The following is a 137,796-nucleotide window of genomic DNA, read 5'->3' as shown; positions in this document are numbered from 1 at the left end:
GCACTTGCGTGGCGCTTACTCAGTGCCCGGCGTGGTGCCAGGTCCACACAGCTATTCGGTTAATCCCGTTCCGAGGCTGGCGCTGTGATTATCCCCACTTTACGGAGGAGGACGCGGGGGCACAGAGGGCTCGCATCGCTCACCCACGCTGCCGGCATCAGCGCGGCCTGAGACAAAACGCTGTGAACATCTCCTGGCCCACAGGACACGCGTCCTCCTCGGTGGCCGGGTGGCCGGTCCTCGTCCACCACAACCCTTGGACCCCTTTCCAAAGCCAGACCCCAGGCCGGGGCCGTCGGAAGCCCGGGGTGTCCCAGTGTAAGTGTCCGTGTCCCCTGTGGGTTGGCCCTCCCCCCTCACCACAGGGGACCGACTGCTCTCGGAACAAGCCAGGAAGACTTCACACCACAAACGCTGACCCAGCGGTACTCAACTGGGGGCGATGCTGTCCACCGAGGGGACGTTGGGTCATGTTGGAGGCACTTTTGGTTGTCACAGGCGGGGTAATGGGTCGAGGCCAGGGGTGCTGCTCAGCATCCCACAGGGCTCGGGACGGCCCCTCAATGCCCTGGTGTCCAGACGAAAATCCCTGCTCTAGACGCACATGGGCGAGAAGGGGGCAAACTACAGGAATCTAAAAGGGAGAGACGAACCCTAACCGGTTTTGCTCAGTGGATAGAGCGTCGGCCCGTGGACTCCAGGGTTCCAGGTTCGATTCCAGTCAAGGGCATGTACCTTGGTTGCGGGCACATCTCCAGTAGGGGGTGTGCAGGAGGCAGCTGATTGATGTTTCTCTCTCATTGGTGTTTCTAACTCTCTCTTCCTCTCTGTAAAAAATCAATAAAATATATTTTAAAAAAATAAATAAAAGGGAGAGATGAACCAGAAGGTGGGACTTTTTTTTTTTTTTTTAAATTGATTTCAGAGAGGAAGTGAGGAGAGAGAGAAACATCCATGATGAGAGAGAATTGTGGATCGGCTGCCTCCTGCATGCCCCACACTGGGGATCGAGCCTGCAACCTGGGCGTGTGCCCTGATTGGGAATCAAACCTGTGACCTCCTGGTTCATAGGTCGATGCTCAACCCCTGAGCCACGCCGGCCGGGCGAGGTGGGACATTTTATACGGGGCACTATGCCGGGCTCTTCAACCCTCAGGTGGGGGCCAGCAGCAGGGAGGGCCACACGCGTCCGGTCTCTCTCAGAACGCCTGCATTCAGATTTGTGCATGTAACGGTTTGTACGTCACCCCATCAAAAACACACAACTGGGAACAAACACAGCTCTCATGAATGATCTGCGCGTGGAGGGCTTAGGGGTGAGGTGGACTGGTTTCTGCAACTCACTTTGAAATGCATCAGAAAGTTCTATGCGCCCGGCCATCCTGGCTCAGTGGTTGAGATCGACCCATGAACCAGGAGATCAGGGTTCAATTCCCGGTCAGGGCACATGCCCAGGTTTCGGGCTTGATCCCCAGTGTGAGGTGTGCAGGAAGCAGCTGATCAATGATTCTCATCATTGATGTTTCTATCTCTCTATCTCTCTCCCTTCATCTCTCTGAAATCAATAAAAAAACATTTTTTTAAAAAGCTCTATGCATGTTCTGATATTGTGATTTATAATAACAATAGAGGCCCAGTGCACGAAATTTGTGCACTGGTGTGTGTGTGGAGGGGAGGGGAAGGGGGTCCCTCAGCCCAGCCTGCACCCTCTCACAGTTCAGGACCCTTGGGGGATGTTCAGGATCCCTCGTTCCTTACCGTCCACCTGCTCCTTGCCACTCAGCTCGCTGCTCCTTAGCGCTGCCTCAGAGGCAAGAGAGGCTCCCGCCACTGCTGCTGTGCTTGCCAGCTGTGAGCCCGGCTTCTGGCTGCTCGGCACTCTCCCTGTGGGAGCGCACTGACCACCAGGAGGCAGCTCCTGCATTGAGTGTCTGCCTCCTGGTGGTCAGTGCGCATCATAGCGACTGGTCGTTCTGGTCATTCCACCAGAACGGTAGCTTAGACTTTTATTATAGAGATGCATTTGGCCTTTATCCTCATTTCTGGCACAAAATCCTAAAACCCTTGGAATTTCCCAAGTGATAAGAGTGATAAAGGTGCCTTTTATTCACAGCAAACCCTTTTCAATCACATTTGCGTTACGTGAATGAGGTGACTTAGGGGAAGCACCTAAGGGTGGGGGCTGGTTGCCAAGAAAACCAACCACGTGGTTAGAGGGTTGGAATTTTCAGTCCCACCCCCGACCTCCGACCTCCGACCTCCGACCTCCGGGCAGGGGAGAGGGTCTGGAGGTGGAGCTCAATCACCAATGACGTCATCAATCACGCCTGGTACTAAAGCGCCATTCACACACACAAGGCAGGGCCCCCTGCACCTGATCTAACTTGGAAGCTCCCGCCCAGCACCACACTATTTCTGTCCGGAAGCACAAATAAAAGGGGCAGCTTTCCAAAGCCAGCTGGCTGTTCCCGCGTCAGACCCGCTTACAATAAACCCGGGCCCAGGAAGCGGTGTCTCTCTGAGTTCTGGGAGCCGCGCTCCCAAACTAATCAGACCAGAGGAGGGGCCTTAGGAGCTCCCATTGGCCCGCCCGTCAGAAGCGCAGGGGGCGGCCTGGAGGCCCAGCCCTCAGCCCGCGGCTCTGACGCTGTCAACAGGGGAGGGTCAGAACCGAGCTGAATTGCAGGACTCCGGCCACTGGGGGGGGGGGGGGGGGGCGGTGTGTGTGGCTGGGTGTGGGGGAGACCCCACACAGCGGAACTGGAATTGGTGTCTGACTATCACACGCCCACGAGAGTGGCTGAAACTTGAAAGGCCTAGCCTGGCCGGATAGCTCAGTGGGTTAGAACGTCATCCCCATACAGCAAGGTTGCGGGTTCGATCCCCGGTCAGGGCACATGCAAGAATCAAGCAATGAATGAGTGCCGTGGTCGGCAAACTGCGGCTCGCGAGCCACATGCGGCTCTTTGGCCCCTTGAGTGTGGCTCTTCCACAAAATACCACGGCCTGGGCGAGTCTATTTTGAAGAAGTGGCGCTAGAAGAAGTTTAAGTTTAAAAAATGTGGCTCTCAAGAGAAATTTCAATCGTTGTCCTGTTGATATTTGGCTCTGTTGACTAATGAGTTTGCCGACCACTGAATGAGTGGAATGAACACCAAATCTCTCTCTCTCTCTCTCTCTCTCTCTCTCTCTCTCTCTCTCTCCCTCTCCCCCCCCCTCTCTCTCTCTCTCCCTCTCCCTCTCAAACAATAAATAGAATTTGAAAGACCGAGGAGAGAGAGCAATGGAATGGAGCGCCCCTGTTGCTGGAAGGGGGACACGTGGCTCAGCCGCTTTGGGAAACAGCTTGCCTTCCCCAAGGTAAACACCACTCCCGCGGCCCAGCGATCACACGCCTGCTGTTTACCCAGGAAAGTGAAAGCCGGCCCGTCATGTTCAGACCAAGGCTGTGCGCGTGCTCTCAGCTGCTTTATAGGCTAGAACCACACGCTGGACACGACCCAAACGTCCGTCTGCGGGCAGAGCAGCGACTGGCACGCTCGGCCGGGGAATGCCGCTCCACACCCAAGGGGATGAACGGAGGAAGCACGCGGCACCGCGCTTAGCAAAAGAAGCCAGACCAACATAGGACCCTCCATTGGACTCCACTTACAGAAAAGTCTAGAAAATGTGAGCTAATCTACGCTGGCAGAAAGCAGGTGGTGGGTGCATCTCAAGAGAGAGGAAGAGAGAGGGATAGAAACATCAATGAGGGCCCTGACCGGTTTGGCTCAGTGGATAGAGTGTCGGCCTGCGAACTCAAGGGTCCCGGGTTCAATTCTGGTCAAGGGCATGTACCTTGGTTGTGGGCACATTCCCAGTGCGGGGCGTGCAGGAGGCAGCTGATCAGTGTTTCTCTCTCATCAATGTTTCTTACTATTCCTCTCCCTTCCTCTCTGTAATCAATAAAATCAATAAAATATATTTAAGAAAAAAGATCTATAAAATAAATAGATAAATAAAAAGAAATATCAATGATGAGAGAGAATCATTGATTGGCTACCTTCTGCACGCCCCCTACTGGGAACCAAGCCCACAACCTGGGCATGTGCCCTTGACTGGAATCGAACCCCGGACCCTTCAGTCCACAGGCCAACGCTCTATCCACTGAGCCAAACCGGCTAAGGCCCTAGGCACCTCTTCGTCCGGCTCTTCATCTGTATCCTTCATCACATCCTTTGTAATAAACGGATAAACTCTAAGTAAAGGGTTTCCCTGAGCTCTGTGAGTTGCCATAGCAAATGACTGAACCTGAGGAGCGGTCATGGGGATTCCCGATTTATAGCCAGTTGGTCAGAAGTACCTGCAACTTAGGGGGTTGGTGTCTGGAGTGGGGGCTGCCTTGAGGACGGAGCCCATAACCTGGGGGACCCATGCTCCCTCCGATAGCTCTGGGGAGCATCAGAATTGAATTGGTTGTTGGACACCAGCTGGTATCTGGAGGCTTGGAGAATTGGTTGGGGGACTGGGGGGCCCGGGGGGGCCCGGGGGGCCACAACCTTTGGTGAGAGAAGGGTTGTGAGTGGAGCCCGAGGATTGGGCCAATCAGCTGCCGGGTGGTCTGGACATGTGGGGTTACCCTCTTCAGGGGGTAACCAGGGTAACCCGATATCTCTCTCCAGGCACTGACACGGGGCTGGAAAACGCAAACATTTAAGTTCCCAGGCTAGTTAAAACCAGAATAGAAGCATTTCCTCATACCTCGACCTACTTGGATTTAGTAATTTAGCAACCTGACCACAGTGACTTCATTTTATTTCTTCACTCTGTTCCGCACCTCATTCCCACATTCCCCTGCCCTCGTCCTGTCCCTCCCATGCCCTGCCCCAGCCCCCAGGCCCTCCCAGGACCCAGTCTCCTGGGAGCATCCCTGTCTCCCTGTCTCCCTGTCTCCTGGCCCCCTTCTGGCCTCGCCACCCTCGTTGGCTTAACAACGGCCCCCAACAGAATTTGGGTCCTAATCCCCAGAACCTGTGGTTCTAAGATTTGGATGTTATTGTGTGCAAGTGATTGAGTGATGACACGGAGTGTCAATCTTCTTGAAAGATTTTTATTATTTACGCTAGTGGCCCGGTGCACAAAATTCGTGCCACGGGACCCAGAGTCAAGTCCCCGCTCACCCGTGTGCACCTCAAAATCACAAGAGACCCAGACCTGGCTGGCCCCACCCCCGTCAAGCCCCACTGGGTAGGGGGGGTGCAGCCTGAGGTCCCCTGTCAAGCCCCACTGGGCGAGGGGCGCAGCCTCAGGTCCCTGCTGATCACTCATTACGGGAACCCCGCCTCTGCTGTGGGTTGTGAAGGCATGATGGTGTGAGGGTCAATTTGCATATTACCTCTTTATTATGTAGGGTTTCCCAGGCAGGGCCACAGGGGGAAGCACCAGGTTTGGTCCGGAGAGAAATGCAGGGGTGGGATAGGGATGGGGTGAGGTTTTGGGGGAGGCCTAGTTGGAGCCTTTATTGGGGTTCCTTTGGGAAAGGCAAGTCAGGGCAGGGTAGTCAGTTTAGAATTAGCTACTTATATAAATTCGGCGGGGGGCGGGGGGAGGGTTTGGGCCATAGGGGTGGCCTCTGGCACCTGACACCTGGCCCTGGGATGACTTAGGGCAGGAGAAATATTGGCTGGTGCATGAGATTGATTTTATTTTATTTTTTAAATATATTTTTATTGATTTCACAGAGGAAAGGAGAAGGAGAGAGAGATAGAAACATCAATGATGAGAGAGTCATTGATTGGCTGCCTCCTGCACACCCCACACTGGGGATCAAGCCCGCAACCCGGGCATGTGTCCTGACTTGGAATTGAACCTGGCCTGGTTCATAGGTTCACGCTTAACCACTGAGACATGCCAGCTGGACTGGTGTGTGAGATTTAGATAAAGGGGGTGATTGGGGAATTTGGGCTCAGGATGGTTTGGTTTGCATCTGAAAAGCATTCTAGCAGTAAGTATTCATTTAATTATTTTTAAAAATATGTTTTTATTGATATTTTTAGAGGGAGAAGAAGGGAGAGAGAGAGAAACATTGATGAGAGACAGAAACATGGACAGATCCGCTGTCCCCTGCACCCCTCGCCACCAGGAATTGAGCCCAAAACCCGGGCATGTGCCCTGACCGGGAATGGAACTGACACCGGCCAGGCTGCGTATATTTTTTTAGGTATAGCTCTATTTTACCTTTAAAAGTCAGATTTATACTATTTTGCTTTCATAATTTTTTCTATGCCTCTTGGCTTAAAGTGGAGGAATTTTTTAACTTATCATTTTAGTTGTTTTTTAATTTATTGACTTGAGAGAGAGAGGGAAACATCAATGTGTTGTTCCACTTGTTGATGCATTCATTGGTTGATTCTTGTCTGTGTCCTGACTGGGGATTGAACCGGCAACCTTGGTGTATCGGGACGATGCTCTAACCAGCTGAGCTACCTGGCCGGGGCTCATGGTGGAGTCTTTAACTCAAGTTTTTATGGATTGTCTCCACGGAAGTCTGTGAACTTCCTAAATTCATATGGACAAATCCTGTCATTATTATTGTTATTATTATGATGGTAGTAGCATTCTGACACATCCATTCCCAGATTTTATCTTTGTGAAATTGTGTTGTTAGTCCCTGGATTTCGCCGCCGCCCCCCCCCCCAATTCTTCTTTTTTTTTTTTTTAATATATTTTATTGACTTTTTACAGAGAGAAAGGGATAGGGATAGAGAGATAGAAACATCGATGAGAGAGAGAAGCATCGACCAGCTGCCTCCTGCACACCCCCTACTGGGGATGTGCCCGCAACCAAGGTACATGCCCTTGACCGGAATCGAACCTGGGACCTTCCAGTCCGCAGGCCGATGCTCTATCCACTGAGCCAAACCGGGCAGGGACCCCGCCCCAATTTCACATGCATATTTCACATTGACATACAGTATGTATATAAGTATATATGCATCTATTTATTCCCCTGTGTGTATAAAACCCCCTCTGTGTTATGTATGTGTATTCTCCTCTCTCTGGGGGTACATGTATAACAGGAGATTATGTACATCTACACGCTATATGTAGTATTCACACATAGACACACTCAAACATGCACGGAGGAGGTGGCAGCGCGTGCCATTTGATACCCTGTGGTTTTACACATGATTTGAAGCACAAATAAGCACTCGCCAAGGTGCCTCACGCTCTTCATAACCCTCCACGCCCGCCCGCCCGCCCGCCTGGGAGTCTCGGGGCCTGCGATTTCCGTCCCCAGGCCCCGCTGTGGGGCGTTCGCGCCGGTCCCACTGGGGTTCCCACTGGGGTTCCCACTGGGGTTCCCACTGGGATAACCGTGTGTGCGTCTTGGCTCCATTCCCCGCCTCCAGAGCGGAGTCCCCGCCCGGTGAGAGGACGTGCGCTCTTCAGCCTGCAGGTGATTTCCCTTCGCCGTGCTCCCCCCAGTCCCACCGGTGCTGGTGGAGAGCTTGGCAGCTCTGATAAGCCAAAGACAGCCCCAGCCGGTGTGGCGCAGTGGATAGAGCGTTGGCCTGCGGACTGAAGGGTCCCAGGTCCGATTCTGGCCAAGGGTACCTACCTGGGTTGTGGGCTCCAGTGGGGAGCGTGCAGCCAATCACCATTATTTGCTATGGGTCCTAATAATTTAAAAATTATAGTTTTCCATTTCTTGTTGACAGTAGTACATTGCACAGCACTTCTAGGTCCTGCTTGTCATTATTTTCTTAATCCTCTCCTGAGGACAAGTTTTTATTGATTTTAGAGAGAGCAGAAGAGAGAGAGAGAGAGAGAGAGAGGGAAACATTGACCAGCTGCTTCCTGTACACGCCCCAAGTGAGGATCACACTGGAAAGCTAGGTGTGTGCCCTGATGGGGAATCAAACCTGAAACCTTCTTTTATTTTTATTTTTAAAATATATTTTATTAATTTTCTACAGAGAGGAAGAGAGAGGGATAGAGAGCTAGAAACATCGATGAGAGAGAAACATCGACCAGCTGTCTTCTGCACGCCCCCTACTGGGGATGTGCCCGCAACCAAGGTACATGCCCTTGACCGGAATCGAACCTGGGACCTTTCAGTCCGCAGACCGATGCTCTATCCACTGAGCCAAACCGGTTTCGGCTTGAAAACCTTTTTCTAATTTGTATACGGGAGGACACTCCACCCGACTGAGCCACCTGGCCGGGGCCCTGCTTATTTTTACTTCCTATGTCATAAACATGTTTCCCCGTTACTTTTTTTTTTGGACTTAACAATTATGAGACCGGTTTGGCTCAGTGGATAGAGCATCGGTCTGCGGACTGAAGGGTCCCAGGTTCGATTCCGGTCAAGGGCATGTACCTTGGTTGCGGGCACATCCCCAGTGGGGGGTGTGCAGGAGGCAGCTGGTGGATGTTTCTCTCTCATTGGTGTTTCTAGCTCTCTATCCCTCTCCCTTCCTCTCTGTAAAAAATAAATAAAAAATATTTAAAAAATATTTTTTAATTGAGTTCAGAGAGGAAGAAAGATAGAAACATCAATGATGAGAATCATTGATCAGCTGCCTCCTGCACGCCCCACACTGGGGATGGAGCCCACAACCTGGGCATGCGCCCTTGCAGGACTAGAACCTGGGATCCTTCCATCCGCAAGGCCAATGCTCTATCCATTTCCGCGTGCAGGAGGCAGCCGATCAATGATTCTCTCTCATCATTGATGTTTTTGTCTCTCTCTCTCCCTCTCCCTTCCTCTCTGAAATCAATAAAAATATATATATTAAAAAAGAAATCCTTAAAATAAAGAGAGAGTTAGTAATGAGAACAAATGCGTTTCCACACGTCTGTAATCCACTGTAGTTCCGTCTTGTGACTTATGTGTTCATAATCTTTGTCTATTTTTTAATGTATCGTATTGATGGTAAAAATGATACGCCCTGGCTGATGTGGTTCAGTTGGTTGAGCATCACCCCATGGACCGAGAGGTCCCTGGTTCTATTCCCAGTCAGGGCCCCTGCCCCGGGTTTCGGGCTTAAGCCCCAGTAGGGGGCCTGCAGGAGTCAGTTGATATCAATAGAAACATATTTTAAAAAATGACAGTCATATTATGTATTGAACACCTGTTCTGTGACAAATATTCTGCTAAATGCTTTACTCTCTTTAATCTTAGGCAGTTTTGCCCGGTAGCTGGCATCTTCATTTCATAGATGTACAAATTGAGGGTCAGAGAGGTTAAGTTACTTGCCCCAAATCACACAGCCTTGGTTGCCCAACAGGGATTCAAATACCCAGGTTCATAAGCACCATGCAATTTAATTCTGTTTCTAAAAAGTCGGAGACACTAATTAGTTACCTTATTTGATAATTTGCTTCCCTGGCAATAACATTTTTTAAAGTTTTTATTGGACTCCAATGTGTGTGTCTGTGTATATATGAGAACACATTTCAGAAGCAGACAGCTTGATGAGTTCATTTCAAATGGACACACCAATTATCCAGCACCCAGACTAAAAAAAAAAAAAAAAAGGCAGCCCTGGTCAGGTAGTTCAGTGGTTAGAGCATGGTCCCAATACGCCAAGGTTTCGGTTCGACCCCCTGGTATGGACACACACAAGAATCAACCAATGGCTCCTGGGAGCACACCCAAGCTTTCCCCTCCGCCTCCCCCCCTTCTCTCCCCAGAGGCCTGCATCTTTTAAACTCAAAGGGACCCAGCAGGCTTGCAACCAGGGCAGCAATGAGCACCAGCAGCTCGTCCCGGGCAAACCCCCTGAACTTGTCCCCAACGTCCCCTTTTTCCGACTTGTTAGCGAACCAAAGCAGCCCAGCCCGGCTCACTTCCCCACCTAGTCCCTCTCCTGTTATCCGAGCCCCTTCCTTCTCTCACTGTCCCCAGCAAAAAAAAAAAAAAAAAAAAAAAAAGAGTCAACCCACGAATGCCTAAGTGAGTGGCACAACAAATCCTTCTCTCCTTTCCTGTCTCTCTACAAGAAGGAAATCAATAACTTAAATGGATAGGCCAGGCCCTGTGTTCTGCACGCGCCTCTGTCAGGTCATGGCCAGATCTTGCAGCTGAGAACCCGTTAAACCCACGGAGGCTCGTAAACAGGCCGGCTCCTCGTCTCCCTGGGCGCTGACGGCCAATAAACCCACGCGTCTGCGTTCAGAGAGGGAAGACTCCTTGTCTCGCTTAAACCATTAGCAGGTGTGCACACAGGCGGGCACCGGGCGGAAGGTGACGTGGGGACCACGGGGGCGGCCAGGTCACAGGGAGCAGAGGAGCGCGGTCCCCGAGGTCCCCGAGGTCCCCCAGGGCTGTGAGGAAGGGCGCCGGCCCGCGGGGAGCATCGCGGCCACCGCGTTGAAAGCTGAGTTGAGGGTCACCAACGGGCTGGATGATATGAGGGTCATGGGGTGTTGGTCCCATCTTGCCGCAGGCACCCCCAAAACAACCTTTGCCAGTCCCTGCCTGGTGTTTCGCGGCTTGGTGCGTCTTGGTGTAGTCTCTTACGCAATTACATTTACTTATAACTAGTGGCCCAGTGCACGGATTCGTGCACATTGAAAGGAAGTTAATTAGAAGAAATGTTTTAATATCACTATTCACCCTTTCTCTATAGTAGAAGTGTCAGAGATGAAAAAAAAATAGTAAAATGTATACGAAAATAATATATAAGTTGATTAATAAATAAATAATAACAACATGATATAACATAAAAACAACAAAAACATGATATAAAAACAACAAAAAATGATATAAAAACAACACTGATAAAAACAATGACTGATAAATTTATTAAACTTATTCTAATATCTCCCTGTACGCCACATTAAGAGTGAAAATAGCCCTAACCGGTTTGGCTCAGTGGATAGAGCGTCAGCCTGCGGACTCAAGGGTCCCAGGTTCGATTCCGGTCAAGGGCATGTACCTTGGTTGCGGGCACATCCCCAGTGGGGAGTGTGCAGGAGGCAGCTGATCAATGTTTCTCTCTCATCGATGTTTTTAACTCTCTATCCCTCTCCCTTCTTCTCTGTAAAAAAATCAATAAAATATATTTAAAAAATAAATTAAGTAAGTAAGTAAAGGGGGGAGGATACGATATTGAGATTTGTTGTTCCACTTATTTATGCATTCATTGGTTGTTTCTGCTGTGTGCCCTGACTGGGGATCGAACTCACAAACTTGGTGTATCAGGACCATGCTCTAACCAGCTGAGCTACCTGGCCAGGGTGAACACTTCCTTCTTTAAAAAGCTCCGGGGAGCCCTAGCTGGTTTGGCTCAGTGGATAGAGCATTGGACTGGGGACTGAAGGGTCCCACGTGCGATTCCAATCAAGGGCACATGCCCGGGTTGCAGGCTCGATCCCCAAATCCCCATTAGGGGGCGAGCAGGAGGCAGCCGATCAATGATTCTCATCATTGATGTTTCTATCGCTCTCTCTCTCTCCCTTCCTCTCTGAAATCAATAACAATATATTAAAAGAACTTTCAGAACATGCACTGTCTGACTCCTCAGTCAGGGACACTGACCTCTTTCATGGAGATTGTCAAATAAAAAAATGACCACAGCCAACACAACAATAGCTGTCCGGTGGGAATTAACCCTTTCTTGTTTGTTTGTTCTGAAAGTTCTTGCAGCACACATCTGGAAAATTGCTGCAATGCCAGACTTCACTAAAGCCACTCTGGTGTACAGTAGGTCCCCGGAGCTTTTTTTATTTTAATATATTTTTATTGATTTCAGAGAGGGATTTTTTTTTTTTTTTTTTTTTGGATTGGCAAAAATATAATGAATTTTTTGGTGTAGTAAAACGCGGCGGCTAAGGGCCTGGAGAAGCCAGGACGCGGGGCTGCAGCTTGGTCGGCGGCCGGGGAGGCTGCAGAAGGTCACCCCTGGCAGAGGCCTGCGTGCAGCCCGAGGTCAGCCCGGTGGGGGGGGGGTGGGGGGGACGGGACAGGGAGGGGCATTCCCTAGGGCAGGCTCCGGCTCACACAGCGTGTTCAAGGAACAGGAAGGAAGCCTGCGGGGGGGGGGGGGGGGGGGGAGGGGGGAGAGGGCCGGAGAGGAGGCGGAGAAGTAGTGAGCAGCAAGCACTGAGGGCCTCTGGGCCACAGAAGGGCAGGGAGCGGGAGCCGTGATGCTGGGGCAGGGGAGGGTGTGCCTGACAGAGCTGCTGAAAGGCTTTCCTGGTTGCTTTGGCAACAAGAGGCAGAGACCAGAGGGGGTGTTTTCCGTTGTTTTGTTTTTATTGACTGATTTTAGAGGAAGAGGAATGAAGAGGGAAACATCGATTTGCTGTTGCACTCATGGATGCATTCATCGGTGGATTCCTGGGTGTGCCCTGAGCGGGGGATTGAACCTGCAACCTGGGTGTATGGGGACGGCGCTCTAACCACTGAGCACCAGCCAGGGCGAGAGGGGTGTGTGAGTGTGACCCGCAGGGAGGCCCTAGAGGAGGCGGCCGCCCCAGTCCCAGCAGCGAGGGGGGCAGAGGTGGTGAGAAGCAGCTGACAGCGGGATGTGGGGGTGTGGGAACAGAACAGGAGCCGGCGATGACTGTAAGGTTTGGGCCCAAGCCACTGGGCTGGAGAGGCAGGGGGTGGGGCAGGGGGAGTTGCCTGGATACCCCACGCTGTCTCTCACCTCCAGGCCTTTGTGCTCCATCCCCGGGGCCTGGAATGCCTCCCTTCTCCCTTCTCCACTCCCCACCCCCGGACTCAGCCTCCCCTGGTCCCTCACAGCCGAGCCCCAGTGGCCCCAGCTCCTCCGGAAGCCTGGGGTGTGCCCCCGGCATGCCCACGACACCCCGCTCTGTCCTGTCCTTCTCCCAAACACCAGCAGCTCCTGCCAAGTGGGCGGCCCTGAGTGCCTGGGGCGGGGCCCTGGCTGCCATCCAGCAGCAAATGCACCCACAGGCCGTGGCCTCGGATCCCTTCCTTCGTTCAGCAAATACTTCTCGTGCCCGGAACTCTAGAAGGCGCTGGGAAGAGGGCAGGGGACGGAGAAGCAGGACTGGGTCCTTAGGGGGCTCTACTGGGAGGGATGGCAACAGCCACAGCGGAGGGGCGGAAGCTCTAACGTGTCCCGTGGCGATGGAGAGGAAAGAGGGGTCCCGAAGGGGAGAGGGCGGTGGGGATGCGGTTGTTAACAAGGTAATCAGGAGGGCTTCATGGAGGAGGTGACATTTGCGCTTCAACATAAAGGAGGCGAGGGCCTGCCTGGTGTGGTTCAGCGGTTTAGTGTTGACCTATGAACCAAGAGGTTGTCGGTTCAATTCCCGGTCAGGGCACATGCCCAGGTTGTGGGCTTGATCCTCAGTAGGGGATGTGCAGAAGGCAGGCAACTGATGTTTCTCTCTCATCGATGTTTCTATCTCTCTATCCCGCTCCCTTCCTCTCTCTCTCTCTAAAACAAACACACAAAAATCAATAAAAACGTATTTTAAGAAATAAAGGAGCCCTGGCCAGCTTGGTTCAGTGGATAGATCATCAGCCTGCAGACTGAAGGGTCCCAGGTTCGGTTCCAGTCAAGGGCATGTACCTTGGTTGCGGGCACATCCCCAGTAGGGGGTGTGCAGGAGGCAGCTGATTGATGTTCCTCTCTCATCAATGTTTCTAACTCTCTAAGCCTCTCCCTTCCTCTCTGTAAAAAATCAATAAAATATATTTTAAAAAATAAAAATAAGTAAACCGATGAACAAAATAGATCCAGAGACATAGAAGCACAGAACAGACTGCGGAATCTCAGAGGGAAGGCCTCTGAGAGGGAGGGTGGGTGGGTGGAAGTGACCACCAAAGAACTGTATGCATATATGCATAACCCATGGACACAGACAATAGGGTCTTGAAAGCCTGGGGCGGGGTGGGGGGCGGGGTGAAGGCCTGGTGGGGGGGGGGATGGGGCAGGCTAGAAGGGGTTAATGGGGGGGAAAGGGGACATGTAATACTTTCAACAATAAAGACTTCATTAAAATTTATAAAATAACAATAACAAGCTCATTGCAGTTAACATTTAAAACAATCTTAATCAAAATAATCTTTCCAGACCAAAAATGTAGTGATCAGAGTGGCATTTTTAAAAACCATTTTGCAAATCTCTTTCCTGTCTGGCTCAATAGAAGACAGCTGGATCCCTTGTAGCTGCTTCTGTGTTAGTCACCATGCTGCACGCTGTGTAGCTTCTGGAAAATTCCAGTGCGCACTCATGACAGAATGAGAATGAAAAAGACAGGTAACGTCTCAGTGTTAGTATGAAAATAATTCTGCCCGGCTGGCGTGGCTCAGTGGTTGAGCATCGACCTGTGAACCAGGAGGTCACAGTTCGATTGCCAGTCAGGGCACATGCCTGGGTTGTGGGCTCCATCCCCAGTGGGGGGCGTGCAGGAGGCAGCCAATCCATGATTCGCTCTCATCATTGATGTTTCTATCTTTCTCTCCCTCTCCCTTCCTCTCTGAAATCAATAAAAAAATATATTAAAAAAAAAAGAAGAAGAAAATAATTCTGACCCCTCAAATAATATGACAGGGTCTAGAGTCCCCTAGGGGACCCTGAACCATACTTTGAAAACCCACTGACAGGCAGTTCCACTGTTTTTAAATCAATAAAGCTCCAAAAACAAAAAGGTTATTTTTTATTTTTTTCAATTACAGTTTTTACTCAATATTAATTTTTACTAGTTTCAGGTATACAGCATATGGTTAGACTAAGGTGACCAGATTTTAACATTGGTAAAGCGGGACACCATTGACCTGGGGGCGGGGGGCGGGGGGCTCTTTTTTTTTTTTTAATATATTTTATTGATTTTTTAAATCAGAGAGGAAGAGAGGGATAGAGAGTTAGAAACATAAATGAGAGAGAAACATCGATCAGCTGCCTCTTGCACACCCCCTACTGGGGATGTGCCCGCAACCAAGGTACATGCCCTTGACCGGAATCAAACCTGGGACCCTTGAGTCCACAGGCCTAAGCTCTATCCACTGAGCCAAACCGGTTTCGGCCTGGGGCGGGAGTGGGGGGTTCTTGATTAAAAATTTGGTCTATATTGTAATCGCTTTTGTTTTTTTTAATAAAAGGAAATTCACTTCTTAGATCATTGTTGAATTTGCATCCTCTTTTCTTACTCATTAGTTAAAAATCTAAAAAAAATAATTTAAAATTATATTATAAATTATTATATACATATTGCTTAAAAACACAGAAAGTAAGTACATAATTACATGAACATATTTTATTGTTAGTTTATAAATTAAATTAATTTGATTGTTATAAAGTAACTATATTTTAAAAATTATTTTAATCCTATATTTCTTTCTAAATAATAACAATACTAACTTGTATTATTTTTCCTCTGAATTTGCCGTAACGTAAGTCGTAAGTGTCACTTTCAAGGCCGGCGCTAGACTTTTTGCCGCCACTATAAAATATAAATAATACGAGTACTGTTTGCTAAATTCAAGAAAATTTATGTATTTATGAAATAAATAAATATGTATTTATGAAATAAATAAATAAATTACTTACCTAAATTATCTGAATAGCTGATTTGTAATGACATCACTTGTTTAACTAGCTTACTAGCATGCAATACAATGTGTATCGTCTGAGAGACAGTTACAAAATGTTTTCATCATTGCCAATCCCAAAAAATGCCATTGTTCATTAAGTCCAAACAATGGTGGTCGAATTGTAACAACTGATCAACAATGCGAACTTTGATAAGCAGTTCTCGATAATCAGTTCTCCACAATTATTTGTTATTATTAAAGTTTAACATTATAAAATTAACAAAAATAATATAAAACTCATATCCTGGCTAAACAGCCACATGGCCGCCAAAAACCGTATATTCCCTTCCTGTTCTCCTGCCGTTCCCTAGCTTGTCGTGCGTTCTTTCCAAAAATCAGGACTTTTTTAAAACGCCGCGGGACGCGGGACAAATTGTTAAAAATCGGGACTGTCCCACCAAAAGCGGGACATCTGGTCATCGTAGGTTAGACACTCATATATTTTACAAAGTGCACCCCCCCCCCAACATTTCCAGTACCCACCTGCTGCCATACATAATTATCACAACATGATTGACTATATTCCCTGTTTTTACATCCCTGTGACTATTTTGTGACTAATGTGGACCCTGAGAAAGAAGATACCTACTAAGAAGGGCTCCTGGTGGCTAACTGGGCTCAAATTTAAAAAACAGAGCCGAGCCCTAACCGGTTTGGCTCAGTGGATAGAGCGTCGGCCTGCGCAGTGAAAGGTCCCAGGTTCGATTCCGGTCAAGGGCATGTGCCTTGGTTGCGGGCACATCCCCAGTAGGAGGTGTGCAGGAGGCAGCTGATGGTTGTTTCTCTCTCATCGATGTTTCTAACTCTCTCCCTTCCTCTCTGTAAAAAATCAGTAAGATATATATTATTTAAAAAAAAAGAAAAAAGAAAGAGCCGAGCAGCCATTTCTGCACCAGGGCCTCTCGGGCAAACTGTGCTTCAGGGAGAGGCTAGCCCTGAACTGCCTGCAGCCTGCACTGTGTTCTGCCTTGTGGGCCAGCCAGTTCCTGGAATGCTATTTCAACCAATAGGCTTTTCCCACTCAGTGTGGACTGAGCCGCTATATCCCCGTCAACATCTTCACTGACCAATCAGAGCAGCTCCATTGTGACCTTTTGGGCCAATCAAACCGTGATAATTTGTAGTCCTCATTTGCATGCAGACAGACCAATCAGGACCAGGAGCAGGGACTTCTTCCCTTATAAGCCAGCTCCCCTGCGGCTCTCAGAGAGCCTTTCCCCCTTCCACGGGAGACCGTGTCTCCCTGCCTGAGCTGAAACACCGAAGTGGGGCAGAGAGGGGCATGTCTAGCTGGAGAGGGACCCAGGGCTGCCTCCCAGCCCTGCTGTGTCACCAGCGGGCGCTGTCCTCACCTCTGTGCTGGATCACAGTTGAGCTGTTTTGCACAGAATGAAGTTTCTTCCTTCACTGTTCCCCCAACTGGGGATTCCTGTTGGTGTTGAATTGGTGCCAATGGTTGACGCTACCAATTTGTGCTTCTTAATCTCTTCTGAAAGGTCAAAGTCGGTGGTGCGCCTAAATAGCCATCTCAGATGGTGATTTAAAAAAATTTGCATTTGTTTTAGGAAAAGGGGATGGGAGATGGGGATGTCCCAAGGGAAGGACTACATGGAGAAAAGGGGGCCTTGGAGACAGGTTCCGCGGGTTAGCCCAGGGTGAGCCGCCAATGCCGGTTGCTCCCCTGGTTGCAAGTCTTATGGGGTCCCTTAGAGCCGTGGTCGGCAAACTGCGGCTCTCCAGCCACATGTGGCTCTTTGGCCCCTTGAGTTTTTAGCAAAGGCCAGCTTAGGAGTACCCTAATTAAGTTAATAACAATGTACCGCCCTAACTGGTTTGGCTCAGTGGATAGAGCATCAGCCTGCGGACTGAAGGGTCCCGGGTTCGATTCCGGTCAAGGGCATGGACCTTGGTTGCGGGCACATCCCCAGTGGGGGGTGTGCAGGAGGCGGCTGATCGATGTTTCTCTCTCATCGATGTTTCTTTTTTTTTTTAAATATATTTTATTGATTTTTTACAGAGAGGGAGGGAGAGGGATAGAGAGTCAGAAACATCGATGAGAGAGAAACATCCATCAGCTGCCTCCTGCACGCCCCCTACTGGGGATGTGCCCGCAACCAAGGTCCATGCCCTTGACCGGAATTGAACCCGGGACCCTTCAGTCCGCAGGCCGAAGCTCTATCCACTGAGCCAAACCGGTCAGGGCCATCGATGTTTCTAACTCTCTATTCCTCTCCCTTCCTCTCTGTAAAAAGTCAATAAAATATATTAAACAAACAAACAGACAAAAAACAATGTACCTACCTATATAGTTTAAGTTTTTAAAAAAATTTGGCTCTCAAAAGAAATTTCAATGGTTGTACTGTTGATATTTGGCTCTATTGACTAATGAGTTTGCCAACTGCTGCCTTAGAGGTTGGGGGATGCGTGCCAGTTGGGGAGCGGCATGGGCGTGCTCCTTGGAGGGAGAGCGGACACTGGGTCCTGGGTCCTGAGCCGAGTTATCTTTCTCTTGTGGGTGGAAATCTGAGGGGAGGTCTAAGAGAGCATCATCCGCTTTCCAGGTGTGTGCTCTCCGGGGCAAGGGGGCATTCGTTAATGCAGCCGGTCCTGAGGCAGCCAAGGCCTCCCCTGCCTGGTTTTGCTGCTTTTCTGGGCCTGGAGCTGAAATACAGCTGAGGCCTAGATGTGATCTTTAGGGAGGAAAGGTCAGGGGTCCGATCCACATGACCAGCGATGTGCTAGGGGGGGACAGGTTACCCTGGGGGTGAGGTTCTTGTTTTCCCAGTTTTGCCCCTTGCTAGGCAACCAGGGCTTTCTGCCCTGGGGAGTCTCTGTACCTGGTCCATCTCCTTGCTCTGGGGGGGTCTAACACCTCCACCCAGTCCCCCAACCCCCGCCCCTCTGGCAACCATCTATCTGTTCTCTAAATCTATGAGTCTGTGGGAACAGAGAGTTTAATCATAAGTCCGGAGGTGGAACTTGACCTAAACAGGCACACAGTCTTACATTTTGTGGTTGTTTTTTTTTTTTAGTCTTAAATGTTTTATCCCCCTGCCCATAGATTGCACCACAGGAATATTAAAGTGTTGGATGCCATGCAGGCTGTCCCAGGCCACACTCGGGCTCCTCAGAATATACAATATATGTTCCTATGGCCTTATTGAAAGTCTAAAAAGCCCCCAGAACACAGAAGGGACCCGTCAGGAATAAAAGTCCCGTGCTTGCTTCGGCAGCACACATACTAAAACTGGAAAGATACAGAGAAGATTGGCCCCTGCGCAAGGATGACACGCAAATTCGTGAACCGTTCCATACTGGAAAAAAAAAAAAAAGTTCCCGTACGTGGACATTTCCCCTACAGCGAATTTGCTTAGTTTGTTCTAGTTTATTATTCCAAAAATATGGTCGCAGCCCACAAGCTTGAAGTCACACCTCAGCCATGCTCACTGCTCATAGTTTGAAAAACTCTAGCGGGCATTCCCGGAGCCCCTGTGACACCCCGACCCCAGGGAGGGCAGGGAACTGGTTTGACTGTTCCCTGCTGCACCCCAGCTTCTGGCATAGGGCCTGGCTGAGCACATAGTAGGCGTTTAATAAATGTTTGCTGAGTGAATAATGAACACATAGCGAGCCAGGGACAGAGTTAGGACTGCAACCCCGCCTGTGCCGCTCCCTGGGACTCAGGAATCCTGCCCACACCATTTCACAGGCCTCAGCGGCGGGCTCCGGCTCCTCTTACCCTCCTCCAGCCGCTTCGGCCTCCCTGGGAAGTGCTTAACCCGAGTCTCCCTTTTGGATGAACCAAAACTACATTTCCCTACCCCGTTTGGCTCAGTGGATAGAGCGTGGACCGGCGGACTAAAGGGTCTCAAGTTCAATTCCGGTCAAGGGCACAGGCCCGGGTTGTAGGCTTGATCCCCAGTGGGGGGCATGCAGGAGGCAGCCAGTCAATGATTCTCTCTCATCATTGATGTTTCTATCTCTCTCTCTCCCTCTTCCTTCCTCTCTGAAATTAATATATATATAATTGGGCAGAAGTCTGACTATCATTTTATTTATTAAATTAAATTTTTAAAAATAAATATTTTATTGATTTTTTACAGCGAGGAAGGGAGAGGGATAGTTAGAAACATCGATCTGCTGCCTCCTGCACACCCACCACTGGGAATGTGCCCGCAACCAAGTTACCTGCCCTTGACCTGAATCGAACCTGGGACCCTTCAGTCCGCAGGCTGAGTCTCTATCCACTGAGCCAAACCAGCTGGGGCAAAAATGTATTTTTTAAAAAAACTACATTTCCCACAAGAGCCAGGGCTGGGACTACACTTCCCATAAGCCCCTGCTTCCTCCAGGTTCTTTGCCCTTCAGCCAAGGGGTCAGATCATTGCACATTTGCTACCCCAGCCCCCTAATTCCGTTCTCTCTGCGTGCGTAATGGTCAATCCCCCCCTCTCCCCGCCCTCCTCGAGCACTGAACCTGCTTCAGTTTCTCTAATGAGACCCCCGCAGCTCCCGCCCCTCCCATGGGGTCCCTAATGCGGAGGGCTGCGCACTGCGGGGTTTGTGAGCCGCCAGCCCTGAGTGCGTGGAGAGGCCTGGGCTGCGCGTCCCGCACGCGAGCGGGGAGGCAGCGGGCCGCGCTGGGGGCTGGTGTGTGAGTCGCCTCCGCGGGGTGCAGTGAGGCTGCGTCTGGGAAGCGCGGCGCCGGGCCGGAGGGACGCTTCGCAGGTGCCCACCGGCCACGGAGACGTCCGCGCGCAGCGGGGGAGTCCGTGCTTGCGGTGTGTCTGCGGCTCGGGGTGCTGTGGGGCGCGGTGTGGCCCCGAGACGGCGGCGGCCTGGCACGTGATGTGTGCGTCCTTGTCTGTGTTGTGTGTGTCCCTCACGCACCGAGTTCCAGTCCCCATTCTGCCACTTCCTGACTGTGTGCCTCGCCGTGCCTCAGTTTCCTCATCTGTGCGATGGGGGCGATAATGGGGGCGATTAAAGTACCTGCCTCAGCGGGCTGCTGTGAGGAATAAAAGGTAACACGTGTACGGCGCAGAGAACAATGCCCGGCGCAGAGGAAATGCTCAAAAGAATAAATATATGAAATAAACTGTGATTATGTATCTTTTGTGTGAGGGAAGCGTCTGTGGCTGTGTAATCTCCTCTGTGTGTGTCTTCGTATGTGTTTTGCACCGTGGTATGTGTTATACGTGCCCATGTGTGATGTGTGACTGTGGCGGGGTAATGTGGCTTTTGTAACCTTGTATGAAATGTGTGTGTGTTTGTGAAGTGTCTACCTACATGCGTCTCTGTATTCGATGTCTGTGCCTCTGCTGTGTTTCTGTATGTATCTGTGTTGTGTTGTGTGTGTGTTTTTAACCGTGTATGAGTTGTGCCTCTCCTCATGTGTGTGTGTCTGTGATGTTTGTGTATTTGGGTGAGTGAAATGTAGGTCTTATGTGAGAGATGTGTATCTTTTATATACTTGTGTCTCTATGTGTACATGTGTTGTGTGTGTATTCGTGAATGTGATTTGCTTATCTCTCCATGTATCTGCTGTGTATCCGTGTATATTTGGGCATGTGGTGTGTGTCTGTGTTAGTGCATGTCATGTGTTTACATGTCTCTGAAAGTGATGCTTGTGTGTCTCTGTGTGTGTGACGCTGTGTCTGTGGGTGTTCTTTGTTGCCCATTTGCCTGTGGGATGCGTGTCTGTGAACGTGTGCCTCGGTATGTCCCCGTGGTGTCCGCGTGGATCTTTGTCTGTGGCATACGCATCTGTGTATTCTGAGCTCTACTTCGTCTGTGGCATGCGTGGGTCTTTGTGGTGCTTTGCCATTCCTGCGTGGCTGGGTGCATCCGTGCTGAGGGCCAGCCTGCTGTGTCCCCAACGCAGCCCCTTATCCCTGCGTCTTTGTGTGTGACGTGTTCGTGTCCCCGTCTGCCGACGGCTGTCCACCTTTGTATGTGATGTGCTTGTCTATGAGGGTCTCTGCAACGTGTGTCAGCCATGTGTGGGCTGCGTATGCCTGCCTGACATCTGCATCTTGGCGTGGGGCACACGTGTCCATGCTGGTGACATGTCACAGTGCTGTCCAGGACAGGCACAGCGGGCCCTGCAACCCCCACCCCAAGGGTCTGCTGGTCCCTGTCCGTCCCTCTCCCTCCCCTCCCTCCTGGCAGCCAATGCTACTGGGGAGCCAGTTGCCATGACGACGCTCCATCCTCCCTCCATCCTCCCTCCTCCCACCCTTCCTCTGACAGGCTCTCCGCTCCCCCAATCCTGGCTGCCCTCGGGGGCGGGGCCCTTATTCTCCCCCCTCCCATCCTACCCTCTCCCCCCCACCCCAGCAACCCCGGCTCCCCAGCTCCTCTCCTCTGTCCTCCTCTCCATCCCTTCATCTGTCTGTCCCTTCACAGAGGGGGAGGGGGGTACCTGAGCCAGAAAGCAGCCCCTCCCTCCCCCTGTCCTGCGTCTCTTGCCCCTCTCCTAGGCGGGGGGAGGCCAGGGTCGCGCGGGTCCCCATGGCTGGGGGCTGAGGGCCCGCCCCCCCTCCTCCCCAGCCGCCACCACCTCCACTTCCCTTCCATCACCGACAAGATGCCTGCCCCTGGAGCCTTCATCTTCCTCGCGGCCGTCTCCGCCTCCGGCTGCCTGGCGTCCCCGGCCCACCCCGGTGAGTCTGTCGGGCCATCCGGCGGCCCCCACCCCCACCCCGGCTGCCCAAGGGTCTGTCCGTGGGGCTCTGGCCCCATCACCTGTGTGCATGTCTTCCGGCAGCCGAGCCGGGGCCTGGGGAGCAGGAGACGGAGCCTCTGTCCGCAGGGCCTGTGGGAGGAAGGCTGGGGGCTGGGTGGGAGGGGGTCCGTTTGGGCAACATGTGTTTGTACACGCATGTGTGCGTGCAGGTGTGTGCAGTGAGCCAGGGAAGGGCAGGGCCTCTGGGAGAGCGGGGGCCGAGGGGGGGAAGACTATTTCTGAGGCAGACCCAGCACAGGAAGCTGTCTCTAGCTTTGGGGAGACCCAGGGCTTGCCGGGTTCCCTTCTCCGGGGCTTGGGCTGGGGACAGAGGACATGTGTGCGCCCCAAGTGTCCCTAAAGGAGACATGCCTCACCCCTACTAACTAGGGGGACCGGCATGGGGCAAGCATCTTCTCCCAGACTGCAGTTGGGGGCTCATCCTCTCCCCCAAACAGGGGGTAATGAGGCTGTCCGTGGGAGCAGATTGTAAATTCTGGGAGCTCCAGGCTCCATTATTCTTTCTCCTTTCCTCAGTCCTCACTGGAATTCTTCCAAGTCTGGGGTGATGTGATGGAGGGGGGGTGCTGGTGTCCCAGCTTGGAGGGAGAGGAGGGACCCCACCCCCAATCACCTGAGAAGTCTCCAAACTACAATTCCCACAATGCTCTGCACCATCCGGCTCCTTTGCCAAGAGGCCGCTGGTTGCAGTGCGTCATGGGAGTTGTAGTAAGACTGGCCCGGATGGGGGGGCATGGAGTCGGGGAACCACGGGCTTGAAGTGGGGACGCCAACCCAGCCCTGTGCCCTCAGATGGATTCGCCCTGGGCCGGGCCCCTCTGGCTCCTCCCTACGCCGTGGTCCTCATTTCCTGCTCCGGTCTACTGGCCTTCATCTTCCTCCTCCTCACCTGTCTGTGCTGCAAACGGGGCGATGTGGGCTTTAAGGTGAGGTGCATGAGAGGGTTCAAGGTGGGGAGGAAGCCTCCAGCAAGGCCTTTCCCCCCAACCCAGGTGGTGGGTGCGGGAGAGTAGCAGTCAGTCCGGGAGCACCTTTGGTCCTGAAGTTATGGCCAGATCCTGAGGCTTGGGGTGGACATTGGACTGGGACTGAAGACAGTTATGAGAAAGGTGGGGAGACAGGCCTGTCTCAGCCCTGTATTCTCCCCTCCTCCCCCCTCCGGGCTCCAGGAGTTTGAGAACCCCGAAGGGGAGGATTGCTCCGGGGAGTACACTCCCCCAGCAGAGGAGACCTCCTCCTCACAGTCGCTGCCTGATGTCTACATTCTCCCGCTGGCCGAGGTCTCCCTGCCGATGCCCGCGCCGCAGCCTTCACATTCAGGTACTGCCCCTGCCCCGTCCAGGATCCCATGGTCTTGAGAATCTTCTCTTGGAGGCGCCAGGTGGCCAAGGGGAAAGGTGGAGGTGGGGGCCCCAGGATCTTGACCCTGGATAGGGTCAGAGATCATCGGGTGGAAGCAATTGCTTAATCCAAAACCAGACTTGGCAAAACCAGATTTGGGTTTTGGATTAAGCAATCAATGGTGGGGCAATCCACGGCGAGGGCAGCCCAGATCTCAATCTCGGAGGCCGCCGATGGCAGGCTGAAGTCACGGCATAGGCTCTTGGGGTGCCAGAGGGAAGGACGGGTGGATGCTGGAACCTGTGGGCAGCCAGTGAGGAGGCTGAGGTCCCATCTTTGTTGTTTTTTTAAAAAAATATTTTTATTGATTTCAGAGAGGAAGGGAGAGGGAAAGAGAGAGATAGAAACATCCATGATGAGAGAGAATCATTGATCGGCTGCTTCCTGCACACCCCCTACTGGGGATCGGGCCTGCAACCCAGGCATTTGCCCTTGGCCAGAATCGAACTCGGGATCCTTCAGTCCGCAGGCCGACGCTCTATCCACTGAGCCAAACCAGCCAGGGCTGAGGTCCCATCATTGGAATGTTGGGGGCAGCCGATGAAGAGAGGGATTGGTGCCTGCTTTGACCCCCAGTCTCCACGGAGCTGGGAGGTGTCATGGGCACTTGGGAGGGGAGAGAGTCTCAGGGGCCTCCCCCTTCTGCCCCCCTAGACATGACCACTCCCCTGGGCCTTAGCCGCCAGCACCTCAGCTACCTACAAGAGATTGGGAGTGGCTGGTTTGGGAAGGTGAGTGGGCTGGGGGTGGGCGGCAGGGGGTCCATACAGTCCAGGGTTGCACTCCTGTTTTGTGTCCATCCCCCCTGCTCCTACCACTTCCCATCTGCTCCCCGCCTCCTCCCCCTGCCCGCTCCGTCCACCCATCACCCTCACCTCTGTCCATCTCTCACCCACTCCCACCCACCCCATCCCCCCACATCTGTCCGTCAGCGCCTCCCTCCTCACTCCATTGATCACTCCGCCTCGCCACCTGGCTCTCCACGCGTCCGTCTGTCCATCCTTCCATCCGTCCGTCCCTGCATCCACCGGACTCGGGGCCTGTGAGTCTCTCACCCCGCGCCTGGTGGGGGCCAAGGGTGGCGGGATATGAGGGGAGGGCCTGGAAGGAAGGGGACGTTGGGAGCCTGTGGTGGGTGGAGGGGGCGGGGCGGGGGGAACCACACACCCTGACCCCCGGGTCCCCTGGGCCAGGTGATCCTGGGGGAGATTTTCTCAGACTACACCCCAGCCCAGGTGGTGGTGAAGGAGCTCCGGGCCAGCGCCGGGCCGCTGGAGCAGCGCAAGTTCATCTCGGAAGCTCAGCCCTACAGGTACGCTGGGCGTGGGCCCTGGAGCCCGGGTGTCCGGGCGGGCGCCCCCTGGAGGTAACCTTAGGGAGTGGGAGGAGTACAGTGTGGGGTCAAACCGGGGTTCGAGTCCTGGATCTACCTCTTCCATGCTGTGCCGCGCAGTCAAGAGAGCTTCCCCCTCTGAGCCCCGGGCTCTTTCTCGGGACAGAGCCGGGGGTGGGAGAGGCAGGGTGAAGAGGGCAAAGGGAGGGCTCAGGAGCAGAGCCAGAGGCCCGCCCTCTCCACTCTGCACCTCAGCATCTTCATCTGGAAGTGAGTCCAGGAAGCCCGAGGGGTCTCATGTAGAGGGCAGGGCGGGGGGAGAGGTTACCCCGCGGTGAGCACTGGGTACATCTCAGGCCCCTGCTTTGTGGGTGAGGAAGCGTGGAGTCAGAGTCACAGCCCAGCGCCCTGAGCAGGCATCCGAAGTGGCCACTGAGCAGCTCCGGCCCCCCTCCCCGCCCCCATGGACGAGGAGGTCTGAGAAGGCGGGATCCTGTCCCCTCCCTGCCGGTCTCCCCGCCTCGCTAAGGGCTTCTAGATAAAAGCTCACTGGAAAGTGCCTTGTGCCGTAATAAGTGCCCTGTCATGAAAGGGCTGTGTATAGAGAGACCCTGTGTCAGACAGTTCAAACGTGGGGTTTACCCCGAAAGGCCCGGACGTTGGACTTTGTCACTCCCTTGCTCTAAAGCCTCCATGGCTCCCTATTGCCCACAGGACCAAGTCCCTCCCCTGCACAGCCTGACCCGGTGCCCTTCCTGCCACGGGACCCCTCGCCCCAACCACCCTCCTCACTGACCCTCCCACCTGTCGCCTGTTCCTGCCTCAGGACCCTTGCCATTCCCGCTGGGATATCACTCCTGGCTCACACCCCCAGCTCGGACCCGCCCTCCTAGGTCTCAACTCAGAGAGGCCTGTGTGCACACGTGCGCGCGCATACACACACACACACACACACACACACACACACACCCAAGGCAGGCCCTGGGACCCCCCACACATCAGCTCACGTGTTTTCTTCATAACACATATCCAGTTTGTCAATTTTCATCGGCTTCGTGGCTTATTTGCCTGTTTCTGCTGGCAACCGCTAGACCTAGGGCGACTCTCATTTACGTTCAATCAGATCAAGTTAAAAATCCCCTTCCTCAGCGACGCTCGCCACGTGCAAGCGCTCAGTGGCCAGGCAGGGCAGTGGCTGCCGCGGGAGACAGCCCGGACCTAGAGCGTTTTCACCTTCACAGAACGCTGTGCTGGAGCGGGCAGGGTGAGGCTACACCGGCGGCTCGGGGTCCTTATTGTCACCTGAGCACAAGTGCCATCGGCCCTCGGGAGACTGAGCGGGCCAGACCTGAGGGCCAATCCCAGCTCGGCCACCGCTCCCCGCTGTGTGGCCCTGGGCCAGTCGCTTTGCCTCTCTGAGCCTCCATTTCCTCTGGCCCACGTGGGGAACAGTGTCCTGCCCCGCAGGGGTGTCGGGAGGATCTGTAGCAGAAGCGGCCGCCTGGGCTCACATTAGTAGGTGTGCAGCGAGCCCAGCTTCTTTTTCATCTGCCATCCAATCGCCGGCACGGGCGCTGGGCCGCTTTTCAAGCCCCAGCACATACCGGGGCCGAGGTAGAAGCAGGAACGGGAGGGCTATTGTCCCAAGCAGAGCAGGTTGGAACACGGGCCGCCGTGGATGGCCGGGCCCTGGATGGCCGGGCCCTGGGCACTGGGCCCCGCAGTGCATGAGCGGCCCCTGCCTCCCGCCCCGGGCGCCAGAGGGAAAACAGCTCACCGAGCACCTGCCTGGCGCCAGGCTCTGGGCTCCAAGCCTGGGACGTTTCGTCTCCCCCAGGCCCCAGGCCACGTGGCGAGGTAAACCTTTCGTACACACATTGTTATGGAACACCTGCCTACTGGTCTGAACAAACAGCCCCAAATCCTCGTCTCCGTGGAACTGGCTGCCGAGAGAAAAAAGGGGCACCCCCAGTGTTGGGGGTCAGTGCCGTTTCTTGGGCAAATGGTGCTGCAGCTGCGGCCTGAGGGATGAGGACTCCGATAGGGAGGGTGTGGAACCGTCCGTGCAAAGGCCCGGGCCTAAGCAGGCCCCTGTGTTTGTGGAGAGGAGCCCGGGGTGAGAGTGAAGCTGGGGAAGGCGGGGCGGCCAGCCGGGAAGGGCTGAGGAACAGCCAGGTGGGATGCCAGGGAGCACGGAGAGCTGTGGGGTCAGGGACACAGGGACAGGGAGAGAGGGGAGGCCGGGAGGAGGCTGAGCAGAGAGGCCCGGGTGTGAGGAGGAGGCTTGAGCTGGGGCTGTGGGGAGAGGAGGGGATGGAGACGCGTCAGGGGGCAGGAGGCCGGGGTGAGGAGGAAGGTGGGAGCAGGGGACCCTGGGGGTCTGGCCCAGGAGCCGGGGGACAGTGGGCGGTCCTGACAGGGAATGGGGAGGGTGTGTGTGTGAGTGTGGGGGGGAGACCTGAGGTGAGGAAACTGAGGTGGAAAAGGCTGAAACAACAGTTTGGTTTTGTTGGGGGGCTGGGCTGGGGCTGGGCTGGAGCTGGGCTGGAGGGAAGGGCTGCTTCCTGACCCAGCCCCCCCCCTCCCCCACCCCCCCCCCCCCCCCCCCCGCCCCAGGAGCCTGCAACACCCCAACGTCCTGCAGTGCCTGGGCGTCTGCGTGGAGACCTTGCCTTTCCTGCTGATCATGGAGTTCTGTCAGCTGGTGAGGCTCTGCAGGGGGGCCGGGGGGGGGGGGGAGCTGGAGGGGAGGGTGAGGGGGCTGGGGGCGCCTAGGGTCCCAGGACTCCGGCCATAACAACATCACCATCACAGGGACACCGTGTGACGAGCGCTCACAGGGGTCCGGTGGGCACCCCGCCTGCAGGTGGAGCCCCAGCGGCAGTGAGGCCTGTTCTGTGACCCCCCTGCCGCTCCGAGGGGCTGCGCCCCCCCCCCCCCCGCGCGCCGGGATCGGCTGGATGTGTGGCTGCTGGGGGGGGCGGTGCTGAGCCTCCCTGCCCTTCCTCCCAGGGGGACCTGAAGCGCTACCTCCGCGCCCAGCGGCCCCCAGAGGGCATGTCCCCGGAGCTGCCCCCGCGCGACCTGCGGACGCTGCAGCGGATGGGCCTGGAGATCGCCCGGGGGCTGGCGCACCTCCACTCCCACAACTACGTGCACAGGTGCCGGCGGGGCCTCGGGAGCGGGGGGATGGGGGGTGGGTGGGGTCTCCTTCGGGGAAGGCGGTGAGGCCCCGGGAGGGGAGGAGAGGAGGAGTTAGGCGGGGAGCTGGGGTCACCGGAGGGGAGGGGCGGGGCCTGGAGAGGGGCGGAGTCCAGGGGAGGGGCGGGGTCAGAGGAGATGTATGGGCGGGGCCAGGGGCGGGGCGGGGCCAGAGGAGATGGAGGGGCTTGGGGCCCAGGAGGAACCAGGGCTGGAGGCAGCGGGGACCGAGGGAGGGGCGGAGCCGGGAAGCGGGCAGAATCTGGGCTGGGGGCGAGCTGCCCAGGCTGCCCCTTCCTCACCCGGCCCCCTCCTCGGGCACCCAGCGACCTGGCCCTGCGCAACTGCCTGCTGACCTCTGACCTCACCGTGCGCATCGGCGATTACGGGCTGGCCCACAGCAACTACAAGGTGGGGCTGCCTGCCTTCGTGGGGGCGGGGAGCGGGAGGTGGGGTTGCCCCGACCCGCCTGACCCTGCCGGCCCCCCCAGGAGGACTACTACCTGACCCCCGAGCGCCTGTGGATCCCCCTGCGCTGGGCGGCGCCCGAGCTGCTGGGCGAGCTGCACGGCACCTTCATGGTGGTGGACCAGAGCCGGGAGAGCAACATCTGGTAGGCCCGGGCGCAGCCGTCACCCCGGTGCCCGGATGGGGAAACCGAGGCCCAGGGGGGCAGGCCCCAGGCCGGTCAGGGGTGGGGCTCTGACCTCCCGCTGCCCTCTGCTCCCTGCAGGTCCCTGGGGGGTGACGCTGTGGGAGCTGTTTGAGTTTGGGGCGCAACCCTACCGCCACCTGTCCGACGAGGAGGTCCTTGCCTTCGTGGTCCGCCAGCAGCATGTCAAGCTGGCCCGGCCCAGGCTCAAGCTGCCCTACGGGGACTACTGGTGAGGGCCCCCGCCCCGGACGGTCCCAGGACCCCCCGCTCCTCACCCACCACCCACAGTCTCAGCGCTGGCCGCGCCCCAGAGCGGCGCAGGGACGCCCCACCCCTCTGCCAGCACCTGCTGCAGGAGCGTCAGCGCCGGAGCTGGTGTCTGAGCCCCGGCTCCTCACCCCTAGAAGCCCCGGTGGCTGGCCTTTCTCTGACCCCGGAGCGCACAGCCAGACCCGAAGGCCGCTTTAAACCCTGTGTCCTCACAGGGCCTCGCTGTCCCCTCCCCCTGGGTCCCTCCTGTCCTCTCCCCCTGGGTCCCTGTCCTCTCCCCCTGGGTCCCTGTCCTCTCCCCCCTGGGTGTCTGTCCTCTCCCCCTGGGTGTCTGTCCTCTCCCCCTGGGTCCCTGTCCTCTCCCCCTGGGCGTCTGTCCTCTCCCCCTGGGTCCCTGTCCTCTCCCCCTGGGTGTCTGTCCTCTCCCCCTGGGTGTCTGTCCTCTCCCCCTGGGTGTCTGTCCTCTCCCCCTGGGTGTCTGTCCTCTTCCCCTGGGTGTCTGTCTCCTCTCCCCCTGGGTGTCTGTCCTCTCCCCCTGGGTGTCTGTCCTCTCCCCCTGGGTGTCTGTCCTCTCCCCCTGGGTGTCTGTCCTCTCCCCCTGGGTGTCTGTCCTCTCCCCCTGGGTGTCTGTCCTCTCCCCCTGGGTGTCTGTCCTCTCCCCCTGGGTGTCTGTCCTCTCCCCCTGGGTGTCTGTCCTCTCCCCCTGGGTGTCTGTCCTCTCCCCCTGGGTCCCTGTCCTCTCCCCCTGGGTGTCTGTCCTCTCCCCCTGGGTGTCTGTCCTCTCCCCCTGGGTCCCTGTCCTCTCCCCCTGGGTGTCTGTCCTCTCCCCCTGGGTGTCTGTCCTCTCCCCCTGGGTGTCTGTCCTCTCCCCCTGGGTGTCTGTTCTCTCCCCCTGGGTGTCTGTCCTCTCCCCCTGGGTGTCTGTCCTCTCCCCCTGGGTCCCTGTCCTCTCCCCCTGGGTGTCTGTCCTCTCCCCCTGGGTGTCTGTCCTTCTACCTTTTAATCTTCCCCCTGGGTGTCTGTCCTCTCCCCCTGGGTGTCTGTCCTCTCCCCCTGGGTGTCTGTCCTCTCCCCCTGGGTGTCTGTCCTCTCCCCTGGGTGTCTGTCCTCTCCCCCTGGGTGTCTGTCCTCTCCCCCTGGGTGTCTGTCCTCTCCCCCTGGGTCCCTGTCCTCTCCCCCTGGGTGTCTGTCCTCTCCCCTGGGTGTCTGTCCTCTCCCCCTGGGTCCCTGTCCTCTCCCCCTGGGTGTCTGTCCTCTCCCCCTGGGTGTCTGTCCTCTCCCCCTGGGTGTCTGTCCTCTCCCCCTGGGTCCCTGTCCTCTCCCCCTGGGTGTCTGTCCTCTCCCCCTGGGTGTCTGTCCTCTCCCCCTGGGTGTCTGTCCTCTCCCCCTGGGTGTCTGTCCTCTCCCCCTGGGTGTCTGTCCTCTCCCCCTGGGTGTCTGTCCTCTCCCCCTGGGTCCCTGTCCTCTCCCCCTGGGTGTCTGTCCTCTCCCCCTGGGTGTCTGTCCTCTCCCCCTGGGTGTCTGTCCTCTCCCCCTGGGTGTCTGTCCTCTCCCCCTGGGTGTCTGTCCTCTCCCCCTGGGTCCCTGTCCTCTCCCCCTGGGTGTCTGTCCTCTCCCCCTGGGTGTCTGTCCTCTCCCCCTGGGTGTCTGTCCTCTCCCCCTGGGTCCCTGTCCTCTCCCCCTGGGTGTCTGTCCTCTCCCCCTGGGTGTCTGTCCTCTCCCCCTGGGTGTCTGTCCTCTCCCCCTGGGTGTCTGTCCTCTCCCCCTGGGTGTCTGTCCTCTCCCCCTGGGTGTCTGTCCTCTCCCCCTGGGTCCCTGTCCTCTCCCCCTGGGTGTCTGTCCTCTCCCCCTGGGTGTCTGTCCTCTCCCCCTGGGTGTCTGTCCTCTCCCCCTGGGTGTCTGTCCTCTCCCCCTGGGTGTCTGTCCTCTCCCCCTGGGTGTCTGTCCTCTCCCCCTGGGTGTCTGTCCTCTCCCCCTGGGTGTCTGTCCTCTCCCCCTGGGTGTCTGTCCTCTCCCCCTGGGTGTCTGTCCTCTCCCCCTGGGTGTCTGTCCTCTCCCCCTGGGTCCCTGTCCTCTCCCCCTGGGTCCCTGTCCTCTCCCCCTGGGTGTCTGTCCTCTCCCCCTGGGTGTCTGTCCTCTCCCCCTGGGTGTCTGTCCTCTCCCCCTGGGTGTCTGTCCTCTCCCCCTGGGTGTCTGTCCTCTCCCCCTGGGTCCCTGTCCTCTCCCCCTGGGTGTCTGTCCTCTCCCCCTGGGTGTCTGTCCTCTCCCCCTGGGTGTCTGTCCTCTCCCCCTGGGTGTCTGTCCTCTCCCCCTGGGTGTCTGTCCTCTCCCCCTGGGTGTCTGTCCTCTCCCCCTGGGTGTCTGTCCTCTCCCCCTGGGTCCCTGTCCTCTCCCCCTGGGTCCCTGTCCTCTCCCCCTGGGTGTCTGTCCTCTCCCCCTGGGTGTCTGTCCTCTCCCCCTGGGTGTCTGTCCTCTCCCCCTGGGTGTCTGTCCTCTCCCCCTGGGTGTCTGTCCTCTCCCCCTGGGTGTCTGTCCTCTCCCCCTGGGTGTCTGTCCTCTCCCCCTGGGTCCCTGTCCTCTCCCCCTGGGTGTCTGTCCTCTCCCCCTGGGTGTCTGTCCTCTCCCCCTGGGTGTCTGTCCTCTCCCCCTGGGTGTCTGTCCTCTCCCCCTGGGTGTCTGTCCTCTCCCCCTGGGTGTCTGTCCTCTCCCCCTGGGTGTCTGTCCTCTCCCCCTGGGTGTCTGTCCTCTCCCCCTGGGTCCCTGTCCTCTCCCCCTGGGTGTCTGTCCTCTCCCCCTGGGTGTCTGTCCTCTCCCCCTGGGTGTCTGTCCTCTCCCCCTGGGTGTCTGTCCTCTCCCCCTGGGTGTCTGTCCTCTCCCCCTGGGTGTCTGTCCTCTCCCCCTGGGTGTCTGTCCTCTCCCCCTGGGTCCCTGTCCTCTCCCCCTGGGTGTCTGTCCTCTCCCCCTGGGTGTCTGTCCTCTCCCCCTGGGTGTCTGTCCTCTCCCCCTGGGTGTCTGTCCTCTCCCCCTGGGTCCCTGTCCTCTCCCCCTGGGTGTCTGTCCTCTCCCCCTGGGTGTCTGTCCTCTCCCCCTGGGTGTCTGTCCTCTCCCCCTGGGTCCCTGTCCTCTCCCCCTGGGTGTCTGTCCTCTCCCCCTGGGTGTCTGTCCTCTCCCCCTGGGTGTCTGTCCTCTCCCCCTGGGTGTCTGTCCTCTCCCCCTGGGTGTCTGTCCTCTCCCCCTGGGTGTCTGTCCTCTCCCCCTGGGTGTCTGTCCTCTCCCCCTGGGTGTCTGTCCTCTCCCCCTGGGTCCCTGTCCTCTCCCCCTGGGTGTCTGTCCTCTCCCCCTGGGTCCCTGTCCTCTCCCCCTGGGTGTCTGTCCTCTCCCCCTGGGTGTCTGTCCTCTCCCCCTGGGTGTCTGTCCTCTCCCCCTGGGTGTCTGTCCTCTCCCCCTGGGTGTCTGTCCTCTCCCCCTGGGTGTCTGTCCTCTCCCCCTGGGTGTCTGTCCTCTCCCCCTGGGTCCCTGTCCTCTCCCCCTGGGTGTCTGTCCTCTCCCCCTGGGTGTCTGTCCTCTCCCCCTGGGTGTCTGTCCTCTCCCCCTGGGTGTCTGTCCTCTCCCCCTGGGTGTCTGTCCTCTCCCCCTGGGTGTCTGTCCTCTCCCCCTGGGTCCCTGTCCTCTCCCCCTGGGTGTCTGTCCTCTCCCCCTGGGTGTCTGTCCTCTCCCCCTGGGTGTCTGTCCTCTCCCCCTGGGTGTCTGTCCTCTCCCCCTGGGTGTCTGTCCTCTCCCCCTGGGTGTCTGTCCTCTCCCCCTGGGTGTCTGTCCTCTCCCCCTGGGTGTCTGTCCTCTCCCCCTGGGTATCTGTCTCTCCCCCTGGGTCCCTGTCCTCTCCCCCTGGGTCCCTGTCCTCTCCCCCTGGGTGTCTGTCCTCTCCCCCTGGGTGTCTGTCCTCTCCCCCTGGGGTCCCTGTCCTCTCCCCCTGGGTGTCTGTCTCTCTCCCCCTGGGTGTCTGTCCTCTCCCCCTGGGTGTCTGTCCTCTCCCCCTGGGTCCCTGTCCTCTCCCCCTGGGTCCCTGTCCTCTCCCCCTGGGTGTCTGTCCTCTCCCCCTGGGTGTCTGTCCTCTCCCCCTGGGTGTCTGTCCTCTCCCCCTGGGTCCCTGTCCTCTCCCCCTGGGTCCCTGTCCTCTCCCCCTGGGTGTCTGTCCTCTCCCCCTGGGTGTCTGTCCTCTCCCCCTGGGTCCCTGTCCTCTCCCCCTGGGTGTCTGTCCTCTCCCCCTGGGTGTCTGTCCTCTCCCCCTGGGTGTCTGTCCTCTTCCCCTGGGTGTCTGTCCTCTCCCCCTGGGTGTCTGTCCTCTCCCCCTGGGTGTCTGTCCTCTCCCCCTGGGTGTCTGTCCTCTCCCCCTGGGTATCTGTCTCTCCCCCTGGGTCCCTGTCCTCTCCCCCTGGGTCCCTGTCCTCTCCCCCTGGGTCCCTGTCCTCTCCCCCTGGGTGTCTGTCCTCTCCCCCTGGGTGTCTGTCCTCTCCCCCTGGGTCCCTGTCCTCTCCCCCTGGGTGTCTGTCTCTCTCCCCCTGGGTCCCTGTCCTCTCCCCCTGGGTCCCTGTCCTCTCCCCCTGGGTGTCTGTCCTCTCCCCCTGGGTGTCTGTCCTCTCCCCCTGGGTGTCTGTCCTCTCCCCCTGGGTGTCTGTCCTCTCCCCCTGGGTCCCTGTCCTCTCCCCCTGGGTGTCTGTCCTCTCCCCCTGGGTCCCTGTCCCCTCCCCCTGGGTCCCTGTCCCCTCCCCCTGGGTCCCTGTCCTCTCCCCCTGGGTGTCTGTCCTCTCCCCCTGGGTGTCTGTCCTCTCCCCCTGGGTGTCTGTCCTCTCCCCCTGGGTCCCTGTCCTCTCCCCCTGGGTGTCTGTCTCTCTCCCCCTGGGTGTCTGTCCTCTCCCCCTGGGTCCCTGTCCTCTCCCCCTGGGTCCCTGTCCTCTCCCCCTGGGTGTCTGTCCTCTCCCCCTGGGTGTCTGTCCTCTCCCCCTGGGTCCCTGTCCTCTCCCCCTGGGTGTCTGTCTCTCTCCCCCTGGGTGTCTGTCCTCTCCCCCTGGGTCCCTGTCCTCTCCCCCTGGGTGTCTGTCCTCTCCCCCTGGGTCCCTGTCCTCTCCCCCTGGGTGTCTGTCCTCTCCCCCTGGGTGTCTGTCCTCTCCCCCTGGGTCCCTGTCCTCTCCCCCTGGGTCCCTGTCCTCTCCCCCTGGGTGTCTGTCCTCTCCCCCTGGGTGTCTGTCCTCTCCCCCTGGGTCCCTGTCCTCTCCCCCTGGGTGTCTGTCCTCTCCCCCTGGGTGTCTGTCCTCTCCCCCTGGGTCCCTGTCCTCTCCCCCTGGGTGTCTGTCCTCTCCCCCTGGGTGTCTGTCCTCTCCCCCTGGGTGTCTGTCCTCTCCCCCTGGGTGTCTGTCCTCTCCCCCTGGGTATCTGTCTCTCCCCCTGGGTCCCTGTCCTCTCCCCCTGGGTCCCTGTCCTCTCCCCCTGGGTCCCTGTCCTCTCCCCCTGGGTGTCTGTCCTCTCCCCCTGGGTCCCTGTCCTCTCCCCCTGGGTGTCTGTCTCTCTCCCCCTGGGTGTCTGTCCTCTCCCCCTGGGTGTCTGTCCTCTCCCCCTGGGTCCCTGTCCTCTCCCCCTGGGTGTCTGTCCTCTCCCCCTGGGTGTCTGTCCTCTCCCCCTGGGTCCCTGTCCTCTCCCCCTGGGTCCCTGTCCTCTCCCCCTGGGTGTCTGTCCTCTCCCCCTGGGTGTCTGTCCTCTCCCCCTGGGTCCCTGTCCTCTCCCCCTGGGTGTCTGTCCTCTCCCCCTGGGTCCCTGTCCTCTCCCCCTGGGTCCCTGTCCTCTCCCCCTGGGTCCCTGTCCTCTCCCCCTGGGTGTCTGTCCTCTTCCCCTGGGTGTCTGTCCTCTCCCCCTGGGTGTCTGTCCTCTTCCCCTGGGTCCCTGTCCTCTCCCCCTGGGTGTCTGTCCTCTTCCCCTGGGTGTCTGTCCTCTCCCCCTGGGTCCCTGTCCTCTCCCCCTGGGTGTCTGTCCTCTCCCCCTGGGTGTCTGTCCTCTTCCCCTGGGTCCCTGTCCTCTCCCCCTGGGTGTCTGTCCTCTTCCCCTGGGTGTCTGTCCTCTCCCCCTGGGTGTCTGTCCTCTCCCCCTGGGTGTCTGTCCTCTCCCCCTGGGTGTCTGTCCTCTTCCCCTGGGTGTCTGTCCTCTCCCCCTGGGTGTCTGTCCTCTCCCCCTGGGTGTCTGTCCTCTCCCCCTGGGTGTCTGTCCTCTTCCCCTGGGTGTCTGTCCTCTCCCCCTGGGTGTCTGTCCTCTTCCCCTGGGTGTCTGTCCTCTCCCCCTGGGTGTCTGTCCTCTCCCCCTGGGTATCTGTCTCTCCCCCTGGGTCCCTGTCCTCTCCCCCTGGGTCCCTGTCCTCTCCCCCTGGGTCCCTGTCCTCTCCCCCTGGGTGTCTGTCCTCTCCCCCTGGGTGTCTGTCCTCTCCCCCTGGGTCCCTGTCCTCTCCCCCTGGGTGTCTGTCTCTCTCCCCCTGGGTGTCTGTCCTCTCCCCCTGGGTCCCTGTCCTCTCCCCCTGGGTGTCTGTCCTCTCCCCCTGGGTGTCTGTCCTCTCCCCCTGGGTGTCTGTCCTCTCCCCCTGGGTCCCTGTCCTCTCCCCCTGGGTGTCTGTCTCTCTCCCCCTGGGTGTCTGTCCTCTCCCCCTGGGTCCCTGTCCTCTCCCCCTGGGTGTCTGTCCTCTCCCCCTGGGTCCCTGTCCTCTCCCCCTGGGTGTCTGTCCTCTCCCCCTGGGTGTCTGTCCTCTCCCCCTGGGTGTCTGTCCTCTCCCCCTGGGTCCCTGTCCTCTCCCCCTGGGTCCCTGTCCTCTCCCCCTGGGTGTCTGTCCTCTCCCCCTGGGTCCCTGTCCTCTCCCCCTGGGTCCCTGTCCTCTCCCCCTGGGTGTCTGTCCTCTCCCCCTGGGTCCCTGTCCTCTCCCCCTGGGTGTCTGTCCTCTCCCCCTGGGTCCCTGTCCTCTCCCCCTGGGCGTCTGTCCTCTCCCCCTGGGTCCCTGTCCTCTCCCCCTGGGTGTCTGTCCTCTCCCCCTGGGAGTCTGTCCTCTCCCCCTGGGAGTCTGTCCTCTCCCCCTGGGTCCCTGTCCTCTCCCCCTGGGCGTCTGTCCTCTCCCCCTGGGTCCCTGTCCTCTCCCCCTGGGTGTCTGTCCTCTCCCCCTGGGTGTCTGTCCTCTCCCCCTGGGCGTCTGTCCTCTCCCCCTGGGCGTCTGTCCTCTCCCCCTGGGTGTCTGTCCTCTCCCCCTGGGCGTCTGTCCTCTCCCCCTGGGTGTCTGTCCTCTCCCCCTGGGTCCCTGTCCTCTCCCCCTGGGTGTCTGTCCTCTCCCCCTGGGCGTCTGTCCTCTCCCCCTGGGCGTCTGTCCTCTCCCCCTGGGCGTCTGTCCTCTCCCCCTGGGCGTCTGTCCTCTCCCCCTGGGTGTCTGTCTATCTCCCCCTGGGTGTCTGTCTATCTCCCCCTGGGTGTCTGTCCTCTCCCCCTGGGCGTCTGTCCTCTCCCCCTGGGCGTCTGTCCTCTCCCCCTGGGCGTCTGTCCTCTCCCCCTGGGTGTCTGTCTATCTCCCCCTGGGAGTCTGTCTCTCTCCCCCTGGGTGTCTGTCCTCTCCCCCTGGGAGTCTGTCCTCCCCCCCTGGGTGTCTGTCCTCTCCCCCTGGGAGTCTGTCCTCTCCCCCTGGGTGTCTGTCTATCTCCCCCTGGGTGTCTGTCTCTCCCCCCCTGGGTGTCTGTCCTCTCCCCCTGGGAGTCTGTCCTCTCCCCCTGGGAGTCTGTCCTCCCCCCCTGGGTGTCTGTCCTCTCCCCCTGGGAGTCTGTCTCTCTCCCCCTGGGAGTCTGTCCTCTCCCCCTGGGTCCCTGTCCTCTCCCCCTGGGCGTCTGTCCTCTCCCCCTGGGTGTCTGTCCTCTCCCCCTGGGTGTCTGTCCTCTCCCCCTGGGCGTCTGTCCTCTCCCCCTGGGTGTCTGTCCTCTCCCCCTGGGTGTCTGTCCTCTCCCCCTGGGTCCCTGTCCTCTCCCCCTGGGCGTCTGTCCTCTCCCCCTGGGTCCCTGTCCTCTCCCCCTGGGTGTCTGTCCTCTCCCCCTGGGAGTCTGTCCTCTCCCCCTGGGCGTCTGTCCTCTCCCCCTGGGCGTCTGTCCTCTCCCCCTGGGCGTCTGTCCTCTCCCCCTGGGTGTGTGTCCTCTCCCCCTGGGAGTCTGTCCTCTCCCCCTGGGCGTCTGTCCTCTCCCCCTGGGTGTCTGTCTATCTCCCCCTGGGTGTCTGTCTCTCCCCCCCTGGGTGTCTGTCCTCTCCCCCTGGGAGTCTGTCCTCTCCCCCTGGGTGTCTGTCCTCTCCCCCTGGGTGTCTGTCCTCTCCCCCTGGGTGTCTGTCCTCTCCCCCTGGGTCCCTGTCCTCTCCCCCTGGGCGTCTGTCCTCTCCCCCTGGGTCCCTGTCCTCTCCCCCTGGGTGTCTGTCCTCTCCCCCTGGGTCCCTGTCCTCTCCCCCTGGGCGTCTGTCCTCTCCCCCTGGGCGTCTGTCCTCTCCCCCTGGGTGTCTGTCCTCTCCCCCTGGGCGTCTGTCCTCTCCCCCTGGGTGTGTGTCCTCTCCCCCTGGGAGTCTGTCCTCTCCCCCTGGGCGTCTGTCCTCTCCCCCTGGGTGTCTGTCCTCTCCCCCTGGGCGTCTGTCCTCTCCCCCTGGGTCCCTGTCCTCTCCCCCTGGGTGTCTGTCCTCTCCCCCTGGGTGTCTGTCCTCTCCCCCTGGGCGTCTGTCCTCTCCCCCTGGGTCCCTGTCCTCTCCCCCTGGGCGTCTGTCCTCTCCCCCTGGGAGTCTGTCCTCTCCCCCTGGGCGTCTGTCCTCTCCCCCTGGGCGTCTGTCCTCTCCCCCTGGGTCCCTGTCCTCTCCCCCTGGGCGTCTGTCCTCTCCCCCTGGGTCCCTGTCCTCTCCCCCTGGGTGTCTGTCCTCTCCCCCTGGGCGTCTGTCCTCTCCCCCTGGGTGTCTGTCCTCTCCCCCTGGGCGTCTGTCCTCTCCCCCTGGGTCTCTGTCCTCTCCCCCTGGGCGTCTGTCCTCTCCCCCTGGGAGTCTGTCCTCTCCCCCTGGGCGTCTGTCCTCTCCCCCTGGGTCCCTGTCCTCTCCCCCTGGGTCCCTGTCCTCTCCCCCTGGGTGTCTGTCCTCTCCCCCTGGGTGTCTGTCCTCTCCCCCTGGGTCCCTGTCCTCTCCCCCTGGGTCCCTGTCCTCTCCCCCTGGGAGTCTGTCCTCTCCCCCTGGGTGTCTGTCCTCTCCCCCTGGGCGTCTGTCCTCTCCCCCTGGGTCTCTGTCCTCTCCCCCTGGGTGTCTGTCCTCTCCCCCTGGGCGTCTGTCCTCTCCCCCTGGGTCTCTGTCCTCTCCCCCTGGGAGTCTGTCCTCTCCCCCTGGGTGTCTGTCCTCTCCCCCTGGGCGTCTGTCCTCTCCCCCTGGGCGTCTGTCCTCTCCCCCTGGGCGTCTGTCCTCTCCCCCTGGGCGTCTGTCCTCTCCCCCTGGGAGTCTGTCCTCTCCCCCTGGGTGTCTGTCCTCTCCCCCTGGGCGTCTGTCCTCTCCCCCTGGGCGTCTGTCCTCTCCCCCTGGGTCCCTGTCCTCTCCCCCTGGGTCCCTGTCCTCTCCCCCTGGGAGTCTGTCTGTCTCCCCCTGGGTGTCTGTCTCTCTCCCCCTGGGAGTCTGTCCTCTCCCCCTGGGTGTGTGTCCTCTCCCCCTGGGCGTCTGTCTCTCTCCCCCTGGGTGTCTGTCTCTCTCCCCCTGGGAGTCTGTCTCTCTCCCCCTGGGTCCCTGTCCTCTCCCCCTGGGTCCCTGTCCTCTCCCCCTGGGAGTCTGTCTCTCTCCCCCTGGGTCCCTGTCCTCTCCCCCTGGGTGTCTGTCTATCTCCCCCTGGGTGTCTGTCTCTCTCCCCCTGGGCGTCTGTCTCTCTCCCCCTGGGTGTCTGTCTCTCTCCCCCTGGGAGTCTGTCCTCTCCCCCTGGGTCCCTGTCCTCTCCCCCTGGGTCCCTGTCCTCTCCCCCTGGGTCCCTGTCCTCTTCCCCTGGGTGTCTGTCTGTCTCCCCCTGGGTGTCTGTCTCTCTCCCCCTGGGTGTCTGTCTCTCTCCCCCTGGGTGTCTGTCTCTCTCCCCCTGGGTGTCTGGCCCCCTCTCTGGGTCTCTGCCCGCCTGGTGCCCCCCCCCCCTGGGCTCTGCCCACGCTGCCTCTCCGCTCCCCCAGGTACGACATCCTGCAGTCCTGCTGGCGGCCGCCTGCCCAGCGCCCCTCGGCCTCGGACCTGCAGCTGCAGCTCACCTACCTGCTCTCCGAGCGGCCCCCACGGCCCCCGCCACCCCCACCCCCGCCCCGGGATGGCCCCTTCCCCTGGCCCTGGCCCGCCACCCACAGCGCGCCCCGCCCGGGGACCCTCTCCTCGCCGTTCCCCCTGTTAGACGGCTTCCCCGGGGCCGACCCTGACGACGTGCTCACGGTCACCGAGAGCAGCCGCGGCCTCAACCTCGAGTGCCTGTGGGAGAAGGCGCGGCGGGGGGCCGGCCGGGGTGGGGGGGCACCGCCCTGGCAGCCAGCGTCCGCGCCCCCGGCCCCCCACGCCAACCCCTCCAACCCCTTCTACGAGGCGCTGTCCACGCCCAGCGTGCTGCCCGTCATCAGCGCCCGCAGCCCCTCTGTGAGCAGCGAGTATTACATCCGCCTGGAGGAGCATGGCTCCCCACCCGAGCCCCTCTTCCCCAATGACTGGGACCCCCTGGACACGGGCGTGCCGGCCCCCCAGGCCCCCCAGCCCCCCTCCGAGGTGCCCCAGCTGGTGTCCGAGACCTGGGCCTCCCCCCTCTTCCCGGCGCCCCGGCCCTTCCCGGCCCAGTCCTCAGCGTCGGGCAGCTTCCTCCTGAGTGGCTGGGACCCCGAGGGCCGGGGCGCGGGGGAGACCCTGGCGGGGGACCCTGCCGAGGTGCTGGGGGAGCGGGGGGCCGCGTGGGCCGAGGAGGAGGAGGAGGAAGAGGAGGAGGAGGGCAGCTCCCCGGGAGAGGACAGCAGCAGCCTCGGGGGTGGCCCCAGCCGCCGGAGCCACCTGCCGTGTCCCCTGTGCAGCCGGGAGGGGGCCTGCTCCTGCTTGCCGCTGGAGCGGGGCGAGGCCGTCGCTGGCTGGGGGGGCCACCCTGCTCTTGGCTGTCCCCACCCCCCGGAGGACGACTCGTCCTTGAGGGCAGAGCGGGGCTCCCTGGCCGACCTGCCTATGGCCCCCCCCTCCTCGGCCCCCCCCGAGTTTCTGGACCCCCTCATGGGGGCCGCGGCGCCCCAGTACCCCGGGCGGGGGCCACCACCCGCTCCCCCCCCCCCGCCGCCACCTCCCCGGGCCCCCACGGACCCCGCCGTGTCCCCAGACCCCCCTTCCGCCGTGGCCAGTCCCGGCTCAGGCCTGTCGTCTCCGGGCCCCAAGCCGGGGGACAGCGGCTACGAGACCGAGACCCCTTTTTCCCCCGAGGGAGCCTTCCCAGGTGGGGGGGCAGCCGAGGAGGAAGGGGTCCCTCGGCCACGGGCTCCCCCCGAGCCCCCCGACCCGGGAGCGCCCCGGCCGCCCCCAGACCCGGGTCCCCTCCCACTTCCGGGGGCCCGGGAGAAGCCAACCTTCGTAGTCCAAGTGAGCACCGAGCAGCTGCTGGTGTCCCTGCGGGAGGACGTGACGCGGAACCTCCTGGGGGGCAAGGCGACGGCCTCCCGCGACACGGGGCCCAGGAAAGCTGGGAGAGGCCCCGGGAACCCGGAGAAAGCCCCGGGCCCGAGCGGGGACCCCACAGCCCCGGGCAGCGGGAAGACAGCCTCAAACCCGAGCGAGGACCTGAGCCTCCCCGTGAACGGGGTGACAGTGCTGGAGAACGGGGGGCAGACAGCCCCCGGCATCGAGGAGAAGGTGGCAGAGAATGGGGGCCCGGAGTTCCTGGAGAGAGAAGAGACAGTGCTGGCGAATGGGGAGCTGACACCCCCAAGGAGGGAGGAGACGATGCTGGAGAATGGGGAGCCGAGGTCCCCAGAGAGAGAAGAGACAGTGCTGGTGAATGGGGGGCTGACACCCCCAAAGAGGGAGGAGACGGTGTCCGAGAATGGGGGCCCGAGACTCCCCAGGAACACAGAGAGGCTGCCAGAGACTGGGCCTTGGAGAGCCCCAGGGCCCTGGGAGAAGATGCCCGAGAGTGGGGCTCCAGCCCCCACGATAGGGGAGCCAGCCCCGGAGACGTTGCTGGAGAGAGCCCCCACACCCGGCACAGTGGCCTTGCCCCAGAACGGCGGGGAGACAGCCCCTGGCCCCACTGGCCAAGCCCCCAGGAGCGTGGTGTTGGAACTGGGGACCAAGAGGAGAGCCCCCGAGATTGGGGGGGCATCGAGAGCCCCCGGGGCTGGGAGGCTGGACCTCGGGAGTGGGGGCCGAGCCCCAGTGGGCATGGGGACGGCCCTCGGCGGCGGCCTCGCAAGCGGCGTGGACGCAAAGGCAGGACGGGCAGACAGCACGAGGCCACAGCCGCCTCCACCTCTGCCGCCGGAGGCCCTGCCGAGGAGGCCGGAGCCGGCGCCCCCGAAGGCCAGGCCGGAGGCGGCCCCCGAGGGCGAGGCCGGGGTGCCAGACAGCAGGGCCGGAGGAGACCCGGCACCCAGCGGAGACGGGGAGCCCCCCAAGCCCGAGAGGAAGGGCCCCGAGATGCCACGGCTGTTCTTGGACTTGGGACCCCCTCAGGGGAACAGCGAGCAGATCAAAGGTGAGGAGGCCGCTGGGAGCATGGGGGCGGGGTGGGGGGCCAGGGAGCACCGCGGAGAGCCTCAGGCTCCTGGGTACACCCAGGCCAGGCCGGTGGTGACAGGTGCAGACACGAGCTGGACCACCTGGGCTCAGAGCCCGAGCTCTGTGACCTTGGGCCAGGGACCTTACTTCTCTGTGCCTCGGTTTCCCCGTCTGCCAAAAAATGGGTGGAAGGATGGTACCTACCTATTAGGGTTGTTGTACGAGTTAAGAATTTCAGTGCCTGACACCCTTAAGCACGTGCTTTTATTACTGTGATTCGCAGACCAGGAGGCTCAGATTCAGATGCCCGGTGGGGGGGGGGGCGGGCAGCCAGTATTGAGGAGTGAATGAGGTCAGCGGGGAGAGGTGGGGGGGGGGGGGGGAGTTGGGAGGAAGTGCAGCCACTTTGCTCCGTTCAGCAGTGCCCACTGGGAGTGGCCAAATTTGCTGCTTTCCCCTCTTAAACCAGAGTTCTTGGTGTTTCAAAGGTTGAAATCAATTCAAACGAAGCTTATCCGAGGGCTGGGCTGCCCACCTGTGATCTCTGCTGTCCACTTTGCAGCAAGCGGAGGCATCTACCCAGTGTGCCAGGCCCTGAGCTGCCCAAGGCCGGGCCGCAGGGGGTCTCAGCCCGGCCCTGCCTCCAGGGTATCGGTGACCTGAAAGCTGTAGAAAGGCCTTTTTCTGGAAACTGAGTTTGGAAAGGAACACAGGAAGTGCTTTGTCACAGAGGGGACGAGTTAGGAGAAGACAAATGAAGAGTAAAGATCAACTGAGTTAGAAAAGGAAGGTCCGGGCAGAAGGAACAGCCTATGCAAAGGCTCAGAGGCGGGAGAAATGGGGAGGTGGTCCCTGTGGCCGGAGGGAGGTCAAGCCCCTATTGAGACATAGGCACTGGGACTGTGGTTCCACTGGAATCACCCACAGGCCCGATTTCCTTAAATTCTGGTATGCAAGTCCCTGTTTTATTCTGACAAACTCACAGCCACACTTGCGTGAAGAAGGCTTACATCCGGGTCCACCAGAGGAGCCTGTGGCTCAGGAGGGAAAGGTTGGGAAGAGGTCTGGGCTGAGAATGTTCCTTCCTCAACGCACAGTTTATCAGAACGCTGCCTCTTCCTAGAGCAGTGGTTCTCAACCTTCCTGATGCCGCGGCCCTCATACATTTAATGAATCGTAATGTAAATATCTGTTGATAATGTAAATATCAGGTTGAGAACCGCTGCTGTAGAGCCCAAGACCATCAGAAAACACAGATATTTACTTTACGATTCATTAATAGTAGCAAAATTACAGTTATGAAGTAGCAACGAAAATAATGTTATGGTTGGGGGTCACCACGACATGAGGAACTGTATTAAAGGGTCGCGGCATTAGGAAGGTTGAGAACCACTGACCTAGAGGCTGTTGTGGGGAGCTTGCAACCAACTCTGCCAGGAAAGACCCAGGGCAGCACAAACATGTCAGGAGACGAGCAGCTAAGATGCCTCTGGGATGGGGATGGGGGTAGGGGGGTGAGGGGTTGAGGGTTGATGTTTCTGGGTGAGAAGAGGCTAGAAATAGCCTGCTGCTTTTTTTTTTTTTAACCAGTGAACTCCTACTCATCCTTCAAGACCCCATTCAAATTTCCCCTGCCCTGGGAAGTCTTCCTGATTTCTAAAGGCTGTTACCCTGTCCTTCCTCTGGGTACCCATAGCTCTCTCTATACAGCACCCCTCCCCCCATCCTCTCACGCTGAGATGGGAGGTCAGGAAAGCCTCCATATGGAGGTGACTTTTGAGCAGACATGAAGAAAATGAGTCAGGGAGGCCTCAGGTGTAGGGCACTGAGATGGGCCCTAAGTTGGCAAGATCAGGGACTAATAGCAAAAGGCCAGGGACGCTGGAGGAGAGTGAATGAGGGAGGAGAGCGACCTGGTCCACGGCCATCTTCTTTCTGCCCCCTACCCCCATCTTCCTCGGATCCCCACCATCGCCCCCCACAGGGCCTGGCACACAGTTCACTTGTGCACTAACGAATGAGCAGCCCCTGGCATTTACCAGGGAGGAAACAGCGGCTCAGAGAGGTGGATCTGCTTGCCCGGGGGCACACAGCCAGCGAGTGGGCAGGTTTGGGATTGGAAGGCAGGTTTCCTTCTCCCGGCACCTGGATGAGATCAGGGAGTCTACGGGCAGGGAAAGGGCCTAGCGATGGTTAGACACTCACTCCAGTTTTGTCTGGTGATGGAGGGCCAGAGAGGGCAAGTACCTTGGTCACCATCACATCGCGGGGGTTAATTTATCCATCAATCCCACAAATATTGGCTGAGTACGTCTGTGTGCTTGGGACTCGGCCTGTTCTGTGGAAAGGCAAACACTGATCGAGTCACCTGCTTTTGAAATATAGTTAATACACTGAGGTAATCTTCTCGGAAGGAGAGGTGCTTGATGCTGTGGGGTGCAGAGCCGGTGGTCTGGCCTGAGGACCGCCTGGGGGGCTCTGACGGCTTTGGACGCCCCGATATAGCTGGAGGATGACTAGGACTTGAGTTAGAAAAGGACGTTCCAGGCAGAAGGAACAGCCTATGCAAAGGCTCCGAGGTGGGAGGAAGAGGGAGGTGGTCTGGCTGGCTGGGAGTCAGCCAGAAGGAGGTGGGGACGGGGCTTGGGGAGGTCGGCAGGGCCTGGTGGGTGGGGAGAAGGCCCTGGGGTCAGGGGTAGATCTCTCGCCCTGCGTGGAGGAAGACCCCGGTGCAGCCCTCGGGTTCACACGGAGGGAAACTGAGGCCCAGCTTGTAGTCTGAGATGACCTGAGGACACACAGCCGGGGGGAGGCATGTGTCCGTTTCCCCAGGATGAGGGGCTCACCGGGTCTCTCTCACCGGATCTCTCCTCTCGCAGCCAAGCTCTCCCGGCTCTCGCTGGCGCTGCCGCCGCTCACGCTTACGCCGTTCCCGGGGCCGGGCCCGCGGCGGCCCCCGTGGGAGGACGCGGACGGCGGGGCGGCTGGCGGGGAGGCCGGCGGGGCGGGGGCGCCGGGGCCGGCGGAGGAGGACGGGGAGGACGAGGACGAGGAGGAGGAGGACGAGGCGGCGGGCGTGGCGGCGGGGCCGCGGGGCCCCGGGAGGTCCCGGGCAGCCCCGGTGCCGGTCGTGGTGAGCAACTCCGACGGGGACGCGGCCCGCCCGTTGCGGGGGCTGCTCAAGTCACCGCGCGGGGCCGACGAGTCCGAGGACAGCGAGCTGGAGAGGAAGCGCAAGATGGTCTCCTTCCACGGGGACGTGACCGTCTACCTCTTCGACCAGGTGCGCGGCCGGGGCGGGGCGCAGGGGCCGGGGGCGGGGCACAGGGGGCGGGGCCTGCAGGGTAGGGGCGGGGCCTGGGGACTGACTGGCGGGGGATTGGGGCGAGATTGGAGGATGAGATGAAGCGTTGAATGTGAAGGCGGAGCCTGGTCGTGGGGCGGGGCCAGGAGGGTGGGCGGGGCCCGGAGCGTGGGTGGGTCCTGGAGGGAGAGAGAGGATCTGGAAAGGAGGACACAGGTTTCCCACTACAAATTCACCCTTTTGCAAAGTGACTTTGCTTTGCAAAAGGGTGAATTTGAAGTGGAATACCTGTATGTGGTAGTCAAGGCGGAGCCTGGAGAGAGACGAGGGAGAAAATGTTGAGAGGGACGCAGGGGCCTGGGTTATGGGGGCGGAGCCTAGTGCGTTTGGGGCGGGGTTTACGCACCAGCCCAGGGGTAGAGGCTGAGGGGCTGGCTCAGGATGGATCTTACCCGCCAGGGGCGAGTCCTGGAGCGGCTGCGGGTAGGACTGGAGAGGGATGCGGCTTGTAGTGTTAAGATGGTTTAGAGTGGGTTCAGGGGTGGGCTGAGCTAATGAACCGGGGCGGAGCCTAGAGAAATGGGATGAGGGTTGTGTCCCTAGAGGGGGGTAGTGCTGTAGAGACACAGGGAGGGCGTGGTGGTGCTTGTGGCCTGGGCCTGAGGCGGGGCCCGCCGGGCTGAGGTCCTGAGCGGAGGGGCACCGGGGCCTGAGCTGTGGCTGCGCCTGAAACAGAGGGATGGGGCTTGGAGGGCTGGGGCGGGGCCACTTCGGAGGGCGGGGCCCAGGGGTGGGTCAGGAGGTGCGCTAGATGGGGTGGGGGCTTGGAGGACCATAGCAACAGGTAGTCCTGGGGCCCGAATTTGGACTTTGCAGTCGAGATCTCAGAGGTAGGCAGGGGTCATGGAGACGGGCGGGGTGTACGGAGATAGTATTGGTTCGGGGGTCCCCTGGAGGCAGCGGCGGGCTGTCTGGGTGTGTGGGCGGGGCTCCGCCGTCGGGGGAGCGGCCTCGGGAGGGGGTGCGGTGAAGGCTGTCCTGGGGCTTCGAAGGCAGGTTAGAGAAGTTAGGGGGTGCAGCCATCTCCAGAGCGCTTAACAGGAAACTGAGAAATGTTAGCGGGGCTTGTTGCTTGTTGGGACGCAGTGGTGGGACGTGACGGTTAGCCCCCTCTCGCCTCCCCTCGTCTGTCTTCACAGGAGACGCCAACCAACGAGCTGAGCGTCCAGGGCCCCCCCGAGGGGGACTCGGACCCGTCCACGCCGCCAGCGCCCCCGACGCCTCCCCACCCCGCCACCCCCGGAGATGGGTTTCCCAGCAACGACAGCGGCTTTGGTGAGGGGCGGGGCCTGGGAGGGGCGGGGCTGAAGGTGGACAGGCTCCTGGGGGGTCTGACCTCGTCCTCTGCTCTCCCCCTGCACCCTCTTCCTCCAGGAGGCAGTTTCGAGTGGGCGGAGGATTTCCCGCTCCTCCCCCCGCCAGGGCCCCCCCTGTGCTTCTCCCGCTTCTCCGTCTCGCCTGCGCTGGAGACCCCGGGGCCCCCCACCCGGGCCCCCGACGCCAGGCCCGCAGGTAACGTGCTTCAGATCCCACCCTTGCCGGGCCCTCTCTGTCCCCTCCACATTCCTGTCCCCACGTCTGAGTCCCCCTGCGCCCCTCTCTTCAGCCTCCTCCTTCCCCTCTGTCAACACTGCTCGTCACTGAGACCCCACCAAACCCTGCAACCAGTTCAGACCAGGCGGTGTCCATCAGGTGGGCCTCCCTGAGCCTCAGTTTCCCCTTCTGTAAGGATCTCCTCCGAGTCTTTCCCACCTTCGCCCCATCTCTGGGTGGGGCTCCCGCCTGGCCCTTCCAGGCTCCGCAGCCCCCCTCCCTTCCGACCAGGAGAGCGGGCCCCAGGGCACAGCTGGGTGGTATGAACCTGAGCAGACAGGACCTGGCTGGGGGTCCCACAGCAATAACAACAATGGTTGCACTGCTGATAATAATAATAGCAAGCGCTGGCAGAGACCCTACCTTAGCCCATGAATCCTCGCTGTGATCCCACCCGGTGGGTTCTGGTCTCATCCCCATTTTACGAAAGAGAAAACCCAGGCACGGAGGGGAGCGGGGAGCCGGGATTCAGAACCCAGCCGCCTGGCCCTCTCCCCTGGTGGCGTGTCGCATGGAAGAGGGGCACATCACCCTCAGTGTTCGATGTCCCAAAGCTAAGGCCGTCCTCACAGAAAGGAGGGCACAGCCTTGTCTCAGGGCTGGACTGGGACTAGAGCCCGCTGAGACCCAGGCTCTCTGCTGCCCCCTGCTGCCGATACCGAGAACTGCCCTGGTCCAGGCAGGTGCAGGCAGGCAGAGCTGCGAAGGCCGAAGGGACAACGGGGTGGGTTCCATTCCTGCTTTCCCAAATCGTGCCCGAGTCCACGAGCTGGCCCTGCCACTCCCTGGCTAAGTGATGTAAGGCGACCTGCTTTCCCTTCCTGTGCCTCGGTTTCCTCATCTGTGCGATGGGGATGGTTGCACGCTCCATTGTTGAGAGGATTGCCTGGCTTACTCCTCCCCATGCACGGAGCACGGAGCACGGGGCCTGAGCCCAGAGCAGTGCGTGGCCTCCAGCTGGAAGCTGTTTCTGTGCTTAAATAGTAGACGTTTGTTGAGCATCGGCCGTGCAGGTGCGGTGCTGGGCGCCGGCATCCCCAGCTGAGCAAGATCGATGAGCCCGCCCCTCCCCTAGACGCTGACCCCGCAGTCATCCGAAAAAGCAGACACAGGAAAGGGCTTCGTCTCCCTGGTGACCAGTGGCCGTGCCACTTAACCAGGGATTTGAGGGCGGACGGTCGTTAACCAGGTGAAGAGGAAGGCTGAACAGCTTGCACAAAGGGCCTGAGGCAGGAGAGAGCTTGGCCAGCTTAAGGAACAGAAGGGACGCGGTGTGTCTGGGGGTGACTAAGAGAGGGGGCCAGATGGAGGGGAGGGTGAGGCAACGGGGCGGGGCAGACCATGTAGGGCTTGGGGATGGGCTGAGGGGTGGGGCCTGAGTCCTGGGGTGTTAGGGAGCCGTGGGAGGGCCGTGATCAGGAGGGGCCAACACAGCCCCAGGTGTAGGAGGACCCCCCCCCCCGGGCCCACATGGGGCCGACAGGCTGAGAAGGAGGCCTGGTCCCAGTCCAGGAGGGAGATGCAGGGACACACGGAGTCAAGGGCAGAGGGATGGGGCTGACGGCTGACTTCACTTGGCTCCATTGTCAGCGCTCACCCCAAATGGCGTTTCCTCCCCGAGGCCTTCTCTGAGGCCCCCGTGAGGACAGGGTGGGGTGGGTTCCAGGGCGTGGGGCCGGCGGCCAAGTGTTGAGTCAGGGCTCAGGCTGCCGGGCCAGCGATGAAGATGACTTTACCTTTAATCAGCAAGAGGGAGGGCGGATTGTCTGGAACCCCAAGTCCCTTCCTCAGGCGGCAGCTGGTCCCCTGCCACTGGGCTGGGAAGCTGGGGAGCCTGGCAGGGACGCAGGACCGGGCGTGGGGGCCCAAGCAGGGCCCCCTAACTCCTCCGACCCCTGTGCTCACTCAACAAATGTTCCCTGCATGCTGAGGGACGCCTCGTATCCCAGAGTTCCCCCTCTCCTTTGGAAAGGACACGAGGGTCATGCTCCCCACTTAACGAGAAGGAAGCTGAGGGGCCCGGGGAAGGCAGGTGGGAGGGCGCTTTGTGGCAGGCCCGGTGCGGGCCGCTGGGATGCAGCAGGGACCACGGACCCGTCCTCCCTGAGCTTACGTTCTGGAGGGGCAAGCAGACAGGAAGCTCTGGGATTCTGGGATTCTGGCTGGGATTATCCCAGAGGAGGCAGAGAACAGTAGCCATAGCACAATGCTGGCGGGGGGGGGGGGGGGGCGGAGGGGGCACCTGCTTGACTGAAAATGGCCAGGCCAGGCCTCTGGGGAGGGGCGCCCAGCAGCCGCCTGAGCTCGTGGAGGGCTGAGGACAGGGGTTCTGTGCAGTGGGAGCAAGTGCAAAGGCCCTGGGGTAGAACTGAGCTGGGAGCCTCGAAGGCACAGTGAGGAGGCGGCTGGCTGCCGCAGAGTGAGCGAGGGGAGGGGCCCGGTGGGGACAGGAAGGGACCCAGCAGATGGCGGCGGGGGGGGGGGGGGGGGGGACCTGTGAGCCGCAGTGGGGGCTTCGCTCTCCCTCCGAATGAGCCTGTCCGCCCAGTAACTCTGTTTCTCTCTCCACTCCCTTTGTCGTCAGGCCCTGTGGAGAACTGACCCCCCAAAGACCCGACCCCCCTGCACCCCCAGAAGAGGGGTTGAGAATGGAATCCTCTGTGGACGACGGAGCCACTGCCACCACCACAGACACCGCCTCTGGGGAGGCCCCTGAGGCTGGGCCCTCCCCCTCCCCCACCACGTGCCAAACGGGAGGCCCTGGCCCCCTGCCCCTCAGCCCCCCGGAAGGCTCCCCTGATCCCCCCGACCCCCTCGGTGCCAAATGAGGCAGGCAGCCCCTCCCCCTCCCCGGAGAGCCCCCTTCTCGGAACTGAACTGGACTTCTTCGGGCCTGGAGCCCCTCGGCACAGCGGAGCCCTCCTCACCCTCTCCCGCCTCAGACGGGGCCACAGGCTTCGGGGGACCCGGACCCCCCATCTCGCGTTTCCCCTTCCCCGCCCCAGCCTGGCCCCTGGAGGGGCTTCTGGTTCAAACCTTCGCGTGGCATTTTCACATTATTTAAAAAAGACAAAAACAACTTTTTGGAGGAATGCGGGGCCTCTGTGTGTTTCGGGGGGCGAAGAGGGGAGGATGCAGGGAGCAGGCGCCACGCAGGAGACGTCGCCATCCTCGCCACCCGTGTCGACAGACGGGACCATCGAGGCTCAGGAAGGCCGAGACGGCACGGCCCCGCTCCCCTGCACCCCAGCTCCGGGCCAGCATCACCGACCAGCTGCGGCCTCGGCTTCCAAGCGGCCTCGAGGCCCTGGTGAGGGTGAGGGAAGGTCACGGGGCGGGCAGAGCTGTCTCCACACGGCGGCCGGTGGCGGTGGCCAGAAGCTGTTCCAGGGCCAGGCCTGGGGTGAGGGGTGCCCAGGAGTGACCTGCCAGCAACCTGTACTGACCAGCCACGCCCCACGCCCCTCAGAATGGCCCTGCCTCCGTTTACCCGTTTCTGCACGTGACCTCCCTGACATTCTCCCCTAACTGCGCCTCTCCACGGGGACCTCTCCCTTCGGTTCTGTCCTTCAGCTCCGCGTCTCACCGGCCCCCGTTCTGGTCACCACCTGCCGTGGGATCTTCCCATCTCTCCATCTGTGTCTGTCCCTCGGCCTCTTTTCTCATCTAATTCTATTACTATTTCTTTGAGTTCACGGTCTCTACTTTTTGAATGTATTTTTTATTGATTTCAGAGAGGAAGGGAGAGGGAGAGAGAGAAACATCAATGGTGAGAATCATTGATCGGTTGCCTCCTGCAAAACCCATAGGTGGGGATCAAACCCGCCACTGGAATGTGCCTTGACTGGAATGGAACCTGGGACCCTTCAGTCCACAGGCCGACGCTCTGTCTGCTGAGCCAAACCGGCTAGGGCCGTGGTCGGCAAACTGCGGCTCGTGAGCCACATGCGGCTCTTTGGCCCCTTGAGTGTGGCTCTTCCACAAAATACCACGGCCTGGGCGAGCCTATTTTGAAGAAGTGGCGTTAGAAGAAGTTTAAGTTTAAAAAATGTGGCTCTCAGAAGAAATTTCAATCGTTGTCCTGTTGATGTTTGGCTCTGTTGACGAATGAGTTTGCCGACCACTGGGCTAGGGCCACTGTCTACTTCTGTCCCCTTGGCTGTGTCTCCCTGTGGCCGTCCTGTGTCCATTATGTCTTTCTGCCTGTGTTTTTGTCTCGATGTTTTGCTTCTTGGTTCCTCCTGACTCTGGACTGATTGTGCTTCCATCTCTCTGACGGGATCTATTTTTTTATTTTTTATTTTAGCTCTGATCTAGTTTCAACCTGTTCCCCATCACCTTGGTACCGGATTCATTTGCATATTTGTGGGATATAGTTTGGATACGAGAGGAGGGAAGGGGCCAGGAGGAGATACTTAGCTGGGATGCTGTGGACTCTGAGGGCATGAGGGTCACACGTGAGTCTGGGGGATGGAGAAAGGGAGGGAGAGGACTACGTTGGTGCCTCTTCCCACTACTGCCACCAGTAGACCTGGTGGTGCTTGAACTGACCTTGGGACATGCCTGCCGGGGCAGGGAGCTGCATGGACCAAGCCAGGCGGGCGGTGAGGGTCCAGACTCCTGGGCCTGAGAGAGGAGGGGTGCATCGGTTCGCTAGGCCTCCTTTAAAGAAGTACCACAAATTGGGAGGCTTGAATCACACACATTTATTGTCCGTGCTGGAGGCTACAAGTCCAAGATCAAAGCGCCAGCAGGCCTGGCTCCTGAGGCCGAGGGGCGGGTCACCCCTGCTTCTCTCCCAGCTTCTGGGTTTTGCTGGTAGTCTTCAGGGTTCCTTGGCGTGTAGACGCATCGCCCCGACCCCTGCCTTTATTTTTACCCAGCATTCTCCCTGTGTGTGTCTCCGTGTTCAAAATGTCCCTTTGTAGAAGGAAGGACATCAGTCATTTTGGACTAGGGCCCATGTTAGTGACCTCATCTTCACTAATTTTATCTGCAATGATGCTATTTTCAAATACGGTCACATTCTGAGACCTTGGGGGCCAGGCCTTCAATATGGATTTTGGAGGGTCGCCTATAACAAGGGAGTTGGGAGTTTGAGGTTCTGGAAGAGGAGGGCGCTGGAAGCTAGAATTCTTGGTCCTTGGAGAGATTGAGGTGGGGAGGGGGTTGTGAAGGGCAATTTTGAGATGACTGGAGTCTCACTGAATGATCCACCGACAATCCAGCTTCATTTGGCTAACACAGAGCCACTGATTTCCCACAACAAACAATCCCTCTTCGATCATCTCGCTCAATGGCATTGCCATTCACCAGATACTCAGCCAGAATCCCGGCTGACCCAGCCCTCAGCAAGTCCTACTGGCTCCTCTTCCCAAACCACTCCCAGGGGCCACTGCCCCGCCTCTGCAGCCACACCCTTACCCCTGGCTGACTGCTCAGCCTCACCCCCTCCCTCCCTCCCGCCCGCCAGCCGGCTCGCGTCCAAATTACTCTGCAGCAGCCCGGGCCCTGCCTACAGCCTCCACCTAAATGCATCACATCACTCCTTGGATGGCCTCCACCAACTGAGAATACTTTCAAAGTACTGGCCCCGAATGAGCAGGCCCATGCATCCCCTCCATATTCTCTCTCTCTCTCTCAATCCTTACCCGAAGATATTTTTCCCATTGATTTTCAGAGAGTGGAAGGTAGGGGGTGGGAGACAGAAACATTGATGTGAGAGACACATCAATTGGTCTGCCCCAACCCCGGGGGGTGGGGGGTAGGGGGGAGAGATTGAGCCTGCCACTGAGGGAAGTGCCTTTGACCTGAATTGAACCTGCAACCCTTCCGTCTTCAGGCTGATGCTCTAACCACTGAGAAAACCGGCTAAGGCGTCCCCTTCACTTCCTGTCACCCTCCCCCCACCACCACCACCAAACAGGCAGGCTGGTCTGCTGTCAGTTACTCCAGCACACCGAGCGTTTTCCTGCCTCTGCACATGCTGTTCCCTTGGCCTGGAATGCTCTTCCAGGGCCTCTCCACTGAGCAGCGGCGTCCATGGCTTCATTCCATGGAGGAGTGCAGGACCGGGTGAGACGGTGAGACCCTTTATTTACCCAGGATCCCATTTACCAGAGCCTTCTTGGGTTGATGACTCCATTTCCGTGGAACCTTTGGGAGGAGTCGGCAAATCCACTTCTCATCAGCCCCTGGGGGTGAAGCAGTCGGGGCCTGTTTTCCCAACCTGGTTGGGCACCAGGCTAAGGTCAATCTGACAGCCATGTCTTGAGAAACTACAACTCCCAGGAGACCTCGGGAATGACTCTCCCGTGCCGGAGCAGCACAGCTTGCCAGAAGCTGTGGTCCGCCTCTCGCAGGAGAGGGCGCCACCTCCGAGGGTGGCTGACTGCTATTGCACTTGGGGGCTCTGCACGCTGACAGAGGCCTGTGACCAGGGAGAGGCCGGGGTGCTCCCACCCCGCCAGGAGCACTCAGGGGTTCAACTTCCGGAGGGTGCAGGGTGCGGGAGGAACTGCATCCCGCCAGCAGCCTTAGTCCAGGGACCTGCCCGAGTTGTGGTTTCTTGGGGTCTCCTCAGCTGCACATCTGGGCATAGGAGAATGACATGGGGTCTCCCACTTTGCCAAACCACCTCTTTGCTCCATGGGGACACTATGCGTGCCCCAAGCTGGAGGCCAAAGGTGGACAGGCCGGGACCTGGCTCTTAGGGGCGCCCTCAAAGTCCTTACACTCCAGGCTGTAGGGTCTGGGTGCCATCACTGCTCGGTGTGAAATGTCCTCACAAGGAGGTTAATCCCGCGGAGAAACCGGTCCATCTACCGCATTCCTGCCTCTTGGCACCATCCACTGGGCCCAGCCCACTTCCAACACCAGCAACCTCTGGCTGAACGCTGGGCGAGGGCTCCCCCACCTGCAGCGTCCAACCCTGGGCCTTCCTCCTCCTCCTCCCCAGACCCTCCCCGGGGCCCGTCACGGCCCTTCCAGCTCTCGGGTTGACCCTCAAAGCACCAGCCCAGCTCCCAACCCCATCGGCTGTTATCTGTCACCCCTCAGAGACCACAGCTGCTCTAGGGGCCAGCATCCGCGGGCTCGGGCTGCCAGATGGCATCTGGGTGGGTGCTCAACCTCGCTGGGCATACCTGCGTTCCCGTGACGTTCTAAAGCAACACCAACTCCGGCTACACCAACCGCCTCCCATCACCACCCTTGCGGGCTTGGGGCACAACCAGGACTGAGCCACCCGAGAGGCCCCCAGGGGTTACCCTCTTGGGCAGCACCCTTCGCTCCACTGACAGAGCTCCCAACAGAGACCAGCGCTCCTGGCCCTGGATGGGGCTGCCTCGCTATCAACCCCAAGAAATGAGAGGTCAGCAGGCCGTGAGCAGTTCAATAATTAATATTACCAACAGTGCGTTAATTACAAATAATGAGAGAGGAACTAGAGGTGGTACGTTTTCCAAACGGGGAACCAGCATCCACAGCCCCGTCCCAGGGGTCCGGCCACCCGGGCGGGTGGCGCAGCAATAAATAACGGAGTGGGGGACAGGGTCAGGCCTGCTCCTGCTTCTTCTTGACAGAAATCCGCTTCTTCCTGGCGGCCAGCATCTCGTAGAAGGGGTCCACGCTCACAGCTGCCCTGCGGAGGGGAGAGAGAGACCCAGGGTGAGGGCCAGCGGGTCTGGTCCCAGCCCCCCACCCAGGGCCCCGGGGCCCAGGCTCACTGGATGGACTTGATCCACTCATCCTTCTCCTCCTGCGTGGGGGCCGAGATCCGGTACACCATGTGGTTCCCCTCAACCACGCGGCCATCTGCCTCCGTTTTGCAGGCTTTGATGAGCTGCCCCTTGTTGTTGGGGATATAAAGCTCAAAGCAGTTCTGGGGAGACACCAAAGAGGGGGGGGGGTAAGAGCCGGCCTGAGGGCAGAGGAGCCCCCGCTGTGGCAGGAAGGGGTACAGAGAGGGTCTTACTGGTTTCCGGGGGTCGTCCACCTCCCGGATGCTCAGGTTCTCCAGGGGGATGATTCCTCGGGGCTCCTTGTCCTGAAAGAGCAAGGAGCAGGACTCGGACCTCCCAATCCTCACCGCCGGCCCCTCCTCCCAGGACCCAGGGCAGCTCAGCGCCGTCCTCACCGTGGTGTACTCAAAGTAGTAGAGGCAGTTGTCGGTGAGGATAAACCAGCGCCGCTTCCACGTCTTCACCCGGCCCCCTGAAAGGGAAGGGGCGGGAGGGGGCCTGGGCTCAGCACAGGGTCAGGGCCTCTGAGAGGGGGGAGGGGGGGAGAGGCAGAGCAAGCGCAGGGGCGCGGGCTGTCGGGGCCTGGGACAAAGCAATGCGTGGGAAAGACAGACAAGCAGGGACAGGCGTGTTTGGGCCCCAGGAACTGGTCCGCCCCCCGGGTGGGCTTTACACTTTCTAATAAGCCTGTTGGTCAGCCCCGGCCCAGGTGTCTGAGCCCCCAACCCCTCTCCTGTAGTGTTGGGGAGCGAGGACACCGTGTACCTACCTCCTGGGGCAGACAGCGAGAAAGCAGGCAGGACCAGGCGAGAAGGCAAGGCAGAAGAGGGGGGTGCCCCCAAGAGCCACAGGCAACAGAAATAGGGTGGGCGAGGGCAGGAATGCGCAGGGGGTAGGACAGAGAGAGAGAGAAACAGCAAAGAGAAACACGCAGGGAGGGAGGGAGGGAGAGAGAGGGAAGAAAACCAGTTACATCCACATGAGGGAGGACGGGCCAGGCCCTCTCCCGCCCGGGGAGGCGAGTGCCCTGAGCCCAGGAGGCAGCCATGAGCACCCCCTTTGTCAGTGCCAGACCCCAGACCACCCCGCTCATGTCCTAGGCCAGGAGGCCCTCCGCTGCCGCCACGAACACACTGTGCCCCGGAGGTCATCCCCACGGGGGAGCAGACAGAACCCCGGCCTTGGCCCCAGGTGGCGTGGGGACTCAGTCAGGTCCAGCACAACTGCCCGGGTGACCTCAGCACAACCTCTTGCCCTCTTAGCCACCTTCCTGCTTCAAGATGCCCTGCTGTGGGCTCCTTGTGGGGCCAGAGGGACCGAATAGCAGCAGTGGTAATGGCTTTCCTAACCACCGCTGTGAACAGAGCCCCCGCCAGCCCCCTCTCCTGCACGTCAGTGTTTTAAGAGGCGCCTTTTCCTAATGATCACAAAGCAGAGATGTACTTGGGTGAGAGATCTGGGTCCAAGGCCACCTCTGCCCTGAGCTGCGGGAGGGTGACCGAGCCTCACTTTCCTCATCTGGGCAATGGGAAGGATGCCTGCTGAGGGGGGTTGGGAGGGGAAATCGTTGGTGACGACACCCGCACTGCGGAGCCAGAATTCCTCCAGGAACCACGCACCCAGCACGTTGGCTATAGGACGTGATTGGCATTTTTCACGTGCACCAGGGCCGTCTGCACCAGGGCTATATGCACCGGGGCAGGACCTGCTTCCGGGGCTGGAGAAGGCCGCCTGGGCTCGGGCACATACCCTGGGAGCGCAGTGCGCCCTGGCTCGCGCTGGGCTGGAAGCTTCCCCGGGGCCCTCCCGCGCCCGCTGTCTGCACTGTGCACACTGGACTGGAACGCTGTCAGTCTGCCTCCCGGAGCAGCCATCGTGGCTTCTCCGTTAAAAAGCCGCAGCTAACACTCCCGTGGCACCTACATTACCAGGCCCGGCTGCAAGCCAGCTCCAACCTCGGCTCCGCACTAGGGCCACCTGGGGGCTTTCGCCCTGACGGACGGCTGTCCTGCCCCATCCTGCTTCACAGCCCACCCGCCGGGGTAGCTCCCAGGCGACTCCTGTGCAGCTGGGCCGAGAGGCACCAATCCTCAGGCAGAGGCACTGCGTGACCCCCGCTAACTGACCCCATTTGCTGGCTCCACCCCCTCCCGTCCGGGTCAGGGACTCCATCCAGCCGCACAGCCTGGCAGCACCTGGTGCCCGAGCCCTCTGCTTCCCCCACGATGTGTGTGGAGCCCCTATGCCGGGCCCTGCGCCGGGCCAGCACACAGGCCCGCTCCTGTCTCCAGCCGCATGACGCAGACGTACACACAGGCCGAGAGGTCGCATGGCTTGCCTAGGGTCACCCAGCAGGCACGTGTGGAAGCTGAGTCCAGAGCCCAGGCCCCCTGGCCTCCCCCTGCAGAGGCAGCCGGCAGGGTCAGCAGGGGACGTACCCAGCTTAAGGAGCCAGCCCTCCCGGTCCGGGTTGAAGAAGGTGTGGGTCAGATCGTTCCCGTCATCCTCCGGGATCTTGAAGGGCTCGTTTCGAATGCTGTCGTAGAGGTTCTGAGGAGCGAGAGCCCAGTCAGCAACGCCAGGCCCCTGGGACCCTCCCGGGGCTACTTGGCACGGGTGGGGGGGGGGGGCAATGAGACCACAGGGGGGACAGCCATGGAGGGAGAGAGGGAGGGAGGAGGGGGAGCCTGGGGAGGAAAGGAAGGCGGAAGGCAGAGGAGTGGAGGGAGCCCTGGGGAGGAGGGAAAGGAGGCAAGACAGAAAAAATGGAGAGCAGACAGACAGCGTTGTTAAATCCGCTGAGTTCTTAAAGACAGGAACAGACACAGAGGTGGAGGGTGAGGTAGGACCAAGACCCTGGAAGTCAGAGGGCCGGAGACAGAGGCAGGGAAGAGAAGCAGAGACAAAGAAAGAGGCAGCGGGAGAGAGAGAAAAGAAATGGTGGAAAGGCGGAACCCCAGGTGGAATGCTCAGGCACTGGAGACCCACGGGGAGGGCTGGGGGCTGCGGGGAGGGCGGGGGGCCTGACCCTGAGCAGCTCCTCAGGCAGGTCCCCGCCCTCGTTGATGCCCCGGTTCATGGCCACAAAGCGCTCCAGGCCCGGCTTGTCCCGGACGTTGGGGTTGTGCAGGCTGGTGTTCAGCATGATCACGGCGAAGGACAGCACATAGCAGGTGTCTGCAGCAGTCAGGGTGAGGACACAGGGAGGTGGGCCCCCTCTGCCTCCCGCCCCGGGCCCGGCCCCTCCTCTCCAGGCCCCAGGGGTCCGGGCGCCCACCTGTGGACTGGAAAACCCCGGGGTTGCACAGGCAGTATCGCTGGGCAAAGGCTTCCATCATCCGGTCAATCTTCTGGGCCTCTCCAGGGAGGCGGAAGCTCCACAGAAACTGCCTGCGTCAGAGAGGGGTCAGGCGCGGCGGTCAGGACAGGTGGAACCCCTTTCCCGCGCTCAGTCCCGCCAAACCTGTGGCCTCAGCAGCTGCTCCGGGTATGGACACATGATCCAATCGGACCAATGAGCCCTGACTCTGGGCCTTTTGGTGGATTTAAGGACAGTACCCTTTCTCCTAAGTTGGCTAACGAGGCCTGGAGGATGGCAGAGGCTCCTGTTATCACGTGGGAGCAGGGCCTGCCGCGAGCAATGCCGGCACGGTGGCGAGCACAACCGAGAGATAAAGCTGACCTTCGGATACCATCTGAACATCTGGATACAGCTACGCCTGAAGGCCCCACCACGGGCTTTTGTGTTACGTGCAGCAACCAAGTCCCAAATTTTTGTTTCTATTTTAGTTCTGAGCGGCGTCATCACTTGTAAAGGAGGAGGCCTGGCAGGTACGTCCCTGCCCTGCCAGCCCAGTGCCTCTCACCTGAGCGCCTGCACCAGATTGAGGTCGGTGAACTCATGCAGATCCACAAAGGCGTGCAGCACGGCCAGGTTCAGCTCTTCCCTGGGGGGACGGGGGCAGGCTTCAGAAAAGGCGTTTGGGAAGGTGGGAGTGGACCCAGCCCTGGGGAGGCCACCACTTCTGCACCCAGGGCAGGGGCACGCAGGACATGCTCTTGGGAGGATCATCTGTTGTAAGAGCCCTGGTTGGCTGACCCTTTGCACAGAGAAATGCAGCCAACATGTGCTCCGCCTACTGTCGCCTCTCTCAGCTAATCCCCAGGCTCCTCAGATGTCCAGAGATGGCCCCCAACCCCCCGACATCCACGGTCAGTCCCCACCCCCATGTCCACTATACGTTCCCCACAATGCCAGATGCCCCGTCACCACACAACTCAGCTGTCCACAGATGGTCCCCTCATGCCCCACACACAGAAGGTTCCTAGACATGTTTCCACATTCCCAGTCCCCATACACCTCAGATGGCCAGAAAGTTCCACACACTCTAGAGATCCACACCATCCTGAAGCGCCCAGACACCCAGAGTCCTGTGCACCTCGGATGTTCAGATGCTCACAGATGGTCCCAGGCTTCCCCGACTTCCCAGAATGCCCTCCTGCAAATTAGGGTTCAGACAGTCCCCGCCTTCCCGACACCCACAGATGGTGCCTGTGCACTGCTGTCCAGGCTCATGTACCCTAGGCTTCTAGGCGGTCTCCATACACCCCCGAGTCCAGAGGTCCTCCTGCTCCCAGATTTCCACGGGGTCTCCAGGCTCCACAAACATCCACTGCTAACCCCATACTGCCAAGCTGCCCACACGGTTCCCATGCACATCCGTGGTCTACCCAGTCCTCACATTCCTGTGACACATTCCTACGGGTTTTCTCCTGTCCCAGGCATAAATGGTCCCGCTTCCCAGATGTCCACAGAAGGTCCCCGTGCCCCCGGGATGCTCACAGACAGTCCCTAGGTTCCCCAGGCTCCCCCAGACCCCGGTGTCAGCCCAGCTGGAAGGTTAGTCTATCAGGGTCTCTCCTCAGGAGAGGAGCTTGCAGTGAGCTGGATGCAGGGGTTGAGGGGAGAGGCCCAGAGGGGCGGGGCGGGATCTCACCTCTCCCCCAGGTAGTCCCCGATGGCCGTCTTGTTCAGGCCCTCGCCCTTGTACAGGAAGCGGGCGATCTCCTCAGGTGTGTTCTGCAGAAGTTCGTTCTCCACCAAGAACTGGATCCCCTAGTGAGTGGGGACCGGGTCTCAGTGCTAATATGCTGACAGCCACTCCCACCAGCTCCCCAGAAACCCACCGCACGCTAACCAGGCAGGGCCAGGTGTCATCGTCAGGCTTCTCCCAGGTCTTTAAATAGCATCCCTCCCACCTCATAGCATACAGCCTTGGCACCTACTGTTCCCTCTGCCTTTGCCTGGTTAATTCCAGCACCGAGAGCAGGGGCTGGCAAGGAACAGGAGCTCAGTGGCTGTTTGCTGAAGGACTGAACAAGCTACACTGCTTGGGGCAGGAGGAACAATGTGAGAAACTCAGTGAGCAGCAGTCCTTCAAGAACTGTGAGGGCCAACCCTCAGGCGGGACCCCGGCCTCCTCTGCTCTCCCGACGCCATGAGGACCTCCATTATAGCTCCACCTCGCTCTGGACTGTGGCAACCATGTCCAGGGGCTCCCTGAAGGCCAAGCAGAGTCGACTACTCTCTAGGTGCCGAGCACTGGCTCGCTGAGGGGCAGGCCCAGGGGAGGCAGGAGGAAATGGGCATAAACTGAATAAATAAATGAACAAATGCCTTTCCTCCTGGTGAACACTGGCTCTTCCTTCAAACCTGACCTGTATCTCCTCCTCCAGGAAGTCCTCCCTGATGCCCCGGGCTCCCTCCTCTGAGTGTCCACAGCCACTGGGCCTCTGTCATGACACCGCTGAGCATGTCCCTGTCTACGTTTCCTACCAGACATGCACTCCTCCTGGGACTCTAGGTGACACCAGAAGTGGGCCCAGAAATATGAACAAGAAGGGAAAGAGGATCCCGGCAGAGGACACAGCACAAACCAAGGTCAGCAGGCTGGAGCACTTGGTTCATGTCCAGAGAACAAATGGACAGTCGATCTCGAAATCCAGGGATTGGGACCAAGTCTGTCCCCCTAAAGTAGGCCTTTAACCTTCACACTACTGGGACCTGGAGGTGCCAGAAACCCGTCAGGACGTCTGCCAGGCTGACCCCAGCCCTGTGGCCCCAAGCACCTTCTTGGGGTCCATGTTGAACTTCTTCCTGCCCATTGCCATCTTCCGGTTCCGCTGCAAGGTCTTACTGCAGAGGCAGAGAGCAGGGGGGCGGAGGGTCAATGTCAGGGCAGCCCTGGCCCTGGCCTGGCCCCATGACCCCCAAGTTCCCCACTCCAGGCCTCACCTGCCCTCATTGGCCTCCAGACCCTCCACCTCGCTCATGGCTTCGCTGAGCTCCTCGCGCAGGCGCTGGATCTCCACCAGCAGCTCCTGCTTCCGCCGCCGGATGTTTTCCAGCTCCATCCGCTCCTCTGGGGTCAGGTCTGGGGGCTCTGGGGGTCAGGGGTTGGAGGTCAGTTCTGGGGACGGGAAGCCTGTTTTCCTGCAATCTGGATTTTACAGGGCTGGGGGGCATGACCCTTGGGTTCAGAGGGTGGATGAAGATGAGGGTCAGGCCTCCTATGTCTGCCGGGAGAAGGGGCTGGGGGCCTGGATTCCTCACTCCAGGGGAGGAAGGGCTGAGGATCTGGACTCTTTGGAGTCCTGGGAAGAAGGGGACCCGAGTCTGAAGGAGAAGGGGGCTGGAAGTCTGAACTGTTGGCTCATTACTTGGAAAGGGGCTGAGGCCTTGGTTTTCTACTTCCATTCTCAGCGATGTAGCCGGGGGCCTGGGTGTCCGGACTCCGGGGCCCATGAGAAGTAACTGTGGCAGGGGAAGCTGATGACAGCTGGTAAGAGTTGGGGAAGGGGGCGGGGCATCGAAGGCCACGGTCTTAGTGGGATCTCTGGAGCCCCAAGATTTCTCCCTCGCCCCTCAGCCCCCAGGAGCCCCCCTCCCTGCTCCCAGCAGGCACTGGGCTCGCCCGGCCCCTCCAGGGGGAATGGTTCCGCCGCGGCCTCCCCTCCGCCGCTCATCCCGCCCCCTCCCGCCGCCACCGGAAACAGGATCGGCCCAAACAATGGCCTGGAACGCCCCGCTCTCGGGCCCCGCCGGAAGCCCATCCCGAGCCCCACAAAAACGAGGCGGCGGCGGCGGTGCCGAGCGGCTCCGAGAGGCGCGCGCCGGGAGAAACGTTCGCGGCGGAACGTTGGGGACGAGGGGCTTCATCCGCCCCTTGCCGGCCCCACCCCTCGCCGACCTACCATAGACACCGTCCTCCATGGCGGCTAGGAAGCCCCGCGGGGAGTCCGGGGCGGTCCCGCCAGTCGGGCCTGGTTCCGCGTTGGCCCGCGGGCTCGGGTGAGCCCGCTCAAACGCCCCGGGAGCCACCGCCGCCTCCTCAGCGCCAGTCCTCAGCGCTGAAAAGACTCTCCCTTCGCCTCCCAACCGCCCCGCCAGTAGGGACCGCCCCTCGTTTTGACACCGCCCAATCCAGTCCGGGCCCTCCCGTCTGCTCCGCCCTTGATGCCGAAGGACCGTTCTCCTGGGCCAATCAGCGCGCAAGGAGCAGGCTAGCAGTGTCGGCCGGAGATAGACAGTCCCTCGGGCCAATCAGAGTGCGCGCCCAGGACGGGGCACCGCCTCTGAAACAAAAGAAGTCGCTTGGCTGGTGTGCCCGCCTATGAGAAGCCTCAGAAAGGAACTGCTTGGAGGTGGGACTACGTGGGAGCCATGAGGGCTCCGCCTGCGCCAGGACTTGGGGCAATAGGATGCTGTTTCCACCGAGCCCCGCCGCTGGTGGTGCGTTGCTGGGGGTCGGTACTTCGGTAGTCTTGTTCCAGGGGGCGGGGCCCCAGCTGTCGGTTGTTCTCTGAGCCACAGCTCCTAGCAACCAAGCTTCCTTTTGACGACAGCTGTTGCCACGCAACCGGGAGCAGCTTTGGCTCACTTTTTTAAATTTAAATTCTTTATTGTTGAAAGTATTACATATGTCTCCTTTCTCCGCCATTGACCTCTCCCTGGCCACTCCCACCCCCAGCACATGCCCTCACCCCTCTACTGTCTGTGTTCATTGGTTATGCGTATATGCATGTACACAAGTCCTTGGGTTGATTCCCCCCCCCCCCCCCCCCCCCGCAAGTTCACCTTTCTTTTGGCCTCCTTCTCCCGCTCTGGCCCCTCCTCCATTCTCCAGACCCTTTTTCCACCCCAGCCTCTTCAGAGTTAAGAAGTGGTGGAAAAAAGACGTATTCTGTCTTTTAAATGTTACACTATTTGGTCCGGTTAGCGTGGCTCGGTGGTTGAGCGTTGACCTATGAGCGCTCATGGTTCAATTCTGGTCAGGGCACATGCCTGGGTTACTGGGGCGTGCAGGAGGCAGCCAATCAATGATTCTCTCTCATCATTGATGTTTTTTTCTCTCTCTCCCTCTCCCCCCCCCCTTTCTGAAATCAATTAAAAAATATTTTTTAAAATGTTACGCTGTTTGGTACCTGTCAAGAATGGGACAATAGGAAAAGGCCAAATATAGTGAAAGCACAGGCCCCGCCTTCCTGGCGACAACGAGCTCAAGCTCCTCCCCCTCTCCCTAATACTCCTCCCCTTATTGTAGCATCCTCCCCGGTTGACAACTCCCCTTTCCTCAGCACCCTCCACCTGCTCTGATTCCTTACCCACTTCTCAGGGTCCTTTCCCTTCTCTCCAACTCGCCTCCCTTCAGGTGCACCCCACCTCTCACACTCTTGCTCCCCTCCCTCCTCTCAGAGTCCTCCTGCCTCTGAGGCCCTAACCCCACCCCACTCTCATCCCCATGCCTGGCAGCCAAAGCGGGTGCAGGACCCTGAGCAGAATGGAGAAACTGGGCACCCTGTCATCGGCAGGTCCCTAATGGGGTCTGAGGCGGTGTCTGGGACTTGTCCTCATTCGCGGCCCACGGGCTAGGCAGGGGGAGACAGATTCAGAGCTGGGACCTGGTTAAACTGACAGATTAGACATGGAGCTTCCTAATCTCACTGGCCTTTAGCAGTGGCCCAGGACCTGCCCTCCCTCGTGGAAACCCAGGCTGTGCCAGCCAGGACCCCACTCCCTCTCCTTCCAAGCAGAACCCTTTCCCTGTCCCTTCACCTCACACTTAGCATTCTTCTCCACCCCTAATTCCATTGTCCCCCATCCCTACCCCAGACTCCCTGAGCTGGGAGGGCAGCCAGCTAATTAATCCCATCCGGTTATTACGTGGGGATTCTGGAGGATAAAGGGAGGTGGGGAAGCCAGAAGGGGGGACCTGGGCTGGTGCAGCACCTGGGCAGGCTGGTGGGCAATGCCAGTGCCCGCCCTCAGTCCTGGGACAGGGTGGGACACGGGTGGGAACGTATCCTCACAGGCATTGGTTCCTTTAGCAGCTGGTTCCCTGCCTGCTGGGCACTTAGGTAGATAGAAGCATGGGAAGAGGCCAGGCCCCAGAACCACACTCACAGACACAACACCAGGCTCCCAATGGTTTAATCTGGGGGACAAGTCTCCCCCTAACCACATCCTTGCCTCTGGTATTCAGAGCTACCTCCTGACCGCCAAGCTGGACGAGGGAGGCGTTGATTCTGGCCCTTAGCCACAGCCCACCCTGCACCCAGCCTGCCCTGTCCTTCAGATGTCCAAATTCAGAGCTGGCCTCCCAGAGCGTCTCCCATCCCTGGAAGGCCATGCGTCCCGGCACCGGGGAGAGCTGGGAAGTCTCTGGGACCCTCCGCCCCACGTCCCCCTCACTAAAGTGAGGAATCATGCCTGTGGAAAGGCCCTTAGGAGAAGTTCAAGTTCCAATGCCCCATTTTTACAGATGAGGAAACCGAGGCGAGGAAAGAGGAGTGATGTGCCCAGCCACACAGTCCTTAAGCAGAGCTAGGATACAGAGCAAAGCTTCCTGGGTCCTTATAAAGGATTCCGTTCCAATGAGCTCAAACTCCATTTCTAACCCTCTGTAAGAACCATGGTGGGGGAGGGGGGATAGATATCCGTATTTATATTATATATCATACACATATGTATAACATCTTTAAGAAATAGATACACATCACTAGGGGTAGGATTCCAGAGCATTGTAGACTCACCAGCCATGGTCCCCTCCTTTCCCTTGCCCATTAACTAGCCCTGTTATCCACAGGGTCTTGTCTGGGCCCTCACCTTCAGGCCAGCCCAGAAATGCTGCCTATCAAGCCCCGCGTCCAACTGTTATAGGAGCCAACTAGAACTTCCGGGTTTTGATCGTGGACAGCTCTGGATCCCTGAAGCCTTGGTTCCTTTTGGCATTACAGAACCACAAAGGAGTCATCTGGAACCACCACGCCTTCCTTGACTCTGTGGTCGATCGAGAGCCACGGAATCTTGATTCCTTTGGACATTCTAGAATGGCACTTAAAAAACACACCCGTGGATCACTTAGAAGCATCGATTCTCCCCTGGCTTTGACGTTCCACAGCCACTGGTCTGGAGTTATCTAATATCGAGAACTCCCCATCTGTCACTTCAGTCCTTCTAGACCAACAGACTCTCCATTGTTTTGTGCATTCTCGAAACACAGCGCTTTAGTTTCTGGAGTACTTCAACTATCTAAGGTCAATCTAGATGAACAGTATCAAAACATGGGCTTTCTGGAATCACAGGGCTTTTCTTGACTTGCAATCGACATTCCAGGTCAATCAAAATAGTCCTGAATTCTTGGAGCATTGCATACTTTTTCCTCCTTAGGTGGACTAGAAAAAGATGACGTGCTACTTGGTTGGCTGAGCCGAGACGCAATGGTCCCTTGAATAGTAGACCAATCCAGACCTATAAGGTCTCGATCTCTCTCTCGCTGCTTGAGAACTGCTGACTTCCTCCCCAGAGGCAGTCTCTATTACTGATTCCTGACCCTGCTCAACAACCCAAGCCAGCCATATAGAAGTATCTAGAACCACCAGTCCTTGCCTCCTGGGTGGTCCAGAATCCTGGATCCCTTAGCTCTGGTGAGACCGAGGAATCAGGCTGATAAAGGGGTTTCAGGAGGGAGCACACAACGCAGAGGAATTAAGATCCAGCGTGTCCATGGTGGGCCCACTAGGCAGGCAGAACTTCACCAGCGAATGATTTATCCAGCAGGCCTGTTGGTCCCAGGAGAGGGCCCAGTCTCTCCATTTTGCTACCTCTGGGAAGGGGCTACAAATGGGGGACACCAGCTGGCATCATGGGGGCAGGGTCAGAGACAGGGTTGGTGTGAGTACTCGGGGGCTGGCAGCCCCCTCTTCTGCCTCCGATTCATCTCCCTCCTTGGTTTCCTCTTCCTCCTGGCAGCAACTCAGGGCAAGTTCGTTCTCATAACAAAATGCAGTCAGAGAGTCAGGGAAGCTGGACTTGGGGCTGTGGGAATCCCGCTCTGCCCGCTCATCCAGCTCCTTGGCGCTGCAGACGGGGGTCCCTGGGACCTCATAAGTGCGGTGGAAGTGGCGATAGTCCACCTCATACTGGGAGCCACGCTGGAAGAGGACCGGCTCAAAACGATGGCCCCAGAGCAGCTCACCAGGGAGGTAGGAAGAGCGACACTGCGTGGTCATGGCCGTGGCCTCCACCATGCCCTCAAGGATGACCACTAGCTCAAAGTCAGCCCGGGCCAGCTCTGCGCGCCCCAGCTCATAGAGAGGACTGGAGGAGTCGATCTCGTGCACGATGGTGATGGGGGACACCAGGAAGATGCGATCAGTGCCGCCATCGAAGCCCACGTCCACGTCCTGGTGGTCCAGCGGGATGTACTCACCTTCGGGGGTCACCCGAGGCTGCAGCAAAAGACAAGGGGCCCAAGACAGATGCAGGGAGATGAAAGGAGACAGAGATGATGATAGGAAGCAATGGGCATGCAGGAAAAGAGAAGAGTGGAGACTGGTAGCAGGGAGGGTGGGGTGAGGAGAAGAACCCAGAGAGAGGGGGGTAAGGCCCAGGGAGAGGAAGTGGAGGCTCAGAGGAAGAGGGGACAGAGACCCAGAGGTAAAGAGAGAGGGACAGAGACTCAGGGGGTTTGGGGATAGAAACCGAGGGAGAGACAAGGGAGAGAGGAAGAGAGGGACAGAGTGACATTGGCAGAGCCACAGAAATCAGCAAAGCAGAGACGAAATTAAAGAAACAGAAGAGAAGAATGACATCCAAGCAGCAATTGGAGAAGCGGAAAAGAAAAACGGCTTTCAGTGAACAGAGAAAGATAAACCAGGATGACAATCTAGGTGCAATATCCTGTGTTCCCCGCTGCTTCATGCCAGCCCCTGGGCGCTCTGCACCCCACCCCACCCCCACCCCAAGCCCTGCAGCCCCTGTGCATATGTGTGGTGGAGAGGAGGGCACGCAGTCCACAGACCAGGCATTGGCAGCTTCACCCCACCTACCCACTGGTTCCATACCCACCTCCCAGGCCATGTCAGCACCCCATAGGCTGCTGGGATAGACAATATCAATATCCCTCCCAGGTCATGAGTCCTGGTGTCTCAGACAAGTGGGAGAGAGAGGTGGGGGGTGGGGCCCATTCTCTCCCACCCGCTGTCTCCGGGAGACCCCAGTCGCTGCTGGGAGCTGTAGTTCCCACCACCACCTTGTTCTCCCTCTCACCCAAGCACAAGCTCAGCCCAACGTCAAGTGTCTACTTGGACAAGGGCAGCTAGCCTCAGAATTTGGGCAGTTTGACCACAATTCTAGAAACACTAAAGCAAAAAGCGCCTTTTTGCAGAGCGTTGGAGGGAGCCACTACCCCAGCAGCCAATGGGAGTTGTTGTTTTGTTTGTTTGTTTGTTGCTGAGAAGCTAAAATTCAAGAGTGTCCCAACCCCGGCTCTGTACCCCTCCAAGCAGGAGGCTGGTGGGAGAGGCTGGGCCGCTGAGATGGGGAACAATTGTGTTCACGGCTGCTTAGGTGTGAGCTGCACCCCATCCTGGGACCTACATCTCCCACAATCCCACAGGGGCCAGGCCTCAAGTCATAAGCCGCTGCGATTTGCACCACCCGCAAAACTACACGTCCTCACACCACCTCTCCCCGGCACTTTCCCAGACCCCAGAGGTGTCTGAGTTCAGAGCCTTTACAGGCCCCTCAAGGTTTAGATTTCCCACAATTCCATGGGGGGGGGGGGCCTCAAACCCCAGAAAGCTCTTTGTGTCTCAAAATCTGTCTCAAGTCTAAGGTTTACATCTCCTAAACTACTCCAGGACTCAAACTCCAGCCACAAGTAAAGCAAGAGGGTCCCTGTCCGAGAGACTGCTGGGAATTGTAGTCCATGCACCCTCCACGTCCAACGCACGCCTCGCCCTCAGGCCTACATCTCCCACAATCCCCAGGGGCACCCCCCACCCCTGTGAAAGGCCCTTCCCTGCCTCTCCGGGGCCTGGGCCTCGCACCTGCAACAGCTGGGCCCGCACGTGGGCCTCGACCAGGTGGCTGCGGCGCAGGTTCCCCACGCGCCACATGAGGCAGAGGCGGCGGTCGCGCAGCGCCACCACGGCGTTCTCGCTGAAGATGAGCGTCTCGTTGCGCTTCTTGGGCTTGGCCATCTTGGCCATGACGGCGCCCACGACGAAGGCGTCGAGCACGCAGCCGGCGATGCACTGCAGCACCACGGCGGCCACGGCGGCCGGGCACTCCTCCGTGACGCTGCGCACGCCGTAGCCGATGGACGTCTGCGTCTCCAGCGCGAAGAGGAAGGCGGCCAGGAAGCTGGCCACGTGGGAGAAGCAGGGCGCGGGCGGCGGCGGCGCGGCCAGGTCGCCGTGCAGCGAGGCGATGAGCCAGAAGGCCAGGCTGAAGAGCAGCCAGGAGGCGAGGAAGGAGCAGGAGAAGAGCAGGCACATCCAGCGCCAGCGCACGTCCACGCACGTGGTGAACAGGTCGCTCAGGTAGCGCGCGCCCTGGCCGCCCAGGTTCACGAAGCGCACGTTGCAGTGGCCGTCCTTCTTGACGAAGCGCCCGCGGCGCCGCCCCGCTGCCGCCGACTGCGCCGGCGCCCACCCGTTGCGGCACAGCCCCGGCCCGGCCTCCTCATCGCCCGCCCTGCTGTCCCCCGGTTCTAGGCCGCCGCTCAGGCGGCGCAGGGCCTTGGCCAGGCCCATTGGCGGGGACAACCCCTCCTCTTGGGCTAGTGGGGGGCGGGCGCCCCGAACCTGCAGGGACAAGAAATGGGCAGAGACGTCAGAGGTGCCGGGAATGGGTGGGCATGCTCCCTGGGCCCTGGTGGCCTCATCTGGCAAATGGGTGGAAGAATGCTCACCTTGAAAGTCACAACAGTACAGCCTCAACAACCGTGACAGTAATACTTGTAATGACAGGAGAGACTTGTACAGCAACCACAGCGACAGAACTATGGCCGTAACCACACCACTGTAAGCCACAATAATGTGTTAGCCGACATTTACAGTGCCACACACTGTTGTGAACACTCTACGTGAATTTTCTTATTTGAGCCTCGCAACACTATAGGCATTATTTTCCCCATTTACAGATGAGGAAACTGAGGTACGGGATGTTTAACGTGCCCAAGGTCACAGCTGATTAAACGGGTTTGAGTGCTAGCAGTCTAGCTCCAGAGCCCAAGCTCATAACCACTAAGGGGTCACTGGCTCTCAGCATGGAGTCAGCGGGGAGATGAGCTGGAGCCCTGAGGTCCCTATTGTTCAAAACCAAGCAGGCCCTGGCCGGGTGGCTCAGTTGGTTGGAGCATCCTCCCATACACCCAAAGGTCTCCGGTTTGATTCCCAGTCAGGGTACAAACCCAGGTTGCTGGTTCGATCCCGGGTGGGGGTGCATGTGGGAGGCAACCGATCAATGTTTCTCTCCCTCTCCCTCCCTCTCCCACTCTTCTTCTCTCTCTCTCTCAAATCAATAAAAATATATCCTCGGGTGAGGATTAAAACAAAACAAAACAAAACAACAACAACAAAAAAAGCTCAGAAAACACAAGCAACAAAAGGGGGAAAATAAATAAATTGAACTTCATCAAAGTAAATACTTTTGTGCTTCAAAGGACATTAACAAGGTGAAAGAGAACTCACTAATGGGAGAAAATAGTTGCAAATCATATATCTAAGAAATTTGTATCCAAAAATATATAAGGAGTCCTTACAACTCAATAATAACAAGACAACCCAATTTTAAAATAGGCAAAGGATCTGAATAGACATTTCTCCAAAAAAAGTTATACAAATAGCCAATAAACACATGAAAATATTGGCATCAGCCATCAGGGATGCTAATCATAATCACAATGAGATACCACTTCACACCTACTTAGGATGGCTATCATAATAAACAATACAAAAACAAAACCCAGGAAATACGTGTTGAAAAGGATGTGGGGAAATTGGCACCCTCGAGAGTCCAGCAGTCCCTTAAATGATTAAACATAGAGTTGCCGTATGATCCAGCAACTCCACTCCTAGGTATTTCCCAAGAGAAATTTAAAAAGTGTCCACACAACACTTGTACACACATGTTCACAGCAGCACTATTCACTAGAGACAGAAGATGGAAACTACCCAAGTGACCATCAGTTGATAAGTGGATAATAAAATGTGGTAGTTCCACACAATGGAGTACTACCCAGTAGTGAAAAGAAATGAGTACAGACACACGCTACAACATGGTTGAACCTTCAAAACATTATGTTAAGTGAAAAAAGCCAATCACAAAAGACCATATATTTTTTATGTTGTTTTTTTTATTATTATTGATCTGAGAGAGGGAAACATCAATGACGGGAATCATTGATTGGCTGCCTCCTGCACACCCCCTTCTAGGCATTGAGCCTGCAACCTAGGTACATGCCCTCGACCAAAACCAAACCAGGGACCCTTCAGTCCAAGGACTGACGGCTCTATCCACTGAGCCAAACTGGTTAGGGTAAAACCACATATTTTATACTTGCATTTACATGAAATGTCCAGAATGGGCAAATTGAGAAAGTAGTCTAGTCATGCCTAGGACTGTGGAGATGGAAGGATGGGGCAGTAATAGCCAGAGGACACGGCGTTTCTTATTGGGGAGATAAAAATGTTCTAAATTGGCCCTGGCCAGTTTAGCTCAGTGGATAGAGTGTTGGCCTCCAGACTGAAGGGTCCAGGGTTTGATTCTGGTCAAGGGCACATGCCCAGGCTGCAGGCTTGACCCCCAGTGGGGGGTGTGCAGGAGGCAGCTGATCAATGATTCTCTTTCATCATTGATGTTTCTCTCTCCCTCTCCCTCTATGAAATCAATAAAAAAAAATTTTTTTAAATGTTCTAAAATTGTGGTAATGATTACACAACTCTGTGAATGTACTAAAAACCCTTGAATTGTACACTTTAATGTGTGAGTTGTATGGTATGTGAATTATATTTCAATGAAGCTGTTACAAAAACACACACACAAAACAAATAAACCCAGCTCCCCCTGACTCTCAGACCTTGGGCAAATCTTTGTGAGCCTCAGTTTCCTCAGCTGTAAAATGGGGAAACTGGACTTCTCTGTCAAGGTCAGGAAGGGCTTCCAGTCATATATAGACCCAAGGCCCAATCCTGGCTCAGTTGCTGACCCACTATGTGCCCTGAGACAACTGACTTCCTTTTCTGGAGCCTCCATTTACTCATCAGTGGGGTGGGGATAAAAACCCACCACCTTGAAAGGAAGAAGGATCCAGAAGAAAGACCTTGGACTTTTGAATGAATCCGGCTCTGCCATTTACTAGCTGGAGGACTGGTGGTGAGTCACATCCCTTCCTGAGCCTGTTTCCTCATCTGTGAAATGGAGAGAATCTCATCACCCTCCTGCAGCTGCAGGGTAACATCCGGCACGCTGGGGGCAGGGACCTATATGGACCAGGGGTGAAATATTTGGCCTATCGGTTCCATCAACATGTACCAAGCACATGCATATGATCCTGGGATCCTGATGGGCTTCCGGGCGGGACTGGGGGCACTCAGTTTAAAGAGAGGGCTGTCAATGTCAAGTTCAATACCAAAGGGTTCTCCTCCTCCATTCCCCCAGGCCTCCAGCTCTGCACCTGCCGTCCATGGCCACCTGGACAGCCCTGCACCTGGGCTTTTCACCCATTCCACAGGCAGAGTGGAGGCTCAGGGGGGTGCACTGGGCCTGGCTGTGTCCAGCACCCAGGATGTATCCCAACTCTTCTTTCACCCATAATTACTCCGGCTGTGAAAAGATGGTTTGCCAAAAGGGGGAAACTGAGGCTAGGCCCTGAAGGCAGGTTTAAGGTCCGGATCCAGGTCCTGACCTAGACATTTGTAGTCCTCTCCTGCCTGAAGTCCCCACTCTGTACTGTGTGCCCCAGATGACAGGGTAGGGGAGGCGAACTGGCATCCCCCCGACCCAGCACCCATCCCAGCTGGGGCCTCCTCACACCCCCACCTGAATCTAACCACAACCCTGGGGACTTCCCTTTTCACAGGCAACACCACTGGTCCTTCCCCTGGCTCGGTCCCTCAGCTGGAAAATGGCAAACCATGGACTCCCACCCTGGTTTGGGGCCCTTGGGTGCCGAAGCCTGAGCCTGGGGCACGGACCCCCTATCATAGGCGGTCCTGAGCACCTGCCATGTCCTGGGCCGCAGGATGAGCTCCTTGGATGTCCCCGCCCACCCACTGGGCTCCACCAGACCCTACCGCTCACCTTCCGTTCGGGATGCTGGGAGGTCAGGGTCACTGCTCTGGGCCACAGCGTGGGGAACAGGCTGAGACCCGGCCAGACCCCTGCAGTGCGAGGGTGGGGTGCCAGTTTGGGTTCTGCACCTCTCCAACCCGGGACTCTGCCTCTCCAGTAAATCGAGGCCCACACTCAGCCCGACATGACCGTGTCCATTTCCCAGAGCAGATGGGGCAGGGGCTTCCCCTCCGGGGGGCCTGTTTGCACCCAACATGGCCCAGCTTCCATGGGTGGATGCTACTCCGACTCAGGGGGGACCCCTGCCCCGCAAGAGCAGGCCGGAGGGAAAGGCTCCAGAGCCTGAAGTCCTCCCCACCCCCCTCTGACCTGCCCGAGAGCAGCTTAATGTTTCCATATAAAGGAGGCAGGGGGCTTAAGGTGCCTTAACTTCGCCTGTAAGTCACCGCCTAATCTGAGGCCAAGAAGCTCCGCCCCCAGGCCCAACCTCCCTCCCTTCCTCCCCAAAGAAACACTTTCACACTCTTCCGGAGAGCCTGGGTATTTCCCCTACCCTCAGGGCAGTGGGGTCTGGGAAGTAGAGACTGATAGGAGCAGGGGGGGGGGGGGGGGAGGCGGAAGGCAGAGCCTGGGCAAAGACAAGGGTACAGAATCGGAGATGAGCAGGAAGAGGGAGCCTGAGAGAGAACAGATGGGGGTGGGGGTGGAGACCCAGAGGGAAGGGCATAGGGACAGAGAGAGACCCAGACAGAGCGACAGGGACCCAGAGGGAGGGGGACAGAGGTCCAGAGGGAGGCAGGCAGACAATGGGGAGATGGATGGGGGACAGAGGCCCAGGGAGAGAGGAACAGCAACACAGGCAGAGGAGCAATTGGGAAAGCCATGGAGATGGTGTCTTAGGGAAGGGGAAGATGGGGAGATGGGAGGCCGAGACCAATGGAAGACACAGAGATGGGCAAGAAAGAGGCTCCGTTGAGATGGAGGATGCGGGGGGGAGGGGGGGCAGTGAAAAAGAGCACAAAATGTCGATGGGGTCGGTCGGAGGCACCAAACTTGAAGGGAGCGATTGTTCTGGGGCTGGACTGTCACCGAGGGTAAGACTGGACCTCTCCGAGGGGGACAGCAAGGATGGGGTGGGGATGCTGGAGTAGATGCCCAAGCAAGAAGGGGGAGGAGGTGGGATGGCCCTCAGCCCGGGACCCCTGCCCAGGCTTCTGCACGGAGCACATACCTGGTGGGGCGGCCCACCCCCATGCCCTCCGCTGGGGGCTCCTCTGTGGGTGCTGATGGCTGCGGTCTGTCCTTAGCCCCAGGGGCCTTGTGCCGGGTGCCCAACCTCTGTGTCCACAGGCGGATCAGAGGCCTGGCCCGAGGGGGGGCAGGGGGTGGGGCCAGCTCAGAGCCGCAGAGGGGGAGCCAGGGAGGACAGCCAGGCAGGCGGCTGGGCTGCAGCCCAGGCAAGCTGGAGAGGTGGCAGAGACACAGAGGGGGCAGGGACAGCGCATGGGGCCAGGAGCCACGGGAAGATGGGGACACAAATGCAGCAGAGAAAGATGGGGACATGGATGAGGGAACAAAAGGGGCGAGATGATGATAAAGGAGACAGTGACTGAAGGAGAAATGGGGGGGCGCCCTGGTTCTCCCTGCAACAAAGCCTTAAAAAGCTGGGGGTCACAGGTGAGATGCCCTCCGGAGACGCGGAGTGAGCCCGGATGGAATAAGATGTAGGGAAAGCAGAAGGGGTTGCACCTAAAGGGGTTGAAGGCTGGAGCAGGTGCCAGATTCCTGCTCCTCCCGTTTTATCAGGGAAGCGGCCAGGAGGACGAGTCTCACACATCAGGCCTATTCCCATCCTTTATTGGCTCTTAGGACCCCCCCACCCCCCGACTTTCCTCCCTCCGCACGCCTGCCTTCAGCACGGGGGGGAGAAAGCCCACGCAGCCCCCACTGGGGAGTCCTGGCCAAACCCAGCTGGCAGGACGACAAGGGGCAAAGCCTAATTCTCCGTGGCGGGGGGAGAAACACCCCTCAAACTAGGTCCAGTCATTGCAAAGCACTTGGGTTTGAGTTCCCTGAGGTCAAAGGGTCAATCCAAGTGCCTCAGCTGACAAAATATTTCTAGTAATTGGGGCCACACCAGGCCAACAGAGTCCCCTGAAGGGTGGGGGAGTCACGGGGCTGAACCAAGTCTGTGGGGGGGTGGTGGGGCCGCTGGAGTCACACCCAGTGGTCGCCAACCAGTGGTCCGCGAGGTCTGAAAGGTGGGCGACCGCTGCTTTAGAGCGCCAAGGGTCAAACCAAGCCCTTTGGCTGGAGGGCTCATCAGGCCAAACCAAGTCCCTCTGAAGAACAGTAAGTCCAGCAGAACCCATCACGGTGGCCAGTGGGCCGAGCAGAGTCCCTCTCTGGAGGACCGGTCCGCAGATCTGGATGAGTTCCTTCCAGGAAACCAACCTCAACGTCCGTTCCCCAGCGCACGGCCAGGCCGCGCTCAGACGCTGATGGTGCGGAAGACGGTGAAGCCGGACAGGGCGGTGCTGACCAGGACCCCGGGGCACTGCGCGTGCCAGTGCAGCTCCTTCAGGTCGGTCTCGCCCTGGTGCACAAACAGCAGCTGCTGGGGGAGGTCCGCCAGCCCGGGGTCCGTCTCCGCGTCGCCCGCCTCGGCGTCCCGCTCCACCGCCAGGTCCCACTGTGTGATCTGGTTGTCTGCACCCGAGGCTGCGAAGACCCCACTGTCCTGGGGGTGCCACTCGACGGAGGTCACAGGGGCCACATGCTGCTTGAAAGTGGCCACCGGGGAGCCAGACTGTGTGGGAAAACAGGAGTCAGGGGCTTTGAGCACCTCAGCCTGAGTCCTGGGGTACCCCGGGCAGAGCCCCAACCCTCTCCAGCCTCGGGGTTCAATCAGGGCTCCAACCTTGAGCCCCCACAAGCCCAGATTCTCTGAAAGGGACAGAGGGGGAGGTACAGCTGGTAACAATGGCCTCATGTCCCAGGGGCTGCTGGGAACCCTGGTTTCACCTGCACAGAAGCCCATCACTGGAAGGGGGTGTCCTCCCCACTGGTCCTATGGCCTTAAAGGGGCGGAAGCAGGGCTCCCGGGCTCCAGGAGCAGCAGATGCAAAGAACCAGAAGCTGCTTTTCCCACACAAAGGGGCTAATTTGGAGAAGCGTCTCCAGAGTTCCAATCAACTCGGCCATGTGACCTGGCCATGCACCTGCCTTGGGGCTGGAAACCTGTTCTAGAAACTTCCCAGGGGTGATTGTAGAGAACCCATGACACCGGCAGGGAGAAAGATTAGGACACGGGGGTCCCGGAGGCGCAGAGCCCCGGGAAGTGAGCGCTCTGCTCAGGCGGATCCTGGACACAGCAATCTTCCTGCCCAGAAGCCCTCAGCGCGACAAGCAGCGCGTCGCTGGACCACAACGTCTCCCCTGCTCCTGGCCTCTCTATGCCTGCACCTCGCCTGCACTGGGGGAGCTGGGCCCCGGAAGTCCCTGCCGCTTCTGTCTCCTGTCAGCTCTCCGGCCGGTAGAACGCACTTCCACGTCAGCCACAAGCCATCCTCCCGCTGAGCCCCTTCCGCATCTGTAGCCGAAGGGCTGGGCCCAGGGAAAGGGCGCTCCCGGCTCTGGCGTCTAAGACCCCTTCCGAGGGCAAACCCGCAAATCCCAGTGGCCGCTGGGAGCAGGGGCTTCTCGGGTGCCTTGCTGGGAACACACCTTGAACTGCCGCAGGTCCCACACCTTGAGGGCCCCGTCATCCCCGCCGCTGAGCAGGAAGGGCTCCCGGCGGCTCCAGTTGATGACGTTGACGTCCCCATCGTGGGCGGCGGCAGTGGTGAGCATGCAGGCCTTGCTGGGGGCGGCCCGGATGTCCCAGATGCGAATGGAGGCGTCAGCTGAGCAGGAGCCGAATACCTGGAAGAGGAGTCTGAGCGACCGGGCTCCCTGCACCCCGCCCAAGACCAGGTACTTGCAGTGGGCCCCTCACTAGGACCTGCCCCAGCCCCTCCTCCTTTAAGACCCAGGAATCCAGCCCAGCCGGTGTGGCTCAGTTGGTTGACTGCTGACCCAGGAACCAAGAAGTCACTGGTTCAATTTCCAGGCAAGGCACATGCCTGGGTTGCCGGCTTGGTCCCAGGAGGGGGTGTGTAGGAGGCAGCCGATCAATGATTCTACCTCTCTCTCCCTCTCCCTTCCTCTCTGAAATCAATAAAAATACATAGTAAAAAAAAAAAAAAAAAAAAAGACCCAGGAATCCAGACCCCGGCCCTGCCTCACCGTGTCCTCGGTCGGGGACCACTGCAAGTCCTCCACGGAGCGTGTGTGGCCCACGAAGGGCCGCTGGTCTACATGCCAGGAGCCGCCGTCCGTGGGCGTCCAGAGGTGGATGTTCTTCTGACAGTCACCCGTCAGCAGGCGCCCTGGGGAGTCGGGAAACTACCGGTCCCAGCTGGCCCAGCGCAGTCCCCTCCCTGGAGTCAGCACCCACCCCTGCTGCAGACCCTGCTCCCTCTTGCACCCCAGGACCAAGTGCATACCCCAGGGACTCACCGGGCACACGGGGGGACCAGTCCAGGGCAAAGCCCTCGCCCATATGGCCGGCGAAGGCGAAGATAGGCTTCGTGCGCGCCTGCTCATCGCGGAGGAAGGCGGCCAGGGCCTGGGGGTCATCGACCACCTGCAGAAGCCGCCGCAGCGCAAACACCTCCACCTGGCCCTTCTCTGACCACACCCCAGCCACCGGCTCCTCGCCCAGCCAAGACACCTGTGGGGGGAGAAGGACGGGGAGGTGAGCTGGGAGGGGCAGGAGGCTCAGGTTGGTGACCACAGCTGCTAGCACCCCTGAGAACGAGGACTGCAGTTCCTCAGACCCCCCACCCCCGGGGCTGGGACAACAACCCCCAGAATCCTTTGCAGGAAAGGACCACATCCTGCAAGCCCAGCTTGGTACCTGGGACAACTCCCCACCTGCGGTAGAGGTGGTGGTGGGAGAACAAAACTCCTTCAAGACTCCTGGGAATCAAGGCTGGAATTCCCACCAGCCCTCATCAGACTCCGGGTCTCTGCTACCCTCTCAATGTCGGAGAGTCACAGGCCTCAGGCCTCAGTCCATTTGCTCACAAGGAGATCCCGTTCAGCCTCAGGCTTTCCAGCAGCGCCTAGCCCCGACCTCCTTCTTGAACTCCAGACTCATGTCACATTGACCATTCAAACCTCACGCCATCAAAGCCAAGCTCCTAATCGCCAACTGCAACCTACTCCTCCCCAAACGGCAGGACCTATTTTTGACTTTTCTCTTCCTCAACCCGACACCTATGCTGATCCCACTAAAAATGCACCACTTCGCCCTAGCCAGTTTGGCTTAGTGGATAGAGCACCGGTCGGCGGACCAAAGGGTCCTGGGTTTGATTCTGGTCAAGGGCACGTACCTTGGTTGCAGGCTCCTCCCCAGCCCGGGCCCTGGTCAGGGCTCATGCAGGAGGCAACCAATAGATGTGTTTCTCTCACTTTCCCTCTCTCTTCCACTCTCCCTAAAAAAATCGATGGAGCCCTGACCGGTTTGGCTCAGTGGATAGAGCGTCGGCCTGTGGACTGAAGGGTCCCGGGTTTGATTCTGGTCAAGGGCATGTACCTTGGTTGCGAGCACATCCCCAGTAGGGGTTGTGCAGGAGGCAGCGGATCGATGTTTCTCTCTCATCGATGTTTCTAACTCTCTATCCCTCTCCCTCCCTCTCTGTAAAAAAAAATCAATAAAATATATATTTTTAAAAATCAATGGAAAACTATCCTCAGGTGAGAATTGGGGGGAAAAAAAAAAAAGCACCACTTTTATCCCTTCCCACCACCTACCTCTATTATTGTCTCGCACATTGCTACTGACGCCATCCCTCTCCTGAACTACAGCCCCGACAGGACTGGCCGCTGCCCTCGCCTTCCTGCAGCCTCTTCTCAACACAGCGGGCAGAGGAATGAAAACACAAGTCAGATCCCACCTTTCCTGTGCTCCCAACTCTCCCACGGCTTCCAACGTCTCCCCGAGTAAAAGCCAAGTCCTTACAATGGGCTACAAGGCCCTAACCTATCTGTCTCGTCTGGGCCCACCCCCGAGATCTTGTCGCTGTATCCCTTGCTCATTCTGCTCTAAACACACTGGCCCCCCCCCAGCTTCTCTCAAAAACTCCTCCAACATGCCAAGTTCACCGCAGGCCTGTGCACTTGTTTTCCTTGCCTGCAAACCTTTTCCCACACACCTTTGGCTCACTCCCTCACTTCCTGTGGGTCTCTGTATAAATGGCTCCTTATCAGTGAACACTTCCCAGGCCACGCTATTTAAAATAGCAACCCATGCCCTAGCCAGTTTGGCTCAGTGGATAGAGCGTCGGCCTGTGGACTGAAGGGTCCCAGGTTCGATTCCAGCCAAGGGCATGTACCTTGGTTGCGGGCACATCCCCAGAAGTGGATGTGCAGGAGGCAGCTGAATTGATCATCGATGTTTCTAACTAGCTATCCCTCTTCCTTCCTCTCTGTAAAAAATCAATAAAATGTATTTTAAAAAAATAAAAATAAATAAATAAAATAGCAACCCACACAGGAACACCCTAAACCCTTACCTGACTTTATTTTCCCTCTACTACACTTAGCACCTTGACACAGTACACATCTACTTATTCTGTTCTTGTCCCCTTCTCCAGCAGCATGTAAGTTCCAAGCAGCCAGAGACCTTTTGCTCCCTGTTAAATCCCTAGAGTCCAAAACAGTACCTAAAACACGTTAACACTTTAACGGACATGCACAGCCGGAACCACCGCATTTAACTCACACATCAGCCTGATCAGAAGATGCTATAACCCTAAACCACAAGAGTAACCTCACAGCTCAGAACAGTTCCTGAAAAATAACAGGAAACACAGGACACTCACATTACAACCAGGTGCTGTTTCCAAGCACCTGAGATAACTGTATTTCAGTCACAGAAAGAATTGTATGTTATTCTAGTTGATCCTTAACACCAGTCAAGTTTTGCAACTCTCACCATTTCACAGAACATTAAAAAAAATAAACGCCTCACAGCACCCCGTACAACTCAGAATAGCTAAGACATATGTAAAGTGACATATAAAATCATGTGCCTGATGCTTCCCCAAAAGCTGAAGGGCGTGAGGAGGTGCAGGTGTAGACGTGAGAGTAGGGGTGTGCCCCAGAGATGTAGAGCAGACTGCTTAGACTGTACTTACCCGAACTCGGTTGATGCCTCCGTAGTGGGGCACCATGGCCAGCTCCAGCTGAGGCTTCCGATCTTCTTCATCCTCTTCATCTTCCTCCTCCTCCTCCTCATCGCTGCCCTCTGATGGCGGGGGCTTGGTCCCGTGCAGATTGTGCATCCGAAGCATCATTAATCTGGGGGAAAGTGGGATGTGACTAAGGCGCTGGGTGTCAGGATCCTTAGGGAGGAGGGAAGACGGAAACCCCAACTTCTGGGTCGGAGGGAGGCAGACGCTGGAAGCCCTACCTACCTCCTGGGTCCTGGGGAAGGGGAGCTGGAGGCGGACTCCTGGACTTTGAGGCAGGAAGAGGCTGGGGACTTGGGCTCCTAGGAAAGCCGCAGGCCTCACTCACCTGTTGCTTTGGGCGCTCTCCGCCTGGGTCCCGGCACACAGGTAGAGTGTCAGAGGAAGCTCGGTGCGATTGTCCCCGAGGTGATCCCGGACTATGTCAAAGCTGAGACAGGGGGCGCCTGGGGAGGGAAGGAGAGGTTGGAAAGTCATGATGGGACGGCGGGATCTCAGCGCCCTCCAGTGTGACGCCACCCTTCTCAGACCCCAGTCTTCCCTTTCAGAGCGCCTCTCAAGTTAAAGGCTCAGGACCTGGGCCCCTCAGGACCCAGGATTCCAGCTCCCTCCTTCCCCAGGGGCCAGGAGTCTGGGTGCCCACCTGTCTGCGCTCGGTGGTACAGCACGTAGGCCTCCTCGTCCATGACCAGCTCCTCTCCTTCGCGCAGCGGCGGTCCCCGGCCGGGCAGATAGACCTGGGCCGGGCCCTCGGACCCAGCGTCGCGGGACTCGGCCTCCATGGGCTCCTCGGTTTCACACGTGCGCCGCCGACCCTTGCGCGCCGCCATCCTCGAAGCCTCTAGCTGTCGGCGCGAGGTGAGAGCGTCACTTCCGGGTTGCGCTTTTCCCCCGCCCCCACCCCCTTCGGAGAGCCACCAGGCGGCGCCGTTACCTTGGAAACTCTCCAGTTCACCAATTAGAGAGGGCGTTGGGGAGAGGGAGAAGGAGAGCAAGGTAACGGCGTCCTGGTTTAGCCATGGAGGCCTGTGGTGGATACGGGGAGACCACCAGAGCCGCTTAACTTTGAGGCGCTCTTCCGCGGAGCCGTGGCAAGGCCTCCTGGGAGTTGTAGTTCTCTGGGAGGCGTGTGTTCCGCATCTGCTAGACTCTGAGTTCTGAGCCTCCACCTTTGACTCCCAGAGCTGTCTTTCCGCTCAGATGATTATTCATGTATGCAAATAAGAGCTCTTGCGGACCAGGACCGTGGGTTTCTGTTCTCTGAAGACCCATAAAAGCGGTTTCTTCTCCCCTCCTTGTGATGATGGCTTTAATTTATTTCAAAATGCTTAATGTAAGCAGGATGACATTACGCGTGAGTTAGTCGGTGGAATCTACCCTCTCGGGGCAGTCAAGTGCCTAACCAGGACTTCACATTGCAGCTATGGTCGGCGAGCACTTAATCAGAAAGTCCACCCTCTGGAGGCAGCTATTACAAGTGCTTCTCTTTATCGCCCATCAGCAGCAGAGGTTTGGCTAATTGGCATAATGAAATGTTAGAAATAGATTCTCCTTGGTGAGATTAACGGTCTTCAAGATACGTGGACTGGCTGGAATCTATTAGACACTCTTCCTCGCTTGCATGAACAGGATATTAAGAATCTTGCAAGCCTCGTTGCCCGTAGCCATAGGAATGGGACCCTAGACTTGACCCTAAAATGGTTTGATGCTGGATCTTTCCTGAGTTCTCTGTCCCCCATATCTCTAGGTCTCTGTCCACCCCTGCCCCTTCTCGGGGTCTTTTTTCACCTCCCCTTTCTGGGTCTTTGTCTTCCACCTCCCTCCAGGGTCTCTGCTCTCGCTCTAATTCTCTTTCTGCCCCTTATTTCTGTGGGACTTCTCTCAGTTTGTTTCCTTCACAGGTTTGAGGGTGCTGGTGCTGGGAGAGGGGGGACTACGAGGCAGACACGGAGCTCACACTTGGACTGAGGAGGCATAAAAACATGGTTTATTCCAAACACTGCAATGTGGAACAGGAGAGGGAAGGAACGTTGGTGGTGAGTGTGGACTCCCAGACCCTCTCCTCCACAACCCAGCTCCAGGCCCGGCTGGAGATCTGGGGAGAGGAGGCTTTGGGGGTCTGCTGGGTCATCACTGAGGGGTCACAAATAAGGGTTAGACTTGGAGAGGGTGTGTTTGGTGGCACGTGGGGTAGGTAGTGAGGTGCGACAGGATGGGAGGTTTTGGCCCCTGCAGGTTGGGATCAACGCTGGGGCGGGGGAGGCGGGGCTTCCGTTGGGGGTGTGTCCTATGTCAAAATAGGGAAATGTGACCCGGGGTGGAAAAGGAGGAGGGGGTGTCCCGGTTTGACGTCAAGGGTCACAGTCAGGTCGGGGCACAGTCTGGGGCTCGGGTCACAGTTTAGGGTCAGAGGTCACAGTCTGGGGTCGGATGACCATTTGTAGGGGTCGGATGTCACAGTCTGGGGTCAGGGGTTTCTGTATGGCGGGGCCAAGGTCTAGGGTCACAGTTTGGCGAACGCGTCTCACAGTTTTGAGTCCCAATGGATGAAAGGTTAAAAACGGGCTCCCCCGGAGGCGTGGCTGGGGCCGGGGAGCTGCACAGTGATGTGGGGGCCACGGCCCCGGGCGTGGGGGTGGGGCGCGGGCGTGGCGCGACCCCCCACCTCCCGCCCCATCTGGTGACGTTAAAAAGCCCTTATCGGGTTTTAAAAAATGTCCAGTGGGCTCCGAGACCTCCGCCCCCTCGCTCTCAAGCGGGTGAGATTCCGGGGACCAAATCCCCTCCGGTTCACGGTGCCCCGAAAATGAAGGGGCACAGGACGCTGCTCCAGGCGGGGTCCGGCCAGTTCCACCTTTTTCTTGCCCATCCCACGCGGGTCCTGTCCACTGCGCGTGCCCCCTCGGGCCGTGGCCTGCGCTGACCGAGGGGGCGGTCGGGCCCCCGGGGCCGCGTCATACCTCTGACTCGAGGCTGGAGAAGTGCGCCGAGCCCCGGCGGGTCCCCAGGTCCCCGCCCCGGTGTCTCCGGTGGGACGCGGCGGGCAGCGGCGGCCCCCAGTGCGCCGCGTGCATGCACCGGCGCGCGTGGCGGGAGGGCCCGGTGAGCCGGCGCGCGGGGGCGACGCGGGGACACGAGCTGAGGTCCTCGAGCGAGCGAGAGGTGGGCGCGGGCGGCGGGAGGTCCCAGCCCCCCGCGGCGCGCCGGTGCCGGTGGTGGTGCGGGGCGGGGGGAGCAGGCACGCGGTGCGAGGCCCGCGGGCGGTGAGTGTGCGCCCGCGGGCACCCGCAGCGGGCCCGGCGCCGCGGCGGGGGTCCCGCGGCCCAAGGTGGGGGCGGCGGCGCCCACCAGCCGCCGTCCAGGCCGTCGTGTGAGCAGCTGTGGTGGCGCGGCGGCAGCAGCTCCAGGCTGGCGCAGTGGCGGCAGTGCCAGGCGGCCGGGCCGCCGCGCGGGGGCAGGTAGTCCCAGCTGCCGGCGCGCCAGCCCCCGAGCTTGTCGACCGACCAGTAGCGGCCGGGCGGCGGCCCGAGGCGCTCGGCGTACGGGTAGGGGAAGTCGGCGTACCACCAGGGCTCCAGGCCGCCCAGCGACGCGCCGCCCAGGCTCTCCGAGTCCTCCGAGTCCGACGGCGACGGTTCGAGGTCGAGGTACGGGCACGGGGGCGGCGGGGCGCGGCGCGGGGGGGGCGCAGCCTGAGCCCCGCCGCCCGCCCCGCCCGCGCCCCCCGCGCCGCCCACGCCGGGCCCCAGCAGCGGCTGGCTCTCGGGGTCGGAGCGCGGCCAGCGCGCGGGCGCCGGCGGGCTCTCGTCCTCGTAGGCCAGGCGGCACAGCGGCGGCCCGACGGCGGCGGCCGCGGCGGCGGGGGGCGCGGGCGGCGACGGGAAGCCGGGGTAGGCGCCGGCGGAGGGCTCGGCTGGCTCCTTGTCCCGCACGATGGCGAAGTAGGAGGGCGGCGGCTTCTGCGGGGGCTGCGCGGCCGGCGGGGACAGCGGGCGGCCTCCCGCACCCCGGGGCGCCGTGCGCGCCTCGCTCACGCCCAGGCCCTGCGGCTCGATGGGGCCGTAATAGCGGTGGAAGCCGTCGGCCAGGCCCGCGCCTCCCGGCGGCCCCGCGGCTTTGGCGCGGCGCCAGCGGTCCACCGCAGCGCGCTCCCGGGGGAGGAAGGGCGCGGGGCCGGGCGCGGGGCGCGGGGCCGGGTACGCCGGGCTGGGCAGCGGCTGCGGCGGAGGCGGAGGCTTGGCCGGCGGCGGGGCGGCTTCGGCGCTGCAGCAGCTGTACATGCCCTAGGGGCCGCGGGGGAGGCGGGGTCAGCGCCGTAGGCCGGGGACCCCTCCCTCCACCCCTCCCTCCTCTCCTGCACCCCGCCCGGGTCCCTCCCACCCCTGGGCATCCCTGCGGGTTTCCACCTGTCGGTCCTCTTGCCTCCCTCCCCCCCCCCACGCCCCCCTGTACCCTGGAGAAGGCCAGCAGGAAGTCCATGCGGTGGGTGGGCCCCAGGCAGTGCCGCAGGCGCCAGTACACCAGGTGCTCCCAGGCGAAGACCAGCAGGGACAGGCCCATGGCCACCAGGAGCATGTAGAAGACGCCCGCCATGTTGTCGATGTCCAGCTTGCTGCTCATCACCTCGATCTTGTCATTGTGGCAGATCCCGGAGAGCCACAGCCGCTCAAGCATCTCGATCTCATCTGGGGGGCGGGGGGGGGGGGGGGGCGGGGTGCAGTCAGAGGTCACCTTTGTAGCGATCCCTTGAGGACCCGCCTCTGATATAGGAGTCTAGGCCTCCAGCAGCCTCCGCCCTCCACCCTGGTGCCCTGGGCCTCATCCCCTCCTTCCTCGGGACCCAGGGCTCCCCCCCACACACACCCGCGTGCTCCCCCAGGCCCCCCTCTGCAGCCGCACCGTCCCCCAGGAACTGCAGGAGCGCCAGGTCGATGGGCCGCTTCCAGCGGGAGCCCTTGTGCAGGGCGATGCCGTAGCCCGTGGTGGCAAAGACCTTGCCGGAGCCGATGGTGACGAGCTTGCAGCCCTCATCCTTGCGGGCCATGTAGTTGAGCACAGCCGCGTCATAGATGAAGGCGTCCAGCTTCCTGGGGGGCAGGGGGGCATAAAGGGCAGGGTCAGTCCACCCCACGCCCTCACTGCCCAGCCCCGAACCCCTGCGACCCCTCACCTCCGACTGCTCCAGTCACTGATAACTCTCCTGGAGCAAGCTGCACCTCTTTGTGCCTCAGTTTCAACATCAGTACAATGGGCATAACAGCCACACTTCCCTAGGGGTGGCTGCAAAGGTTGGATAGTGCTTGGTGCAGAGGGAGTGCTGGAGACATGTTAGCTGTGACTGTTAAGAAGTAATTACTAGCCCTAACCGGTTTGGCTCAGTGGATAGAGCTTCCGCCTGTGGACTAAAGGGTCCCAGGTTCGATTCCGGTCAAGGGCATGTACCTTGGTTGCGTGCATATCCCCAGTAGGAGGTGTGCAGGAGGCAGCTGATCGATGTTTCTCTCTCATCGATGTTTCTAACTCTCTATCCCTCTCCCTTCCTCTCTGTAAAAAATCAATAAAATATATTTTTTTAAAAAGAAGAAGTAATTACTGGTTTGATCCTCACCAGAGCCCTCCACAGGAGTCCTATATACTCCTCCGTGTTAAAGGGGGCTGAGGCTCAAACAGGGAATCGTATATAGGGGGTCGTCGGGTTACGTCGGAGATCCGTTCCTGCGCTCAACAAAACTCGATTTTCACAGTACGTCGGAACCCACCTACCTAAGCACCTATGTCACTCACATGGAGCACATACACAGCAGTAATGAAGTGAAACAGTAAAAAAAAAAAAAAAAAATGTAAAAGAAAGGTAACAATCCCTGACCTTTACTTGTGGTAAACAAATAATAAAAAACATAAAGCACATATGTACATGCGTTGAAATGATGGAACTTTTTTTTTTTATATAAATAAATGGGAGATGGCGAGGTAACCACAAAACGACGGTCCTCCAGTTCCGACGGAACCCGAGGACTGTCCGTAAATAATAATATGATGTTACTGATCGCTAATATTGTGCCAGGCACTGTCCATCTACCTAAATAATTCATGTAGCCCAGACCGGTTTGGCTCAGTGGATAGAGCTCGGCCTGCAGACTGAAGGGTCCCGGGGTTCGATTCCGGTCAAGGGCATGTGCCTTGGTTGTGGGCACATCCCCAGTAGGGGGTGTGCAGGAGGCAGCTGATCGATGTTTCTCTCTCATCAGTGTTTCTAACTATGCCTCTCCCTTCCTCTCTGTAAAAAATCAAGAAAATATATTTTAAAAAAATAACTCATGTAATTCTCACAACGTTACCAGAAGGTACAAACTAGTATCTCCATTGTCCAGACCAGGAAATGCAGGCCCAGACAAACCCTCTTAATTTGCTTGCATTCTCCCAGAGGCCCCGATGTCTAACACTTGCTGGGAAGAGGGTCAGGGACGTGGGATCAGCTCTCACAGAGCGATGCATGCTGGGACTTGCCACGTGCCGCTTCCTTCGCCCCTGCGGCCGCTGCGCACTGATTTCTGTGATGCTTGCATTCACCTCAGCCTCTCCCCGGGACTTGAGCGCCCCGTTCCAGGCCGTGACCGAGCACCGTTCCTGTACACACCAGGTGGTTGTGAATTTTTGCAGAATAAAGGAATGAGTGAGCGAATCCACACCACGGAGCACTGTGTAACTATTCTATGAAACAAGGTAAATGCCTGTGATCTGACATCTGAAGATGTCCAGGGAGTATTACTGTGAAACAAAAAAAATTACCAACACAAACCACTCCCAGAATCCCATATAGTGTATAACTGTGTGTACTTTTTAAAAATATATCTATTATATTGATTTTTACGGAAAGGAAAGGAGAGGGGTAGAGAGTTAGAAACATCGATGAGAGAGAAACATCGATCAGCTGCCTCTGCACACCCCCCACTGGGGATTGAGCCTGCAACCAAGGTGCATGCCCTTGACCGGAATCGAACCCGGGACCCTTCAGTCCTCGGGCCAACGCTCTTTCCACTGAGCCAAACCGGCTAGGGCTGTATGTACTTTTTAAAATGACATACGTAGGGGGTGAAATGTTGGTCATCTTAACTGCAGACCCCTGACTAGCTCCCAGAAGGGGGCACTTGTCCTGTCTAGTCCAGCTTTGTCCGAAAGAACATTCTGTGATGATGGAAATATCCCGTCGGCCCGTCTGGCGTGGCAGCCACCAGCCATCCGTGGCTCCCGACCTCTTGAAAGGTGCCAGTGCCACGGGAGGATGGAACTTTCCACTTAATTTGAATTAATTTAAATGGAAATAGTATTGGACAGTGCAGGTGCGGGGGAGGGGGGAGAGCAAGAGAGAGATGAGAGCCTGTGGCCGGACGCTGGGTGGCAGCTGTTTGCCTGTGGATGTAGATGCCCCTCTGCCCCCACACTCACACACGAGCGCCGAAATGCCTGTGCACGGGTTTGGCTGCAGAGAAATTAAAGAAAAGGAGAGAAGGAGTCCACGCACCCCAAACAGGGAGGCACACGGACAGCATTCCCCACAGCCAGTGCATCAGCCTTGGGGGGCGGGGCACGGAAGGCTCTGGAGAATGAGTGGAAGCCGTTGAGAAGGGCATTTGAATGAACTTTATATAGATCCGCAGGGCAGGGAGATCCCGGCTGACATCTGGAAACGTACATATATATAGGCAAGAAAAATGCCAGCACCGCGCGGCCCTGCTGCCTCCTGGGCAGACTGTCATTTCTCTAACTTCCTCTCGTTAGGCTAAATGCCCTTGAGGGCGAAAGGTGAATCGCATCCCCGTTTAAGTGGGAAAACCTGGGAGTTTCCAGAATCCGGCTGAAGAGGCGGGATGGAGGCTCTGGGGATGAGGACACGATGGAAGGAGAGTCTTGGGGTCCTTGGGGGGACAAGGGAGGGGTATGGTGGGGAGAGCCCCCAAACCAAGGCCTCCAGAGGTGGGAAGGTCGGAGCGGCTTTCAGGAGGAGGGGACCTAAGAGCCTTCACTTTTATCTTTTTAAATATATTTTTATTGCCCTGACCGGTTTGGCTCAGTGGATAGAGCGTCGGCCTGCGGACTGAAGGGCCCCAGGTTCGATTCCGGTCAAGGGCATGTACCTTGGTTGCGGGCACATCCCCAGTGGGGGGTGTGCAGGAGGCAGCTGATCGATGTTTCTCTCTCATCGATGTTTCTGACTCTCTATCCCTCTCTCTTCCTCTCTGTAAAAAATCAATAAAATATATTTTAAAAAAATATATATTTTTTATTGATTTCAGAGAGGAAGGGAGAAGGAGAGAAACATCTATGATGAGAGAGAATCATTGATTGTATGCCTCCTGCACGCCCCCTACTGGGGATCAAGCCCACAACCTAGGCGTGTGCCCTTAGCCAGAATCAAACCCAGGACCCTTCAGTCTGCAGGCCAACACTCTATCCACTGAGCCAAACTGACGAGGGCAAGCCTTCACTTTTAATCATTTGCTCTGTTGTTCTGGAATATAATGCTGCCCTCTCTCCCCCCCACTCCTCTCTCCCCCCCCCCCCCCCATTGCCCTTAAACCTCTAGTAAAACTCAGCCGTGTCCTACAGCCTTTGTTTAGACACAGGTTTGGGGAAAAATAAAATACCCCGTGTCTGTCCTTACGTCCCTGTTTATTCTGCCCTCTCCTAAGGGATCTTAGCATCTGAGTCAGCTCCCGCCCCTCCTCAGCTCACAGCCCTCCCCTCACTGCCCACTTCTCTCAGAGTCATTAGAGTTACTGGGAACTACAAGGCCCGGAGCCACCGAACTCCCCCGCATCCCTCCGTACTCCTCGGGCCTCATCTCCCACACACACCTCCTGCACTACGTCTGCGGCAGCCACGCTGGCCTCTGCTCAGTTCCTGGCTGCTGCAGCGCGCTCCTGCTCAAGGCCCTTTGCACCTGCTGTGGCCGCTGCTGGAGCATTCTTCTCCCAGACCCGCCTGGCTCGCTCCCTCCCTCCCTTCAAGTGATGGCTCAAAAGACACCTTCCCAAGCATCCTACTTAATACTGCAACCCGTAGCTTCCTCCCAGGGTCTCCCCCACTCCTTCATTCCCCCCTCCCCATTTTTATCCACAGCACTTATCCCCTTGTAATTATAAAATGGTCTTGGTGATTGTTTTGTTGTTAATCCTCACCCAAGGATATTTTTCCATTGATTTTTCCCCCCATTGATTTTTAGACAGAATGGAGGGACGGGGAGAGAGAGAAACATCAATGTGAGAGAGACACATCAATTGGTTGCCTCCTGCACATGCCTCAACCGGGGTCGGGGAATTGAACCTGCAATGAGGTACATGCCCTTGACCGGAATTGAGCCCCAGGCCTTTCAGTCCAAGGGCCGATGCTCTATCCACTGAGCCGAACCAGCTCAGTGGTTAAGTTTACCGCCCGCCTCACCCTACGGCAGTGGTCGGCAAACTCATTCGTCAACAGAGCCAAATATCAACAGGACAACGATTGAAATTTCTTTTGAGAGCCAAATTTTTTAAACTTAAACTTCTTCTAATGCCACCTCTTCAAAATAGACTCGCCTTGCTGAAACCGGTTTGGCTCAGTGGATAGAGCGTCAGCCTGCGGACTGAAAGGTCCCAGGTTCGATTCCGGTCAAGGGCATGTACCTTGGTTGCGGGCACATCCCAGTGGGAGGTGTGCAGGAGTCAGCTGATCGATGTTTCTAGCTCTCTATCCCTCTCCCTTCTTCTCTGTAAAAAAATCAATAAAATATATTTTTTTAAAAAACAAAACAACAAAAAAAATAGACTCGCTCAGGCCGTGGTATTTTGTGGAAGAGCCACACTCAAGGGGCCAAAGAGCCGCATGTGGCTCGCGAGCCGCAGTTTGCCGACCACGGCCTAGGGGAATGTACATTCCCTGAGGGACGGACCTGGTCTGGCTGATGCCTGCCCTATGCACCGGGTCTGGAAGGACGCTTGGCACACAGCAGGTGCTTCACAGAGAGAGGCGGAGCGGATGCAGTCAGGCCGGTTGGGGGAGGTGTTCTGTGGGGCAGGCACCGGGGCCGAGAGGTAAGACTTCATTAACGTGGGAAAGATGCCAAGAGCCGTTCCTCCGTGGGAAAAGCAAGATGAGAGCAGCGTGTGCTCTTAGGAATGCGTGAAGGCGTGCGTTTGCATACATGGCGTAACCAATCCCGAAGAAATAAACAAGGCTGCTTCCTTAGGGAGGGGGCCCCTGCTTCCTTCTTGCCCCCCCCCCCCGCAGGTGAGTGGGCTTCCAGAAACGGCTGGAAATATTACGTCCCTGTTTATTCTGCCCTGTCCAAAGGGATCTTAGCATCTGAGTCAGCTCACAACCCTCCCCTGACTGCCCACTTCTCTCAGAGTCCTTAGAGTTAATATTTTAATATTTTTTAAAAATATTAAAAAATAACTTCAGATCCTTCATCGCACCAACCACATTTCGAATGACGGAGAAGTGGTCCCTGTTTCTTTATTTCTTTTGAAGAAATGCATTCCAGCCGCCTGACCGGTCGCTTGCCCTCAGCGGTAGGGCCAGCCCACGGCTGGTGTGTGAGCCAGCCAAGGCCACGTGACACCGCCAGTTCCCGGTACTTCTCTGTGAGGGTGGAATTTTCTAGTGCTGTTCTCGGTGGTGACCACCAGCCACGTGTGGCTATTTGAATTCAGATTTTAACTAAAATTAAAACTCGCCCTGGCCAGTTTGGCCAGTGGATAGAGCGTCAGCCTGTGAACCGAAGGATCCTGGGTTCAATTCCGGTCAGGGGCACGTACCTCGGTTGCAGGCTCCTCCCTGGCCTGGGCCTGGTCTGGGCTCCTGCAGGAGGCAACCAATCGATGTGTTTCTGTCACATCGATGTTTCTTTCTTTCTTTTTTTTAAAAAATATTTTATTGATTTTTTACAGAGAGGAAGGGACAGTGATAGATAGTTAGAAACATCAATGAGAGAGAAACATCGATCAGCTGCCTCCTGCACACTCCCCAATGGGGATGTGCCCGCAACCAAGGTACATGCCCTTGACCTGAATTGAACCTGGGACCCTTCAGTCCGCAGGCCAACTCTCTATCCACTGAGCCAAACCGGTTAGGCACATCGATGTTTCTCTCTCTTTCCCTCTCTCTTCCACTCTCTCTCAAAATCAATGGAAAAATATCCTGGGGTGAGGATTTAAAAAAAAAAAAAAAACTAAAAAAAAAACCAAAAACACATGATATTAAAAATTCAGCCGTGGCTGGTTTGGCTCAATGGATGGAGCATCGGCCCTGCAGACTGAAGGGTCCCAGGTTCGATTCCGGTCAGAGGCACATGCCCAGGTTGCAGGCTTGATCCCCAGTTGGGGGTGTGCAGGAGGCAGCTGATCGGTGATTTGCTCTCATCATTATGTTTCTATCTCTCTCTCCCTTTCTCTCTGAAATCAATAGAAATATTAAAAAGAAATTCGGTTCCTTCTTGGCACCAACCACATTTCGAGTGACGGAGAAGTGGTCCCTGTGCTGGACTGTGCGTGTCAGGGACATTCCACCGTCACAGGGCAGGCTGCTGGAGAGCGCTGCTCTCACACACCTCTGTCTGCCACGTGGAATGGGAGCTCCGGAGGAGCAGGGACTTGGGTCTGTTCACTGCTGTTCCCTCAGGGCCTCGGCCGGGGCCTGGTGCGAGAACTTAGTGAAGATTTAGTGGATGAATGGATGAATGAATGCTTTTTAACTTTTATAACATTAGGAGCTATCTTGTCAGGCTCATTATTAACTTTTTATTTTTTATGTATTTTTTTTTGTGTGACCAGTTTTTCCTCACTGATGTATTAAGATCATTTTCTGTATCTGTACATGTAGTTCTTTTTTTTTTTTTTAACCTCATCAGAGGATATTTTTCATGGATTTTCAGAGAGAGTGGCAGAGAGAGGGAAAGACAGAGAGAAATATCAATGTGAGAGAAACATATCGATTGTTTGCCTCCTGCACTCACCCCGACCATGGCCCATGGCCAGGGAGGAGCCTGCAACCGAGGTACGTGCCCTTGACTGGAATCGAACCCGGGACCCTTCAGTCCACAGGCCAACGCTCTATCCACTGAGCCAAACCGGCTAGGGCTCATTATTAACTTTTTAAAAATTGATTTGAGAGAGAGGAAGGGAGAGAGAAACATCGATTTGTTGTTCTACTTAATCATTGGTTGATTTTGTATGTGACTGGACCAGGGATCAAACTTGCAACCCTGGGGTATCAGGATGATGCTGTAACCAACTGAGCCACCTGGCCAGGGCATGGTTCATTGTTTGTTTTCTTCTTTGTTCCTCTCTATATTAAAACATCATATCCATAATAATAAAAGCGTAATATGCTAACTAGACCGGATGTCCTTCCGGATGACCTTCCGGATGAAGCCAGGGCTGCGAGGGAAGCCCGAGTCCCAGGTGCCAGAGGGAAGCCGGTGACAGCAGCCGGGGGAAGGAAGGCCCACTCTTGCACGAATTTCGTGCATCAGCCTCTAGTATATACACTGAGTGGCCAGATTATTATGATCTCTGAACGAATAATAATTTGGCCACTCAGTGTATATCCTATACAATAAAAGGCTAATATGCAAATTGTCCCCTCGACCAGTTCAACCAGCAGGCAGGCTGGCCAAGCGCCCATGTCCCCTCCCCCTGGCCAGGCTGGCCGGACCCCACCCATGCATGAATTCATGCACCGGGCCTCTAAAAAAAAATATACACACACACACACACACATACACTGAGTGGCCAGATTATTATGCGTTCAGAGATCATAATAATCTGGCCACTCAGTGTATATGAAAGAGACTGAAAGATACTAACATTGGGGATTTCCCCAAAAAAATCATCCAGACAGACCACCCCACAGTGAAGTTCATAGTCAACAACCCCATTTATATAACCACAGATCCATCATTTTGAAAGCTTTGGACCCACCACTCCCAAATATGAACAGACTCCCAAGGGTTACCAACCATCAAATAAAGCCTCTAATAAGAAAGATAGAAACAAACAGCAGGGGACTTGAAGGAAACACTATGCAGACAGGAGATAATGTAACCCCTCTCCCCCAACAATTATCATTCATATCATCAGGGAAACAAGACAAAATATTGCAACTTCAAACCATTAACAGGATACGATAAAATAGGCCACTCTAAAATAATACCGTAAAATTTGCAAGCTACTATACCAAATTCAGAGATCAAAAAAGTGCTTAGAAATGAAAAACACACTCGCAGAAATGAAAAGCTGAGTAAAAGAGTGGAAGATAACATTAAGAAAGTCTCCCGGGAAGTGGAGCAGGGAGCTAGAGAGATGGATACATAAGAGAAGGAATAAGAGAAATGGACAGCCCAGGAAGCCCAATGTGAAATTAAGTAAGAGTTCCAGAAAGAAAGAACAGGAAACTGGGGGGAAGAGGGGAAATCGTAATAGAAAAAAAAAGAGAGAAAATTTGCTAGAAGAAATGACAGGATTGGAAGGTTCAGTCATGAGAATAACTGAAGACACACTGCCTAGGACAGGAAAAAGAAAAAGAGGTCACAGAGGAGACTTGGGAATCAGAATGACTTTGGATTTTTCAACAGAAGAATGAGGAGGAATGCTTTTAAACACCTGGAGGACAGTGATCTCCAGCCCAGAATTTTACATCCAGCCAGCCAGATGGCCCATGGGAGTACCGATGTTTTGCCCTGGCCGGGGAGCTCAGTTAGTTAGAGCGCCATCCTGATACACCAAGGTTTCGGGTTTGATCCCGGGTCAGGGCACATACAAGAATCAAGAACGAGCCCTGACCGGTTTGGCTCAGTGGATAGAGCGTCGGCCTGCGGACTGAAGGGTCCCGGGTTCGATTCCAGTCAAGGGCATGTGCCTTGCTTGCGGGCACATCCCCAGTGGGGGGTGTGCAGGAGGCAGCTGACCGATGTTTCTAACTCTCTATCCCTCTCCCTTCCTCTCTGTAAAAAAAATCAATAAAATATATTAAAGAAAAGAAAAGAATCAAGAACGAGAGAGCCAAACTCAGGAAGGGTAAGACTTGGGAGTTGATAGGATCTGAACCCCCGGAGAGGTGAGGGGATCAAGTCAGGATGCAGACCCTGCACAGACTGGAGCGGGCCAGAAGGTCAGGAGAGACACTTCTTCAAGGAGATGAAATGAATGGAGTACCTGCGGCTCTGAGTATGCGGAGAGATTCATGTAATTAACAGAGAATGTGGGTTTGCATTAGTTAAGCACAAAGAAAACTCAGACACCAAGCAACTAGAGGGGGGAAGGAGGGGGAGACAGTTATTAACTCCAGGAAAAACAAAGACTTGTGTGGGAGCCGAGAGTCATCTTGGTTTACTACTGGTGGCAGCTGTGGGAGCGGAGACGCAGTCATAACATGTAAACACTGCGTGTTCCTCCGGCCAGGATCCCGGCGTGGGAGGCGGCAGCAATTTAAACCAGAGCAGGAATACGTGTCTTCCGTTGTGAGAAGTGAACGGAAAATGCCCCAAGTTGAAAAAAAACCAGGAGGGAGCCATTCAAACGTGGTATTTAGAGACAAGGACATCAATAACAAAATGACACAATAAATGAGGGGACAGCAGGTTCCTCTGGCGTGGGAGAAATGGAGGTAGGCAGGTGGGGGCGGTGGGTTGTCATTTTTTAAAATCGTGTATTTGACGCTCCAAATTATGTGAACATATAACTCTGATAAAAAATAGAACTAGCCCTAGCTGGTTTGGCTCAGAGGATAGAGCGTCAGCCTGCGGATTGAAGGGTCCCAGGTTCGATTCCGGTCAAGGGCAGCTGCCTGGGTTGTGGGCTTGATCCCCAGTAGAGGACATGCAGGAGGCAGCCAATCAATGATTCTCTCTCATCATTGATGTCTCTATCTCTCGTTCCCTCTCCCTTCCTTTCTGAAATCAATAAAGATATATTTAAAAAAAAAATAGAACCAAGCCCTAGCCGGTTTGGCTCAGTGGATGGAGCGTCCGCCTTCGGACTGAAGGGTCCCAGGTTTGATTCCAGCCAAGGGCACATGCCTGGGTTGCGGGCTCGATCCCCAGTGGGGGGTGTGCAGGAGGCAGCCGGTCAGTGATTCTCTCTTATCATTGATGTTTCTATCTCTCTATCCCTCTCCCTTCCTCTCTGAAATCAATAAAAATATATTAAAACAAATAGAATGAAAAGCCCTGGCTGGTGTGCTCAGTGGTTAGAGCATCAGCCCCTGCAGAAGGGTTGCAGGTTCGATCCCTGGCGGGGTGGGGGTGAGTGCGGGAGGCAACCAATTGATGTGTCTCTCTCACCCCCCTTTCTCTCTCCTTCCTTCCATCCCTTTCATACTCTAAAAATCAATGGGGAAAAAAATATCCTCGGGTGAGGATTAATAATAACAAAAAAATAGAACTAAAAATTAGAAGAAAAAATGTAAAAAGGAACACTGGAGAGAAATAGGATGCAGCAGAAGCAAGAAATCTGCAGAGGCGACAGCGCAACACGCAGGGGTACCCCTTGTGAATCCACGAGGCTTCTGGGTCTCACTGCCCGGGAGGCAACGTATTGGAGAGGCTGAGACGCTGGGCTGAGAGTCGGATGGCCGATGACCAAGTCCCAGCTCTGCCACTCAGCAGCTATGGGGCTCGGGCTGCGCCTCGGTTTCCCCATCTATAAAATGGGAATAATAATAATATTCACCTATAAATACAGGTTGAATTGTGTCCTTCAACATTCATATATATATATATATATATATATATATATATATATATATATATTTATTTATTTATTTATTTAAATATATGTTTATTGATTTCAGAGAGAAAGGGAGAGGGAGAGAGAGATAGAAATGATGAGAGAGAATCATGGACCGGCTGCCTCCTGCACACCAACCTGGGCATGTGCCCTGACCGGGAATTGAACCCAAAACGTGACTTCCTGGTTCACAGGTTGATGCTCAACCACCGAGCCACGCCGGCCGGGCTGCACTCAGATACTGAAGTCCTACCCCAGTGCCTCCAAATGTGGCTCAAGTGGAATGAGGTCATTGCGGTGGGCCCTCATCCAACAGGCCTGGCAGAAGTCGGGACATAGAGACACACACGGACGGGAGACGTTGTGAGGACACAGGGGGAGGACCGGCGCCTACAGGCCGTGGAGAGAAGCCGGAAACACGTCGCCCCCTCCCAGCCTCCGAAGGAGCCAGGGGGACTGCAGCCTCCACACGGCGAGACAAGGCATTGCTGCCGCAGGAGCCCGAGCCAACAGATACTGAGCTCACGTGACAGGCAATGCTGCTGTAAATTTAAAAGGTTTGGGCTGAGACAAGCCTTGGCCAGGGTCCGGGACAAGCGGCACTTTCCCGCACGGCTGATGAGTGGACATGGGTACGACCGTTTCGGAAAATGCTCGGCAGGATCTTTTGAAGCTAAGCATCCCTCGCCCTATGACCCAGCAGTTCCACCCGTGGGAATTTACCCAAGAGAAAGGAACACGTACGTCCTCCAAAGACTTGTACGAAAACGCTGGTAGTAGAACATTCATCGTGGCCAAGCACTGGAGACAACCCCAAAGCCCACCAACAGTAGGACGGGAGAATTCTGAGCGCAGTGGGATACAGCCACGGACAAACAACCCGGCGGTAACGTGGGGCAAAACAAGCCGGACACAGCCCTAACCGGTTTGGCTCAGTGGATAGAGCGTCAGCCTGCAGACTGAAGGGTCCCAGGTTCGATTCCGGTCAAGGGCATGTACCTTGGTTGCAGGCACATCCTTATTAGGCGATGTGCAGGAGGCAGCTGATCGATGTTTCTCTCTCATCGATGTTTCTAACTCTCTATCCCTCTCCCTTCCTCTCTGTAAAAAAAAAAATCAATCAATAAAATATATTTAAAAAACACACAAAAATACAAGCCAGACACAAGGCTGCTGTACACACTGTTGGACTCTGTTTGTGGGATCAATATTCAAATCCAGGCAAAACCAGTTTACACTGTGACTCTATGGTGACTGGAGGCCCAGAGGGGAGCTTTCTGGGGACTTTGACATCTTCCATGCCTTAATCTAGGTGGCCCCACGGAGGTATGATGCGTGTATAGACAATCAATGAGTTTCACACTTCAGATTTGCATGTTATATCTCAATAAGAAAAGACAAAATATGCCCTGGCCAGTGTGGCTCAGTTGATTGAACATCAGCTCATGCACCGAGAGGTCGCCGATTCAATTCCCAGCTGGGGCACATGGTCAGGGCACATGCCAGGATTATGGGCTCGATCTCTCTCCCCCCCCTTCCTCTCTCTCTCTCTCTCTCTCAAATAAATAAAAACATATTTTAAAAGAAAGATCTATATATTTAAAAGCCTAAGTGACCAGCCGACCGTTTGACCGGCCAACCGGTAGCTATGATGCGCACTGACCACCAGGGGGCAGATGCTCAATGCAGGAGCTGTGGAGGCTGCAGTGGCTTGGCAGGTGCGGTTCTAGGGTGATGCACCCAAAACCAGAGAGGAGGGAGCCTGATTCCAGGGTGCGTCACCTGAGAACCGCCCTCCCGCAATCCGGGACCCCTTGGGGGATGTCAGAGAGCTGGTTTCAGCCCGATCCCCACAGGCCAGGCCAAGGGACCCCACAGGTGCACGAATCTGTGCACCAGGCCTCTAGTAAAATATAAAAAGATTCATGATGAAGTCTCAAGCTATTTTTACTCACTAAGGGCTGGGGTTGGGGCTGACATTTGGATGGAAAAAAAATAGTACAGGGATTCCCCTGTTCTCTGAACTCAAGGACAGGATAAATTTGAATTCCTTTTTTTTTTTTTTTTTTTTTTAAGGCGGGGTTGGTCTCCTTTGCTGGTCACACAGTTAACTGCTCTCCCAAAGTCAGGAACCAAGTAGATTCGGGATATGGGATTCCCCCTCCCACACGCCAGTCTGGATTCTCATTCTCTGAAAGTAAGGACACAATGGACTGGGGAAGTGAGGGCTGCCTGCAGAAGTAAAAGAGGAAGTTCCCCTTGCCTCCCTGGACCGGAAGGCACTTTGTGCCATGAAGTAGGCGTGGGTGGGCGGAGCCTAGAAGAGCCGCCCTGCTTTGCTGCAGAGAGGGCCAGGATCTGGAAATCCCAGGGGCCTTCCTGGAGGGAGGGCTGAGGAGGACCAAACGGAAGAAGGGGGAGAGGGGAGAAATGAGTCAGCTGGATGGCTGGGGAGGAATCTGGGGGTGAGTAAGGAAGTGGAAAAGTCCAGGGAGAGGGGTGGGGTGTGTGGCCAGAGCTCTTTTATGTTTTATGTTCATTATGAAACTTTTTGCAATTGCTTTATTTTTAAAAATATTTTTACTGATTTCAGAGAGGAAGGGAGAGGGAGAGAGAGATAGAAACATCAATGATGAGAGAGAATCATTGATCGGCTGCCTCCTGCATGCCCCACACTGGGGATGGAGCCGAAACCCAGGCATGTGCGCTGATGGGGAATCAAACCATGACCTCCTGGTTCATAGGTTGACGCTCAACCACTGAGCCATGCCAGCTGGGCGAAACTTTTTGCATTTGGATGCTGTACACCTGGGCTGCCCCTTGCGGTAGCGACACGCCACCGTGGCTGTTATGAGCACCTAAAACGTGGCAAGTCTGAACTGAGACGTGTGTGGGTATAAAACGCAGGCCGGACTGCAAAGATTTCATGTGGGGAGAATACGTCAAAGGTCTCAACTATTTTTTTCCTGATTACATGTCACAATAATATTTCGAACAACCGGGTTAAGTGAAAGTATATTATTCAAACTGATTTCATCTGCTTCTCTTGATGCCTTTTCTGTGGCTACTAACTAATGCAGACCCACAAGCAGCTGGCATTGCACGTCTACTGGTCAGTGCTGGCGCCGAAGCCCTTCCCACCCCAGTCTCCGTGCGCGGGCCTGGCGTCAGCGGGCTGTGGTGGGGATGCAGGGAGGGGTGGGCTCCATCCTGGCTAAAGGCTCTGGAGCTGGGCAGACACACTTGGGCCAGTGAGATGGTTCAGAAAGTGAATTAAATCCGGCAAAAAGGAGCTTGAAGCCAGGGTGACCCTGGAAAGGCCAGGCATCTGCAGAATTCTTTGCGGGGGAGTGGGTGGGAGGGGTGGAGCCAATGTTTTTTAGATCCTAAGGTCAGGGAAACTTAGATGACACCTGGGGGTCAGGCAAGCAAAGGAAGGGATGGAGATGGGGAAGCAGGGGAAGACGTACAAGTAAGAGAAAGAGGAGGGGGAAGGATATGGGGGGGGAAGCCTGGCTGGTGTGGCTCAGTGGTTGAGCATCGACCCATGAACCAAGATTCCCCTGGTTCTATTTCCTGTCAGGGCACATGCCCAGGTTTCGGGATCACCAGTAGGCAGCCAATTGATGTTTCTCTTCCCATCGATGTTTCTCTCTTCCACTCTCCCTTCTTCTCTCTCTAAAAATCAATGAAAACATTAAAAAAAGAAAGAAAGAAAAAGGAAGAAGAAGATAGAGGAAGGGAAAGAAAATCCATTAATATTTACATTACAAGAGGCCCGATGCACGAAGATTCGTGCAAGAATGGGCCTTCCTTCCCCTGGCTGCTGACACTGCCTTCGCTCCAGCCCGAGCCACCTTTTCGCTCCACCTGGAGCCGCCTTTCCGCCTTCCCACGCTGCCCAGAGGCCCAGAGCAGCTTGGGCACTTGGCGTCTGTGTATGCAAATTAACCCATCATCTTTGTTGGGTTAATTTGCATACTAACTCCTGATTGGCTGGTGGGTGTCACAAAGGTACAGTCAATTTGCATCTTACTCTTTTATTAGTGTAGATATATAGAAATGGTACCATATTGGAGATCCTGGGGTAAGTAAAACGCATACTTAAAATTAATATTGCCTGTTTCTTTTACTGTGGATCCTAGGAAAATTTTAATTAAATCTGTAGTTCCCCAGTTCTGCTCTAGAAAAAAACTGCCAGAGGAAATGCATCGAACCATCAGCAATGAATCAATAAGGGGTGGGGAGGGGAGAGATCTTTCACATTATTTTTACCCATAAGCAAGTGTTGGGTGTCGTCCAGACGGGGGGGGGGGGGGGGGGGGGGGGCGGGGGGGGGGACTGAGGAGCCACCGGTGAAGCAAAGGCAAGAGGCCACTGCAGGCTCCCGGGGCACCTTTGAGAACCCGCAGGGAGCAGGGAAGTGGCAGCCCGAGAACCACGTGACCGGGTCTCACCCTGACCGCCGCTGATTGGCCCTGGCATGGACACCTGACTCCCAGCTGGACCAATCGGATTCTCTGTAGCGGGATGTGAAATTGAGCACAGGCGTGCATCCGCTCAGATTGGACCTTGGAGCTAAAAGGCTGCAGGGGAACTGGGGTCCATACGGAATTCGTGGGCTCAGCGGAAGCCAAGAGCCGATATGTGCAGAGAGACCGAGATGAGAGCGAGCGGCCCCGGAGAGGAAGAGACGGAGAAGAGAGGCAGGGACCGTGGCTTCTGAGGCTCCTTGCTCCAGGGCCGCGTGGTGACCCAGTGGGATTGTAGACCCATATTACGGAGGGGAACATGAAGGCTCAGGGACTGAATTAACTTGCCCCACAGCAAGTAAGGGGTTACCTCCCATTCCAACCAGGACCATCTGTTTTTGGTGTGTTTTTTAAAAATATATTTTATTTTTTTACAGAGAGGAAGGGAGAGGGATAGAGAGTTAGAAACATCAATGAGAGAGAAACATCCATCAGCTGCCTCCTGCACACCCCCTACTGGGTATGTGCTGCAACCAAGGTACATGCCCTTGACCGGAATCGAACCTGGGACCCTTCAGTTCACAGGCTGACGCTCTATCCACTGAGCCAAACCAGTCAGGGCACCATCTGTTTTTAAAACCAGTGCTGTTAAGGACCCCAGGAAACTGTTAGGAACTCACTCGCTATAGGGGGGGGGGGGGGGGGAGGCGGGGCACCAGAATCCCGGCATTATAAGGAAAGATATGGAAACTGGTCCCTAGAGAGAAGGAGGAATCAATGCACAATTTAAAAACAACTATTTGCCCCAGCCAGTGTGGCTCAGTGGATAGAGCATCAGCCTGTGGACTGAAGGGTCCCGAGTTCAATTCCCATCAAGGAGCCTCGGTTGTAGGCTCCTCCCCGGCCAAGGCCCTGGTCGGGGCGTGTGCAGGAGGCAACCCATCGATGTATCTCTCTCACATGGATGTTTCTCTCTTTCCCTCTCCCTTCCACTCTCTCCCTAAAATCCATGGAAAAAAATATCCTCAGGTGAGGATTCACCAAAAAACAAACACACACATAAATAAATAAAAACAACAACTATTTTTCCTGTTCTGTGCTGTGTCCTAACACCCCTGCTCATGATTCTCCAAACTCGATATGCAGCCTAGGCCGCCAGCAAGGCAGTGCTGCTCTGGGGCCCATGTGTTTGAGAACTCTTCTCTTCACCGCCCCCTGCCGGAGTCCCAGGGGCCAAGGGGTTGTGCCCACCCGGAATCTCTAGGAATCTCTGTGGTAGGTAGGATAATAGCCCCCCCAAAGATATCCACACCCTAACGCCCGGACCCTGTGAATGTGTTATGTTACATTTTGAAGGAGGATGCAGATGTGATTAAATTAAGGGTCTTGGGATGCAGAGGCGAGCCTGGATTATGCAGGTGGGCCCGCTAGAATCTCGGGGTCCTTATAAGAGGGAGGGGAAAGGTCAGTCAGGGAAGGTGAGTCAATGCCACAGGCCGAGGGAGTGACCCAGGGCCCCGAGGCTGCCCCAGGCTGCCTTGAGGAGCTGGAAAAGGCAAGCAGACAGATTTGGGCAGGAAGACAAGGAGTCAGGTTCTGCCATGGAACGCTGAGAATCCCCAACTTGAGCTTACTAGCCTTTTTGTTTGTCAAGGTAGGAGGATCCAACAAGTTGGATGGTTTGCTAGCTTGATTTATAAAGTTTAAATAGTTCGACTCACAGAATATGAGCCTGCGTGTGTACTCTCGGGCCGGCCCTGCCAATGTTAGCCGTGGGCCTACCCAACGTCGTGATTAAAGAAGAAAAACCTGTTACAAAAGCAGCCCGTGCTAACAGTGCTTCAAGGGAGAGGGCCAAGGAGAACGTGGCAACCCGCTGAAGGGGTTGAAGTTGGGCAGAGAAAACAGGAGTCACAGGAGATGAGAGAAAAATGAGGTGGCTGATAAGAAAGTGCTGATGTTCACAGTATCAGAAAGGGGGAGCCTTGCAGGGAAAGCACAGAGATGGGAGACAAGGGGCCATGTGACCCCCCTCCCCCCGAAATTGCAAGAGAGGACAAGATACCAGAGAGAAGCTGCTGGGTGGCAAAATACAAATTGCATGAGGGCATGACCCTGGCTAATGGCTTGGCTACCATAACCTCTATTTACAACCTCTTTCTTTGCCATTTTCCGCAACAGAGGCTGGAAGGCCAACATAATTTGCCAGCCTCCCTTGCAGCTACGAGTAGGCATCTGATGAATTCTGAGAAATAGCCAGAAGTCCCTGCGAAAAGCATACTTTTCCCAATAAAAAGGCAAAATCTTGCCAGGAGAAAATCCTCCACTCTTTTACTCTTCCTCCTCCTTCTTGCCGGGAACCAAGATATGCTTCAGAGAGGCAGCAGCCATATTGTGATCACGAGGCAAACAAAATGAGCATGAAGGTCTGTCTCCCAGGTTGACGTAACAAAGTTCGGATTGTTGATGGTATCTCTGAGCTATCACACAAGCCCTGGGCTTCTTGTGAGAGATAAAAACAAAACAAAAAAAAAACACACACAAAAATACCCACACACACAAAAAAACACAAAACACCTCTGTCTATTTAAGCATTCCTAACAGATCCAAGAAATTCAACTATTTTGTTGACTACCATTATCCAATGCAGAACTGTGCCTGGTAATCTTAAATATTTTTTTAATATATTTTATTGATTTTTTACAGAGAGGAAGAGAGAGGGATAGAGAGTTAGAAACATCGATGAGAGAGAAACATCGATCAGCTGCCTCTTGCACACCCCCTACTGGGGATGTGCCCGCAACCAAGGTACATGCCCTTGACCGGAATCGAACCTGGGACCCTTGAGTCCACAGGCCGACGCTCTATCCACTGAGCCAAACCGGTTTCGGCAATATTTTTAAAATGAATGAATGACTTTCACATTCATTCAAAGCCTAGCTTTCCTTTCCTTTTTTTTTTTTTTTTTTTTTTTAATATTTTATTGATTTCAGAGGAAGGGAGAGGGAGAGAGAGATAGACACATCAATGATGAGAGAGAATCACTGACCTGTTGCCTCCTGCACGCCCTTCCCTGGGGATGGGGCATGTGCCTGACTGGGAATCGAACTGTGACCTCCTGGTTCATAGGTGGACACTAAACCACGGAGCCACGCCGGCCAGGCTTCACTTTCTGCAACTAGTGCTAAGAGACGCTTCTGTATCCTTATGCAAACCCATTCATTTTACAGAGACCAAATTGATCGGGTTTCTTATCTTGCAGCCCAACAATTCTAATCAAAACAGGAGTCAATAGGATCTGGTTAGGAGTGGCTCCTGGATGCTGAGCAGAGGATGGGCCTTGGGGAAAGGTGCTCTAAAGCAGCGGCCAACTGGTGGTCCGTGAGGTCCGAAAGGTTGGCGACCGCTGCTCTACAGGACATGATAGCTGGGCCCACTGATGCCCCCCTCCATCCATTCTCCACATGGCAGCCAGAGGGGGCATTTGCAGACAGATCAAATCACACCTCTCTTCTACTCAAAGCCCCCCTCCCCGTGGCTTCTCACTGCCCTTTGAATAAAACACAACCATGACCTCTGACTCAGGGGTCACACCCCACGTCTTCCTCTCATCTACCCTCTGGCCTCAGCTCTCCATAATTCAGCCACGTTAGCCTTTTACTGATCCTCCAATAAGCCGAGGCCACTCCCGGCTCAGCCCCTTGAAACACCCTGTTCCCTCAGCATGCAAGGCTCACCTTCATAAGTCCACGGGGCTAGCTCCCCCACTTCCTCAGGACTCTCTCTTATCCAGTCACCTCCTCCGAGAGGCCCACCCTGAACACTCTGGTGAATATATCTCAGCTCAGTCATGCTCTAGCTTACCATGACTTTCTAAAATAATCTTGCTGATTTTTCTGCTTGCATATTTATAGTCCATTTCCTACTTCTAGACCCTAAGCTCCTAGTGGGCAGGAACTGTGGTCTAATTGTCCACTGCCTGGTATAGAATAGGGGCTAAGAAAGCAAATGCATGCTGAGTGACTAAATAAAGGAGGGACAGGGAGAGAGTTACTGTGCTCAGCTTGGACTGTACTCTGGGGCCAGAACTTAACATTATCCCTATTTTGGGGGAAAACTGATGTTAAATAAATTTAAAAAATAATAATACAAATATTCATTCCATTGAGTTTAGTTCTGATGATGATGATGATGATGATGATGATAGCAGCAAACACCTACAGCATGCCAGGCACTGCTCTGTTTTGCATTGATTAACTAACAATAATAACAAAATAATATGTTAACTAATAATAATAACTATAGTAGTTCTTATAACAACCTTATGAGGTAGGTCCTCCTGTTATCTCCATTTTACAGGGGAGGAAACTGAGGCTCAGAGAGGTTGAGTGACTTGCCCAAGGACACACAGCCAAGAAGAGACACATCCAGGATTTGAACTGGATCCCTAAAACCATCACAAGGACCCTATTTCTGGGAGTCCACGCCCACTCTCAGTGACCTCTGCCCTTCAGGCTGACCCACCCCGCATTGACCTCTAATGCCAATAAATCACCCCTCACCCCTCCCTCACCATCTCTGAGCATCCGCAGGGCGCCCGGCCCCACCCCGCCCCCTCCCGCTCCAGTCTGCGCTGACCCTGCCTTGAGATGCGTGAGCGCCTCCTCCACGCGGGGCTGGTTATAGCGCACCATGTAGCTGTGCATGTCGGGGTAGTTGCTGCGGATGTTCTTCTCCGTGGACCCGTTGGGCACCGTCCCAAACTTCAGGGGCGGGTACTGCTCCTGGGGCCGCTGGAACTAGGGCAGAATGGAGAGTTACTAGGGCGCCCCCTTGGGGCCATCGGGGTGAGGATGTACTCCATCCAGATGTCCATTCCAGCTAGGGGACACCCCAGTGCAAAAGTGTTCCTCAAACTTGCTCACAGTGGCCTATGGTAGAAAACACTACTGCTCATCCACAGATATCTATACATTTGCAGGTATATACCTATACCTATACCTATACCTATACCTATACCTATACCTATACCTATATATAAAAGCCTAAGCGACTGGAATGCCAGAACAACCAGAATGACCGGTTGCTATGACACACACTGACCACCAGGGGGCAGATGCTCAATGCAGAAGCTTCCCCCTGGTGGTCAGTGCGTTCCCACAGCCAACCTCCCGCAGCTGGCCAACCTTCCCTGGCCCCTCTTTGTGGCTGGCCAACCTCCCACGGTCCCTCCCCCTGGCTGGCAGGCCCCGGCCGGCAGCTGGAAGGCCCCGAACGGCCCTGATCCCTGGCCAGGCCTAGGGACCCCACTCATGCACGAATTATAGATACACGAATTACATATACACATAATCAGTAGTATTAAAATAGTTAACACCCAGCATGGCCTGGTCATGGTCCAGTCAAAAAAGACACTGGCTACAGAGTTTCAAGAAGGGTCCCAGAGGCCCCTGATATGCCAGGCATGAACCCTTAACTTGCGGGGTCCGTGGGAGGTCCCAGGGGCAGGGGCTGGCACGGGGAGGAGGGGAGCCGGGGCAGTTGTTATTTACCAACCTCTTCAGAAATAGTAACCGATTTGAACAACAGACGTAGCCAGACAGGTGTGTGCTGGTTCAATGTCGAGTGCATATGTGACTAGACAAACGTTTCATAAAGCCATGCTCATCCTTATTTCATAAGATGCAGTCAAACGTATTTTCTATTCTATTCAATTGCATTAAACAAATTGCTTGTGGCCGTCCATTGAATGGATTTCTCAACCTTCTAAGAGGTCCTGATGGAGCAAGTACCGAAGGGCCATGGAAAGGGGGAACAGGCTTGTATTATTATTTTTTAAGTGACCCCCGATGAGACAAGTACAGAAATCGAGAGTCAGCATTTAAAGCAATTTAATTTTTCATGTCTCCATTTTAAATTTTACTTTTCTAGTAATTCATTTCGACTGTATTTCATAAAAGCATGGGTCTCCACTGGATTAGAAATTTCAAGAATTAGTTCTTCATCACAGTTTGAGAGGAACCGTGGTCTATTTGGCACTGCTGCCCCTGGAACATTTGGCAACACTCTTCCCCTGGGAATACTTAAATAGTTCATTGTGGGCTCCAGATCTCTACAATTTTGGAACTCTTTCTGGGAGGAGACCCCCAGGAATCCTCCTCTGCCCACCCACGTGACAAGGCCTGTGACCTCCAACCCCAGCCAACCCCCTCTCCCCAAACACACACACCTTTCGGTCACTGAGCCCAGACACGGTGTCCACGTACTCCTCCTGGATCATGAAGGCGGCCAGGTTCGCTGTGTAGCTGGCGAGGAAGATGACGGCGAAGAAGGCCCACACCAGCACCATGATTTTGCTGGTGGTACCCCGGGGGTTCTCCACAGGCACTGAGTTATTGAACACCAGGGCCCAGAGCAGCCAGATGGATTTTCCAATGGTGAAGGTTGAGCCACCAGGGCCTGCAGGGGGCCAGGAGCGGGGACATGGACCCCAAATTCCTTCTGCTCAATGAGGGAGCAGAAAGAACTACAATTCCCAGTGGCCCCTGAGGCTCTGCCACCTCAAGGGGCCATAGCTCTACCCCAATGCCTCCTGGGAAATGTAGTTCTCTCTGTGGTCCAGGTGCTCTGAGGGAGGGTGATGGAGGAAGGGGACTCACGCTTGCCGGTAGCCAGGCTGCGGTTGTAACCGACAGGACTGAGGTACTCGAAGATGAAAACAGTGACAGCGACCACGGTGAGGCACATGACGAACATCATCACCCACACGGCCGGGCTGTAGGGCTCTGGGGACAAGGGGATGAGTGGTCATGGCTCATTGGGGAACCACAGACATGTGTCCAAGCAAAAGATTGGGGGACCACAGACATGTGACCAAGGTGCAGCCCAGATTTGACCCTGTCCTACCCCGTCCCCTTCCCAAGTTTCCCATCTCAGGAACAGCCTCGCTGTCCACACAGGCCCCTGAGAGCCAGTCTCTCTCACAGACAGCCACCTCAACCATTCCTGTGGTCCCAAGCACCAGATAGAAAGCGTCTTCTAAGTATGATTCCTGAGCCCCAACCCGAGTCTCCATCTCCCCTGGCCATCCCCCCAGGCCATTCATGCCCCACACCCCGGCACCAACTCCCAGGTTCCCCACCCTGGGATTCCCACCATCCATTCGGTCACAAACCAACCCCCTATTTACATCCTCTCTCTCTCCCGTTCTCTCCCTCCCCAGCCACAGCCTATCAGCCCCCACCCCCATCCTCCTGTCCCCACTCCTGGACCAGGCCTTGCCCCCTCTCCTGGACCATCTCCCCAGTCTCTCCCTTCAAGCCTGTCCCCCCTTTCCATGGCCCTTGAAGCTCTTTCTACACTGAGAGGTGACCTGACCTCTCCCCAGCTCACAGTCCTCCGTGGCTCCCTAGCACCCCAGGACAAAGCCCCACTCTCAGCCTTGCTCCCTCCCTCGTCTCCAGCCGGATCACTCAAGAACCCATTGCTTTACCCACCAAGACCTCACAGTTAGCCACACCCTCTCTGCCCCGGTCTCCACAGCTCCCCTCCCATCCTGATGTGTCCGTCAGACAGACTTCCTGTGCCCCCTCCTCACGCGGCCTCTGGGGGTTCGCTGACAATCAGCCCTTCCCCTGAGATGAGTACTGGCTGCTTTGATCTCCCTGCGCCAAGTGCAAGCGGCCAGGACTGCCCCTGTCACCGCAGAGTCACCACCCTGGACTGTCCCTGCAGCATCTGGGGACGTGCCTGTCATCTCCACTGGGCCGCCGGGTGGGTCATGCCTATGACCCTGTCACTCCCCTGCTGAAAGCGGGGCCCACGCGGTGCATCTCAAGATGCCCTGCAGAGACCTCGGTGCCAAGACGAAGCCACCAGAGACATCGCTGGGGAAAGAACCAAAAGCAAAACACAAAGGAAGCTGTCTCCCCCGCCAGGAGCTTTGCTCAGACGCAGACAGCGAGCGGGAAATGACAAGACTTTTCCGTCTATTTCCCCAAGCTGAGTAAATGAGCTCTCTATCCTGTTCCAATCCAGCGCAAAGCCCAGCTCACCGGGGTGTCAGCTTCCTATCACCTCTCACACTGCCTCCTTGTCTCACCCTCGCGGCCATCTTTCTCCCACCGCCTGCGGTTAAAACCCTTGCCGTTTCAGTAAGGGGGACACCCAGTCTTCCTACCAAGGCCCACCGGCCACCCCTCCACTCGCTCTGTGCCTCCAGTCACACAGGCCCCCGCTATTTCACAATTACTTCATGCACATCGCCGCCTTCGTCCTTGCTGTTCCCTCTGCCTACAACGCTTTTCCAGGCAGATCTACACAGGACCGAGTCGCGTCCGTAAAGGGGCCTGCCTGCCCAACCACCGCAGCACCAATACCACTCCTTTCCTTCTCTCCCCGACCCCCAACGTAATTTCCTGTAGTATTGGTCACCATCTTCAGTGATTTTGCCCCTGGGTCCCTTTAAGAATGTATTTTGTCTCCCCCAGGAGGCCAAGAGCTCTTTGAGGTGGGATCTGTGTGCAGCTCAGAGCCTGGCACACACTAGGTGCCCAAAAAACACTGTCTGACCCTGACCGGTGTGGCTCAGTGGATAGAGCGTCGGCCTGCGGACTGAAGGGTCCCAGGTTCGATTCCGGTCAAGGGCATGTACCTTGGTTGCGGGCACATCCCCAGTGGGGGGTGTGCAAGAGGGGCTGATGGATGTTTCTCTCTCATCGATGTTTCTAACTCTCTATCCCTCTCCCTTCCTGTCTGTGAAAAAGCAATAAAATATATTTAAAAACAAAACAAACAAACAAAAAAACAAACACTGTCTGGTGGGTGAATTGAGCACTGATCCTGTGCTGGTACCATGCTAATCTCTTCCTCATCTCATATATATATACTGGGGAGACTTGGGTTTTGTGGGGCCTGAAGCTCATACAATTTGGAGGGTTCTCTGTAAGAAAAAAGAATACCGCCTGGCCGGCGTGGCTCACTGGTTGAACAATGGCCTATGAACCAGGAGGTCATGGTTTGATTCCCGGTCAGGGCACATGCCCCAGTTGTGGGCTCCATCCCCAATAGGGGGCGTGCAGGAGGCAGCCAATGATTTCCTCTCATCATTGATGTTTCTCTCTCTCCCTCTTCCTTCCTCTCTGAAATCAATAAAAATATATTTTTGAAAAATACAGAATCATGACTACAAAACCAGGCCCAGGGCCTTGCAGAGGCTGTGTGAGAGAAGGCTCCCGAAGCTGCCTTCTGGTAGTGGAAATGACTTCTCCCATATTCCAGATTAGGAAACTGAGGCTCAGAAGTGAAGCCACTTGGCGGAGTCCCGGCAATACCAGATGGGACCGGGCACACAGCTGCCCCAGCCTGGCGCCCAGGGCCCCGGCTCACCGAGGAAGGCCGAGGGGGACACGGTGCCGTTGCTGCGCGCCACCATCACGCTGATGCCCGTCTCCACGAAGGGGACGGAGAAGTCCACGATCTCGGAGCGCTCCTCGTTTATGGTGAGGGAGCCGATGGCCATGTCCGCGCGCTGGTAGAACACCTGGGGTGAGGGCCGAGGAGCGGGTGAGGGCGCCCGGCTGGCTCGGGCAGATAGACGCGGGAGGCAGGCAGTACCGGCCCCGGGAGGAGACCAGTGACAGCGCAAGAGAGAGGCTGGGAGGGTGGGTGGGTGGGTGGGTGGGGGAGGGGGACGCAGAGTAGGGCAGGGACGGTGGAGGTGAGAGCCTGGGAACTGACCTCATCCTGCTCCTGCAGCTGGGTTTTGGGCTCCATCCTCCAGGCCCCGCCCCTTCTAGGAGGCCCACCTTCCAAGCCCCGCCCCTGCCCCGGCACCTTCTCTTGGCCCCGCCCCCGTCAAGGCGGGTCCTTTTGGTGGCCCCGCCCCTCAGAGCCAGGGGTTCCCTTGGTTTAGTCCAGACCCTCAGCCCCAGAGTCCTCCCCCCGTGGCCCCGCCCCCTCGGGCCCCTCCTCGCTCCGGTCCTGGCACCCCCGCCCGGTGCAGGCGCCTCACCTCCCCGATCATGCCGTTCCAGACGCCGTCGATCTTCTTGCCGTGCTTGCCGTTGGTGACCAGGTAGAGGTCGTAGCTGAAGCCGATGGTCTGCGCCAGCCGCTTCAGAATGTCGATGCAGAAGCCCTTGCAACACCGCTTTTCCGGGCGGGGGGCGTCCGGCGGAGGGCTGCGGGGGACAGCAGGGTTGGGGACACTGGGGACCGCTCGTCGTAACGCAGGGAGGGGCAGGCAGCAGCTAAAACTAAGGTTAGCGCTTTCTGGGTAAACTGAGGCTCAAAGGAGTGACGGGACTTGTCCAAGGTCACCGAGCTGGAGGGCGGTGAGGGTCCTGGGTGCCAAGAAAGGAGGGGCTGGGTCAGGACCCCTGGGCTTCCAGGGAGGAGGACTTGTTGTTGTTAATCCTCCGATCTGAGGGTACTTTCCCATGTATATTTCCATTTATTTTCTGTTAATCCTCACCCGAGGATATTTTTTCCATTGATTTTTAGAGAGAGTGGAAGAGAGAAGGAAAGACAGAGAGAAACGTCGATGTAAGAGAAACACATCGATTGGTTGCCTCCTGCACGTGCCCCGACCAGAGCCGGGGGTGGAGCCTGCAACCCAGATACGTGCCCTTGACCGGAATCGAACCCGGGACCTTCCAGTCCACTGGGTGACGCTCTAACCACTGAGCCCACACGGGCAGGGCAGGAGGAAGCTAGTGAAGCGGGACCTCCTGGGCCCGGCTGTCACCTGTGGGTGCGGTTGAGCTGGCTCCGGCAGGGTACGGAGTCTCGGATGCAAGTGCCGCTGATGGGGTCGGCGGGCTCCACGATGACAAAGGGCCTCTCCTCCAGCGTGGCCACCGTGAGGTGCTGCGTGTCATCCACCGGCTGCAGGAAGCGGCCGTAGCGGGACCACAGCGGGTACTTGAGGCGCAGGGCCTGCTGCTCCCAGGTGCCCACCTTGGCCGAGAGATGGGGATTCAGGCTTCCTCCGGGGGGGAGGGGGGGAGCTTCCCAGAATGTCCTGGCCTTCGTGGCCCAGGCTCCCAGCTCCTTCTCACTCAGATCCAGGAGTCTGGGCCCCATCTCCCTCCTCCCTGTGGGTCCGGGCTCCCCGTTCTTGCCCCGGACCCAGCAGTCCAGGCCTCTCCCAGCCGGAGGGCAGGGCGGGAACTCACCACCTCCCAGGTCCTGTCCTTGGTGAGGGAGATGACCACCAGGGAGGGGTTCACCAGGAAGCCTTCCTCGTTGAAGGAGTAATCCCGGTTGTCCCAGGTAATGTTCATGAAGTACCTGCCCGGGAGAGAGGGGGGGTACCTGTGGCACCTGGACGGGACCACGGAGGCTGAAAACAGAAGGCCCCTTTCTGCTGACCAGCCCCAGCTCCCACGTGGAATCTCCTCCAAGATGTTGAAAACTCCCATAAGCCTCTTTTCTGCCGGGCACTCTCTCCTCGCTGCCCAGCGCCCACACACAAGGTCCTAGAGCCTCAGCCTGGGTTTGGGGCGGTGGACACCCTGAGTGGTCCGGCCCCTGCCATCTCTGACTGCTTCCCATCCTCAAACTCTTTCGCCCAGCCGGTGTTGCTCAGTGGTTGAGCGTTGACCTATGAACCAGGAGGTCACGGTTCAATTCCCGGTCAGGGCACATGCCCGGGTTTCGGGCTCCATCCCCAGTTTGGGGTGTGCAGGAGGCAGCCGATCAATGATTCTCTCTCATCACTGATGTTTCCATCTCTCTCTCCCTTCCTCTCTGAAATCAATAAAAAATATATTGTAAAAAAACAACTATTTCTACCCCAAACCCACTTTGCGTTCCACTAACACTGAGTGTCCCCAAACATGTCAAGCGGTTTCCTGTCTCTAGGCCTTCGCAAGTGCTGTGCTCTCTGCGTGGAAAACATTTATTCTGTCCCTTCTCATCCTGACCAATCCTTTCGTCTTCAAGACCCAGCTCAAATGTCCTTCCTCTGGGAAGAAGCCCCCGAGGGTCTCTGGACCCCACATATCTCTTTTTTTAAAAATATTTTTATTGATTTCAGAGAGGAAGGGAGAGGGAGAGAGAGATAGAAACATCAATGATGAGAGGGAATCATTAATTGGCTGCCTCCTGTACACCCCACACTGGGGATCGAACCCACAACCCAGGCATGTGCCCCTGACCAGAATCGAACCCAGGACCCTTCAGTCTGCAGGCTGACGCTCTATCCACTGAGCCAAACCAGCTAGATCATGGACCCCACATTTCTTCACTATGCAATGACACCCTGCACTCTGAAGGTCTGTCACATTGCCCTGGTCACTGGGCCAGATCATCAGCTGGTCCCCTTTCCTCTGCCCAGGCCATCGGCCCCCAAGCCCCATCCTTCCTGCCCCTGGGATCTCTCTGTCCCATGCCCTCCTCTCCATCCTCATAGCCATCCTGAAGCCCTGCCCCAGCCTCTTGCCTGGCCTCCAGCCTCCAATCTCATTCCTTCAGTCTGTTCCCCACTCTGCCCCAAAGGGGTCTTCTTTTTTTTTTAAATATATTTTTATTGATTTTTTACAGAGAGGAAGGGGAGGGATAGAGAGTTAGAAACATCGATGAGAGAGAAACATCGATCAGCTGCCTCCTGCACACCCCCTACTGGGGATGTGCCCACAACCAAGGTACATGCCCTTGACCAGAATCGAACCTGGGACCCTTCAGTCCGCAGGCCAATGCTCTATCCACTGAGCCAAACCGGATAGGGCCCAAAGGGGTCTTCTTATGCCCAAAATTGACCCCATCTCTCCCTTGCTCATAACCCACCCGTGGCTCCCTAGTGCCCCATGTCCAAGACTCCCAATGTCCAAGACTCAACCTGGTGTTCAAGGTCCTTGTGGCCCCATCTACCTCCACAGCCTCATCAGCCCCGAACCCTAATTCTCCGGCCTTCATCTACCCTGAGCTCTTGTGTACCACCAATCTGGCCAAGTTTTTCTCCCCTCCGGGCCTTTGCCCAGTGCTGTTCCCCTGCCTGGAATACTCCCTCTTTCTGGTGAACTCCCAACTGCTTTTAGAATCAAGCCCAAACCCCTTGACCTGGCCTAACAGCCTTAAATGAGCTGAGCCCATTGTGTTTCTCTGTCCCCTAGTCATAGCCCTCCACCCATTAAGCTCCAGCCACACTGGCCATATTTTTCTCTCTCAAATTAAAATTTTTTAAAAAAATATTTTTTTCTTTTTTATGCTGGCCTTTCAGGCTTGCAAGCAGGCAATTCCAGCCCCAGGGCCTTTGCACCTGCTGTGTCCCCTCCCTTCTTTTCACTCAGACCTGCCAGTAGTTGGCTCCTTCTCTTTATTTATTTATTATTTATTATTATCAATCCTCACCCGAAGAGAGTGTTCCATTGATTTTTAGAGAGAGGGAAGGGGAGAGACAGAGAGAGAAACATCGATGTGAGAGACACAGTGATTGGCTGCCTCCTGCACGTGACGTGCCTCCCGACCCAGGCCTACAACCTAGGTATGTGCCCTTGGCTGGAATCGAACCCAGGACCCCTCAGTCCTCGGGTGGACGCTCTATCCGCTGAGCCAAACCAGCTAGGGCTCTTTATTTTGTTTTAATCTCCATATTTCTCCTACTCAGAAAGACCTTTCCTGAGGACCTCACCTAACCTAGCACCCTAGCCATTTCTTTTTAAAAAAATATATTTTATTAATTTTTTTACAGAGAGGAAGGGAGAGGGATAGAGAGCTAGAAACATTGATGAGAGAGAAACATCGATCAGCTGCCTCCTGCACACCCCCTACTGGGGATGTGCCCGCAACCAAGGTACTTAGTGCCCTTGACCGGAATCGAACCTGAGACCTTTCAGTCCGCAGGCCGATGCTCTAGCCACTGAGCCAAACCGGTTAGGGCCACCCTAGCCATTTCTTATCACATCCCACTGGTTTGATTTTCATCTGAGGAGTGATCACCTGCTGGTGTTTTCTTCTTCCTTTTCTTTGTTGTCCCCTGTGAGGCTGTCAGCTCTGTGAAAGCAGGGGCCTTGTTCAGCTCCACATACCCTGTGCCTAAAGCAGTGCTTGGCACATAGCAGACTATGTAAAGGGCTTTTCAGTGAATGAGTGAGTGAATGAATGAGTGAGTGAGTGAGCAATTCATCCTTCAGGTCTCAGCTCACATATCTCCTCCTCCCGGAAACCTCCCTGTCGCCACAGGCTGAGCTAAGACTTTCGTAGTCCAGTTTGGAAGGCTGATTTGGGCCAATGGAATTCCTCTCTTGGGAGGACGTGAGCTGTAACATTTGGAGGGATGGGTGGTGGACAGGAGGAGAGAATTTATGGGAGGAAGCAGAGTCCTGGGTAAGTGGCGGTAAGAAAGGAACTGGACAGCCTTCCGGAGTGGCAAGCGAGGGAACGGGGGTGGGGGGGTGGGGGGGACTGTCTTGGCCTCAATTCCTGACACCTGGGTTTCTGTGCGAGTTTATCTTTCCGATAAACCCCCCTTTCCCCGAGGAAATCTGAATGAGACTCTGCTTCTTGCAACCAAAAATGTCCTGGCTGAGACAGTCCTCGCCTCGGTGCTCCCAGGATGCCCATTTAACCTCCATTACGGCAAGCACCCCGCTGTGTTGTCATTATCCCATCCGTGTCTGCCGCCCCTACAGGACCCCGCGTTCTTTGAAGAGAAGTCCGTGGTTTTTTTCATCTGTGTTCCCAGCGCCCAGCGTGAGCCCTCGTTCCTGGCAGGCTGAACTCAGTAAGTATTTATGAACGAGGGATGTTTTTCTCACCCTCTTGTCCCCTGGATCCTGATTCCCAACTCACCGGTTCTCAATTCGCCTCCCCTAGGCTTTCTTGCTCACCCATCGCCTCTTCCTGAGCTCATTGCAGGATCTAGGCCGCTCCTTCCTCCGCTGTTCTGTCCCCCAGCCGATCCATTTCCCCTCTCAAACAGCTCCCTGTGGCGGAGGTGCTGTTTTCCAACACCCTGTTCTCCTCTTTTAAAATAATCGTGTGTATGCTGGGCGCACCGCTACCCAGCTGGAATCGGCATTTCCCAATCTTCTCTGCAGCTATCCCAGGGCACGGCATGTGCAGGAGCCACATTCAAAACATCTAACAACCAGTAAGGCACAGGCATTCGCCAATCGGAATCCAGATCTAACCAATGCGCATGCACGTGTCTGTGAACAGCCAGTAAGCCAGCGCTGGCCACATGACTTGACTAGGTTCTCACCCGTGGGGAGTTAGACCTGTCCCTTCCACCTTACTTGTCCAAAAGCAAATGGCTTGCTCTCCACTTCCCCTCCTCCCCCCTTCTCATGACCTGCAATTCAGATTTGACCACGACCCAGCTTTGACTGTGAGGAAAGGAGATGGCAGAGCAACAAGGTGGGAGGGGCCTGGGTCCCTGAATGGTCACATGGAGCAATGGGGTCTCCGGATAACCTGGACCCCAAATCTCCGGATTGTTAAGTGATAGAGGGACAGATTTCTATCTTGTTTGGGGCACTGATCGTTGAGTCTTTTTGTTACTTAAGTTCAGCTTGTACTCTAACCAGGGTATTTCCTAAGATGCTATCAACTAGAAGATGTACCATTATTTCTATGTAGCATAAAGAAAGAAGCTCTTCCAGTTAAGCCATGATAAGACATCAATTTTAAGACACGTCTTGATTTCAAAGACATTAAACTGTGAACAAATGTGCATCTTATAATGATGAAATACAGTAATACTCACTGTGTCTCAGGTGCTTTTCCCAAAATATCTTATTGAACCCCAGGAAGGAGACCCAATTACTCAATTACACCCATTCCTTCACAGACAAGGAAACTGATGCTCAGAGAGGACGTGACCCATCTGACGGCATTCAGGCAGGGAGTATCCTACGTAGTCAGGCTCGGAGTCTTCCCACCCCCTCCCACCCCAGCCCCACTCACCTATGCAGACTCTCCCCTCGATGGGTTCGGTTCTGGGCACGACAGTCATGGCCGAGCTCGGGCAGGAAGCCATAGTCACGCAGCAGGGCCTGGGCCCCTCTGGCCACCACGGCCACGCCGGCTGCCACACGCCGGGCCAGGTCATCCCTCCAGCCAGCAGAGCGCACTGCAAACAGCCCGGCAGGCAGTGGGGTGCCTCCTGGCAGAAGAAGGGGCTCTCCAGGGCCGCCGGAGCCCCCGCCTCCAGCCAACTGGGGCCCCACTATGAACCAGACGTAGCCGGGCCCCGTGAGGCCAGCTTCCTCGGCTGCCCGGAACACAGGCTCGGCCTCCTCGCGGGCACAGAAGAGCAGGCGGATCTGGGCGCTGAGGCTGCGGAGCTGGGCGCTCAGCACGGCCTCACCGGCCCCGGGGTCCAGGGTCAGCGCCCCACGGTGCTCCCAGCCCACCAGGCTGCCGTCAGTCAGCACCTCGATGTAGGATAGGAAGGCGCGGTGGCCAGGGGCACGTGTGGTCACGGCTACAAAGGACGTCCAGTCGTACTCCTCCAGCACCTCGAAGATGACCTGGAGCTGCTGCTCCGTGGAGGAGCCCAGCTGCAGGAAGGTGGAGCCCTTCTCCTGCGGGAGGAGGGGGGTGTCAGGCCTCCAGATGGGGAGACCACAGCTCCCAGGGGTCCGTCCATAGGAGCCTTCAGCCACCAACCAGGGGATCACAGCTCCCAGGGGTCGACAGGGGACCTCATTGCCCAGAAGCTGGTAAAGGGACACAGCTCCCGGCCACCGCCAGGGGGTCACGGCTCTCAGTATGACTGACTGACTGACTGACTGACTGACTAGCTGTTTCAACCCGTCTCCTTTTCCTGCCCCGTCACAGCTGGACCTGGGTGAGGGTCAGCCACATGATGGAGTTAGTTCTGGGCTCATCCATTAAAACTCCCCCCCCTGCACCTTACTTTCTTCCCTGTCTGAGGGCAGCTGCAGAGGACTTAGAAGAGAACTCTGAAGTCCTAGGGCCGTGGTCGGCAAACTCATTCGTCAACAGAGCCAAATATCAACAGGACAACGATTGAAATTTCTTCTGAGAGCCCAATTTTTTAAACTTAAACTTCTTCTAACGCCACTTCTTCAAAATAGACTCGCCCAGGCCGTGGTATTTTGTGGAAGAGCCACACTCAAGGGGCCAAAGAGCCGCATGTGGCTCGTGAGCCGTGGTTTGCCGACCATGGTCCTAGGGGGATTACAGAGGCGCAGGGAAGAGCCTGAGTCCCTAAGTCACCACTTGGAGGGGGGCCACCTCCATTCAGGAACACCTGTTTGGATTTTACATGCGTAAGAAATACCTTTTATTGGGGTGAGCTACTGAGATGTAGGGATTTAGCTGTTAGAGGAGTAGCATTACCATAATGAATACTCCCATCAGTGGGGGAACTACAGTTCCCAGAAGCCACCGAGAAGGACCACATCTCCCAGCATGCAACGAGGGTGCTGGAAGTACTGTTTCAAGAAGCTTTGCTGAGTGGACTTGCCCTTCTCCGGTTTTCCTTCTATTTCCCTGTCCCCTTCTCTGCTTCCTTTGCTGGACTCTCTTCCTCGGTGAGAATTCTAAACGCAGGAGTGCCCTAGTCTCCTCTTTCCTTCCAGGTCCTCTCTTCCTGGTCATCTCATCCCTATCCATGGGTTTAAACACAGTCTCTTGCACTATCCAAGATGGTAGCCACTAGCCAACTACGACTATTCAAATTTTAATTCACTAAAATTTAGTTCCCTGCTGCACTAACCACGTGTCACGTGTCCAACACCCACGCATGACTAGTGGCTACCATTTGGGACAGAGCAGCTGCAGGCCATCTTCATTCCAGAAAGTTCTATTGGACCGCGCTGGAGGTGTTGGTGACTCCTGACTTCAGCCACCCCCTCTCCTGTGAGCGCTGGACAAAACTTTCTATTCAACATCTCCCCTTGGATTTCCAAGAAGCTCCTCAAAATGAACATGTCAGACACAGAATCCTCCATCTTTCCCTCACCTCAGACCTGTGCCCTGTCTTTTCCTCATCCACCCAGCTGCTCAGGCTTGGAAGCTAAAGCATCCTTCCTCTCTCTTTCCCTCATGCCCACACGCAGGCCATCTCCAAGGCTTCCTGGCTCTCCGTTCACGCCTCATCACGGCCCCTGTCACACTCCCCCACTGTCACCACTTTCTTGCTTAGACAATGACAGCAGCTTCCCAACCCATCTCTGCTCCCATTCTTGGATCTTCCAGTCCACCCCCCAGACAGCAGCCAGAGTGATCTTTGCAAAATATTAATTGGATTGCTTCCCTTCTTGGTTGAAAAGCTTCCAGTGATTCTCTCTTCCAGTCAAAGCCAAGGCCGTCTCTGTGGCCCACAAGGCCCTGCGTGAGCTGGGCCCCGTTGCCTCTCTGACCTCATTTCCCAGCACCCCCACCTCTCTGCTCTCTCTCAAACACATCAAGTTCCTTTCTGCTTCAAGGGGCTTTCCAACAGGGTAGCCGCTAGCCACCTATGCCTATTCAAATGAGCTGTTACCCCTCATGGGGACACTTTCCCCCAGCTCCTCCATGTTGGACCTACCCCTCCTCGTTCCTCAGGTGAGCTCAGTTGTCACCATCGCAGGGAGGCCTTCTCCGACTGCCATCTATTGAAACCCCATCTCAGTCATTACAATATCCTGTTGCTTTCTTCCAGGACCAATTTTATTGCATTATTTGTTTTTTTGTTTGTTTTTTTTTTTTTTTTTGTCTTTGTCACCCCATTAGAATGCAAGCGCCATCAGCAGGGAATATATATATCCTTTTACAATTGTATTCTCCAGAACCTGAAACAGCCCTGGCACAGAATCAGCCTTTAATAAATCTTCCAGTAATGCGATGAGAAGAGCAAGTGGACTTACTCCGAGGTGTGTGCCTGTGGTTATATGTGCAGGGGAGAAGGCAGTTGCCCTGAGGGGATGAGGTCTTCCAGCATGCAGTGAAACCCTGAAAGGACCTCACCCTTTGCAGGTGGAGGGGTGCTGAGGGGACCACGTTCCCAGCCTTCAATGGGGGCACAGATGGAGCTGTGAGGACCACTCTCTATTTCATCGGAAGACACTGAGGGACTACATTTCCCAGAAGGGAATGGGTGTACACGGAGCAGGCCACAGCGCCCAAGAGACAATAAACAGAGCAGATCACACTTCTCAGCCATGGAGGCACGAGGGACCACACCTCCTGGTCTATCATGAGGAGGCAGCCAGGAAACTGTAAGTTCACCTTGAAGGTGATCTGCCCACAAATCTGTGGACAACGCCATGCCAAAGACAAGCAGCAAGTTGGGCAGAGGCCTTTGCCAGAATGCTCTAGACAGGAGAGAACTACGAGTCCCAGCATGCAATAGTAATCTAGTCACAAAGCCAGCCACCCTCACAGCTGGGAGCGGGTGGAGATCTAGGCTCCACCCACTCAGGTGGCCCTATCCTCTGTCACATTGGCTCCACTCCTGATTAGGCCCCGCCCCTTCTCTGCACCTCCATCAAAGGATGACCCCTTTCCTTCTCAGTCTGCACACTGGGCTAGTTTCGATTCTGACCTTGGCTACCAGGAATTCACTGCAGCTGGCCCCTCCTGTGCCCTAGGGAAGCAGGCCCCGCTCCAGGCCACAGCCCGCTTTAGCCTCTGCCCCAGCCTCTCCCGCAGACTCCTGGTTAGGATCTCTCAGTGGCTGGGCCTTCATCCTCCCAGGCCCAGCTTCCGGATTCTCGCTTTCCACACCTTATAGCTGGGTAGGCCCTGCCCCAAACCCATTCCCAGGACTGGCTTCCTCTCTAGGCAGGATTCTCACCTCTCACCGGGGAGCCCTGCCCCCTCACTGACTGCCCACACTCTAAAACCCACCCACTGGCTCCAAGACTCTACCTCCGCAGCCCACTTCTAAGGACTCCTCCCTTCCTCATACTCCTTCCACCGATGGCTCCGTCCTTCTCCATAAAGCTCTAGACCCCATGCTCAGCCGGGCGAGCCTCCCAGTCCCTCCTGATACCCGTCTTTCCTGGTCCCTGTCCCTGCCTTCCTGGCTCCCGCCTCCTCACTAGACCTCACCCCTTTCTGAACCCCATTCCTTTCCAAGTGACTCCTCCCTCACTGATTCCAGATCCCACCCCTCCTCCAGATCTTGCCATGTCAGGCTGGTCTCTTTTCGTTCCGTCCCGCCCCTTCCTGGCCGGTCCCGCCCCTTCCCAGATCCAACCCCCTCCCTTGTCTCACCTTTTCTGTAGAATCCTCAACCCCCCCCCCCCCATGACTGGACTCTCTCAGACCCTACTTCTAGATGAGTCCCCAGGCAGGCCCCCCACCGCCCCACGCTCACCCTATAGACCACGCCCCTCCAGGGTAGCCCCACCCCTCACCGACTACCATCTGGCCCTCACTGGTCCCAGAAGCTGACCCTCGAGACGGGCCCTGCCCCAAGCCCCGCCCTTCCGCGGCCCCGCCCACGACTGGCCCCGCCCCCCGCCCCACAGCAGGCCCCGCCCCCAGGTCGCGCGCACCTTGGGCGTGAGCACGAGCGCGGCGCCGCCGTGCACGGCCACGATGGGCAGCGAGGTATGTGCCGAGAGGAAGTCGAGGATGGGCGCGACGGCGGGCGCGCGGGAGTCGTCCTCGAAGACGACGCCGTGCACGCGCAGCCCCGACAGCAGGTCGCAGAGCTGCAGCACGAGGCTGCGCGGGTCCGAGCCGTTGAGCACCAGCGCCACCGGCCGCACGTCCAGGCCCGGGCTGCGCACGGCCGCCGCCACGGACGGGCCCAAGCGGGCCGCCTCCGTAGCGTACGCGGGCCCCGAGAACACGAGCGCCACGTTGAGCGGCCGCGCCCCGCCGGCGCCCCCGCCGGGCCCGCTGGCCCCGCCCGGCCCCGGCGCCTCCTCCGGGAACGGGCTGGCGCAGGCCAGCGCCAGCAGCAGCAGCATCTTAGCGGGGCCCCGAGGGCCGCCGGGGCCACCGGCTCCGCGCATCGCCTGCGGGCCCCGCCGGGCGGCCTCTGAGCTCCCGGGCCGAGGAGGGAACCGGGAGCCAGGAGGGGGGCACACAGAGATGGGGAGACACCAAGAGCAGAAAAAAAGACACAAATCAGAGAGACAGGGCGGTGGGAAGACAGAGACAGGGAGACGAGATACAGAAAGAGATACACGAAGGTGAGATGGAGGGAGGGAGAGATGCAGAGATAGGAGGAAGATGGGGGAGACAGAGACAGGGAGAGACCCGGGGACAGCCGGGGGATGGGGACAGGGAAGAGACCGAGGTGGGGAAGAGAGACGAGGTGCGGATGGGGAGGGATCACGAGACAGGACAGACGGGAAACAGACCCACAGAGATGGTATCAAAATGGGAGCCGAGAGAGAGAGCCAGGGAGATAGCAAGAGAGATGCCAACCATAGAGAGACAGTCCCGGAGAGAGCGCGACAGAAACAAGGAGAGAGATGGAAGGTCAGGGACGGAGGGGCTCAGAGTGCGAGACAGGGAGATGAGGTGGAGAGATAAGACGGAGTGACAAATATTGAAGGAATATTAGGGAGCCCAGGACAGATGCAGATGGACAGAGGAAGGCAGGGGTGATGAGAGAGATAAGAAAGTTGGGCAGAGAGAGGAAGATGGGAAGACAGGGAGGGAGACAGAGACCCCACAGCCACCCAGGGACAGGCACACACAAGTGATGGAGAAGCAGGCAGAAGCAGAGGTTGAGGGAGGAGGCGGGCGGAGCAGACAGAAAACAGGAAGACAGAAATAGCGAGGCAAGGCAGAGAGATCAAGACCCCCGCCAGGGAGGTGCCCAGCACAGACATGAAAGGAAGACCGGGAAGGCGAGTGGCAGGAGGGATCAAAAATAAAAAGGAAGACAAAGATGAGAAAGGGAAAAGGGGTCAGGTGTGTGGGGGAAAGAGAAAGAGAAAAAAAAAATTAGTGGGGCATCCTAAGGAGAGAATGCCCCCTGACCTCACCCCTCACCCAGCCCCCAGCCCACTTTGTGTCCCCTTAATGCTGCCCCGGTCCCCCTTCCCCCATTCTCAGGGAGAGCTAGAAAGAATCATGGCCCAGGGTGGCTGTGGGGCTGGGGGTGGGGGGGCACAGCTGTGGAGAGCTGGGGGACAGGGGGTCCCTGGCTCCCAGCCCAGAGCAATTTTGTAAATGAGAGGAAATACAGCGTCTCTGCCTGTGTCCCCTGTTGAATGCTAGCTGCCTGGGGCGGGCGGGCTAGGAGCCCAGACTCCTGGCTTCTGGGTCCGAGGGAGGCGGGCACTGGGGGGCCTGGACGCCTGGTTCCCAGAGAGGAATTACAGCCCGCACTAGGGGCTGCCTGCAGGGGTGAGGGTCCAGACAGGGGAGGGTTCTATCTTGGTTGTCAATCAGGCTCCTGTCCGGTTGCCATGGTAGCACAGGCCTGTCTACCCCACTGATAGCTAGAGTGGGGGAGAGGCCCACAACCCCCTCCCCTGCCCAGAGGCCCCCACCCCCACCTCACCCACCTGCCCAGAGGTCCTGGGCCACTGTCTTCCCAGGAAAGGGGGGGGGGGGCTCCTAGCATGCTTGTCCCTCCCAAATCCTAGCTCCCCATGTCCCTCCTCTCCTCTGCCCTTCCCCAAGCAGCTGGCTCAATCAGTGCTCAGAATAGCCCCCACCCCTACCCCAAAATAACCCACAGCTGTGGCCTGGCCCCCGCGGGGTTAACACTTCGCTCTCCTCCGTTCCTGGTGGCTGCTCGCCCCTCAGCCCCTCCCCTGCCTCTCAGACCTACCCCCCCACCCCTGCCTGGCCCCAGGGTCCTGCTCCCCGCCGAGGCCCAGGAGGGCAGCTCCAGCCCCGCCCTTCTGAGGAGCCTGGATGCTCCCCTGTGGGTTCAGAGGGCAGTCTCCCATCCCTGGGGGGGCCAAGAAGCGGTATCCCCAGGCTCAGGGGACTCTGGAGGCCCAACCCCCAGAAGCTGCACCCACAGGGGTCATGCTGTCCAGGCCCCCAATCTCCACCTCCCCAGGCCCCACTCCCGTCCCCATGAGGCCACAGAGTCCTGCCCACAGCCCCGTCAGGGACTGGGGAGTCCCCTCCTCCCGCGGACAAGAAGCCCTCCCCTCCAACTTCTCCAACAGGCTCCGGAGTCCTGGCCTGGGCTCCCTCCTGCCAGGACCCAGGAGTGGGGCGCTCAGCCCCGTCCTTTCCCGGGACCCAGGAGGCCCGGCTCCCTCCGGCCTGGGCTCAGGGGTCCAGGCGCCCACCCAGCCTCCTCCGCGCCCGCCCGGGAACCAGGCGTCCAGGCCCATAGCCCTCTCCTCCCTTAAGGACCCCCTTTCGTCTCAAATCCTATCAGTCCCCCCACATCCTGGGCACCCCCAGCTCCAGGCTCCCCAGTTGCCCAGCTCGTCCTGTATGCAGCATAGCCTGACCCCAGCTGAGGAGGAGGAGGAGGGTGCCCGAGATTCCTGGGGCGCCCCTATCTCCATCACCCCCCCCCCCCCAAAATCCATCACAGAAGAGAGGAGAGGCCACTTGGATCAACAGCCCGCCCTCCCTCGCGTCGTGCTGCAGACGGCTTCCCTCCCGTTCCCGCACCTACAGCCCCATCCCCTCCCCTCCCGACCCCGTGCCCAGAGGCTGGGAGGGCACTCGGGAACCTTGAGGAGGGGGCGGCAGCCTGGGGTGAGGGGTGCCGGCCCGGACGCCCTCAAGGTCCTTGGCAGGGGTATTAATAGCAGACTCATAGCTCTGAGAAGGGAGGGGAGAGCGGGAGGAGAGAGGGAGAGGGACAGGCCGGCGAGGGGGGAGAGGGATGCGGACAGGGTGTGCGGAGGGAAGGGGAGATGGGGAGATGGGGGACGGCAAAAGGGGTGTCAGGTAGGTGGGGCTGGGGAGAGGGAGCAAAGTGTCAGAAATTGGGGGGGTTAGGAAGTCTGAGGTGTAGAGATCAGGAAAAAGGGACTCAGAGAGGACAGAGAAGAGTCCCCAAGGGACAAGGAAGCTGGGGGGTGGGGGGGTGGGGGCAAAGACCACTATCCAACCCCCTCCTTCCCTGAGGCCCCGGGGCCAACTTTCCCTGCCCTAGATCTGGGGGTCCACGTCCCCACCCCCACCCCTGCATCCCCGACCCCGGACTTACCTTTTCATGACCCTGATCTGTTGTGGGGAATGCGGGGGGCTAAGACCGGAACCCGGAGTCCGGCGACCCGAAGATTCCGCGGAGGGCTCGGGAGCCGCGGGGGGCAGGCCCCGGGGCGGCGGCGGCGGCGGCGGCGGCGGGGACCTCGGATCGTCCCTGGCTCGGCTCTCCCTCTGCCCAGGTCCGCCCTGCCCTGTCTGTCCCCCAAGGTTGCGGCCACCCCGACTAGGCGAGGACGCCGCTACACATGTTGCGCTGGAAGTTGGGCCCCGGACATTGCGGAGGCTGTCGGGGTGTCCTCTCGCCGCCCGGACCCCGTGGGGATCCCCCTCCGCCCACCCGGGGTGCCCCCCTCCGCTGCCTCAGCCCCGGCTCCTCCCCCCTGTCCATGTGTCCAGTCCCGCCTCTCCTTGGCTCATTCGCACCCCCTCCTTTGTGCCCTCAGCGGCCCCCCCCCCCACACACACACACACAACGTGTCTGTGTCTGTCTGCCTGCCTGCCTGTCTGTCTGTCTGTCTGTCTGGGTCACCTCTGAAGCCGGCGGCCGGCGTGTGTGGGGGTGCGAGGGGCGGGAGGCTGCGTGTCTGGGGAACCGCTCGCCCTTCTCCGCTCGGCCGCCTCCAGACCCCCGCCCCCTGGCGCCCCCACTCTGAAGCCCAGGCAGAGGCACACACAGCCTCCCCTCCCCGGGATTCCCTGCCTCACCCGGAGCTTGAGGGGCGCGCGCACACACACACACACACACACACACACACACACACACACACACACACACACCGGGGTCCGGCCGCCGCGCCGTCAGGGGCTGTGCGACAGACAGCGGGACACAGGCAGCCAGGGACGCCAGACGCCCGGCCGGACGCAGGCAGGAGGCACAGAGCCCAGGTACACACCATCCACTCGGGTTTGGGGGCTGGTGGGAGGCAACGGGTGGGCCCACGACACCCCCGCAGGCGGCTCAGGGTCGGTACAGACAGACAGACCCTCCTTCCCTCCCTCCCTCCCTCCCTCCCGCCGCCGCAGCCCTTACAGACACACCCCCCCTCCACCAGCCCAGCCGACACCCGGACCCACAGATCCTCACCCGGCGGAGAGCCGATGCACGGGAGACCCCTGGGGGCCGGGCGGACCCGCCCAGGCCAGCACCCCGCAGCTGGGGACCGGGGCCGGCGGCCGAGGGAGGCTGCGGGCGGGCGGAGGGTGGCGGCGGCCGCGGCCGCGGCTTGGAGGAGCCGGCGCGGGAGGGACCCGCACACTCGCTCTGTTCTCACACACACACTCACTCGGGATGCGATTAATATTCAGTCCCCGTCCGCCCCTGCCGGGAGATGCACAGTCCCCCCTCTTGGCCTCCCTGGGGACCCCTCCTCCTGCCAGGGCGGGGGCAGGGGGCTGCCCCCCACCCCAGCTTCTAGCCTCTGCCTTCCTCCCGGGACAAGAGAGTGAGGGGCCGCAGAGAAAAAGGGAGGAGGGGCTGGGGGGGGGGGGGAGGCAGGGACTCAGAATCTGGCGCTGAGATATCAGCTTGGGACCCCCGACTTCAGGGCCCGGCTCCCCCCCACTTTGAGGCTGGAGAAACAGGAGGCCATTCCCTGACTTTGGTCCCCGACATGCCAGGACCCAGCTCTCGGCTGGTGTGGACGCAGAAGGCCAGGCCTGCAAAGTAGGTCTCCATGGAGCCAGGAGTCCAGGCTCCCGGTCCCCTCCTCTCTCAGCCCCAGAAATTCAAGTCCCCAGCCCCTCCTCCCCCAGGACCCAAAAGTCCAGGCCTCCAGTCCCCTTGCCCAGACCTAGGACTCCAGGTAGCTGGCGCCTTCTTCCCTCAGACCCAGGGGTCCAGGCCCCCAGCCCCTCCTCCCTCAGACCCAGGAGTCCAGGCCCCCAGCCCCTCCTCCCTCAGACCCAGGGGTCCAGGCCCCCAGCCCCTCCTCCCTCAGACCCAGGAGTCCAGGTCCCCAGCCCCTCCTCCCTCAGACCCAGGAGTCCAGGTCCCCAGCCCCTCCTCCCTTAGATCCAAGAGTCCAGACCCCCAGCCCCTCCTCCCTCAGACCCAGGGGTCCAGGCCCCCAGCCCTTCCTCTCTCAGACCCAGGGGTCCAGGCCCCCAGCCCATCCTCCCTCAGACCCAGAGTCTAGGCCCCCAGCCCCTCCTCCCTCAGACCCAGGGGTCCAGGCCCCCAGCCCCTCTTCCCTCAGACCCAGAGTCTAGGCCCCCAGTCCTTCCTCCCTCAGACCCAGGAGTCCAGGCCCCCAGCGCCCCCTCCCTCAGACCCAGGACTCCAGGCCCCCAGCCTCTCCCACAGCCTCCTCCTCCCTCAGACCCAGGAGTCCAGGCCCCCAGCCCCTCCTCCCTCAGACCCAGGAGTCCAGGCCCCCAGCCTCTCCTCCCTCAGACCCAAGAGTCCAGGTCCCCAGCCCCTCCTCCCTCAGACCCAGGAGCCCAAGCCTCAAGACCCTCCTCCCTCAGACCCAGGAGTCCAGGCCCCCAGCCTCTCCCACAGCCTCCTCCTCCCTCAGACCCAGGAGTCCAGGCCCCCAGCCTCTCCTCCCTCAGACCCAGGAGTCCAGGCCCCCAGCCCCTCCTCCCTCAGACCCAGGAGTCCAGGCCCCTGGTTCCCTTCTCCAATGGTACCCAGTAATTTAGGCCCCCTCCTCCTGGCCTGAGTCCCTTTTAAGCACTCAGACAACTTGACCCTCTCAGGGGTCCACTGGTCCAAGGCTCATGGATGTCTACCCATCCCTCTGAGGAAACCATACCTCTGTACCCCTTCTTTTATTGAGGGGCCTAGGCCTGCATCACCTGTGGGTACTCAAACATCAGAGGAAAGCAGCATCTACCCCCTAGTAGACACAGCCTGGCAGGTCCCCTCTGAGGCCAGCTGCCCAGCTCTCTCCCCCCCCTCCTGCTAGAGAGTCTGGGCCCTGCACCTCCATAAGGTGTGGGGGTGGAGTATGGCACAGAACACCTGGGCTCCTGAGGGCAGAGGCCAGGAGAGAGAGAGAGAGAGAGAGAGAGAGAGAGAGAGAGAGAGAGAGAGAGAGGCAATTCTGGAGTTGGGGCTGGAGCCAGGGCTGTGGGCTGCTGCTGACTCCAGGGTCCGGGAGAGCAGGGGTGAACGCTTATGTTCTTGAAAAGAAGAAACTGGGGCCTGCATTTGTGGGTCTCAGAGGGGGGCAGGAATTGTGCCCCTAGATTCCTGGGTCTAGGGTGCTCGTAACACAAGATGGTTGAGGTGGGACCCTAAGGAAGGGGGGCTGGGGGCCTGGACTCCTGAGTCCTGGGAGCGGGGCTGGGGTTCCCTACTCCTGGGTTTGAGGGAGGTGCTGGGGGCCGCTTTCTTGTCCTTTGGGTGGATTCGAACTTGAGGCCCATGAAAAGCCAGCCTCTGGGTCTCCGTCTAGGATTGTTAAAGCTCCGAGGTCAGCCTCCCTAATCGCTGCCAAGGGCAGGGGCTGAGTACAGACTGCCTAGGGGAGCAGGTGCCAGATTTGGGAGTTTCAGATCCCAGAGAGAGACGACCCCCCCCCCCCCCCCCCCCCGCACCTATCCAGGAGGCGGCCTTGGGGGTGCAATCCCTGCCAGCCGGCTGGTGCGGGTAGGGGGCGCCAGAGAGCCGGGACTCCGCCCTCCGGGGTGGGGCCTCCTCGCCCGGACCCTCCCCCTCCCGCCCTCGTCCCTCTTCCCAGCTCCGGCTCCGCCGCCCGCTCCCGCCTCGGCTCCCCCGCCCAGAGCCCCCCTCCAGGAGCGGAGCCCACCCAGGGCCCCTCTCCCGTCCGCCAGCCCAGCCGCCCGGCCGGAACAGCAGCCCCGGGGGGCAGCCCCCCTCCAGCCCTGCCAGAGCCCCCCCAGCCATGAATCTCTTCCGATTCCTGGGAGACCTCTCCCACCTTCTAGCCATCATTTTGCTCTTGCTCAAAATCTGGAAGTCCCGCTCGTGTGCCGGTGAGACGCCCACGGGAGCGGGAGGGGGGCCGCGCGGGGGACATTCCAGGACGCGGGGACGGGCTTGGAGGCAATAGGGGGACGGGTCCCTCCCCCTCCCGCTTGCTGGGGATCCCCCCCTCCAGGTCCCGGGTCACCGGGGGGTCAGCTCCTTCCCCCCAGACTGGGGGTGCGTGCAGTTTGGTGGGGGTGGCTCCAGGCACCCAGTGCAGCCTCCCCCAGCCCCATGTGGGCGGCCCGGGTTCGGGGAGCCGTGGCCCGCAGGGAGGTGGCTGGGAGTTGGTGACGTGGACCCTGGCGGCCAGGAAGCGAGCGGGAGGGAGGCGGCCGGTTCTGGGGGCGCTGAGGTCAAGTGGGGTTCTCCCGAGGCCCCGCCTGGAGCCTGGACTCGGGAGGACCCTGAGGGGGCCGGGGGTGGCCTTGAGGCCTAGCTCGGGACGGAGCCTCGGGCTGGAGTAGCTCTGGGGCCCGGCTGCCCCCTGGCTGTGGGCCGGGAAAGGGCTCTGCTCCGGCGGGGCGGGCAGGGCAGGCCTCCAGGGACGGCTGCACTCCGGAGCTGCTCCAGGCTCGGCCCAGGCGCCGGCCTGGGGGTGTCCCTGGGCAGCCCACCCCGACGCCCCCCACTCTCTCTGCACCGCAGGGATTTCAGGGAAGAGCCAGGTCCTGTTTGCGGTGGTCTTCACTGCCCGCTACCTGGACCTGTTCACCAACTACATCTCCCTCTACAACACATGCATGAAGGTAAGGCTCTGCCCCACCCGCTGGGCCCTCCTGAGGGGGAGCCTGGGCCCCCGACTTCTGGATTTGAGGGAGGAGGTGACAGGGGCTGAGATTCTTGGGTCTGAGGGAGAAGGGGCTGGGGTTCCAGGCTCCTGGGCCCGAGCCTATGGGGGGTGCAGGTGCTGCGAGCTGAAGCACCCTCCTCATCCCCCGCCACAGGTGGTCTATATCGCCTGCTCCTTCACCACAGTCTGGATGATTTACAGCAAGTTCAAAGCCACTTACGATGGGAACCACGACACGTTCCGGGTGGAGTTTCTCGTTGTGCCCACAGCTATCCTGGCATTCCTGGTCAACCACGACTTTACCCCGCTAGAGGTAGGCTGCCTGGGAGGGCCCTTGGGGGGTGGGGGGGCGGGCTGTCGGAACAGCTATGGACAGTGGTCCCTCAAAGGTCTCCTTCTTCGAGATTTGCTCAAACTTCCTTATTTTAGGACTAAGTTCATCGCGTGGGCTCTGGAATCGGATGATGTTAACCCAACAGGCAGCAGCACCCACTGTGTGCCGGATGCTGCTCTAAGTACTCCGTGTACATTCACCCATTGCTTTTCCAGGGGCCTCGTTGTACAGATGAGGAAACCGAGGCTTAAGGAGTCTAGCTGACTCGTCCAAGGTCGGCAGCCTAGTGAACAGCTCAGACATTGGGAACGGGGGCTCAGGAGCTGGGCTACTTGGGTTGGGATTCCAGATCGGCAGCTTTCTATTAGCGTGACCTTGGGCATGTGCCTTGACCTCTCCGTGCCTCCGTTTTCTGATTTATCAAGTTATCAGGTCATGTGAGGATTTGCTGAGAGTATACCGCATCGCCTAGCGGTGAAGCACATGGACTGTAGAACCAGAGAGCGGGGATTCGAAGCCCACTTAGCAGCCGTGGGACTTTGGGCAAGTCAGTTTCTCTGCGCCTCAGTTTCCTTGTCTGTAAAATGGGGATGATCAGGTCCTACTTCAGAGGTTCTAATGGTATCGGTAGAGCAGCGTCTGGCACTAGGTAGGAAGTTCTGTGTTAATGTGTCTTCAGTGACTTGAAATATTTGGTACCAAGTTGATACTTTTACTCCTAAGCGTTCGCTGTCACGCTTCTATTCCGTGGCATTTTGGTGGCACCTGCGCAAATTCCTGGGAGAGTTTCGGGAGGGCGTGTGTTAAGTCTGTGCTCTCCTGGCCGCGGAGGCCTGGCAGGCATCAACTTCAGAGCAGCCTGGCCTCTCCCAGCCTCACTCCTGCCTTGGAGGAAGCTGGCCCCGAGTGGCCGGATGGGCCGATGCTTTCAACAGAAGCCACAATTCAGGAGTTTTCCTGCGAGGTCTCGCTTTAAAAATTTGGCTACAGATTCAAAATAGATTTCTAAAGTACCCTGCAGGCCAGACAAATGGGACGGAGGGTGACTTTGGCCCACAGGCCCCAGAAATGTCAGAGGGAGGCGGCACGGTGCTGTGGTAGGAACGCTGGGCTTGGCTGTAGGCCCTGGACTTTGCAAACAATCACCACCACCTTGCTGGGAGCACTCACCCAACCTGCGCCCATTTCGCAGAGGGGAAGACTGAGTCTGGTAGAGGCAGTGGGGCTTGCTCCAGGTAGAAGAGGCCAGATCAGAATCCAGGCCAGTTGTTTTTTTTAAATTTAATTTTATTGTTTAAAGTATTACATATAGTAGTACATATATCTCCTTTTTTTCCCCCATTGACCTTCCCCCAGCCTCCCCTACCTCCTGTCGCATGCCCTCATCCCACCCCCCCAGTGTTAGGCCAGTTTTTTTGTTCGTTTGTTTCATTCAGAGGGGGGAGTTCACTTGTGCAAAGTATTGGCACTGACTGTGTGTCCAGCTCCATGCTGGCCATTCTAAATATGCCATCATCCAGTCTGACCTCTCAGCCACCTGGGAAAGCAGGCATCCTCATCCCCATTTTTTTGGAGAACTAAGGTGAGGCTCAGGAGAGAGCTTACAGGATTTAAAGCCAAGTCCTCCTGCATGCTCAAAAATGATTTTTAAATTATATTCTTTAAAAATTCAGACGTCGCTGAAACCGATTTGGCTCAGCGGATAGAGCGTCGGTTTGCGGACTGAAGGGTCCCAGGTTCGATTCCGGTCAAGGGCATGTGCATTGGTTGCGGGCACATCCCCGGTGGGGGGGGGGGAGGGGGTGCAGGAGGCAGCTGGTCGATGGTTCTCTCTCGTCGATGTTTCTAGCTCTCTATCCCTCTACCTTCCTCTCTGTAAAAAATCAATAAAATATATTAAAAATAAATAAATAAAAATTCAGACGTCGTGAATACATAAAAATAAACATGGTAAGAACGTGACCTCCCATTTCCCCCTATGTTATGATTCTAGTCCCAAGGGCTAACAATGGGGTGTGCACCCATTTAATTGTAACCTTTCTAAGCCTCTCACTAAGCTGACTGTGCGGGCCTTGCAGGAGGATTCTGAGTGATTATAGGAGCAAACCTAGGAGTCCAGCTGCCTGGAGAGGAATCTCCCCACATTTTATTTATTTAATTAAAAAAAAATATTTTTTTTGGCCAAAGTTACCATTTTTATTGATTTCAGAGAGGAAGGGAGAGGGAGAGAGAGTTCGAAACACCAATGATGGGAGAGAATCCCTGATCTGATCGGCTGCCTCCTGCACGCCCCACATTGGGGATCGAGCCCGCAACCCAGCATGTGCCCTGACCAGAATCGAACCGTGACCTCCTGGTTCATGAGTCGACGCGCAACCACTGAGCAACACTGTCTGAGCTCTGCTCACATTTTATTTATTTTATTATTATTATTTTTTAAAATATATTTTATTGATTTTTTACAGAGAGGAAGAGAGAGGGATAGAGAGTTAGAAACATCAATGAGAGAGAAACATCGATCAGCTGCCTCCTGCACACCTCCTACTGGGGATGTGCCCACAACCAAGGTACATGCCCTTGACCAGAATCGAACCTGGGACCCTTGAGTCCGCAGGCCGACGCTCTATCCACTGAGCCAAACCGGTTTCGGCTCTGCTCACATTTTAGCTGTGCAGCCTTGGGCCTCAGTCTCATCTGTATACTGGGCATAAGAATAGGACTTACCTCACAGGGTGAAGGCAGTAGTCCGTTAATACCTGCCAGGTTCGGGGAGCAGTGCCTCATGCTGAATGCTCTGTGAGCACATGTTGTTGGGAATACGTCCTGACGTCCCCCGCTTCCCTCCCACAAACCGAAACAGCCGAGGAGGAGCCATCCCTGCCACCTGGCCTCGTTCTCTGCGGGGAGGTCTCAGTGTGTCTGCGGATCACACGTGACCCCAGGTGGACTGTCAGGTTGCGAGGACGGAAAGGGGGCTGACAGATGTCTGCAGGTTCTTCGTCCCCCTCCCAGGGTGCCCTGACTGTCACTGGTCCCTAAATGGTGGCCCATGACAAGCACGTGGAGCTGACTCCCATTCGCTCACCCGTTCATCCAGGCATCGGATATGTGCCAGGCATTGTGCCAGGGGTGGGTCATGGGGTGAACAAGATGAAGGATCTGAGCCTCATGACTCACATTCTGGTCAGCGCTGCCAGGAAAGATAAGATGGGTGATGTGACAGTCCTGGGGGGGACGATGGTCAGGGAAGGCCTCTCCCAGGAGGTGACTGATGAGCTGAGCCTGGAAGGAGGCGGAAGAGGCAGAGCTGAGGGAATAGCAAGTGCAAAGGTCCTGGGGCGGGAAGGAGCCTGCATGTTGGAGGGCCTGGCTGCAGCCCAGAGATCTCGGGAAGCGGCAGGAGCTGAGGCTGGATCGGGGAGGGCCTTGAAGACCCGGTTAGATTTGGATTTTATTCTGGTTGTGATAAGAAGTAACTACTGGATGGGTTGTTGTTTTCTTAAATATATTTTTATTGATTTCAGAGAGGAAGGGAGAGGGAGAGAGAGATGGAAACATCAATGATGAGAGAGAATCATCCATTGGCTGCCTCCGGCACGCCCCCCACTGGGGGAGGGGGGGATTGAGCCCGCAACCCGGGCATGTGCCCTTGACTGGGAATCAAACCGTGACCTCCTGGTGCAAAGGTTGACGCTCTGTTCTGAGCCACGCTGGCCCGGCAAGCTACTGGATGGTTTTAAGCCAGTGAGTGACACGGTCTGATTACTGTCCCTAAAGATGGTACATAGAATGTCGCCCCTACAGGGGCAGGAAAAATCATCTCCATTTTAGAGATAGACGGAGGCTCGGAGAATCTGGGTCTCTCGCCCAAAGTCTCATAGACGGGAAGTCTCAGAGCCCAGGTGCACCCCGGTCTGCCTTTGGAGAGGCATAACTGTCAAGTGCTCATGCGCACCGACGCGGAACCTGCTCCGGGTCCCGCTCTGCCACTGACGGGCTGCTCCCAACAGCAGCTCCATCACGGGGTTGTTGAGGATGAAATGAGAATACACGTGGCGTGGGCAGGGCGCGGGCAGGGCGCTGTCTGGCACAGAGGACGTGCCGGTAGGCATTGCTGTCCGTTCTCTCTCCCACATCCCTGTCTGCACCTGTGTTCCCTCCCGCCCTGCCCCCTCCCACCCCGTCCTGCCCTCTGCCCCCGTCCGCCGCCCCTGCAGATCCTCTGGACCTTCTCCATCTACCTGGAGTCAGTGGCCATCCTGCCGCAGCTCTTCATGGTGAGCAAGACGGGCGAGGCCGAGACCATCACCAGCCACTACCTGTTCGCGCTGGGCGTCTACCGCACGCTCTATCTCTTCAACTGGATCTGGCGCTATTACTTCGAGGGCTTCTTTGATCTCATCGCCATCGTGGCCGGCCTGGTCCAGACAGTCCTCTACTGCGATTTCTTCTACCTCTACATCACCAAAGGTAGCCGGGTGGGGGCCGCCGGGAGGGCCCTGCTCCCTCCCCCGCTCTCACCCTCCCTCGCCCCAGCCCTGTATCACTCGCTCAGGGGAGTGACGGCTTCCTCTCCCAGGCCCCGGGGTCCCAGGCGCGCCGCCCTTCTAGGCATTCAGCCTTCCAGCCCTGGCCTCCCTAAGGACCAAGGAGTTGCTCTCGGGCCCCCACATCTCTGAGGGGAGACAACGAGGCAGCAGGGGCCGCCTTCCCACACAGAGGTGCTTCCTGCTGGGACCACACGGAGACCAGGCGGCCCCCCTCCCAGCCCGGGAGCATCTGGGGAAGAGGAGACAGGACAGAGAGAGGGGCGAGGGTGGCCTCTGACTTTTCCTCTCTTGCAATTTGTCTTAAGCCCTCCGCCTGCCTGAGATCCCAGATCCATAGGATTTCGGTCTCACGCCTAAAAAAAATCTGGAATTCCCATGTCCCCAGGCCCAGCAGTGCTTAGAGAGAGGAGGGCCTCCTCTTTGTTCATTGATCTCCATCTCACCCTCAGGGAACTCAGGCCCACGAACATTGATTGATTGATCGATCGATTCATTCATTCATTCATTCATTCATTCATTTCATTCAAAGAAATTTATTGAGCACTTTCTGTGCAACAGTAGGAAAAGGATGGACGAGGCCCTCCCCACCCCTCCCCTCGCCCCCCCCCCCCCCTTATAATTCTCGTTGGGGGAGATGGTGAATGAACAGGTAAAGAGCGATGATTGCAAGGAGCGTGGAGAGCTACAGCAGAAGGAAACCAGGGGTGTGAGCAGCTGTGGAGGGCGAGGGGCCACTTTACATGGGGGGTGCCTCAGGGGCGGCCTCTTGCTGGAGATGGTGATGAAAGCAGAGACCTGAGGAATCAGGCCTCAGTCGGTGTGAAGGAGAGGGGGGGCAGGAGCACAGAGGCCTGGAGGCAGCCCTGGGACCCTCGGGGTCCCGGCTGGTCTCCCCGGCCAGCCCCGCCACGCCCTCTGACCCCAGCTCCCTCTCCAGATGAGCCAAGGCCTCCAGCCAGCGTCCTCCAAGGCTGGGAGAGGAGGACCCACCACTAGCAGAAATGGGGCCTCCTCTCGCCTCACTGCTCAGCCCCTAGGACGAGACTAGGGTCCCTGCGCCCCACCCCGCAGAGATTCAGGCCCATTCCCCCAGTTTATAATCCGGGGTCCGGGGCCAGCCCTCCTGGCCTCTCTGTCCAGCCCGGCGTCCGGCTCTGGGTGTGGGAGGGCGTCCCTCCGAGCGGCCCCGTGGTGATGCCCGCCCCCCTCTCTCCTCGCAGTTCTGAAGGGGAAGAAGCTGAGTTTGCCGGCGTAGCCCTGGTCCTCGTCCCTCTCCCTGGCAGCGGAGGGAGGCCGAGGAAGGTGATGGGAGACGAAGAGCCTTCCTGTCCAGGGGTGACTTTTTTTAAGAACCAACTTTTCCCCACTCCCCATCTTCCTCCTGCCGGGTTTCAGGGGGTGGTGGAGGACCCAAGACTTGGGGAGCTCAGGACCTGGGCTGTTTGTAGTTTTTTGCCTTTTAGAGAAGAAAAAAAAAAATCTTTCCACGATTTAGTTTTTGATTCTGATGACTCCTTTCTCTTCTACTTTCTGGCCCCGATTTTTATAAACCGTTCCAAGTATCCTGTATGGGGGGTAGGGGTGCAGGGTGGGAGAGCTTTTCTCTCTCCCAAGCCCCTTAGCTCCCTTCCGGATCTTACCCCCAGCCCCACTGTTTGCCAAACACTAAATCTGCCTGCACGGCCTTCCCAACCTCCCACCTCCCACCCAGGACACAGCCCCTGCCCCCCAACTTCTGGGCTGGGGAAAGGAGGAGGGGAGGAATGGTCTGCCCTGATTTTTCATAATTTTCCCCAGAGTTTGGGGTTTTTAGTCTCGTCCTCATTTTTCGGGCATTTAGGGGGCTGGCTCCAGGGTCGCCGTGACTCTGCCACCATGTTTTTGTACAGAACTGATGGTTGATTTCTTTGTTCTCTTGAAATAAACCGAGGAAAATGATGCCTCTCTTTTGCTACTCCTTGCCCTCTCTGGCGTTTGTGGGGTCCCGCCCCAGCCCCTGTCTGCTTCTGCTTTGTCCCGTTGACCGTCCGCAGGCGGCTGAGGCCTGGGAGGAGCAGGAAGACGAGAAACTGGGTTTCCTGAGACTCTGAGCTGTACCCCGAGTCCTCACGGTGCCACGGGGGAAGATGCTTTGGAGGAAAAAACCCCGAAGATTCCTCCTGTCGCAGCACAGAACCTCCCTGGCTGTTCTCCCGAAGCTCAGGGTCACCACCAGGCAGCCCCGTCCCACCCTCATCTGGCGTTTTATTGCGCCATTCTGTTTCTTACCAAAAAAAAAGGAATCAGTTGCCAGTCTTTAAAAACCAGCGTTTCGCATGAAAATCTGAATTTCTGGCTTCTCTTGAAAAACACCCGTCAGCGTGACAATGGCTGGTCCCCCTCTCGGGCGGCAGCAGGTGGCTGGGCTGAATGTGGATGGGTGCTCTCTGCCTGTCCCAGGGCTTGGCGGAGGGTCCTTGCGTTCACTGCGGGCCTGATGCGTTGTTTTCTGGTTGTGTTTGTGGAGTGAGAAGGAAAGGGAGGTAGTTTCCACGCCTCCCTCCAGGTGGGCTTGACACCTGGCCTGTTTCCTTCCTTGGCCTCCCCTGCCTGGCCCTGGGAAGCTTTGGGGGCTGGGCCCCCGGTTTTAGACTCCCTGGCTGGACGTCTGCTGAGACCCCTCACCACCCCCAGGTCTCCGAGGATGGCTCTGGAAGCTTCCGGAGGCGGTAGCCGGCCCTTCCTGAGCGTTTTGCTAGCGCCAGGCCACGTGGGTTCCATGGAGGAGCCCCCGGGCCCTCCGCACCCCTGAAGGGGGCACTGGAGGAGGAAACTGAGGCTTGGAGGGCGAGTGGCAGAGGCCGGTTTGTGCCCAGCGTCCTCACGCTGGAGCCTGGGTTTAGTCACTGCTGTGGGGTGTTCCAGCTATTTATGTTTTTCTTTCTTTTAAGCCCAGGGGCCTCCTGTTTAGAGGGATGTTGCCCAGAAGCCTGGTAGATAAGGTGATGTGGGAAGCGGGAACAGGGCTGCGAGGGTGGGCTTGGGGCTGGGAGCGGCACCTCTTGGAACGCGTGCGGTCGGAAAGCCATCGCTCTCGTCGGTCCCAGTCCCTAGCTTTCCAGCCAACACGGATCGGGCCGGATAAGCTAAGTGAGAGGTCCCGGCTTGTCCAGCTGGCCACAGAATGAGGACTAGGGCTCGCACCCTCCCCTGCCCCCGTCACAGCGCCGCCCTCCACGCCACCTCTGCCACTTCTCCCCATGCCCACGGGGACCGTCCTATTCTGTACCCCCAGAACGGAGCATGGGGCCTGCCACATAGGAAACCCCACGAAGTGACCACGGAGCCCACGTTTGACCCCCCACAACTTGCATCCCTTTGTGCAGTTTGTAAATGAATGCCCTGCAGGCCACCATGACTCTCTGTGAGTGTGTTTTGTTTGGCCTGCATAACGTTAAAAAATTTGCATAATGTCCAATGGTTCTAGAAAACCCAGAAGGTTCTAGCTGCGTGGTCCAATGTGGTGGCCATCAGCAACACGTGACCATTAGCACTTGAAATGTGGCGGGTCCAAATTGATGTAAAATATGCAAAGGATTTCGAAAACTTGGTATGAGAGAATGTAAGATATCGGATCATTTTTTATACTGATGACATGTTGAAATAATATTTTGGATATACTGAGTTAAATAAAATATATGAAAATTAATTTCACTTGTTCTACTTTTTAAAATTCCATGCCCTGCCCGGCCGGTGTTGCTCAGTGGTTGAGTGTCGACCTATGAACCAAGAGATCACGGTTCCAATCGTGGCTAGGGCATCTGCCTGGGGTTGTGGGCTTGATCCCCAGTGGGGGGCGTGCAGGAGGCAGCCGATCACTGATTCTATCATCATTGATGTTCCTATCTCTCCCTCTCCCTTCCTCTCTGAAATCAATAAAAATATATTTTAAAAAATTCCATGCCCATATTCAATGGGACAGCGCTGCTCTAGGCCCATGGTGGCGAGTGTGGGTGCTCCCCTCCTAGACACGGCCCCTCCCCCCACTATGCACTTTACGGCTGCTTCACCCACGGGGTGACCTTTTTGGTCCTACGGACAGGAGCGTTTTGTGGCCTGTGTGTGAGTCCTCCGTGAGCTTGGGATTCTAGAATAAACCCACTTCCTCTTCCCCAACGACCCTCCAAATATTTGAAGATCAGGATCTCCCCTCCCGGACCCCAGCCACGGAGCTGGGTCCCTTGTCACTGGAGTGGGTGAAAGAGCTTGGGCTTTGGTGTCAGCAACAGGGCTGGTCCCAACGTTGACCCTGATTCTTAGCACGCTCTCTGAACTTG

At 57.6% G+C, this 137,796-nt stretch overlaps 6 protein-coding genes across 7 annotated transcripts; 2 read left to right on the top strand and 4 right to left on the bottom strand.

The window, feature by feature from the left end:
* Window positions 1-22,151: 22,151 nt before the first annotated feature.
* LMTK3 (lemur tyrosine kinase 3) lies at window positions 22,152-49,628 on the top strand (the record flags this gene model as incomplete). Its single annotated transcript, XM_079759813.1, is given in 17 exon segments — window positions 22,152-22,227; window positions 22,332-22,404; window positions 23,089-23,236; window positions 23,480-23,630; window positions 24,366-24,442; window positions 24,905-25,023; window positions 27,661-27,748; window positions 28,057-28,205; window positions 28,572-28,656; window positions 28,737-28,858; window positions 28,979-28,985; window positions 28,987-29,129; window positions 39,388-41,918; window positions 44,821-45,224; window positions 46,445-46,580; window positions 46,680-46,817; window positions 49,483-49,628. Coding segments are annotated over 17 exon segments (4,464 nt in total). The 3' UTR covers window positions 49,500-49,628.
* Window positions 49,629-54,284: 4,656 nt separating this feature from the next.
* Window positions 54,285-62,105, bottom strand: CYTH2 (cytohesin 2). 2 transcript variants are annotated; one of them, XM_079800786.1, is made up of 12 exons: window positions 61,895-62,105; window positions 60,936-61,083; window positions 60,770-60,836; window positions 59,638-59,756; window positions 58,507-58,587; window positions 57,918-58,030; window positions 57,669-57,817; window positions 57,079-57,190; window positions 55,036-55,112; window positions 54,874-54,945; window positions 54,626-54,780; window positions 54,285-54,540 (listed from the first exon to the last, which is right to left on the bottom strand). In XM_079800786.1, exons 1-12 carry the CDS (start codon window positions 61,911-61,913, stop codon window positions 54,453-54,455), a joined length of 1,200 nt encoding a protein of 399 aa, XP_079656912.1. In that variant the 5' UTR covers window positions 61,914-62,105; the 3' UTR covers window positions 54,285-54,452. The 2 variants fall into 2 exon arrangements, with proteins under 2 accessions (XP_079656912.1, XP_079656913.1); XM_079800787.1 differs by lacking the exon at window positions 61,895-62,105 and adding an exon at window positions 61,361-61,542.
* Window positions 62,106-65,842: 3,737 nt separating this feature from the next.
* On the bottom strand, window positions 65,843-68,740 carry KCNJ14 (potassium inwardly rectifying channel subfamily J member 14; the record flags this gene model as incomplete). Its single annotated transcript, XM_079800778.1, has 2 exons — window positions 65,843-66,430; window positions 68,033-68,740. 2 exons carry the CDS (start codon window positions 68,738-68,740, stop codon window positions 65,843-65,845), a joined length of 1,296 nt encoding a protein of 431 aa, XP_079656904.1.
* Window positions 68,741-73,669: 4,929 nt separating this feature from the next.
* GRWD1 (glutamate rich WD repeat containing 1) lies at window positions 73,670-80,644 on the bottom strand. The gene is made up of 8 exons (XM_079800777.1): window positions 80,514-80,644; window positions 80,223-80,424; window positions 79,908-80,025; window positions 79,526-79,688; window positions 76,842-77,055; window positions 76,569-76,711; window positions 76,008-76,205; window positions 73,670-75,090 (listed from the first exon to the last, which is right to left on the bottom strand). Exons 2-8 carry the CDS (start codon window positions 80,407-80,409, stop codon window positions 74,773-74,775), a joined length of 1,341 nt encoding a protein of 446 aa, XP_079656903.1. The 5' UTR covers window positions 80,410-80,424; window positions 80,514-80,644; the 3' UTR covers window positions 73,670-74,772.
* Window positions 80,645-81,758: 1,114 nt separating this feature from the next.
* GRIN2D (glutamate ionotropic receptor NMDA type subunit 2D) lies at window positions 81,759-120,736 on the bottom strand (the record flags this gene model as incomplete). The annotated part of the gene is made up of 12 exons (XM_079800759.1): window positions 81,759-83,862; window positions 84,032-84,264; window positions 84,479-84,666; window positions 104,454-104,614; window positions 106,045-106,274; window positions 106,475-106,600; window positions 109,203-109,356; window positions 109,828-109,996; window positions 110,563-110,774; window positions 110,993-111,107; window positions 115,725-116,344; window positions 120,272-120,736. 12 exons carry the CDS (start codon window positions 120,734-120,736, stop codon window positions 82,534-82,536), a joined length of 4,002 nt encoding a protein of 1,333 aa, XP_079656885.1. The 3' UTR covers window positions 81,759-82,533.
* Window positions 120,737-127,532: 6,796 nt separating this feature from the next.
* On the top strand, window positions 127,533-135,434 carry KDELR1 (KDEL endoplasmic reticulum protein retention receptor 1). Its single transcript, XM_079800792.1, has 5 exons — window positions 127,533-127,811; window positions 128,452-128,552; window positions 128,751-128,909; window positions 133,148-133,400; window positions 134,701-135,434. Exons 1-5 carry the CDS (start codon window positions 127,721-127,723, stop codon window positions 134,733-134,735), a joined length of 639 nt encoding a protein of 212 aa, XP_079656918.1. The 5' UTR covers window positions 127,533-127,720; the 3' UTR covers window positions 134,736-135,434.
* The last annotated feature ends 2,362 nt before the right edge of the window (window positions 135,435-137,796 follow it).

Source organism: Cnephaeus nilssonii (assembly GCF_951640355.1).
Source record: "Cnephaeus nilssonii genome assembly, chromosome: 20".
Lineage (NCBI taxonomy): Eukaryota > Metazoa > Chordata > Mammalia > Chiroptera > Vespertilionidae > Cnephaeus > Cnephaeus nilssonii.
The sequence above is the reverse complement of the archived record's forward strand: the minus strand, read 5'-3'. Positions and strand labels throughout refer to the sequence as shown.

Coding starts and splice junctions, on each gene's coding strand:
- CYTH2 (XM_079800787.1), bottom strand. CDS start 61,445: ATGGGCCCCGGAGTCCGGACACCCAGGCCCCCGGCTACATCGCTGAGA. Junction 58,588..59,637: donor GGGGACTACCTGGGGGAGAG/GTGAGATCCCGC, acceptor CCGTCCCCCCAG/GGAAGAGCTGAACCTGGCCG. Junction 57,818..57,917: donor CGGGGTTTTCCAGTCCACAG/GTGGGCGCCCGG, acceptor TGACTGCTGCAG/ACACCTGCTATGTGCTGTCC.
- GRWD1 (XM_079800777.1), bottom strand. CDS start 80,409: ATGGCGGCGCGCAAGGGTCGGCGGCGCACGTGTGAAACCGAGGAGCCC. Junction 76,206..76,568: donor GGTCCCCGACCGAGGACACG/GTGAGGCAGGGC, acceptor CTCCTCTTCCAG/GTATTCGGCTCCTGCTCAGC. Junction 75,091..76,007: donor GGGACCTGCGGCAGTTCAAG/GTGTGTTCCCAG, acceptor TTTCCCACACAG/TCTGGCTCCCCGGTGGCCAC.
- KDELR1 (XM_079800792.1), top strand. CDS start 127,721: ATGAATCTCTTCCGATTCCTGGGAGACCTCTCCCACCTTCTAGCCATC. Junction 128,553..128,750: donor TCTACAACACATGCATGAAG/GTAAGGCTCTGC, acceptor CCCCCGCCACAG/GTGGTCTATATCGCCTGCTC. Junction 128,910..133,147: donor ACGACTTTACCCCGCTAGAG/GTAGGCTGCCTG, acceptor CCGCCCCTGCAG/ATCCTCTGGACCTTCTCCAT.